Source organism: Rhinoderma darwinii, chromosome 2 (genome assembly GCF_050947455.1).
Source record: "Rhinoderma darwinii isolate aRhiDar2 chromosome 2, aRhiDar2.hap1, whole genome shotgun sequence".
In the NCBI taxonomy this organism is placed as follows: Eukaryota; Metazoa; Chordata; class Amphibia; order Anura; family Rhinodermatidae; genus Rhinoderma; species Rhinoderma darwinii.
This window is the reverse complement of record NC_134688.1, coordinates 208772458-208916636: the sequence shown is the minus strand read 5'-3', so window position 1 is coordinate 208916636 and position 144179 is coordinate 208772458. Positions and strand designations below refer to the sequence as shown.

General features: G+C 43.6%; 2 protein-coding genes across 3 annotated transcripts; both read right to left on the bottom strand.

Moving 5' to 3' along the window:
• Positions 1–15934: 15934 nt before the first annotated feature.
• Positions 15935–22480, bottom strand: NFKBIZ (NFKB inhibitor zeta). Its single transcript, XM_075852803.1, has 12 exons — positions 22212–22480; positions 20757–20884; positions 20486–20513; positions 20232–20329; positions 19468–20147; positions 19158–19263; positions 18625–18771; positions 18403–18466; positions 18143–18300; positions 17606–17716; positions 17118–17285; positions 15935–16661 (listed from the first exon to the last, which is right to left on the bottom strand). The coding sequence occupies exons 1-12, from the start codon at positions 22417–22419 to the stop codon at positions 16608–16610; spliced, it is 1950 nt and encodes a 649-aa protein (XP_075708918.1). The 5' UTR covers positions 22420–22480; the 3' UTR covers positions 15935–16607.
• A 67717-nt stretch (positions 22481–90197) lies between these two features.
• Positions 90198–133074, bottom strand: NXPE3 (neurexophilin and PC-esterase domain family member 3). 2 transcript variants are annotated; one of them, XM_075852801.1, is made up of 6 exons: positions 132723–133074; positions 107005–107205; positions 102132–102883; positions 101754–101827; positions 98472–98672; positions 90198–93484 (listed from the first exon to the last, which is right to left on the bottom strand). In XM_075852801.1, exons 2-6 carry the CDS (start codon positions 107095–107097, stop codon positions 92940–92942), a joined length of 1665 nt encoding a protein of 554 aa, XP_075708916.1. In that variant the 5' UTR covers positions 107098–107205; positions 132723–133074; the 3' UTR covers positions 90198–92939. The 2 variants fall into 2 exon arrangements, with proteins under 2 accessions (XP_075708916.1, XP_075708917.1); XM_075852802.1 differs by having other exon boundaries at positions 98631–98672.
• Between the last annotated feature and the right edge of the window lie 11105 nt (positions 133075–144179).

The window sequence follows — 144179 nt, the reverse complement described above, 5'->3', positions numbered from 1 at the left end:
AACCAATATATAGTCCCGTAAAGGGGACAAATTAATTTGTGCAAGCAATAAAACTGAAGACAGGATGGAAAGGAAGGAGGGGAAACAAACTAGATTAGGAGAGATAAAAAAGGGGGGGTTCCTCTTCCTAATTCCATACATAATGCACACATCCGCCTGTATATGCCCAGCCGAGTATTCCATGGTTCCCAGATTTTGTACAATTTATCTAAACTGTCTGAAAAGATACTAGTCAATTGATCATTAACCATGATCCATGAAAGTTTAGCTTTGTAAGATCTATAGGTGTTGATGACGTACACCAAGATCTAGCATTAGCAACCTTCGCAGCTAAAAATACATAGTTGGGTGTTTGCGAGAATGCTTAGGTAAATGTGGTAGTGGTCCATTTAATAAAGCATCAACTGGGTAGATAGAGAGTGAAACGTGAGCAAGGGAAGAGAATAAATTGTATACTTCCTTCCAAAATTGATGTACAATAGGGCATTCCGACTATATATACAACAGCTTACCTGCACTACCACATTGTCTAAGGCAACCAGAATCAGTGGTAGGGTACATCTCAGATAGTCTGGACGTAACCATATACCCTCTCATAAGCACCTTATATCCTGTTTCCACAAGAGATTTGATAATAGATAACTAGGATGTCAAAGATGCCATGTCCTGCCATTGTCGAAGATCCAATTCCCTGACAATCTTCGATTCCCATTTCATCATATAGGGTAATTTGCCTGAGGGAGAGACCAGTCCTGAATATAATGTAGAAATTCCTATAAGAATTTAAAAGCAATTTATAGACAACTCTCTGACATGCACCTGAAAGATGTTTGGAGAACGCTATACAACTGATAGGGACTATACCTATTTCACAGACCCATCATATCAAAGGTTGGACTAGCTTTTTGTTACATCGCAATACTTGCAGATGATTAAACGGTCCACTATAGGGAATATAGCGGTCTCTGATCACTCACCTGTTTGCATGGATCTTCCTATTCTAACTCTTCCTCAAAAAAACTTTTAATGAATTGACTTTGAAAGATGATAAAAATAAGAAGAGGATCTCGGAAAACTCTATTTAATTTTCATGAAAACACTCCACATAGTGCCTATCAACCAGTTATTTGGGAAGCTCATAAATCCGTGGTAAGGGAGTTCATTTCCTTTGGGTGTTTTATAAAGAAAATGAATAACTAAGAAATTGATGATACACTTGCTAGTATTATAGCTCTTGAAGGGAAACATAAATGATCTCTGGCTGAACTGACAATACAGATAGAGAAGCTGCAACATCTATTGAATGTGAAAGCAGTCCAAGCGTATTTCTAGAAGTATCTGCATGAAACACTAGAGACATGATTAAACTCATTTTCCAACATCCTTGCATTCATGGAATTAGTGTACGAGGGCATACACATTATACTGCTGCCTTTGCAGACCTTCTTGTTCTTACATCAAACCCAGATTAATCCTTTCTTGGTTCTTTCTTCTAAATTTTATTGTTTTCTAGTGATCACCTGCCCAGCCAGTATGGTATGTAAGGCTAAATCTTAAATCCCTTTAAATACATGGGCTTGCATATTTCAGTCTCTTCTAAATCTTGTGATTCTCTTATGAACCTCTACTAACACAGACAGATAACATTCTGACTAATTAGAAAATACCCTTTGTTTCTTGGGTAGGGAGAAGTAATCTTCTTAAGATGCTGATCATACCTAAGGTTACATACCTCTTAAGGCCATTTTACACCGGCCGATAAGCGGCCGGTGCAGCGAGCGCCGATCAACGAGACATCGTTGATCAGTGCTCGTTTGCTCCTGTCACACGGAGCTATGGATGGGGACGAGTGGTCGTTACTCCGATCACTCGTCCCCATACATTATTATCATGTCGGCAGCACGTCTCCCTGTTTACACAGATGAGATGTGCAGCCGACAGCGATAATATTTCACTTTATTAAAGCGATATGACCAGCAGATGATTGAGCGTTTGCTCGTTCATCTGCTGATCGTTCCCCTGTTCACACAGGGCAATTATCGGCAACAAGCATTCTATGAACGCTCGTCTGCCCGATTATCGTCCTGTGTAAAACCCCCTTTAAGGCCCTTTTACACTGGGCAATTAACGGGCTGACAAGCGTTCATAGAACGCTTGTTGACGATAATTGCCCTGTGTAAACAGGACAGTGATCAGAAGATGAACGAGCAAACGCTCAATCATCTGCTGATCGTATTGTTTTTAAAAAACTAAAGTATTATCATTGTCGGCAGAACATCTCCCTGTGTAAACAGGGAGGCGTTCTGCCGACATGATAATAATGTATGGGGATGAGCGATTGGAGTAACGAGTGCTCGTCCCCATACATAGAGCCTTGTGACAGGAGCAAACAAATGCCGATGTACGAGCTGTCTCGTTGATCGGCGCTCGTTGCATCAGCCAAAATGGGCTGGGCTGGTGTAATAGGGCCTTTACAAACCATGCTCATATATTTTCCACAGAACTTTTTCCATAGTCTTAGAAGAAAATGTTTGAATTACATTGGGAAAAACACAGGACATAGAATAGAGTACCCGACCCTTACTAGGCCCAAACATTTGGTAGGAATTGGTTTCATAAACGCAGCAGTTTATTATCAAGCCATACTACTAACTAGAATTATTGATTGGCACAAGAGTTCAACCCATAAACTTTCTATAGCTATTAAGGAATCTTTGTTTGGCTTCCCTTTAAAGCTCTATTTACACAGCCCCACGAGGGACGTGTAAACGAACACCGATCAGCCGAGAACAGCTCGTTGATCGGCGCTCATTTGCTCCTTTCACAAGAAGCTAGTATGGGAACGAGCGCTCGTTACTACGATCGCTCGTCCCCATACATTTCCATCATGTCGGCAGCACGTCTCCCTGTTTACACAGGAAGATGTACTGCCGACAACCATAATAGTTTCTGCATTTAAAACTATTCAATCAGCCGATGAATGAGCGTTACACATGGCAATTACCAGGAACAAGAGTTATATGAACGCTCGTTTGTCCGATAATTGGCCTGTCTAAAAGGGCCTTTACTGGGGCTCTGCTGCAACCAACACATAGTTACAGAGATAAGACTAGGAAAATGTAATTACTAAAGCACCCTTGTAAATCTAGCATAAATTGTCTACGACTTTCTCACTATGGCCTCTCCCTCACCTTTGACCAAATTTGAACGATTCATACACCTTCGGCAGGGCTTTCGCTACAGGCAGAGTTTAAGGGGTAGACCATGGGAGATAACTTAACAGATGGGGCATTCCCAACTTTGGAACAACTACGTTCCATATTCCTGCAAGCTCCCATAAACTTTTCGATTTACTCCCAGCTATAACATAACTTTAAACTATTGTTGAATCAGGGATCTTGCCTTAGATCCTTCATCCTAAAGAATTCCAGGCTTGAGGAAATATGCTTCTGGGAGTTGAGGAACCCCAAAAAATTTAAATGAATCATGAACCCCTGGATACTTTTTGTTCAGCATCTGGGATCTACATCTTTGTTAACCTGAGTTTCCAGATTATGACTATTATTTTTATATATATATATTGCGAATTTTGTCTGACTTCGCGCGGAGTTACATTATATCGTCCCTCTTTATTAATCTTGTTTAGATAGACATTTATGTTTTCTGATTAGTTCATTCTAGTATTGACTTGTTTTTTTTATACCTACTATCCATAGTATTTTCATAGTATGGATTACCTGTATTATCCGATTGGACCTCTGTATTGCCATTGTAAATGAGAGTGTCTGTATGTACAAAATGTTCATTATTGTTTCGCACTGATTGTACAATTTCATCCACTGATGTTACATGTATTGTTGTTAAAACTGCGTATGCGACTCTTTCAAAATTAATAAAATAGTTGAAAGAAAGAAAAACATGAAGCAAATAATAAATATAATCATAATACTAACTTTTTAACTGTAACAAGAGTTTTAATGTCCAAACTTGCATACGTGCAGATCATTGAGGGTGTGTCCAAAACAAATGAATCACTGAACACTTTGCTGTAACACCCTGGTAATTTACATTCTTTCTATTGGGTGTGGTAAAGCTTTCCATTAAACAGAATAGATTATCTATTAAAAGAAAACAGTATCAACACATGTTATAGGCATTTTGACATGGACAACATTAGACTCTTAAACATCCTAACAGCAGCACAATGGGATAATTTCGCCCCTTTGAACTAATGGTACAGATGGAATTTTATTTAATAATTCACTTAATTAGCCCAACAAGCCCCCCCCCCCCCCACATCCTGTAAAAGCTCACTAAGCCACGCCCCGTAATGTGTTTTATTATAAAGAAGTAAGAACCTAATTAAGGGAGGAAAGCTTATGCTGCTGTAAGGACTATGGGAAACAGGTTAAAGAGGCTCTGTCACCAGATTATAAGTGCCCTATCTCCTACATAATCTGATCGGCGTTGTAATGTAGGTGACAGCAGTGGTTTTTATTTTGAAAAATTATAATTTTTGAGCAAGTTATGAGCAATTTTAGATTTATGAATATTAGTTTATTGATGACCAACTGGGCGTGTTTTTACTTTTGACCAAGTGGGCGTTGTACAGAGAAGTGTATGACGCTGACCAATCAGTGACCAATCAGCGTAATACACTTCTCATTGTTCCAGCCCAGCTTCTTTCACTGCACAATCACGCTGTAACAATGGGCTGGAACAATAAGAAGTGTTTGACCGGATGCTGCAAAGGACATTTAAAAGACAAAAATTAAATTTAACCCCTTCCCGACATTTGTCGTATTGATACGTCATGGAAAGCTAGTGCTTCCCACATTCTGCCGTATCCATATGACAAATGGATGGCACCGGCTCAGAAGCTGAGTCGGTGCCATCATCGCTGAATGTCAGTGGTGTATTACAGCTGACATCTGGCTGTAATGGTGGGGACCGAAATTAGCTTAGATTCCCGCCTTTAACCCCTTAAATGCAGAGGTCAAAAGCGATCGCTGCATTTAAGGAGTTTGCAGCTCATTGGCACCCCAGCAATGAAATTGCCAGGGTTCTGATGGCTGCAATGGCAACTGGAGGCCTAATACTGGCTTCCCGGTCTGCCTAGCATGGAAGCTGTAACAGGCCCCGCCATGGTCAAAAGTGTCCAAAGCGGGAAGGGGTTAAATAGCACAAAAAAAAACAACTATTTATCCCCTAAACTACAGTAAAATCGTTGCCATATTTCTTTAAAATACTCCAAGATATGGGCTGGTGGGTCTATACAGAAAAAACAGTGAGCGAAGTGGAATGATGTCACTTCCACCCACACTCTGCAAAGGGGAAACTCACTGAGCACTATAGACCAGCCTGAGAAACCCGTCCACCAGTCACTCTTCCAAGCCACTGGCACGAGATAGAGGAGGACACAAAGAGCGGCGGCATTAAAGCGAGCAATAGAAAAAATAAGCACCAGCTCCCAGCAATACAAGGAAGGAACTTGATATAAGCGCCAATTATATCGGTATTGCAGAAGCAGGTACGCTCAGCAACCATACAAACCCTGGAAAACAAAACAAAAAAGGGGGATAGCAATTACACTACACCCCACTATCTGTCCAGGTCCAACAGGACAGAAAAAAAACACACTAGGAGAAGGGCCTTTATATAATAGGGGGGTAATTAAATTCATAATTTAATACAATTCCATCTGTCCCATTAGTTCACAGGGGCAGAATTACTCCAGTGTGTTGCTGATTAGGACCTAAGGGAACCTAGAATTTTGTGTGTTTGCCATTTGGTTACCAGTGTTTACCTCCTGACAATGTGGTTTTTAATGAGCCGATAGACGTATTAACCAAGCAAGTGAGTAACAGATGTAGAACTCAGCAAACAGTGAAACTTAATCAACTTTATCATGGATGGTTTCAATAAAATTGATAACGTCAGCACACAAGCACAGACAGATTTTCAGGTCTGTTGGACCATAACCACTTAGGGTATGTGCACACGTAGTGACCAAAAACGTCTGAAAATCCAGAGCTGTTTTCAAGGGAAAACAGACCGACGTTTTTTGACCAACTCGCATTTTTCGCTGCGTTTTTCACGTCCGTTTTTTTAGCTGTTTTCATTGGAGTCTATGAGAAAACAGCTCCAAAAACGTCCAAAGAAGTGTCCTGCACTTCTTTTGACGAGGCTGTATTTTTACGCGTCGTGTTTGACAGCTGTCAAACGACGACGCGTAAATAACAGGTCGTCTGCACAGTACGTCGGCAAACCCATTCAAATGAATAGGCAGATGTTTTACCGACGTATTGTAGCCCTATTTTCAGACGTAAAACGAGGCATAATACGCCTCGTTTACGTCTGAAAATAGGTCGTGTGAACCCAGCCTTAATTGGCGAAGGGTATATCCCTCTTTATTACCAAGCCCTTTTTTTTTCGTTTTTGCATCGCCACATTGAGAGACATACACTTTTTATTTGTCAATCGACGTAGCAGTATGAGGGGACCAATTTGGGGTAGACAAACGCTGGTCAGTCAATGCTGGCTTACAAATCAAAATGCTTCAGCAATGAAAAGGAAGGTTTTTATCACTAGCCTGAGCTCCTACCGTCGCCTTAGTTTCAGAAAGGCAGTTAGAGCAGGTGCTAGAGAGACTTCACATTCTGTGATCACCAGCGTAATTTTTAATACTCAAATTGTACTCTAGTTTATACATTTTTAGTATGCTAATTGTATACCATAAATTTTCCAGTCATCACCTCGCTGTGATCACTTCTGTAAACTTTTAGTACACTAATTGTACGCCACAAATTCTTCGGGTCATCACCTCGCTTTGATCACCTCTATCAATAACTGAGAGGATCACTTCTTCCTCCCTCTGCACATGCGCTGGTGTCACGCCCGGCAATAATCTAGAGAAGACCTATGACGTCAGCTGCACGTGTTTTTTCCCCGCCAGTTTAAAAGCGCTCTTCCCTGGTTGCAGTCTGGCTCTTGCTAGGCAGCAGAGGGTCCCGTGCAGTTAAAATATCTGGACGGTTACTGACTAAGGTTATTTATTGTGCTCGGTAAAAACGTTGATTTTATTTCGGATGTCCAGCCTCTGGTCTTTCTGAAAAGAGAAAACAAAAGTCTAAACACAGACTCTGCATCTCATGTAGCCAGTCACTCTCTAAGAATGCTTCCGATCAAATATGTGAGAACAGTATCACAATACAGGAAGATTTTTTACAAAGGCCTCATCTAGAATATGCAGTTCAGTTCTGGGCTCCAGTTCATAGAAAGGATGCCCTGGAGTTGGAAAAAATACAAAGAAGAGCAACGAAGCTAATAAGGGGCATGGAGAATCGAAGTTATGAGAAAAGAGTAAAAGAATTAAACCTATTTAGCCTTGAAAAGAGACGACTAAGGGGGGACATGATTAACTTATATAAATATATTAATGGCACATACAAAAAATATGGAGAAATCCTGTTCCATGTAAAACCCCCTCAAAAAACAAGGGGGCACTCCCTCCGTCTGGAGAAAGAAACTTTCAATCTGCAGAGGAGACAAGCCTTCTTTACTGTGAGAACTGTGAATCTATGGAATAGTCTACCGCAGGAGCTGGTCACAGCAGGGACAGTAGATGGCTTTAAAAAAGGCTTAGATAATTTCCTAGAACAAAAAAATATAAGCTCCTATGTGTAGAAATGTTCCCCTTCCCTTTCCCATTCCTTGGTTGAACTTGATAGACATGTGTCCTCAGTGGCGGATTAAGTAGACCATAGGCCCTGGGCTGTTACCCATAGTTGGGCCCCCCTTCTCCACCGCCGCCCTGTAACTATTGTTAACACTTCCTTTTTGTCCAGACATTAACAAATGGGTGTTACTACTCCCCTTGTCAAAAGGCTGTGTCCCCACATACTGACAGTCTCCAACCATCGCTGACAGTATCGCACCGTGTAGGGACACATTCTCCTGACAAGGGGAATAGTAACACTTATTTGTCTATCAGTCCTGGACTGCACAAAGACTTTGTGAAATACAAGGATTTCCTATAATAAACATGTCAGTAGAGATGACAGATTGTCTATAAATCTAGTGACTCACAGGTGACGACGTAGTTTTTTTCCTCTTCTCCATCCAGTCCAGACTTCATGACGACTTTTCCCGGCCATGACCCATTTCTGCAGAATTTGCCACTCAGATGTCTTTGGCTCCTCACTTTTCTAACATTTCCACACCTATAAACAAAGATAATATTATCATGGTGCCACACACTGTGCCCCTAAATATAATAGCACCAAACACTGCGCCCCTGAATAAAATAGTACAAACACTGTGCCCCTAAATATTATAGCACCATAGACTGCGCCCCTGAATATAATTGTGTCAAACACTGTAGATAGCACCACACAAAGCCCCCTGTAAATAGCGCTACACAGTCCTCCCCCTCTGTAAATAGTATCACATAGCCCTCCCCCTCTTGTATATAGTGCTACACAGCAATCCCCCTTAGATATAGTGATACACAGCGCTCCCTTCTATATAGTGCTATACAACAATCCCCCCTTGTATATTGTGCTACACAGCGTCTCCCCCCTTGGACCTGCAGCTCTTGTAATTGCTCAGTATAATGTCCCCCGTAGCTGCCCCCACAGTATAATGCCCTTCATAGCTGCGACACAGTATAATGCCCCCATAGCTGCGACACAGTATAATATCCCCATAGCTGCTACATGGTATATTGCCTCCATAGCTGCGACACAGTATAATATCCCCATAGCTGCGACACAGTATAATGCCTCCATAGATGCGACACAGTATAATGCCTCCATAGCTGTGACACAGTATAATGCCCCCATAGCTATGACACAGTATAATGCCCCCATAGCTATGACACAGTATAATGCCTCCATAGCTGCGACACAGTATAATGCCTCCATAGCTGCGACACAGTATAATATCCCCATAGCTGCGACACAGTATAATGCCTCCATAGCTGCGACACAGTATAATATCCCCATAGCTGCTACACAATATAATGCCTCCATAGCTGTGACACAGTATAATGCCTCCATAGCTGCGACACAGTATAATGCCCCATAGCTGACACAGTATAATGCCCCCATAGCTGCGACACAGTATAATGCCCCATAGCTGACACAGTATAATGCCCCATAGATGTGACACAGTAAAATGCCCCATAGAGGTGACACAGTATAATGCCCCCATAGTTGCGACACAGTATAATACCCCCATAGCTGTGACACAGTATAATGCCTCCATTGCTGTGACACAGTATAATGCCCCCATAGATGTGACACAGTATAATGCCCCATAGCTGTGACACAGTATAATGCCTCCATAGCTGCGACACAGTATAATGCCCCATAGCTGACACAGTATAATGCCCCATAGATGTGACACAGTAAAATGCCCCATAGAGGTGACACAGTATAATGCCCCCATAGCCGACACAGTATAATGCCCCATAGCTGACACAGTATAATGCCCCATAGCTGACACAGTATAATGCCCCATAGCTGACACAGTATAATGCCCCATAGCTGACACAGTATAATGCCCCATAGCTGACACAGTATAATGCCCCATAGCTGACACAGTATAAGGGTATGTTCACACGGCCTATTTACGGACGTAATTCGGGCGTTTTTGCCCCGAATTACGTATGAAAATAGCGCCTCAATAGCGCTGACAAACATCTGCCCATTGAAAGCAATGGGCAGACGTTTGTCTGTTCACACGAGGCGTAAATTTACGCGCCGCTGTCAAATGACGGCGCGTAAATAGACGCCCGCGTCAAAGAAGTGACCTGTCACTTCTTTGGCCGTAATTGGAGCCGTTATTCATTGACTCCAATGAATAGCAGCGCTAATTACGGCCGTAATTGACGCGGCGTTCAAGCGCCTGCACATGCCGGTACGGCTGAAATTACGGGGATGTTTTCAGGCTGAAACATCCCCGTAATTTCAGCCGTAACGGACGCCCTCGTGTGAACATACCCTAAGGCTGGGTTCACACGACCTATTTTCAGGCGTAAACGAGGCGTATTATGCCTCGTTTTACGCCTGAAAATAGGGCTACAATACGTCGGCAAACATCTGCCCATTCATTTGAATGGGTTTGCCGATGTATTGTGCAGACGACCTGTAATTTACGCATCGTCGTTTGACAGCTGTCAAACGACGACGCGTAAATTGTCTGCCTCGGCAAAGAAGTGCAGGGCACTTCTTTGCAACGTAATTTGAGCTGTTCTTCATTGAACTCAATGAAGAGCAGCTCAAGATATACGAGCGTCACAGACGCCTCGTATATTACAAGGAGGAGCATTTACGGCTGAAACGACGCAGCTGTTTTCTTCTGAAAACAGTCTGTCATTTCAGCCGTAAATGACAGCTAGCGTGTGAACATAACCTAAGGGTATGTGAACACGATAGCAGGCATTTACGTGTGAAAAGACAGACTGTTTTCAAGAGAAAACAGCTGCCTCGTTTCACACGTAAATGCTCCTCCTCGTAATATACGTGGCGTCTGAGACGCTCGTAAATCTTGAGCTGCTCTTCATTGAGTTCAATGAAGAACGGCTCAAATTACGTTGCAAAGAAGTGCCCTGCACTTCTTTGCCGAGGCAGTCAATCAGCGCGTCGTCCTTTGACAGCTGTCAAACGACGACGCGTAAATTACAGGTCGTCTGCACAATACGTCGGCAAACCCATTCTAATGAATGGGCAAATGTTTGCCGACGTATTGCAGCCCTATTATCAGACGTAAAACGAGGCATAATACGCCTCGTTTACGCCTGAAAATAGGTCGTGTGAACCCAGCCTAATGCCCCATAGCTGACACAGTATAATGCCCCATAGCTGACACAGTATAATGCCCCATAGCTGACACAGTATAATGCCTCCATATGTACGTACCTAATAAAAAAGAAAACATAATTACTTACCTATCCCGGTTCCCACGACGGTGGGGGATGCTTCTCCTCCTCTGCACTGTGCTGTGAGTGACTCCGTGCAGACAGGCGCGATGACGTCACTACATCGCGTCTGCCTGCACCGAGCCGCTCACGGCAGAGTGAATGCTGGGGCGAGGCTCCAGCATTCAACCCAACTGAATCTGCGTCCTGCGGACGCAGATTCAGTTGCAAGCTGGCAGCGCTGCATAGTTTTTGAAGTTTGTGTGCGGTTCGGGCCGCGATGGGTCCCCTGGCAGCCTCGGGCCCCGGGCGACCGCCCGAACCGCCCATATTATAATCCGCCATTGTGTGTCCTTTTTCAACCGTACTATGTAACTATGTAAGGTTACTTTTTTTTTTAGCTGGTTCAAATTCCAGCTTATAAACCTGAAAAGCCAACTGACAAAAACGTTAAGGCTGATGCCTTATCTCGTTCTTTTGACTCCGAAGCTCAAGTTCCAGAACCACAATATATACTTGATCACAGTTGCATTATGAGTAAAGCACCTGCAGAAATTCTTTGTACTCCTACTGTAAAGAATTTTGTACCTTCAAATCTTTGTGATTCATCCTAGAGTACGAAAAACATTAGATCTTGTAGCTCATCACAATTGGTGACATTCCATGTCCTGAGACATCAAAAAAATGTTGCCGCCTGTTCCACCTGTGCACAAAACAAACGTTCTCACCAAAGACCGGCAGGCCAGCTTCTTCCTCTGCCTAATACGGATTCTCCTTGGACTCACATCTCCATGGTTTATTTTACAGATTTGACCACTTCTTCAGGCTGCACCGTAATTTGGGTAATTGTGGAACGCTTCTTGAAGATGGCACATTTCATTTCTCTTCCTGGTCTTCCTATTGCTATTCATTTTGATATTCTGTTCCTCAAACATATTACATTGCCTTCGGCATATTGTGTCTGACAGAAGAGTTAAATTTCTCTGTATGTTTTCTAGATCACTCTGTAAGTACAGTAACTTAACGTAAAACTGGATTTATCCTCTGCTTATCGCACTCAGTCCAATGGACAAGTAGAATGCATGAGCCAAATTTTGGAAAGTTCTCGTAGAAATTTTGTATCTCCTCTTCAGGATGATTGGACTAATCTTCTTCCTTAGACAGTTTGCCTATTATAGCAATTCTAGCGAATCCACTCAGTCTTCTCTATTCTTTTTGGGTTATGCCTGTAATTCCTCTTCTGGGATCCACTTTCACTGGCGTTTACGCCCCGAAAACCAGCTGAAAATACAGAATGTGAACATAGCCTAAGAGATATGCTGATAAGAACAGCAGAATTCCTCCTCGGTTTCGTCCTGGAAACAAAGCGTGGCACTTATCGAAGCATATTTGTTTGAAGACTCCTTGTTTCGGATAGCACCGCAATTCTTGGTTCCATGTGTCATCCTAAAACAAATCAACCCAGTGCCCTACAGACTTAGTCTTCCCCATCCATTTTGATCCCTAATTTTTTTCATGTCTCTTCTCAAGCCCCTGGTTCTAGACTGGTTTACCAAGAAGACTTCTCATCCACCTTCCTTCTTCTCTGGTCCTGAAGCAGAATTTGTAGTCAACAAATTCTTGGATGTCAAGAGGACAAGAGGCAAGCTCTTCCTCCTTGGGGACTATAAGAGTCACATTCCTGAATATAAATCTTGGGAACCTGTGGAGAACATTTAAGACCGCGGTCTTCTTAAAAAATTTTGTCAGCAGTTCTCTTACAAACGTAAGAAGGGGGTATTGTAACGGCTTCTCCCCGCCACCAGATAGCCGCCTTATTCCAGTGTCTTTATTTATCTGGGCGATGCCATGCAATGCTACTGCCCGTCCTCCGGCTGTTGGCTTCCGTCGCTATCCTCCAGCTTCTGTTCACGGTCGTAATGTGCAAGTGCACTGACTTCTTTCCTTTTAAAGGGCCAGCACACGCCACCGAGCTTTCCCACTTTATTTAAACCCCTCCTTCCCACTACTCTTTGCCTGATCTTAGTTTCCCTTGCTAGTCAGTCTGTTGTCCCTGCTGATATACTGCTATTTGAATTACGAGTTGTCAACCTTTGCTTGAACTTGATTTTGCCCAGACCGCCCCCTGCCCTGACCTCCTTTTTTCTGGTTGTTGACCCTGCACCTAGTGGTTTTTATACCTTTTCTGTGCACGTCAGCCGTTGCCAACGGAGACTACTCTTGGAGTAGCGACCTGGGGACATCAGTAGCCAAGTCCACATCTCCAAATGGAGGTTAAAGGGTGAAGACCTGGTATCCCTTAGACTCCACTCCCCTGCTTAGCTCCACGTCAAATCCGTTGGCAGCCCAGGGGTTTCACACCAAACTCTGGAGCCCCAGTGGCAGACGCTCATCTATATGGGCCCCGTGACAGTATAACATTAAAAAAAAGTCAAATATTTTGCTAAACAAAATGGTTGGTGAAGCCAGAGAAACACCTGTGCAACTGGGCAGGAACCTGGTTTAAAGGACAAGCTGTTGAAGGGGTCAAGTATGCAAGCACATATGGATTCTTTGTGGATAATTGAGGAAAGACGACGAGTCTTCTTGGAACTATGAATTAGTTAGTCGAGAATATGGTCATTAGGAAGCAGAATAGACAAGGAATTGTTTGAAACCGCTTTAGCACTTTAGGGATAGATAAATCTTTAGAATATTAATACTGCCAAGACAGCATATGGGCAGCTTGGACCATTTGTAAAAATCTTACGTTTCTGAAGTCAAGAAGTGGGAAATCTGGGGTTTCTGTCCCTAAATATTTGCGAGCTGGGTTACCATTTAAATTAACAGCAGAGTTTGAATTCTGGGAGAGTTCCAATAGCACCTAAACTTCCAGGGATGATCCTACTTTCCTATGGATCACGTCCAGGATGAACAGTCAAACTCAAAGGGCTATGTTATGACAATGCCGATCAGTAATTTGGGAGGAACATTCCCACAATGAGAGTTATACTTGCCTGGTTTGGATAAAACTATATAAGAAAAGAAAAAATAAATAAAAATTAGCTCCACTAGACCGTACATTAAATGTCTTTAGGAGCAAAAGAGTTATGGTCTACCAGAATTCTAAAGGAATCTGGGAAATTAACACATTGGGTCCTGAGCTCTTGCCCAATTTCAGTTCACCTATGTCATGTGTAGGGAACATTGGCAAGGCAGAGATCTACGGTCATAATACAAAAGGTTCTTAAGATCTCGTGTGATGTTTTTTTTCACGCAGAAAAGCAGCGACCCGGTTAGGCCATACACTGTATTTATACAAGATGCTATTTTTACATGATTTTTCATGAACATATAAGTTTTAATGACATTGTAAGTCAGCAAATCTTTTCTAAAAAAATAAATGGGGCAGAAACACCATATTTTTCCTGAATAAGTTACGGTATTTTTCAGACTATAAGATGTACTTTTTGTCCTAGAAATGGTGCTGTAGGCATCCTGAAGTTATGCAGCTGCAAGTGTAAAAAGCAGGAGATTAAGCTCCTGCTTCAAAGGTCCTTGCAGTGCTTTGTAATGGAGTAATGGCTCTTGGGAGCTAGAAACGCGTCAGAGGGGACGGACGCTTTATGTAATCGGTCCACTTTATGTTGCTCAGTTTTTCCGCTGGCTATTCAAAATAAAGGAGATTTATTTTTACATTCCACAAGGAGTGATGATCTTTTCCTCCTGAATATTGCTCCTGTGGCGTGGAGATCGCGGCCTACTTCGTGCACCTGGGAGGGTGAGCTGACATTCCTACTTTTATTTACTGCTGTGTAATGGAAGCATTATGTCCTGTGCTGTGTGTAAAGAATCCCTGGGTAATCTGCTCACTGAACAGTCACATTTTACACACAGAAGTCTGTCAAATCTGACTGATCACTGAGCAAATAACCCAGACACCGTAAATCTGTGCAGGTACTGATTTGCAAGGACCTTCTAGCCACGCTCCCTCCTATGAACCCTCCTATGAACGAAGCAGCAGAGAGAGCAGATTCATCCCTATTAACTCCTGCCTCTCCACACCTCTTTCTGGTGAGTTCAGGGAAGGTGAGGGAACTATAGCTGCCAATATCTTGTATTTCTGTGGGTGACGTATTGGGGCACTGTGGCTGGCATTGTATTGGGGGCACTGTGGTACTGTATCTATAACTTATTGTCTGAATATAACCCAGGAAATGTACAGTTAAAGACAAAACCCATTTTCTCCTCTTTTATGCTATAAATTATGGGTGCATTTTATGGTCCAGTGCGTGCTATAGTCTGAAAAATACGCTATTTGTTTGAGTAAAGCAGGGAAAAATGTGTCAGTCAGAATGGTAAACAAAAACAGGTTTCTTGTGAACTATGGTGAGAACTGCTACTTTAGTGAAGAACTGAAGTACCCTCATTGTTAAACTAAAGCATCAGTGATCTACTCAGGACCAGTCAAAGATCTACTAGTAGATCTTGATCAACTGGTTGCCTACCTAGGACCTAAGTAGTAAAATATATTATCCTCTTAGCAGCCATTTAGTACACTAGCTGTGATGTGACTAAGAATATAAAGACTTGGAGAAGTAGGTTTGGATTTTTTTAAATTTAATTTTTAATATGGAATCTCACTGTGCTAAAGCCAATTCTGAATGAAGCTCTCAGATTTGTTAATAAGTGAAAAAGTTATCACTGAAGTTAACCCCTTCCAAACATACTAGAGAAACAAATAAAATAATTTCAAATGTAAAATTTATTACCTTTCTCTTTTTATACATTTAGAAATAAAAATATTACAATTTTTGTCTACAAGACATACTATAAATTTAAACATTTCATCTATAAATTTATAAGAAATACACTTAACAGCTGCCTAGTAATGCATATTAAGATAAAACAAAGGCAGAAAAAAACATTGGATAAGTCACACACTTCATCAAAAGTTTACATTTAGAGATAAAATTTCTTTAAAACACTTAAAAAAAAATTATATTTATATAATGTATATATATATATATATATATATTACATGCTTGATTAATCATAACAATGTATACAAACATACAAAATCGGTTTAAATATATTCAACTAAATATACTAATCATTATAAAAGTTCTTCATATTGCTTTTATAATTATTTATTTTAAAGTGCCATAATAACAGGGCACTGTATATATGAAAAGGGTTTAAGTACACACAATTGCTATATACTGTAGAACTATAGTCCTTCATTGTAGGTACATCCATCTAGAGATATATCCAATAAATTCTGAAGACTCTAATCAATTTGCACACGAAGAAGTAATTGAAGTCTTACTACATTTATCTATGTTCAAAAATTTAAGTAAAAAAAATTAATGTAAAAAAGAAACAAAAACAGAATGAACAGAAGGACCAAAGTTAACTTGGGGGTTGGAATGGTTTGCAGCCCCCAATTCCAGTTATATTTGTTAGTGGTTGTTTAAAGAATAAGATGAAGAAATATTGCTCTCCATTCACTACAGGAACAAGAGAAAAGAATTTGGAAGAACCAGAACTTTATTGGCGAGATGTAGTAGGGTCACTATATAATAGTGAACAATAACATATAGTTTCATAGAAACAAACTTGAATTTGCCCCTTACGTTGGACAAACCTATTTACATAATAAAGACAGCCTAACTGGCGTGAGTCTGAAAGTAGATTCCAAGGGAGCCTAATAAGATGGTAAACGTTGCTGCATTGCTTTTCCTTTGAGAACCCGTCTAATCTGAAAAATAGAAAAATTTGTAGTCTAAGAAAAAGCAAAAATGCAATGATTTACATTAATAAACCTGTCCAAAAAGCTTCTATGTACACAAAGTTTAATGCAGACCATTATTCTCAGCATAGTAGTCTATATTACAAGCACTTAAATATAAACATCATAATTATTATTTTTTGTTTTAAAGCATATATATATATATATATATATATATATATATATATATAAACATAGGGTTGCACTAATAGGAAAGTGGCAAAAAAATATATAACTTGGTGTTCCTAAATGTAATTTTTTTAGTGCATAACTATATTGAATTACAAATTGCTCACTGCCATTAAGTTACCAAATTAAATTATAAAACATATACAGGCAACAGATACTGTTCGGTAACAAGCAGAGGCATAGCCAAACAGAGTTTAGTCAGAATTTTGCATTTAATCATATTACCAAAAATATTACCTCTTCTCCTACAGCTCCATCAGAAACAAGGTGCACAGGTTGCTCATTCTCTAGGTTCCTAGCACTAGGGTCAGCGCCCTTCCTCATCAGTAGTCGCACAGCCCCTACATGGGCTCTTCTACTCTGTAAGCTTGCTGCAACATGTAATGCCGTGTTTCCATTGTAGGCCTGAAAGAAGAAAGAAAATATATAGCAAAAAAATGGCAGCACTCCAGCAGGTTCAGTGAAAGAGGTGGACTTAATTCACCTTGAAACATTTCAGCTCACTCAATAGAGCCTTTCGCAAGAGATAGATATATATATATATATATATATATATATATATATATAGATCTATCTTAAGAGCGGTTGACAGTTTAGAAACAATTCCCTTTACAAAAAAGGATATTAAAGTTAAATTTCAAAATGAAAACTGAACGCACACTTGATATAATGTTTACTCAAAGCGAAGAGTAATCAGAACCAAATAAAATACAGCTTACAATTACCTTGGAATTGATAAAATGCAGGCTGTTTGGCAACTCCAAGAAAATACTCATCAGTTCGAGGTTTGCTTCTTCACATACTAAATGTAGAGCAGTTCTTCCACTTTTGCGATCCTATAAACAATAAATGTAAGTGAGGCTTTACAACAATTCTTATTTCAGGATTAATGCTTACTGCCTTCAAGCTTTCTAATGAATCTCTTTCTCAGCACTGTCTGCCAAGCAGCTGCATGAATGTTTCAGCCATTGCCGTTGTGTGGCTTGCCAGATCTTCACACTGCTGTGAAAGCTTGGCAATGCCGATTATCAATATGTGCCACAGAGTTCTTCTTTAGTATGCCGAGTTGGTAAGATGGCCACTTGTACATTATAATAACGCTTAGGTAAATATATATTTTTAATGAAAGGATTCAGGAGAGGGCTTTGTAATTGGGGGCATGGAACTTAGTTACACCTTCCTATAGGAACTTATCTATTTATTTATTTTTTTACAATAAAGCCACTACGCGGTGCAGAAAAAGTGAGACATTAAAATCTTACTCTGGATTCTACTGAAGCTCCGATGTGAAGAAGTGTTTTAATGGTGTCAACCATAGCCTTATTCTTCATCACCAGGTCATCTGTTGCAGGTGTACAAGACTGCAGTTTCTGAACGACAGCATTGTGAGCAATTACAGCACAGTGCAATGGAGTCAGACCTATGTAGAACAAACATGTAACTGTTAGAAGACAAGCAAAATCAAACTGAATCAAAACAAAGTGTGTTATTTAAGTGACTTGACATAACATCATTAACGTACCATCATAATTAGTTGCATCCACATCGATGCACTGATTACCAGCGGCTACGCTTTTTTGTATTGCCTAAAAGTACATAAATGACAAGGTTAAAACTACAATAATATCTGAAATTGACTAAACATTGTACATTTGATAAAGGGGTTTTACAAATATTTTAATATTCTTCTAACATAGATATAAGGTATGTGATAGATTGTTTAGATCCAACAACGTTTACCCACCTGTAGCACTTGTAGGTATCCTTTTTCAGCACATACATGAAGTGGTGTACGTCCCCAGTGATCTGTAGTGTTGACTTGTGCTCCAAAACTAACCAAGTCTTGAACTATCAAATGTTGGTCCGCAGCTACAGCTACTTGCAAGGCACTCTAAAGTGTTTGAAAGGGAAAGTGTTAAACAAGGGAATAAGGAAACAAGACTATAATAAAAAAACAATGTCAAACTTGACAAGAAAGAACAAATTGATAAGAGCAAGTAGAGGTGGCAGGGTACACGAATACCACGCCACTGACAATGGACTTTGATTTCTATTATCTGAATGATAAGGAAAGCTGTAATGCCAGTGTCTACGTGATTATGGTTGCTGATTAACTTTGTAGACTTAATACTGCATTAGAAAGAGGAACTGCAGGCTGCGTGATACAACCTCCTACGTAAATGACCAAAAATGACAACCAGCAAAAAAAATAAAAAATATATATGTCAAGGAAATGTAAGAGTGACTTGCTACAACAATATCAAAAGGTTATTTCACCTGGTTGTTATGTTCTTTTATATCCAGCATATGGAGAGCAGCCATCTTCTGTGCAATTACATATGACAGAGCACGTCTTCCTTGCGCAACTGCAATGTGGAGGCATCTGCAAAAAATCCAGTGGAAGAGGAGTTAAAACACAACTATTTCACTAAACCTACTGCAATCCTATCAAGAAATACTATTACATGAAACCCAATTAAAACTAGTCTGCAGAAAAACCTATTCTATAATATTTTTTTTTTACATATACATTCATTCATAGCGTGAATCAGCTTTTATATGAAAACAAAATGCCAATTTTACTTACGTATCACCATCTGCATCTTTAGAGAGAAGTTGCTCATGGGTCACATTGGCCATTTTCTTTTCTTCTTGCTCTATCTGCCAATGAAAGAATGTTCTTCCAATTTGGAATGGGCTTGTCCGATTGACCTCTGTTTGGCACAATGGTGGGGAAACATTTGGGGAACACTGGACCGCATTAGGATTTAAAAACGAATTGCAAGGAGGATTTACAGGCAAGCCGAAAGCTGGAATGACTGACTCGGTAGGCATGTTTTCAGCTGTAATTTCAGTGGTGGATTCAATAAGAGACAGGTAGCTTTCTATGGCGCAATTCTCAAGGACATCACTAGTACAAAGGGCTTCTTGATAATTTTCGGTCTCAGCGTAACTGTTATAGTCCCCAGGATACTGTGGAGAAACATTCTGAACTTGAGGGACTCCAATTTGGTACTGATCATTTTTATGTGTCGGAGAACAACCATTGTATGCCTGAACGGCTTCAGCAGGTGGGAAGCTCTGAGCTGCATGTTGATAAAACTGTGTATGCATATTCCAGTCTACTCGCACAGTGTTCAAGGACACTGGCTGGGATTCATGTTTTATGTTTATTAAACTCAGCAGATCTGAATTTGAATCCCCACTCATCTCACTTTTTGTGGTATCATCCATGATGTCACCAGGGTTTGGGGTACTTGGTGGGGTCTAGGCAGAAAAGATACAAATTATATAACCACGTCCTAATAAAAATATTTATGTGTTACTATATTATGAAGAAAATTAATTTACCAAGAAAGAACTGGACTGATAGGGACAAGCTTTCTTTGCAGCTGGTGCATCCAGTATAAAATCATTGGTCCGTTTCTGGCTTAATATGTTCTTTAATTCTGAGAAGAAAATATATATTAATTAGACCTCCACTTGATTTGCGTATTAATAATTCTACTAATCTTATACGTGTCAATTAAACTAGCACCTGTTCTTATTCTTCAAATACAACAATTATAGAGAAAAAAAACATTAAGTATTGAGCATATACATACCAGTGTATGGTTCTTGTATTTTGAATGTCTAGCGAGAGAAAGAAAAACATGTAATCAGTATCTGGAACATATCTAAATGTTAATATCCAATCTCTAGGATAAATATCATTGCCTTCTCTTAAACACAACTAGCATTTACCTGGCTGGCAATGCTATACAGGTGAAATAACTTGAACTAAATTGACAAATGACTGCATCCTCTAAGTCACGTAGTGTAACCTGAACAGAAGAGGAAACCTCGAAGAAGCTAGACCAGATAAGGCAAATATACCTGGAAATCGTCTATTCCATGGCCCGGATTATTTCTCAACCGGGTAAGAAGTTCCCGCACAGAATTCTTCACTCGAACTCCCTGAAAGTTTCCCTTTGGTTGACGTCCTGCCCCACTGGCTTCTTCAGCTAGAAGTATAAAAACATAAGTTTTAAAAAAGGAAAACAAAAAAAAAAATTGCATGTACATTCAGAAATGCTATTAGCCTGAACAAACAGTAATTTTAAAAGTAACTACACGTAATCTATGTATAATGTGCGGAGAGAAAGCTGCCTTATTAATCTTTATAAAGTACAGTCTGAGGTTTAAAATTTTCATAAAAATGTTGTTTACCACAAATTCCATATTTATAAACTCGCTTATCACTTTAGAGTTGGTGAATATCGGGCATGATACCCCTACACATCGCTCTCCTGTACACACACACATATATATATATATATATATATATATATATATATATAAAATTATATTTACATGTTAAGATAAAGCCCAAAATCATAACCATCAGCTTGGATGCCAATGGCTCATCTGTAAATAAATAAAGTTTCAAAACTAGTGCCATACTTATAACCAAATAAGTCAGAAAGGCAACATTTAAGATGGAACAAAGAGAGACTGTTCTGAAGCAGAATGTCAATTTTTAAAAAGTTACAAAAATGGTTGTTACATACATTAAGAGTTGCGACTGTTTTAGTGAAAACATAATATATGATGTGGCAGGAAACTAGGTTCTATACTGACAGAGGAAACGCATACAGGGAATAACGACAAAAGCAAACCGGTTTATCGACATAGCTTGGGCACACCTTGACTACTCTCTGACGTCAATTGAACTGAATCCTAGCAACGAAAGTTTTATCAACTTTAACTGTAGAAGTGCCATCTGTTTTCAACAACCAGAACTTACTAAAAAATAGCCAAGAGTAGAGGAACTGCATTAAAACTGAACATAAACATGATTATGGTTATTATGACCCTGTTCACACGGTGGAATCTTTGCAGCGGAACCCGCCGCAGATTCCACCTCCCATTTATTTCCATGAGAGTTGGACACTGAAAAAAATCAGCTAGCGGGAAAAGAGAAGCACCCTGCCCGATCTTTCGTCAGAATCCGCCCGAACCTCCCATTGAAGTCAATGGCAGGAATAATTACGCACCGGATTTTGGGTGGGACACACCAAACAAAATCCGCCGTTTGAACTGACCCCAATGCTGCAAATAATAATGTACTAGTAAATACAAATAAACAAGCATGTCACATAACTATACTGCAGAAGAACAGAAATCACCAAAAGGGACTAGATAAGGCACCTGCACCCTACAGGCAACTTAAATGACCAATTTCTGAAAGTACCTGTACTACCACAGTAATATATATATATATACACACACACACACACATAATTCTATTTAGTGTAGACAATTAATGATCGGCTCCTATCTTTGCCTTACCCTTCTTGGTGCGGGGCCAGGAGGCGCTCAGGCTGCCTTCGCAGTCAGATGAGGGGGAGCAGGGGCCGGAGGAGATGGAGTGTGATGGAGAAGATGCGGTATCAGAACTGGGGGAGCCTCCATAGAAGTAGCCGAAGTTCATGGGGCTATTGATCCATTCTTGATCTAGAAACTCAGTGGAGTCCTCAATCACCCGTTCCATGATCATGACCGCCGTGTACAGAGGCTCTACTGTGCGATGCTATGACTACTACAGAAGCGCACTACACTTCTTGTTCTCATCTGTAGGTGGGAAATTCCGCGTCCGTTATGTATGACAGCTGTCAGCGCCTCACCCACGCTTTCCGGGTGATGACCAATAAGACGGCGGCGCCCTCGGCGCTTATTGGCTGTTGCTCAGGACTGTGTCGGGGGAGGGAGTATAAGGGCAGGATTTACGGGAATCAGAGAAGAGAAATTGCGCAATGTCACCCCGTTCTCACCACGGTGATAATCACGGGGGAGGGAGGCAGGCACGTAGCAGGAGCTGCTCATACGCCACAACTCGTCCAGCAGGAAGTTGTCTGCACTTTACAATACAGCAAACGCTAATAAAACTAGATTATAGAATAATAATGAGTTGCCACCTGTCAACTGAGCTTCTGGGCGTAAGATCCAAGACTATGTCATTACGTACCTGTTCATTTACATTTATCATATTTCTATAGAGGGAAATAAGCAAAATGCTTACAACTACAGACATCAGATTCTGCAGAGTTGTCTAATGTCTATGGCCACCATTAGTACAGGGCACAGAATGTGTCCTAGCATGGGCTATGTTATTTCTAAGGCAATGACAAAGTATTGCAGCAACATGGCGAGAAAACCGCTCTGTGACTATCGTATGAATCCTAGCACTGCCAGATGAGCACATAAGGACACAACCTTCTGTATCAGCGTTCTAGGATTGTAATGAAATCAACCTGCATGTGATCTTACTATCTTTTATTCAACGCTGCAGCCGTAAAATATTGGGGGAGCAGAGTAGTTGCCAATAGTAACCCACTAGATTTCAGCTCTCATTTCTCTGGGGCCCTTTGGACTGGTTGCTATGGGCAATGACTCCACCATTTCTCTTGCACTCGTTTTTATAAATTGCCTCCACTATGTTTGACTTTTGGGAGTATTTGGAGGGCACAATGCTCTAGGATTAGGGATGTTTTTATACACCCCCTTCATGATGTAATAAAGGGCATGCAACATTTGTTGTGTGTATTATATTATAAAACTACATCTATTACTAGTGACTGGTTAAAAAGAAGGATTGTAAAACACCTACCAGCACCAAAAACATACAAGCAGTGGGAGACAACAAAGGCTAAAACTGGGGAAATACACTGCGAGTCTCCTACAGTAACCACCACTTCAATGATGGGGTTTTTCTTTGCCTGAAGTGCTACTAGCTACAACATTTCAGCAAAACAAACATTTTAAAAAATTTATTTTCCTTTAAATCCTAACAAATTTCATGTGACCTTTTTATTTATAAATACAAACCATTCTGACGGAAAGCGCGGACGGAACGTCAGAATGGGACCCCAACGCAGATGTTAACAGAGCCTAACATTACAGATGGTAACATTATGTGTATATCAGTGTAAGACTATCAAATAGTGCCTGCTTGTGGCTAACTGTGGTACTGCACTCATGTTCTGTGCACTTATGCAAAAGATTAAGATCCATTCAATATAAAAGGTCAACATTGCAAGGAAATTATACACCTCTAAAGGCCCTTTTACAACGGCCAATAAGCCGACGGTGCAGCGAGCGCCGATCAACGAGACATCTTGATCGGCGCTCGTTTGCTCCTGTCACAAGGAGCTATGGATGGGGACGAGCGGTCGTTACTCCGATCGCTCGTCCCCATTCATTATCATGTTGGCAGCACGTCTCCCTGTTTACACAGGGAGATGTGCTGCCGACAACGATAAACTTTTACTTTTTTAAAAAGATACGTCCAGCAGATGATCGAGCATTTGCTCGGTCATCTGCTGATCGTTCCCGTTTACACAGGCAATTATCGGCAACGAGCGTTATATTAATACTCGTCTGCCTGATAATCGTACTATGTAACCCCCTTTACTTCTCTTTGTTATGTACACGAGTGCCCCTCACAATCCGTGTATCTGTTTATTACAAAAGCTCCCGTGGCTCCCTCTAACAACTACAGGTCCTTCTCAATTAATTAGAATATCATCAAGTTAATTTATTTCACTAATTTAATTAAAAAAGTGAAACTCATACATTATATAGATTCATTAGACACAGAGTGATCTATTTCCAGCATTCTTTTCTTTTAATGTTGATGATTATGGCTAACAGTTAATGAGAACCCAAAATTTAGTTACTCAAAAAATTTGAATATTGGTGAAAAGTTGAAGATTGTAGACTCATGGCGTCACACTCTAATCATCTAGTCAGCACAAACACTTGCAAAGGTTTCCTAAGCCTTTAAATGGTCCAACAGTCTGGTTCAGTAGGCTACACAATCATGTGGAAGAATGCTGACTTGACAGTTGTCCAGAAGACAGTCATTGACAACCTCCACAAGGAGGGTAAACCACAAAAGGGCATTGCTAAATAAGCTGACTGTTCACAGGGTGCTGTATTCAAGCATTAATGGATAATGAGAGGAAGTACAAAGTGTGGTAGAAAAAGGTGCACAAGCAACAGGGATAACCACACACTTGAAAGGATTGTCAAGAAAAGGCCATTCAAGAATCTGGGGGTGATTCACAAGGAGTGGACTGCGGCTGGAGTCAGTGCTTCAACAGCCACCACACACAGACGCATCCAGGGCATGGGCTACAACTGTCGCATTCCTTGTGTCAAGCTACTCATGACCCAGGGACAACATCAGAGGCGTCTTACCTGGGCTAAGGAGAAAAAGGACTGGTCTGTTGCTCAAAGGTCCAAAGTCTTGTTTTCAGATGAAAGTAAATTTTGTATTTCATTTGGAAATCAAGGTCCCAGAGTCTGAAGGAAGAGTGGAGAGGCATCAATCCAAGTTGCTTGCGGTCCAGTGTGAAGTTTCCACAGTCTATGATGGGTTGGGGAGCTATGTCATCTGCTGGTGTTGGTCCACTGTGTTATATCAAGTCCAGAGTCAACGCAGCCGTCTACCAGGAAATTTTAGAGCACTTCATGCTTCCCTCTGCTGACAAGCTTTATGGAGATGCGGATTTCATTTTCCAGCAGGACATGGCACCTGCCCACACTGCCAAAAGTACCAATACCTGGTTTAATAACCACAGTATCACTGTGCTTGATTGGCCAGCAAACTCGCCCGACCTAAACACCATAGAGAATCTACTGTACAGTATGGGGTATTGTCAAGAGGAAGATGAGGGACACCAAACCCAACAATGCAGACGAGCTGAAGGTCGCTATCAAAGCAACCTGGACTTCCATAACACCTCAGCAGTGCCACAAGTGGATCGACTCCATGCCACGCCGCATTGATGCAGTAATTCATGCAAAAGTAGCCCCGACCAAGTATTGAGAGCATATACTGGACATGCTTTTCAGTAGGCTAAAATTTCGGTATTAAAAAAATCATTCTTGAAATTGGGCTTATATAATATTCTAATTTTCTGAGACTAAATTTGGGGTTTTCATGAACTGTTATCCATAAACATCAACATTAAAAGAAAAACATGCGGGAAATAGATCACTCTGTGTGTAATGAATCTATATAATATATGAGTTTTACTTTTTGAATTGAATTACTGAAATAAATTAACTTTTTGATGATATTCTAATTCATTGAGAAGGACCTGTATATTTGTCATCCATGCTAAATCAGTATATTTCTTACCAAATATTAGAGCAGGTCCCAGCTCTGTGAGATCTCCAGGGATCCACACAAAGAACTCTCCACCCACACGGCGGCCCCATGGTAATTTTGAAACAGCCTGAGTCTTCGTCCGCTTTTAAAGCAGCCAGAGTCTCTCCTGGGCCTGCTCAGGGTCTATGGCCACTTTCATTCTATAATACACGGGGTGATGTTGGCCATTAACAGATGGTGACTCAAGGGACAGCTTCCATACACACATATCCAGTGAAGATGCTAGTGAACTACATAATGCCCCACACATCGTCAGCCAGGTGTCCTCTACCATGTCGGCCTGGGGGATGCTACGTCACTGGAGCTTCCCTGGGGTAGCCCCAGTGACGTAACTGTCCACATGTGGACACAGGGTCGGACTGGCCAGGGGGTCCTCTGGTAGGCCCAGATTTTGACACAATAATGGGCCCAAAAGGTCTAGCAGAAGACCCCATTTTGTGGTGACTTTGGAGCGAACAACTTGCCACTAAGTTCCATTTCTTATGGGTTGATTCACAAATAACCTATTCGATCTTATTGATAATATGTCCTGTGTGTGCAATGATAACAACAAAGATTATGATACAATTAAAGTGGACATGCTCATACTCTATATAGATGGAGGGTGGGCCATCAGGATCATTTCCTCTGGTGGGCCCAAGATGCCACAGTCCGACGATGTATGGACAGTTACATCAGAGGGGCTACCCCGGGGAAGTTCCCGTAAGGTATCTTCCCAGCCTGACATAGCGTAGAGTTCCAGCAGGAGTCCTCAGCAGAAGTTTCACAGCAAATACAGCCCATATTCCACAGGAAATTCCTTCCGAAAGGTTTCATCGAATTGTGTTTAGTTTGGTGAAGATTTTTGGCCGGATTTACCGCTGGACCAGCCGGGGACCAGATGGGAAAAAAAGACCGTGCTCGCCTCCCCTGGCGCTCCCATAGCTGCGCTTCCCTGCTCTCCGGCTGGTCCATGTCATGTGACTACTGAAGCTTGTGATTGGCCATGTTTTGTTTTTGGGTTTTTTGTGGAAATAGGGTTTTTATTTATTTTCTACTTGCGATTCTTGCTGCGAATACGCTGCTATTCCACAGCACAAAAAGGGACATTTGGCATTTGTTGCAGATTTTCACTTCCCTATTGAACTCAATAGGGAAAATCTGCAACAAATATGCAACTATTCTGAAGCATAAATTGACATGCTGTGGATTCCAAATGCTGCCCCGCAGGTCAATTTCAGGGCATGTGACCCAACACGTCCATCAGCAGCCTCCATTGATCAATACTGCACATTGCACATGCGCTAGTTTCCCATGCACACTGTTTTTCAATTTAGTACCAGAGCACCTTGAAGTTTGTGGAGAGGACTGTACTAAATAAGGGGGATTGCTTCACAAATAAAGACATCAGCGCTGATCTGCTAACAACAGTGCTTTTAACCCTTTAAAGAGGACCTGTCACCAGTTCAGTAAAGCCCAATTTCCTACCTCATGACATAGGCGCTGTCACGCTGATGATGTCAGTGTAGATTGTATCTTAATCCGTTTTTTACTTTCCAAGTTATGAGCTATTTTCTTACTATGCTACTTAGGCTATACCAGCATGGCCATCAGGGCAGTACTGGCAGTACTGCCGTCAGGGGCCCAGCCATAAATTTGAAAAAAGGGAGGGCCCACTCTCCACTGCTGGAATTAATTTGCTCACAGCAGTGGGGCCCTTATGATTTCACTTTGTTGAAAGGAACTGGTCCCATCACGGAGCCGGGGCACGTTCTTTACACCAAAGCAAAACCATAAGGTCCCGCTGTTCACATAGTGCACACCCCTACTCCACAGCGGCGTAACAGGGTGTGTGGAGGAGACAAGGAGGGGAGACGTCATGAAGACAGCGGGAGGTTTGAGTCCAGTGGAGGAGTCACACAGCAGCAGACTTCTGACACCGTGAGTACAGTATGTGATGTCTGTCAGGCTGCTGCTGCCCGGAGCCTCCTCACATGATATCCCCCCAATAAACAGCAATGTCTTACCCATGTCTGTACTATACCCTCTGAGCTCTGCTTCATAGTCTTGTATCACTAGTAGCAGTTCTTACCTCTTATCTCCTGTGCTGTGTAAGCGGAGGAAGAAGATAGGTTTATTGTCCCGTTACACAGCACAGGAGATAAGAGCCTCGCTAGTGATACAATGCGGTGCTTCAGTGTCCAGAGGATATAATACAGACCTGGGTAAGACACTTGCTTTCTATGTGGTGGGGGGGGGGGGTTTAGATGACAATGGGGGCAGGGAGTGGTTATTGGGTGGGGAGGGAAAAGATGGTATAGTGGGAAGGAGGGATAATACTAGGGGGTGAATACTGGGGGAAAAGAGGGGATATCTGAAGGGAGGGGAGAAATTATACATGGGGAGGGGTATAGGAAAGAGAGAGGATACCTGGGGGAGGGGGGAGAGATCTTAAAGGAATAGTGTCGAAAAAAAATAATTTTTTATATCAGTTTGATGTTAGTGTTTTATAAAAAAACTTTTGTACTTATTTGTGTGTTTGTGTGTTACTTTTTTTTATTTTTTCACTTTTTCTTCCCTATGGGGGCCGCCATTTCTTACTCCATTTCTGTATGTGTCGATTAACGACACATACAGACATGGATTACCGCAGCCCCAGTCCCATAGTGAATGCAAACGGGCCCGTTCCATCCACTATGGTGTACGCCGTCTGTGTGGGAACGGCGCATGCGCCGCTCCCACGCAGTCCAAGTTGAACTGAGCGCCGTCCGGCGCCATTTTCCTGTAGACTGGAAGTCGCGGCCGGACAGTAAGATTACTACTTCCGGTCGCGGCTTCCGGACTTGTGCACTTGGAGCAGCGGGAGCGGACGGGCCGGAGGGAGCGGCGGCGACAGGAGCAGGTAAGTGATTTCTATGTATGTTCGTGTTTCAGTGTGTTTACTACTGTATGTTAACCTTCTACACTGTGTGTTAGCTCAAAAAATGGCGACACACAGTGTAGGAGGTTAGACCGTTCAATCCCCTCGTTTCTCCCGGCACTAGCCAGGATAAAGGAGGGGGGGATTCTGAGAGCTCACTAGAGCGAGGGATTTTTTCCCAATTTTGCAGCATAAAGCAATGTGGTTGCTTTACCACATGCAATGCTGCAATTTTGGGAATTGCTCCATCTAGTGACCAGTGCTGGGAAATATTATAAATTAGAATCTAATTTATAATATTTCCTGACTCGTGAAAAAAATGAAAAAAAATTAGAACAATGTTTAATCACCTACACACTAATTGTTTAACTAAAAAAAAAAAATCATTTTTTGCTAACAACACATTCCCTTTAAAGGGGTTGTCCACTTTCTGAAAACCGATGACCTATCCACCGGATAGGTCATCAGTATATGATCGGTGCGTGTCCAACATCCGGACCCTGCATTGATCTGCAACTCCGGCTGCCTCCGTGCACCAGATGTTTGGAACGGGATGCAGTATTTGGAGCCGGCAGCAGATGGCTCCGACCACTGCATAGAAGCCATTCGGCGGAACTGCAGCTCTGCTCCCATTCCCTTGAATGGAGCCATCTGCATCCAGCAACATCATCCGTCTGGCGCCCGGAGGCAGCCGGAATGCCAGATCGGTGCGGAGCCCGGGTGTCGGACATTTACCGATCATATACTGATGACCTAACCGGTGGATAGGTCATCAGTTTTCAGAAAGTGGAAAACCCCTTTAAAGGCTATATACACCTCTGAAAAGGTTTTTTCTTTTTTTTGAATAAAATTTTTTTAGTGTGTGTTATTCAACTTTGTAAATACTTTTTATTCTAAATTATTTTTACTTTTTGAGATACAGCTGCTTTGTGTCCTGTAGACAGAACAGCTGTATCTTTTGCTAAGACCTGAATCCATCAGTCCAGCGGACCTGACAGGTTCAGTGTCAGCGGGTCCTGCGTGTCTCTGACATCCACCTGTTATTGATCATATCTAAGTTATGAACAGAGACACACAAGACCCGCTGACACTGAACCTGTCAGGTCCGGGGGATTGATGGATTCAGGTCTTAGCAAAAGATACAGCTGTTCTGTCTACAGGATGCAAAGCAGCTGTATCTCAAAAAGTAAAAATAATTTTTAATAAAAAGTATTTAAAAGTAGCACCAAACAGACTGGTAAACTTTATTAAAAAAAAACAACAAAAATCACATTCAAAGGTTTACATAGCCTTTAAACCTGAGGTGGGTAGTGAGATAATACCTAAGGGGGTGAAGAAGATATGATTCATAGCATTTTTGTACTGTAAACTTATTTTTTATGACCCGGCCTCCCTCCCCACACAGCCCAGGCGAGTATTTTTACCTTAACAAAGTCCCTGTCACCTACTGTGTGCCACCTGCCCCCCCCACAAGTCCCCTGCCAAGGTGTCTACTCAATGCCCTCTTACATACAGAGCCCCTTAATCTGTCTGCCCCCTGCTCATGCCATGTAGGGTCTACTCGCTGCCACTTGGCATCTCTCCCTTGTACAGCCTTACAGATGCCATGTTAACACACACCTCCCTGCCTCCACCACATAGCCACCTACTGTCACTCCTCGCTTACCATAGAGACGTTATCCCATGTAATTATAAAGAGGCACCCATAGAAAATTGGACATCTCCCCCACAGAGCCTCAGCAGATAATCCCCACCAACAAATGTTTTGTTATCCAATCCCATATCCACTAGATAGACCATAAAAGCCTGAATGCTAAACTGTGGCGGCAGGTAGGGGTCTGGTGGAAAGGTGTCTGAATTACTTAATTTTTTTTATGGTTTGAGGTCTGAAATTATTTAGAGGTCTGGTGTCTGAAGTGATTTTGCCGTGTGGTGTCTACACAGATGACGTGTGTGCTGCGTGAAAAGAGAAGGCGAAAAAAATCATCAAGCCGTGCCGCGGCAGTGAGGGTTCTTAGGGACTGCAGCAGCCAGAACTAAATTCTGGAGAGTGACTCTGCTGAGTACAGGCAGCAGCTTCAGTGCAATAATTTTTGTTTATGTTGCCCCCCCCCCCGCAACCAGATTCTCTGCACACACACACTGTTTCCATTTTTGCCCCCACAGAGTCTTTGTCTCTTCCCTGTCGCTCCACAGAGTCCCTGTCAGTTTGAGTCTCCGCCCTGGCCACTTTCCCAGTCATGCCACTTTCTGTTCACCCAGAAATCCCCTCCTCCTTCCCCCACAGAGCCCTGGCACATAGTCTCCCCCTGTTACTCACCAGCTGTCTCTGTCCTGCCCCTCCAAAGAGACCCTACTAGTTTCACCACTGCCCTCCCACCTCTTTACTTTACGCCCGCCCCAATAGTGAGGGGGGGGCCCAGACTCCTTGGCTTTATTGGGCCCAGAAATTTCTGAAGGCAGCCCTGTATACCAGCCAAAGGGACAGTAATGCTGAGGTTTCACTGGGGGTGGTTTTATGTGTTGGCTGTATGACACTGTCCTATCAGCAACAGAAAAAGCATGGTTGCACAGCAGCACACGTCTTCCACATTTCAATCAATAGATTATTTTATTAGTCAAACATCCAGTAAAAAATTGCACCGTTTCGACCCGTGACAAGTGGAGGTTCTTTCTCAAGCCTAACAATGTGTCTAAGGGTACGTTCACACGGCTTATTTTCGGGCGTTTCTCGTGCTGTAAACGGCCGAAAAATGGTCGAAAAATCGGAAGCAGCACGCCTCCAAACCTCTGCCCATTGATTTCAATGTAAAAAACGGCATTCTGTTCAGACGGGCCGTTTTTTTTGGTTTTTTTTTAAAACGCCAACGAAAAATAAGTGCATGTCACTTCTTGAGCCGTTTTTGGAACCGTTTTTCATTGACTCTATAGAAAAACAGCTCCAAAAACGGGCGTTAAAAACGCGAGTTGTTAAAAAATTCTGCTGAAAATCAGGAGCTGTTTTCCCTTGAAAACATCTCCGTATTTTCAGAAGTTTTTTTAGTAAGCGTGTGAACATACCCTAAGGCTATGTTCACACGGAGTATTTTGGGGGAGGAATATCTGCCTCAAAATTCCCTTTGGAACTTTGAGGCAGATATTCCTCTCCCTGCACGCCGATTTTCGCGGCAATTATCGCACCGTTTTTCGCCCGCGGCCATTGAGCGCCGTGGGCATAACAGCGAGATATACGCTTTCTCCTGCCTCCCATTGAAGTCAATGGGAGGTCAGAGGCGGAAGCGCCCGAAGATAGGGCATGTCGCTTCTTTTTCCCGCGAGGCAGTTTTACTGCTCGCGGGAAAAAGACGCCGACGCCTCCCATTGAAATCAATGGGAGGCGTTCTCGGGCCGTTTCTGCCGAGTTTTGCGACGCGGTTTCCGCGTCAAAAAACTCGGCAAAATAACCCGTGTGAACATAGCCTAAGAGTGCAAGTTTAAATAGGTAACTATACAGCATCACATGGTGCAGTTAATAAATCAAATAGAGACATCAGTACATCATAGGGAAACTCACAGGTGTACAATTACATGTATAGCATTGTTCTCATATAAAAGTATTTATAGTGCATCATATTAAACATTTCACTAAATGACAATCAGTTATACATATCACTGGAGAAAAAAAGCACAAAGCAAAACACAAAGAGTGGATCAGATCACCACACTGTAGCAGTTCTCAGCATTCAGCTAGTGTTACCTGTGGCGTGTTTACTTCTGGATTAGTCAAATCCTATAGGGAAGGAGTTGACAGACAGAGATGATCACTCCATATCATGTAAGTCTCCTACTGTCCTATCAGCATCTTACAGCTTCTCCCCTTCCCTGCACAGAGTGATCACAGCGTGCGTTGTATGTCGCTAATAGGACAGCATCATACAGCCAACACAGACACTGCCCCAGTGAAACCCCAGCGATACCGCCCCTTTGGCTAGTATAGCCTAAGTAGCACAATAAGAAAATGGCTCTTAACTTGGAAAATAAAAAACGGATTATTGGACTTTACTGAACTTGTGACAGGTCCCCTTTGATGACACAGCCAATTTTGGCCTTGAGGACAGAACAATTTTATTTATTTTTTTCCTCCTTGCACGTTTGACATAGCTGTATGAGACCTTCTTTTTGCGGGACAAGTTGTACTTTATGTAAGTGCCATTTTGGTACATTTACATTATCGTTTAATTTCTATGAATTTTTATTTTGGCAAAAATGCTGAAAAAAAAATCAGTTACGCTGCATTTATAATTTTTATGTCCTTACAGCATACATCGATCATCATAAATTATGCTATCAATTTGTTGTGCATGTTGTTACAGTCATGAGGATACCAATAAGTCTTTATTGTTTTTAGGCCTCATTCACACGGCAGGGTTTCCCGGCCGGGTGCCGGCCGTTCATAAATCGGCCGGCACCCGGCTGCATTAGGAATAATAGACCCCTAATGGGGCTATTCACACGACCGATTTTTTGACGGCCGGAAAAACCGGCCGTCAAAAAATAGGACATGCTCTATCTTCGCCCGGGTACCCGGCCGCCCGGCTCCCATAGAAGTCTATGGGGCCGGGTAATACACGGCCATCACCGGGATGTGTCCCGAGTGATGGCCGGGTTTTCCGGAGCCTGCGCTCTATCTCCTCCTCCTCACAGCGCAGAGTGCATGTGAGGAGGAGGAGGAGTTGATGCCATTCTGACGAATGGCATCGCTGTACACGGTGTGGCAGGGCCGGGGTGTACAGCAGGTGGAAGGGAGCGCTGCGCTGGCTCCCTTCCCCTGCTTGAAAAGCACCCTGGCCCGGCGACACCTTCGATGGCGCCGCTAGCAGCTGCAGCTGCTGCGGCTGCTACTACTGCAGCGACGCCACTATAGCAGAGCAGGGAGGTATCTCCCCGCTCTGCTATGTGCTAGTCGCACTTTAGCTCCTTGAAGGAGCGGAATCCCCGTGTTTTCGGGGATTCCGCTCCTGGACAGAGCGCTTGATGTCTCTGTCCATATCTGGGCAGTGACATCAGGGGAAACTCCTGAAGCGGAATCCCCGAACACATGGGGATTCCCCTTCAGGAGTTGCCGCTGATGTCACTGTCCGGATCTGCCCGGCCCGGCACGGATGCAAAACTTAATGCAAACCGGCCGGGCAAAATGGCCGATTTTACCGGCCGACACTCGGGCTCGGGCACGACCCGGTCGTGTGAATCCCGCCTTAGACATATATTTAATAAAGTTTGTAAATTGTAAAAAATTTGCATTTGTGTGAATTTTTTTGTACCGATGTTTTTTTAAATTTAACATTACTTTTATTTATTTATAATCTTACCTTTTTTTAATCCCATAGGGGGATTTTAAATTATTTTTAACTTTAAAGTACTGGCATATATCTATATGCCAGTAATTAGCCTGTGTACTGTGTACAGGAAGTTGTTAAAGGCATATCAAAGTATGCCCTGACAACAGGAAATATGGTCAGACAGCCCTGGGGTCATTCAATGGGCTCTGGGCTGTCTTCCCATAGAAGGTACCGTATGTTCCTCGATCGTATCACAGGAATTTCCCTTCTCATTTTCCCTTTGAATGCCGCAATCAGCTTTGTTTGCAAAACTCAAATGGTTATTGGCGGAGATCAGAGGTTTCTCTGATTTCCGCCGTTAGAGCGGGATTGTGTCTATGTATTACAGCCGTTGCCCCACTTTTAATCGCACCTGCACATCTGCTATGCCCATGTGATGAGCTTGATGTCTATGTTCATCCTGATGCGGCATCATCCAGCCACTCATGACGGGCATTGACATCAAGAGTCAGCAACCAGTTAATCATGTTTCCTGAACATTTGAAAAAATAACAAAGTGGCCAAACCCTTTAGGGCAGGATCACACACAGTTTTGATGAAATTTTGGTGCAGTTTTTTTAGTCAAAGCTAAAAGTGAATCCAAAAGGAAGAAAAGGTATAAAGAAAAGACTGATGCATCTCCTTTCTTTTGTGTCCACGAAGAGCCAAAACCTGAACTATAATCTGCATTGAAACTGTGCGCGTGTGATCCTGGTCTTAGGCTGGGTTCCCACGTGGCGTAAACGCTGCGGAATTTCGGCACTAAACGATGCGGCACTATCTCGGAGTTGCCGACGCTCTGGCCGGGGATTCCGCTCCAGGATAAGCCCCTGACGTCACTGTCCATAGATAGCACCCCGCCATAGATGGCACCCCCGTAGATGACACCCCCAGTAGATAGCTTCACTGTAGCTCCCTATAGAGATCCCGCTCTTAGATGGAGACCCTGATGCCTCTGTCCATATATGTCAGGGGCAAATCATGAAGTGGAATCCCCGGCTAGAGCGTTGCCGATGCTTTGGCTGAGGATTCCGCTCCAGGAAAAGCCCCTGACGTCACTACCCCTATATGGACAGAGGCATCGGGGGCTCCATCTAGGAGTAGAATCCGTACAGGGAGCTACAGTGGAGCTATCTACAGGGGGTTTCATCTACAGGGGTGCCATCTATGGCGGGGTGCTATCTACAAGGGGGCTGTGGCACTACCTACAGGGGGTTGTGTGCCACTACCTACAAGGGGGCTGTGTGGCACTACCAACAAGGGGGCTGTGTGGCACTACCTACTAAAAGGGCCGTGTGGCACTACATACAAGGGGGCCGTGTGGCACTACTTACAAGGGCACCGTGTGGCACTACCTACAAGGGGGCCGTGTGGAACTACCTACAAGGGGGCTGTGTGGTACTACCTACATGGGGGCTGTGTGGCACTACCTACGTGGGGGCTGTGTGGCACTACCTACAAGGGGCTGTGTGGCACTATCTACAGAGAGCAGCAACATATGTGATTGCTGTCCGAATTGCCGAGAAATCTGCCAAAAAGACAGAAAAGAAGAAGCTGAGGGATCAGACAAAGCTCTCCATACTCTGAAAGCAAGAGAAAATGGTGACTGGGAGATCATGTGACCTTCCTCTGGGTGTTTTTAGTGGGTTGGGACCAAAAAAATTGACAAATGAAATTCATCCGTTTCTAAAAACGGACAGTGAAAAACTGATGCAAAACGGGTCACAATCGGCCGTTATAAACGGAAACATGGCCCGGAATGGAAATGGATGCAAAATGGATGCAGAACGGCTGAGAAAAACGTACCAATACACTCGACTGCGTTATTGATTTCATAAAAAAAACGGAAACCTTACGGAACGGAGACAAACAGAAACCATTAGGCTTTATTCACATGACCGGTTGTCAAATCGACCGTGCAAAACGGATGTTTTTCACGGTCGATTTGCACCTGTGCAGGACCCGTTTTCACTGATCCCTTTATAGACTTCAGTCTATTGAGGGATCCGGGAAAATGGGGAAAACTAGGATATGTCCTATTTTTTCCCTGGCTGTTCACACAGTCCATTAAAAAAAAAAAACGGCCCCGTGAATTGCCACATAAACATGCATTGATTTTAATGCAGCCGTGTGATAGCCATTAAAAAACGGCCGATTATCCCTGTCATCTGAATAGGGCCTTACGAACGGAAGCATTACCATTGAAATCAATGGTAATGCAAACAGAATCTATGGTTTCCGTTTGCCTTTCCGTTGATGGGTTCCTCCGACTGAAAGGTCTGACGGAACCCATCAACGGAAACCGAACGCTGATGTGAACAGGCCCTTATCCTGACGGATTGCACTGTGTGCCTGCAAAATGTATAAATAAATTTTCTGGTAGCTTTACTTGTTTCTTTTCTGGCTACCGTATGACACTATTTATCTGTTTGCTCTATGACACTATTTATTTGGTTGCTGTACACACTTTGCAAGTGGTATTAGAGTCTAATGATAATTATTTTTAGCATGATGGACAGCATCATACAGACACATAGAAAGTATTTGAAGACCGCTTCCACTTGGCCCACACCTCTAGGCAGGGGAAAGATGTAAAAAAGAACCTGGGCATGTTAAGCCAGATATAAGATACTGAGCCACCGGCTGTGAAGTGGGTTTGGGTACAATATGTGTCTGATCCTGATGAAGGGGATTCAGACTTGTTCTCTATACCAGACCTCAATAAATACACTACAGCGGTTGATTAGGCGCCTTAGAGTGTTTTAAGATCCAATGCCTTTTCAGTACGGTGCAAGTAGAACGAGTGCAAAGAAAAAGTTGAGTTGTTGCCCATAGTCACCAATAAGGCCTTGTTTAGACTACCGTACTTTACGTCCATGTTCTGTCCGTTGAAATAACGGACAGCACACTGACCCATGAAAATCAATGGGGCCATTCACACATACGTGTTTTTTCACGCAGCGTGTGTCCGTCGCGTGAAACTCACTGTATATCCTATTTTGGCCAGTTTTTGTGCAGATACATAGAAATGAATAACTGATGCCACACGGAACTGAAATGAATGAAATATGCTCTGTTTTTTTGCGGACGCAAAATGGACACGCTTGTCTGAATAGGACCGAAGATTGGTTTTTCATTTTCAAAAGGGCGTGTGACAGATTAGAGCTTAAATCGGATTAGTTACTATGGGCAACTACTCCACTTTTCCTTTGCACCAGTTTTAATAAATCTTCCCATTATCTTCATGAAGATAGAGAAGCAATTGGGCATAGGAAAGTGGACTTTTTTACTTCAGAAACCTCAGGCTAATTAAGTTCAAGCGTTTGTAGCCCAAACATCTTCATTCCTCAAATGACTGTGAATCCCCTTTATCTGAGGCTTCTATGAAGAGTCATAGCATCTAGGCCTATCTTGCCTAAATATTCTGCGACTTTGGACGTAGCTGCCTGATTCCTATTCACAAAGAATGGATTAAAATTGGCATGCTTCATCTCACTAGCAATAGCAGCAAGGATGATGGAGTTAACCCTTCTGTACATAAACAAACCCTGGCTTTTGGTCACTTTGGGGTGTTTCAACTAATCCTTAACCCCTTCCCCCTGCTTGCATTCTGGGCCCTAATGACCAAGCCATTTTTTAAGTTTTTCTATCGTCACATTCGAAGAGCTATAACTATTTTATTGTTCCGCGGATGCAGTTGTATGAGGGCTTGTTTTTTGCGGGACGACTTGTAGTTTTTATTGGTACCATTTGAGAGTAGATGCGACTTTTTGATCACTTTTTATCACATTTTTTTTAAAGTCAGGATTAACAGAAAACAGCAATTTTTCCATTGTTTTTTATTTTATTTTTTACAGAGTTCACCGTGCGGGTTAAATAATGTAACAGCTTTATAGTCGAGGTCGTTACGGACGCGGCGATACCAAATACGCCTAACCTTTTTGCTTTATTGTGTTTTTTTAATAATAAAGCAGTTTGTAAGGGGAAAAAGTGGGGTTTTAATTTTTTTTTTTCACATTCTTTTTTATTAACTTTATTCAACTTTTTTTTTTTACTTGTCCTACTAGGGGACTTTCATATGCGATCATCCGATCGCATTTATAATACACTGCAATACTTTTGTATTGCAGTGTATTACTGCCTGTCCGTTTAAAACGGACAGGCATCTGCTAGGTCATGCCTCCGGCATGACCTAGCAGGCATTCATTACAGGCAGACCTGGGGGCCTTTATTAGGCCCCCGGCTGCCATCGCAGACACAGACACTCGGCGATCGTATCGCCGGGTGTCGGTGGGATGAGAGGGAGCTCCCTCCCTCGCTCCAAAACCACTCAGATGCGGTGCACGCTATTGTGCACCGCATCTGAGGGGTTAAACGGGTGAGATCGATACGAATATCGATCTCACTCGGCAGAGCAGGGAGCCACCCAGCTCTCAGCTGCCTCTGGCAGCTGAGAGCAGGGAGATTCCACGGCTCCCTGCTCTGTTTACTTTATTCTAATGCAGCGCCGTGGAATAGCGGTGCTGTAGAATAAAGCCCATTAATAACCGCCGTGAAAAGGCTAATCGGCGGTCATTAAGGGGTTAAGAGAAAAACTCAGATGTCTCATCTAGACGCCTCTCCAGTTGAATTTGACTTTGCAGGGGGCCAAAAATTACTATTCTTTGTGTATTGTCCGCATGTTACAGCAAAACCATGACTTAACTAAACCGCACAGGGGCGCAATAATAAAAGTGTTTATAACGTCCAGACCTTCATTGCCAGAGAAAATACGATTAGAGGTTGGCTTTTAGGTTCGCTATGAGAGACGCAGGTATAGGTGTGATCATTTTCAAGCCTCATCCTCTAATGTGAGCTGCCCCTACTAGAGCAGATGCTAAGGCTATTCTACTAATGTCATTCTCAAAGCAGTTAGATGGATTGCACATAGAACCATTGTTAATTCTGTCGTTCCTCCAAATTGGAGTGTTCAATTCTTAAGAGATACCACCAGGTGTGTGCTATTCTACCCACTAGCTGTTGCTAGGTGGATGCCTACTGCCGAACAAAGCACAGTTTGGAGGAATAATGACTGCCAACTGCATTTGTTCAGTGGATTAAGTCAGCTACCTAGAAACAACACCCTCCATTCCCACCCATAATAATACACAGTAGGGATGCACGGTGCATCGAAACTTCGATACTGTTTCGATACTCTGCATCCCTAAACGGTTCGATACCGTTATTTCCTGTATTTCGATACTGAGCTGCGCAGCCGCACAGCTCAGTATAGTAATACATGAATGTATGGGAGCGCGGCTGCGGCTGTGTAATACAGTCATTGCCCCGCTCCTGAGTCCTGATAACAAGTGCGCGGGGTCAGGATGATGTGATTCGGCCGGCGCTGCACTAATGAGCGGCGGCACTGAAGACAGAACATGGCGGGCGCACTACAAAACACTCCCATGTTCTGTCTCCAGTGCCTGAACTGCCGCTCATTAGTGCAGCGCCGGCCGCATCACATCATGCTGACCGCGCGCGCACTTCCTGTCAGGAGCGGGGCAATGACTGTATTACACAGCCGCAGCCCCAATCTATAACGGCGGAGATCAGAGAAACCTCTCATCTCCGCCGTTATTCCCCTGAATGCTGCGATCACAGCGGACTGCAGCATTCATGAGAAAATGAGAAGGGGGGATGCCCCTGGAACGCGTCACAGGGAATTCATGTGACGCGATTGAAGGCCATACCATATATGGGCAGACAGCCCAGGGTCTATTGACGGACCCCAGGGCTGTCTTACTATATTTCATGTTGTTAGGACATACCCAAGTATGTCCTAACAACTGCCTGTGTATTATCCGTCCACAGGCTAATGTACTGGCACATATCTGATATATGTCAGTATATTAAAGTTTAAAAATAAAGTAAAAACAAAGTATTGTTAAATGTAAAAAAAAATACACATTCACCTTTTTTACAATAAACATTAAAATAAGTCTCAATACATAAAATATACACATTCAGTAATGGCGCGCACAACAATTTTTTTGCATCATTTATGATGAGTATACTGTAAAAAAATGAAATAAACACTGCTTTCCTTCACTTATTAATGTGAGGCGCGAGGTGCGATGAATTTAACCTCCATGTTCCTCACATTAATAGTAATTAACCCCATCATGTACCTCGCACATTAACCCAATATGACTGAGAAACATGATGGGATTAATTACTATTAATGTGAGGCGCATTCAAAATTCATCACACGTCGCGCCTCACATCAGAAAACGGAAGAATTATTTTTTTTTTATTACTGTTGGCAAAGTATCGAAATTGGTATCGAAATCGCAATACTAAACGAAGTATCTGTATCGAAGTCCAAATTCTGGTATCGTGACATCCCTAATACAGTGTTCCAAATTATTATGCACATTGGATTTAAAGAGGCTCTGTCACCAGATTTTGCAGCCCCTATCTGCTATTGCAGCAGATCGGCGCTGCAATGTAGATTACAGTAACGTTTTTATTTTTAAAAAACGAGCATTTTTGGCCAAGTTATGACCATTTTCGTATTTATGCAAATGAGGCTTGCAAAAGTACAACTGGGCGTGTTGAAAAGTAAAAGTACAACTGGGCGTGTATTATGTGCGTACATCGGGGCGTGTTTACTACTTTTACTAGCTGGGCGTTGTGTATAGAAGTATCATCCACTTCTCTTCACAACGCCCAGCTTCTGGCAGTGCAGACACAGCCGTGTTCTCCAGAGATCACGCTGTGACGTCACTCACAGGTCCTGCGTCGTGTCGGCACCAGAGGCTACAGATGATTCTGCAGCAGCATCGGCGTTTGCAGGTAAGTCGATGTAGCTACTTACCTGCAAATGCTGATGCTGCTGCAGAATCATCTGTAGCCTCTGGTGCCGATGTGGCCGTCACGATGCAGGACCTGTGAGTGACGTCACAGATCTGCACTGCCAGAAGCTGGGCGTTCTGAAGAGAAGTGGATGATACTTCTCATCAGAAAGCCCAGCTAGTAAAAGTATTAAACACGCCCCGATGTACACACATAATACACGCCCAGTTGTACTTTTACTTTTCAACACGCCCAGTTGTACTTTTACTTTTCAACACGCCCAGTTGTACTTTTGCAAGCCTCATTTGCATAAATACGAAAATGGTCATAACTTGGCCAAAAATGCTCGTTTTTTAAAAATAAAAATGTTACTGTAATCTACATTGCAGCGCCGATCTGCTGCGATAGCAGATAGGGGCTGCAAAATCTGGTGACAGAGCCTCTTTAAGTGTCATAAACATGTAATTATTAGTTTTTCAATTAAACTCATGGATGGTATTGTGTCTTAGGGTATGTGCACACGGTAGCAGGCTTTTACGTCTGAAATGACAGACTGTTTTCAGGAGAAAACAGCTGCCTCGTTTCAGAAGTAAAAGCAGCTCCTCGCATTTTGCGAGGCTTCTCTGACAGCCGTAAATTTTGAGCTGTGCTTCATTGAGTTCAATGAAGAACGGCTCAAATTACGTCTGAAAGAAGTGTCCTGCACTTCTTTTGACGAGGCTGTATTTTTACGCGTCGTCGTTTGACAGCTGTCAAACGACGACGCGTAAATGACAGGTTGTCTGCACAGTACGTCGGCAAACCCATTCAAATGCCTCGTTTACATCTGAAAATAGGTCGTGTGAACCAAGCCTTAGGGCTCTTTGGATCATTGTAATCAATCTCTGACACCTGTGATAATTAGTTTGCCAGGTGTGCCCAATCAAAGGAAAACTACTTAAGAAGGAAGTTCCACATTATTAAGCAGGCCACAGGTTTCAAGCAATATGGGAAAGAAAAAGGATCTCTCTGCTGCCGAAAAGCGTGAAATAGTGCAATACCTTGGACAAGGTATGAAAACATTGGATATTTCAAGAAAACGTAAGCGTGATCATCGTTGTAAAGGATCTGCCAGACACAGCTTCTGTGTCGACGCCCGTGGTTAATCAGTCTGCACCTGCTCCTAAGTCTGATAGAGTGACTCGATCATCTACCACTCGGGCTGGGAGGCTGAGAAGTGGGAGAGCCTATCACAGCCTGGCCAGACGGAGCTAGCTTCCGCCCTCGGTCTATTTATACCTTCATTTCCTGCTCCTCCTTGCCTGTGATTCTGCCTGTTTCCTGGTTCTGCTGCTGCTTGTACTATTGACCTCTGCTTCATATTGACCCTGGCTTTACTGACTACTCTCCTGCTCTGCGTTTGGTACCTCGTACACTCCTGGTTTGACTCGGCTTGTTCACTTCTCTTGTTGCTCACGGTGTTGCGGTGGGCAACTGCCCCATTTCCCTTAGCTTCTGTGTACCCTTGTCTGTTTGTCTGTCGTGCACATATTGAGCGTAGGGACCGTCGCCCAGTTGTACGCCGTCGCCTAGGACGGGCCGTGCAAGTAGGCAGGTACTGAGTGGCGGGTAGATAAGGGCTCACCTGTCTGTCTCCTTACCCCGTCATTACAATCGTACTGTGAAAAGATTTGTGGCTGTTCAGATAAAACCGTGTTGTTTACTGATGAGTGCCGTGCAACCCTGGATGGTCCAGATGGATGGAGTAGTGGATGGTTGGTGAATGGCCACCATGTCCCAACAAGGCTGCGACGTCAGCAAGGAGGTGGCGGAGTCATGTTTTGGCCTGGAATCATGGGGAGAGAGCTGGTAGGCCTCTTTAGGGTCCCTGACGGTGTAAAAATGACCTCTGCAAAGTACGTAGAGTTTATGACTGACCACTTTCTTCCGTGGTACAAAAAGAAGAACCGTGCCTTCGTGGCAAAATTATCTTCATGCATGACAATGCACCATCTCATGCTGCAAAGATTACCTCTGTGTCATTGGCTGCTATGGGCATAAAAGGAGAGAAACTCATGGTGTGGCCCCCATGTTCCCCTGACCTCAACCCTATTGAGAACCTTTGGAGCATCCTCAAGCAAAATATCTATGAGGGTGGGAGGCAGTTCACATCAAAACAGAAGCTCTGGGAGGCTATTCTGACATCCTGCAAAGATATTCAAGCAGAACTGTCCAAATACTCACAAATTCAATAGAATTGTGAAGGTGATATCAAAGAAGGGGTCCTATGTTAACATGTAACTTGGCCTGTTAAGTTTTTTTTTATTGAAAGAGCTTTTGATTTCTGTAAATATGACCTCCTGATGCTGCAAATTCAACAAATTACAATTTTTGTTCTCTACAACCTTTAAAATGTTTTGATCTCTGTTGTGCATAATAATTTGAGTTTTTTACTTCTAAAAAAAATCTGTTATCATTAGTAGTTTTGTTCAATAAAATTTGCATTATACTCCAACGGTTGATGGCTTGAAGATTATACTGAATGTCATTTGCATCAACTATTTAGGAAAATCAGCGAAAAATAACATTTGCATAATAATTTGGAACGCGGTGTAGTTGTCCTGGTGGTACTGAGGCATTTCGAGTAATATATGTCTCCTGTATCTCAAATTTCCCACCAAAAAAACAAAAGCAGCCTTCTGAGCAGGCAAACATGGAGTCTAAGAAATATCTCAGGTCCTTGTAACTACCATACTGGGAGTTGAGCCCTTTATCACGTATCAGCGTCCGTTTTTCAAAAGGAACATGACTACAGGAGACAGATTTTTTTTTTGTCTAAATAAGTGCTTTTTGACTTCAGCACTTTTTTGTTGTTGAGACTTTACATAGGCCTCAGATGTTATTTATATATTTACTTAAAAAAAGAGCTTATTCCAGTCTATGTGTTAGTTTTTCCTTTTTCTGTCATTAAAGGGATTTCCTGAGATGATCACAAATCTCACCAAGTGGGGGTAAATGCCTTAAAATAATAAAAGAGTCATTACTCACCTGACAAAGTCCCTGGCATTCCGCTCTGGTACTCCCCGCTGCTGCAGCGTTGATGTGTCTGTAGATCAATGTGATTGCTGCGGCCGGTAATTGGCTGCAGCGATCACGTGGGAATATAAGCATGTTGTCGCTGCAGCCATGTCAACAAAGAGTGGCGGCAGGATCGGAGCGGCTGAGCTGGAACACCGGGGACTTTATCAGATCAGCAATAACTCTTTTATTGTTTTATGGCATATTCCCCCCTGGCCATAGATATTTTCAGCAAATATTGAGTGTGTGGTGTACATAAAACGATTATTTATATGCTTGTGATTGGGTATATCATTGCTAAATTCTGGAGTGGTAAAGTTTAGGTCAGCCATCAGGCCTGCGGAAAAAAATCCGGAGGGAAGTCTCGCCCTATTGCGAGACTTCCATCACGTGATACCTGTCAGCGGCCGAAATCTTTCCGGCAGCCGACAAATGCAGTTTGCAGCCATATATTCCTCCAAACTGTGCTTAATTACACAAATGGATTATTGTTATGTTCAGTCAAATTTGGGCCTTAAATGGGCTGTCCCCTTTGAACGACTTTTAGTTTGCAGCTACTTGAACCCACTGCGTTTCCTACCAGAAGTTTAAAAGTGACTGCAGGAGAAACAACCAAGAGAGTTGGTGGTCAGATGTCTTGGCCACTTTATGACACTGGAAGCCTCTCCTGCTTTTTTCTTCTGTAAAATTGTAATGACAGGATAGAAATTCCAATTATATGTCTAGCCTTAACAACCCCATATGTCAGATTAGGATATGTGGCTAGCATAAAGGTGAGGTCTGCTTAGGTGTTAAGTGGAGAGCAGCTGCAAAACCCGAAAACAAGCACCATTATCTGTATTTTATCCGGTCAATGCCTGCACATCATTCCTGGATTCATAGATAACATATATAGAGTTGGCCTTCCTTCCTGATGTGATCGGTTCAACTCCGACCCTCCCGTTTCCAAGTATTAAAAGTGGCACTTCATGCTGAGATCCTATCGTATCGCCCCACATAATATTGTTGACAGGGTCATGACCAGGAGAAGATCTAAGATGGCTAATACAGGTCCCACTACACTTCGGAATAGTCTACCTGAACTGTTTGCCTCTCAGCTACCGGTGTGGTTACAGCACTCCGTAACAATCTTCCTTGTCAAGTTGAATCGGTAGACACAGATTCGGATGGGAGATTTGTGACAGTGGTTGGCAGTTTATATGGCCAACATATAGTCCTGGTTAATTCCTATGCCCCAGTGGAGAATCCGACCCAGCTTTTGTTGTCTCTTACTAGGAAGTTGCCATGGCTACTGCCTGCTAAGATCTTATGGATAGGAGACTAACTTTGCTCCATCCTCCTCTATTGACCGGTCATCATTGGAGACTGTTAGGATTTAATCTGTTATCCAGACTAAAGTTCTGGAGACCTTTTGTCTCTTAGGGGTGGCGGATGCTTGGAGAGATCTATATTGGCATAATAGGGGCTACACGTATTATTCCCCATCACATCGCTTGTATTCCCGAATAGACCTTCATATGGTCTCTGCCTCTTTACTTCCCAATCTCCCCTATATCCTTCAAGTCCCTTCTTCATGGACCGACCATGACATAGTTCTGGGTTCCCTCTTTTTTTCCCCCTGTCTTGAACTCCCCACCACCTTCGAGATTGAACAAATCTTTATTAAAAGATTAAGCTATTTTGGTCGAATTTCAGAGAAGCTGAAGAGCTATTTTGCTACTAATCGGCCCCTGAGCCCCCCCTGAATGCATCTGGTCGGCCCATAAGACTTTTTTTCTTGGAACCCTAATTAGCCTAACTTTCAGCAAGAAGGCCAAAACGGCTACTCAACTAGCCCTAGAACGCAGACTTTTATTGTTGGAAATTACTAATCAACGTAATCCTTCCATAAAAGCACTGACGTGAACCCAGTGTGCCAACGAACCCGATAACTTGCTGGCAGCTGGACTGTGAGCTAGAAGCTCTATTATTAATGTCTATAAAATTTGTTTTCCCTCAGGGAATATTTAGACTAACCCGGATAAAACGTATTCAACATTCTATGACTATTACTGAAGACTGTATACCTCCACTTTCTAAATGCTGCGGGTTTACCTAAATTGTCTCCCGACCAATAAGAGGATTTGAATCGTCCTACGGTAGCGGAAGAGATAGAGTTGGCAGTTAAATCATTTAAATATGTTAAGGCCCCATGGCGACTTTACAGCCATTTATTATAATTTTTTTGGTGGATATTTTGTCTAACCCTCTAGCGGCCATTTGTTATTCTATTCTTCAGGGTTCCCCGATTCTGCAGGAATTTCTGGCGGCACAAATTACGGTCATCCCTACGGCCCAAAAGGATCATCTGCTGCCTTTTAACTATAGACCTATATTTCAATTAAATTTGGATTATAAATGACTCACTTCCATCCTTGCCTTGCATCTCCAAAAAATTGCTCCCCTCTCTGATTCATAAAGATCAGGTGGGATTCAATCCTTCCCGCCAAGCCCCTAAGAATATCAGAAAAGTCTTGAATATCATTCCAGCTTCTAATCAGAAGAAAACTCCACTGGCAGTTCTGGCCTTAGATATTGAGAAGCGCTTTTGCGCTACTTTGTTGCATACTTCAACCAGGTGCGTAGCTAAAGGCTCATGGGCCCGGGTGCAAGAATTCAGCTTGGGCCCCCCTATCCCTCCCCAACACCACCATCATCAGACCCCTGCGCGCAACTATGCCCAGACGCTTGCCCAACAGCCCCCATAGTATAATGCCCACACACAGTATAATGCTCCCATAGCTGCCCCCACACAGTATAATGCCCCATACAGTATAATGCCCCACATAACAGCCCCATACCGTATAATGCTCCCCATATCAGCCCCCACAGTATAATGCCCCACATAGCTTCCCCCATACAGTATAATGCCCCCCATACCGTATAATGCCCCCCATATGAGCTTCCCATACAATATAATGCCCCCATATGAGCTCCCCATACAGTATAATGCCCCTCATATGAGCTCCCCATACAGTATAATGCCCCTCCATATCAGCTCCCCATACAGTATAATGCCCCCCATATCAGCCTCCGCATAAAGTATAATGCCCCCTATATCAGCTCCCCATACAGTATAGTGCCGCCCATATCAGCCCCCATACAGTATATTGCCCCCCATATCAGCTCCCCATACAGTATAGTGCCCCCCATATCAGCCCCCATACAGTATAATGCCCCCCATATCAGCTCCCCATACAGTATAATGCCCCTCCATATCAGCCCCCCCATACAGTATAATGCCCTCCATATCAGCTCCCATACAGTATAATGCATCACCGCGGTCCCGCCCGGTCTTCAAAATGTCCCGCTGGGCGCTGCTTCAAAACAGCTGATCGCTGCTGACTGCAGCAGCGATCAGAAGAAGGCAGGAGTCTTGCGGCGGTGTTCTCACTGGGATCGATGCCGGCCCGGGAGTGGACCAGTCCAGTCACCTGACCTGTCATCTGACCTCTCCGGTCAGGTGACTGGACTGGTCCACTCCCGGGCTGACATCGACACCAGTGAGAACGCCGCTGCAAGACTCCTGCCTTCTTCTGACGGTGAGTGAAAGCAGAGTGCATGTGAGGAGGAGGATCTTTTTTTGCTCCCTGTAGGAGTCGGAATCCCCAATCCCCGGCCGGGGATTCGGGATTCCGCTACAGGAGAAGTGAGTGACTACAGTGACCTCACTCACTTCTGAAGCGGAATCCCCGACCCTGTCGCCGGGGATTCCGCTACAGAAGAAGTGAGTGACCAAACTGTCCATATATGGACACAGTGAAGTCACTGACTTCTGAAGCGAAATCCCCGACCCTGTGGCCGGGAATTCCTCTCCAGGAGAAGTCAGTGACTACACTGTCCATATATGGACATTGAAGTCAGTGACTTCTCCTGGAAGGGGGGAGGGTGGGTGCAACCTACAGGGGGCTGTGTGGCATTACCTACAGGGGACTTGGTGGCATTACATACAGGGAGCTGGGTGGCATTACCTACAGGGGGCTGGGTGGCATTACCTGCAGGGGGCTGGGTGGCATTACATGCAGGGGGCTGGGTAGCATTACCTACAGGGGTCTGGGTGGCATTACCTGCAGGGGGCTGGGTGGCATTATATACAGGGGGCTGGATGGCATTACCTGCCGAAGGCTGGGTGGCATTACCTGCAGAAGGCTGGGTGGCATTACATACAGGGGGCTGGGTGGCATTACCTGCCGAGGGCTGGGTGGCATTACCTGTCAGGGGCTGGGTGGCATTACATACAGGGGGCTGGGTGGCATTACCTGCCGGGGGCTGGGTGGCATTACCTGCCGGGGGCTGGGTGGCATTACCTGCAGAGGGCTGGGTGGCATTACCTGCAGAGGGCTGGGTGGCATTACCTTCAGGGGGCTGGGTGGCATTACATACAGGGGGCTGGGTGGCATTACATACAGGGGGCTGGGTGGCATTACATACAGGGGGCTGGGTGGCATTACATACAGGGGGCTGGGTGGCATTACCTGCAGGGGGCTGGGTGGCATTATCTACCAGGGGGGCTGTGGCATTATCTACAGAGGGAAGTGTGTGGCAACAAATTTAAATGAAATTCCTCCGATTTTAAAACGGACAGGAAAAAAACGGATGCAAAACGGGTCAAAATAGGCCGTTAAAAAGGCAACACGGCCAGGAACAGAATCGGAACGGATGCAAAACGGCCGGGAAAAATGGCCAAAAACGGCCGTTTTTATCAGCCGACACCCGGACCCTGTCGTGTGAATAAGGCCTAAGGGGCTGTGCGTTGCGCTACCTACAGAGGGGCTGTGTGTTGAGCTATCTACAGGGGGGCTGTATCTGGCGCTACGTACAGGTGGCTGTGTGTGGCGCTATCTACAGGGGGGCTGTATCTGGTGCTATGTACAGGGGGGCTGTATCTGGCGCTATTTACAGGGGGCCTGTATCTGGCGCTATGTACAGGGGGCCTGTATCTGGAGCTATCTACAGTGGGGGCTGTATCTGGAGCTATCTACAGGGGGGGCTGTATCTGGAGCTATCTACAGGGGGGCTGTATCTGGAGCTATCTACAGGGGGGGTGTGGAGCTATCTACAGGGGGGCTGTGTCTGGCGCTATGTACAGGGGGGCTGAATCTGGAGCTATCTACAGGGGGGCTGTATCTGAAGGTATCTACAGGGGGGCTGTATCTGGAACCATGTACAGGGGGCTGTATCTGGAACTATCTACAGGGGGCTGTATCTGGAACTATGTACAGGGGGGCTGTGTGTGGAGCAATCTACAGGGGGGCTGTGTGTGGAGCTATCTACAGGGGGGCTGTATCTGGCGCTATGTACAGGGGGGCTGTATCTGGAGCTATCTACAGGGGGCTGTATCTGGAGCTATCTACAGGGGGGCTGTGTGTGGAGCAATCTACAGGGGGGCTGTGGGTGGAGCTATCTACAGGGGGGCTGTATCTGGCGCTATGTACAAGGGGGCTGTATCTGGAGCTATCTGCAGGGGGGCTGTATCTGAAGCTATCTACAGGGGGCAGTGTGTGGCGCTAGCTACAGGGGGGCTGTGTGTGGCACTATCTCCAGGGGGGCTGTGTGTGGCACTATCTACAGGGGGGCTGTATCTGGAACTATCTACAGGGGCGCTGCGTGTGGAGCTATCTACAGGGGGGCTGTGTGTGGCACTATGTACAGGGGGGCTGTATCTGGAGCTATCTACAGGGGGCTGTGTGTGGAGCTATCTACAGGGGGCTGTGTCTGGCGCTATCTACAGGGGGGCTATGTGTGGAGCTATCTACAGGGGGCTGTATCTGACGATATGTACAGGGGGGCTGTATCTGGAGCTATCTACAGGGGGGCTGTATCTGAAGGTATCTACAGGGGGGCTGTATCTGGAACTATGTACAGGGGGCTGTATCTGGAACTATCTACAGGGGGCTGTATCTGGAACTATGTACAGGGGGGCTGTGTGTGGAGCAATCTACAGGGGGGCTGTGTGTGGAGCTATCTACAGGGGAGCTGTATCTGGCGCTATGTACAGGGGGGCTGTATCTGGAGCTATCTACAGGGGGCTGTATCTGGAGCTATCTACAGGGGGGCTGTGTGTGGAGCAATCTACAGGGGGGCTGTGGGTGGAGCTATCTACAGGGGGGCTGTATCTGGCGCTATGTACAAGGGGGCTGTATCTGGAGCTATCTACAGGGGGGCTGTATCTGAAGCTATCTACAGGGGGCAGTGTGTGGCACTATCTCCAGGGGGGCTGTGTGTGGCACTATCTACAGGGGGGCTGTGTGTGGCACTATCTACAGGGGGGCTGTATCTGGAACTATCTACAGGGGCGCTGTGTGTGGAGCTATCTACAGGGGGGCTGTGTGTGGCACTATGTACAGGGGGGCTGTATCTGGAGCTATCTACAGGGGGCTGTGTGTGGAGCTATCTACAGGGGGCTGTGTCTGGCGCTATCTACAGGGGGGCTATGTGTGGAGCTATCTACAGGGGGCTGTATCTGACGATATGTACAGGGGGGCTGTATCTGGAGCTATCTACAGGGGGCTGTATCTGGAACTATCTACAGGGGGGCTGTGTGTGGAGCAATCGACAGGGGGGCTGTGTGTGCCGCTATGTACAGAGGGGCTGTATCTGGCGCTATGTACAGGGGGGCTGTATCTGGAGCTATCTACACGGGAGCTGTGTGTGGCACTATCTACAGGGGGCTGTGTGTGCGACTATCTACAGGGGGCTGTGTGTGCCACTATCTACAGGGGGCTGTGTGTGCCACTATCTACAGGGGGCTGTGGGTGCCACTATCTACAAGGGGCTGTATCTGACACTATGTACAGGGGGGATGTATCTGGAGCTATGTACAGGGGGCCTGTGTCTGGCGCTATATACAGGGGGACTGTGTGTGGAGCGATCTACTGGGGGGGGTCTGGTGGATGATTTTTCCATTGACCGTTAGCAGAGTTACACAACTGGAAAAAAAAAATCCCATCATGTAACTCTGCTACCTGTCAATTGAAAAGTCATCAACCACAGGGTATCCCTCTTGACTTTCATTGTTCTCAGCCTTTTGGTGTGTCCTGCAGCTGCTGCCGTGATGAGCAAATGTTATACCCAAGATGACATAACCTGATCCATAATATCTGTGATATCCGGACAGTCCCGAGATCCGCAGTGAGAATGTGCGCTTGTTATTTTCAGAAGGATCTGGCCGTAATTTGATGTGTTTATGCCGGATATTGGGCGAAGTTAGGGGCGTGGCTTAAAATGTCCCTCTTTTCCGAATTCAAAAGTTGGGAGGTATGCAGTATAATGCCCCCCATATCAGCTCCCCGTACAGTATAATGCCCCCCATATGAGCTCCCCATACAGTATAATGCCCCCCATATCAGCACTGAATGGAATCGGGACCTTGGTGAGTGACTCGCGACCCCCCGGAGGTCTTCACATGACCCCCCAGGGAAACGCGACCCACAGTTTGTAATGTATTGTGTTGTATTGTGCAGTTTGCGGTATAGAAAGGAGGGGGGACTGTAATTTAACGAGCCCCCCCTCTCCACCGCAAACAGCACAATACAACATATTAGAAGACAACACAACACAATACATTACAAGGCAACACAACACATTACAATACATTACATTACAAGACAACACAACACAATACATTACAATACAGACTCTGCAGCTCACCTGGAGTCCTCCGCACCGACTCTTCCACTGCACTGGCTGGAAGACGTGTCACGTGACAACACGGTAACATGGTACACTATGTGTACCATGTGACCGTAACCAGGAAGTGCCGGCTTCACGGCACACAAAATGTATTTAACAAGCATGCTGTATGGCAACGGGGGCCTGTGGGCCCCCCAGGCTTAGGGGCACGGTCGCAACTGCGACCCCTATAGCTACGCAACTGACTTCAACCACTATTGGGACTGATGCAAGCGATAGAGTGCAATATTCTATACTACAAATATATTTGCGTAATTGCTGCTTTTGTGCTGCGGGTTTTCCCCATTGAATTCAATGGGTGGAAAACCCGCAAAAAATAGCAGATGTTGCGTTTTGCAGCTGAAAAGCAGTAATTCTGCTGCAAAAAAACAACTCAGAGAAAAAAAAAATCTTATACTTACCCAGAATTCTGTGTTTCTTCGTCCAGGCCGGCCTTCTGGGGTGACTTTTCATCCCATGTAACCGCAGCAGCGAATCACAGGCTGCAGCGGTCACATGGGATGAAACGTCATCCCAGGAGGCTGGCCTGCAGTATGGCAGAGGGACGCGTCGTCATGGCTACGTAAGTATCAAACTTTTTCTTTTCTATGTGCAGTTTTCTGCAGCGGACATTCCAGCCGAGAAAGTGCACCATAATATGGTGCGGTTTTTCGCATGTTATTCCCTGCGGCGCCCAGGGCGGATACGCTGTGAGCTTTTACGCAGCGTATCCGCCCTGTGTGAACATACCCTTAGTGTGGTGATAAAGGTGGTTATTACTCCTCTCAAACCCATTCATTTGTGCTCATAATTAGTCTGTATCGCAAGGGTCCTGCGTCAAACATACATAGCGCATTTCATCTATTTTGCACCACAAGTGTGGAATTATAAAGCTAAACAATTCAAGTAAGGAGCTCTATTGCAATTAGGATCATACACCTATGTCACAAACCATTGCGATCCAACATTTTCTATTTCTATTGTGATATACAGTATGTCTGTAATACATGTTTGATATATTGTTTTTATTGATAAATATTGTGGTATATATTTGATACAGTATATTTTGTCTGTTTTATCTACATTCTTATATAAATCTATTTTCAAATGCCATTTTTGTATGGTGCTTGAGGGCTGGTAATTGGTTGTTTTCAAAACGTAACTGTCCTTGGTAAGGCTAAGTTCACACTACCGTTGTCGGTACCGTTTAGGTCTCTTCCGTCAGAGGAAGAGATGACCAAAAATAAAAATGGAAAGAATCGCTTCTGTTTGATTTATTGTTTCAGTTGGATTCCATTCGCCTCCGTTTGCTAGGTTTCCGTATTTTTCACGGAAGCAAAAGTGCAGTCTGCCGAGCTTTTGCTTCCGTGAAAAAAAAAAAAACGGAAACCTGCTGCGGAAAGTGGACTGAATTGAATTTTTCAGTCGAGATATCACCATCTCCTAGCATTGAAAAAAACGCCGCAAATTCCGCACCATTTTCTGCAGTAAACAAAACGCAGAAAATGGTGTGGTTTTTCCACAGCGGAATTACTGCTATCTTCTGTGAAAGTGCTGCATACATTTTCTGCAGCAATTCTGATACGTGTGAACAAGCCCTAAAGGAATTGCTGCATATTTTCCGTCAAGAATTGCAAACGGAAAATACGCAGCGGAATACAATAGCAGCTTAATGGGTGAGAATTAACAAAATTCATTCACACGCTGTGTAAAATTTCCGGCCCGAAATTCACCTGCGGTACGTTTTTTACGTTTCGCTGCATGTCAATTCCTGTTGCAGAAAGCGGACTGAATTGCTGCTTTTGTCAGAGGAGATATAACCATCTTACAGTTTGGGAAAAAACGCAGCAAAATCTGCACCATTTTCTGCAGTAAAAAAATGCAGGAAATTGTGTGGTTTTTCCGCAGCGGAATGTCGGATAGTTTTAGCAGAAATGGTGCAGAAATTTTCTGCAGCAATTCCGTTACGTGTGGACATGCTCTTACATAGCAGTTCTCACTGCTTTATCAGGCAGGGCTGAGAATACCAGATTAGGGGTTACCCTGTCCCTTCCTCGGTGGCACCACTGTTGTAGTCATCAAGTTAGCTTAGTTGAAACTACTTTAAAAGTTCTTCACCATACATATTTAATTCCTTCCCGTATTCATCAGATATATCCTTCTTCTTCACCGCTCTGTTTACGGGGTTGCCAAAAGATGGGCTCACACCTGCATGTTTGGTGGTCGTGCCAGATTGTTTCTACTTTCTGTTCAAAAGTTTGTGACCTTATTAGCACTGTAAGGGTATGTTCACACGGCAGCGTCCGTAACGGCTGAAATTACGGGGCTGTTTCCAGGAGAAAACAGCCCCGTCATTTCAGCCGTAATGGCATGTGAAGGCGCTTGAACGCCGCGTCCCTTACGGACGTAACTGGAGCTGGTTTTCCATGGAGTCCATGGAAAACGGCTCCATTTACGTCTGAAGAAGTGACATGACACTTCTTTGGCGCGGGCGTCTATTTACGCGCCGTCTTTTGACAGCGACGCGTAAATATACACCTCGTGTGAACAGACAAACGTCAGCCCATTGCTTTCAATGGGCAGATGTTTGTCAACGCTTTCAAGCCGTCATTTCGGATGTAATTCGGGGGTTAAAACGCCCGAATTACGTCCGTAAATAGGCCGTGTGAACATACCCTAATTGGGAAACTTTTCCCTAAATTCCCAGCTGAATTTCTCCTGGGGACAGACCATATGGTTTGAATAGGCAGCAACACAAGCTTTCCAAGTTTATATGAATGGCAGCTAGGATACAAATAACGGCAAGATGGAAATGCCAGCATTTATCTTTTCATTTAGTTAAGGAAAAAAATTAATAAAATTAAGATCTCCGAACTGACAATATGGAACAATTCCTGATCACTTGGCAACCCTGGAAAGATCAGAGCAACTCGCCAGGCTTACAGTATCTGGCTCGCTCATGAGAGGCCTCTCATGTTTATAGATCTTGTTACTCTTTGCTTTTCAGATATTCTAAAGTGTGGTTGTTACTGTTTGCTCACCCATTATTCTGTTTGTTTTATTTCCTGTACTGGTTCTTTTTTTTTTTTTCGGATGTTTTATTTGATTATTGCATTCCCCCTCTGCGAGGCGTTTCTTTGTAGCGCATTGTGCTACTCCTTTTATGAAAAAAATTCAATAAAAAGTTCTTTTGAAACGAAATCTCTTTCTACAAGGACGCCATGTAACGCATCACCTTTCTTGCAGCCTCTCCCAGCAAAGCTACTTACTATAGGGAGTCTAGTTAGTTGCTGGGTGACCTGCTCAACGAAAAGGCATCAACAAAAATTGGCCAGCCCTATAAAAGAAAACAGCTTTTTCATAAAGACATGGATGTAAAGGGTTGACCACGCTGTGCAATGGAAGAGATGTTTGTCCATAGAGATGTAACATCCTCTGGTAGCCATTGGATGACATGGTGACGGGATGTCATGTCCCTGTGGACACAATATCACTGCGGCTTAGTCAACGAGATCTGACGCTAAGTGTGTTGGAAAGTTTATTATTTACCAGCCATCCCTGCTCTCGGAATAGGTGTGGGACTCAACAGTCAGACCCCCATTAATCCGATTTTTATGGCATATTTACTGAATACGCCATAAAAAGTCCATAGTCAGAAAGCCCTTTGAAGGATAAGTGGCACTAAGACATACCGCTTGGACACATAACTTGCAATGTTTTGCAATGCGATCTCATGCAAGATTACAGCGCAAACCGTATGTCCACCGCGATTGTAGGTGCTATGGGAGGGAAAGCAATTGTCATTTATAATAATCATGATTTGCAAAGTCGCCGACACATGACATGAAATGCATACATGCCATGTTATTACACACAAAATGCTGGACATTAACCCCTTAAAGGGGTTTTCCCATATTGAGATTTTTCTGGCATATACACAGGATGTGCCATAAATGTCCGATACATTAGGATCCTATCTCTGGGACCCGAATCTATCTCTAGAAGGTGGCCCCCATATTCCTGCCTTGTCTGGTTACCGCTGCCGCCCGCCACTGTATGACGAGGTGGTCGGGAGTACGGGAACACACTGAGCTACACTGTTTCTCTAACTCCCAAAAAAGTGAATGGGAGTTACGGAAACAGCGTAACTCGCCATGCTTTTCTGTTTCTGGAACTCCAACTCACTTCTATGGAAACTCACTTTTAGGGTATGATCACATGACAAACAAAAGTCGGCTGAAAATACGGAGCTGTATTCAAGAGAAAACAGCCCCTGATTTTCAGAAGTTTTTTTAAGCAACTAGCGTTTTTTGCGGCCTTTTTTACGTCTGAAGAAGTGACATCCACGTCTTTTTACGAGGAGTTTTTTTTACACAGCCATATTTAAAAACGGTCGCGTAAAAAACGCCCAATGGGAATGGAACGGCAAGCTCGGCTGTTTCAGTACTCCTGACCACCTGGTCAGAGAGTGGCTGGGGAGCAGCGGGACAATGGGTCAGGGGCCACGTTCTAGAAATAGGTGCGGGTCTGAGATATAGGCCCCTCGTCTATCAGACATTTATGGCATATCCTGTTCATATGTCATAAATGTCTAAAATGGGTAAACCCCTTTAAGGTCATTTGCCCCACAGACTTTCAATAGGTGTAAAATCGTAAGGAAAGCGCTTGTGGCGTTATCACAACAAATTTATTGCTGTGGAGTCTGGGCATTAGGGTTGGCGCAAAACTACACAGTGGCCCGGGCACCAAGCCGCTGGACAAGTGCCAAAGTGCTGGCACTGTGACACTGGCTTATAGCAGCCATTACCTTAGTCACCACACTATTAGACCAACCTCCATTATTATTGGCACTAATTATCCAGCAGGTTATTACACATATTATACATCATCGTTATATAAACACTGACAGAAAGTGACGAGTAGCCCTACAGATTATAGTCAGAAAGCAGGCACGAAAACTATTCTCATCATCATCCTAAACAGCCGGTCATTCCAGCTGCTAGTCACATCGGCTACTCTATATCACGAGATGTGACCGATATATCAGAATGGAGGTCTTCCATGCCCGGAGCGGAAGGTCACGTACCTGACGATGGGTGCAGGGATCCCTGTGGCAGCTCGGTCCCCCGGCTCACGTGCTACGGCGGGTTATGTAAAGCCGGCTCACCGTGCAGTGACTGGTGACCGTGTGATGATTGGTGAGAACACTCTGTGGAAATTCGCACTGGCGAGTAACAGACTGTGGCGGGGCTGGAATTTCCGCGGTACAACACGTGCAGCGAGGGACATTCCCGGCTAGTGATGTGCCCTATATTACTATTACTGCTGCTCGGGAGCGCGGTGCTGGGAATGCTGGTTGTTCTCACAGAGAACCACAGCCTTCAGTCCTTCGTTCCGTCACTTTCATTTTCGCCATTATTTCATCGCGTGTGTGTGTGACATTGCGGTTTTATCCCCTAGGGATGTGCCGGCTGATAGCTGAAATATAAGCCACACACTTGACACCTCACATAACAGAGTGATGCAGGGAATTAGCCCCCAAGAAAGAAAAAAAAAAAATCCTCTCACATTTTGAGTACAGTCATAATGGCTCAGTAGATCTGGTTTTGGCCTAAAGAACCAAGGACATTTTTTGCCTCCTCACATTAATCGTAACTGTTTTATTTTACAGCTACTTGAGGCGTTCTTTTTTTGCGGGATCTATCACACATTTTATATTTAAATGGCGGAATGCATAAAAAAACCAGATTCCGATAATACATCGCATAACATTATCGTATGGTTCAAGATGAGTGCGACAATACCAAATATGTGTTTACTTTTGTGGTGAGTTTTGTGTGATTTCGTTGTGGAAAATTCGCAGCATAATACAGTAGCAGCAAAGTGGATGAGATTTGAAGAAACCTCATCCCCACGCTGCGTAAATGCTGAGCGGGAAAAAACGCCCAGAAATAGACCTGCGGTGCATTTTTAATCCGCAGCATGTCCATTGTGTATGCGTAATCGCTGCTTTTTTGTTGTGGGTTTTCCCCATAGAATTCAATTGGGAGGTAATACCTGCAACAAATAGCAGGTGTTGCGATTTTTGTGCTCGGAAAAGATGCGATTCTGCTGCAAAAAACACAACTCAGGAAAAAAAAATCTTATACTTACCGAGCATTCTGTGTATCTTCGTCCAGGCCAGCTTCCTGGCATAACGTTTCATTCCATGTGACCACTGCAGCCAATCACAGGCTGCAGTGGTTGCATGGGATGAAACATCATCCAAGGGCTGCAGGACGTCAGAGGGATGCGTCGCCATGGTAAGTATATCCATTTTGAATATTTTTTTCATTGAAGGGTTTCCGCAGCGGACATTCCGGCCGAAAAACTGCACCACAATTTGTTGCATTTTTTATGGCCGGAATTCCCTGCAGCCACCAGGGCAGATACGCTGTGTACCTTTACGCAGTGTATCTGACCTGTGTGAACGTAGCCTTAAAGAGACTCTGTCACCACATTATAAGTGCCCTATCTCCTACATAAGGAGATGGGCGCTGTAATGTATGTGACAGTAATGCTTTTTATTTAAAAAAACGATCTATTTTCACAACGTTAGGAGTGATTTTAGTTTATGCTAATGAGCTTTCTTATTGCCCAAGTGGGCGTACTTTTACTTTCGACCAAGTGGGCGTTGTACAGAGGAGTGCATGACGCTGACCAATCGGCATCATGCACTCCTCTCCATTCATTTACACTGTACTAGCGATATAGATATATCGCTATGTGCAGCCTCATACACAAGCCCTAACATTACTACAGTGTCCTGATAATGAATACACATGAAATCCAGCCTGGACGTCATGTGTACTCAGAATCCTGACACTTCTGAATCTTTTCTGTGAGATTCCAGCAAGCCACGCGTAATCTCACGAGATTACGAGCTAAACGAGATTTGGTTTCACTTGCCGGAATCTCACAAAAAAAGAGTCAGAAGTGTCAGGATTCTGAGTACACATGACGTCCAGGCTGGATGGTCATGTGTATTCATTATCAGGACACTAGTAATGTTAGGGCTTGTGTATGTAGCTGCACATAGCGATATATCTATATAGCTAGTGCAGTGTAAATGAATGGAGAGGAGTGCATGATGCCGATTGGTCAGCGTCATGCACTCCTCTGTACAACGCCCACTTGGTCGAAAGTAAAAATACGCCCACTTGGGCATTAAGCAACTCATTAGCATAAACCAAAATCGCTCCTAACGTTGTGAAAATAGATCGTTTTTTTTAATAAAAAGCATTACTGTCACCTACATTACAGCACCCATCTCCTTATGTAGGAGACAGGGCACTTATAATGTGGTGACAGAGTCTCTTTAATGTTTGATTGACTTATTTATTGAAAATAATTTTTATTAAAAAAATAATTTATTGTATTAGGTCTTTATTTCATTTTTAAGATTTTTCTTTAGTCCGATAAGGGGACTTTTAAAAAAAAATTTTTTTAAACCAGTTGTGCAGATTGGGGGCCGTTTTTTATACTGATGACCTATCCACAGGATAGGTGATCAGTGGGGATCTGACACTCGGAAGCAGAAGGCTCTGTCCACTGTATGGCGGCCGTGCTGCAGAGCTGCAACGGGTGGGATCGGAGCTATTTCATGGCTTGTCCATTTATTAGGGCTTAACATTTTAGGGCTTGTCCACACATAACGGAATTGCTGCAGAAAATTTCTGCAGCAATTCCGCAGAAACTAGCAGAAATTCCGCTGCAGAAAAACGGCACCATTTCCTGCGGTTTTTACTGCAGAAAGTGGTGCGGATATTGCTGTGTTTTTCACAATGCTGGGAGATGGTGATATCTCCTGAAAAACGCAGCAATTCAGTCCACTTTCCGCAGCAGTATTTGACATGCTGCAGTACGAAAAATACGCACCGCAGGTGAATTTCTGTTCGGAAATTTACTGCAGCGTGTGGATGGGATTTGTTAAATCTCACCCACTTTGCTGCTACTCTATTCCACTGTGTATTTTCCATCCGCAATTCCGGATGGAAAATAAGCAGCAATTCCGTTATGTGTGGACAAGCCCTTAGATGCCACAGCCAATAGCATTTAAGCCGTTACAAAAAAGGGAAGCAGCCACCTCCGACAGTCCACCCCTCTTCCCCCTCGCATACGCGATCGCGGGATGCCGATGGCAGCCTGGGGGCCATCTTTTTGCTCCTTTTATGCACGAGCTGGTAAAGAACACAGTATGATGCAATACATAATTATTGCTATGTATTATGCTATAGAAACATGAAACATAATTGGTATTGCCGTATCCGTAATGCTCTGAACTATTTAAATCTAACATTATTTATCCCACACGTTGAATACAGTAAAAAATGGCAGAAGTTTTTTTGGTCATGTCGCCTCCCAAAAAAATCTAATAAAAAGTAATCAAAAAGTTATATGTATTGCAAAATGGGAAAAACTCCACCATCGTGCGCACCTATAATGAAGTTCCTCTTGAGCCCCTCCTGGGGATGTAGCATAACATACTGAAACCAATGACAGCTATGGACAGTGTTAGGCTGGGTTCACACGACCATGTTACGTCCGTAATGGACGGAACGTATTTCGGCCGCAAGTCCCGGACCGAACACAGTGCAGGGAGCCGGGCTCCTAGCATCATACTTATGTACGACGCTAGGAGTCCCTGCCTCTCCGTGGAACTACTGTCCCGTACCGAAAACATGATTACAGTACAGGACAGTTGTCCTGCAGCGAGGCAGGGACTCCTAGCATCGTACATAACTATGATGCTAGGAGCCCGGCTCCCTGCACTGTGTTCGATCCCGGACTTGCGGCCGAAATACATTCCGTCCATTACGGACGTAATGTGCTCGTGTGAAGCCAGCCTCAGAGTATGTTCACACGAACTGTTTTCAGACGTAATTCGGGCATTTTACGCCTCGAATTACGCCTGAAAAAAACGGCACCATTACGCCTACAAACATCTGCCCATTGCTTTCAATGGGTTTTATGCTTCTAAAATGCTATACTGGGTATGAATGGGACCACTATTTCAGATATTAAAGCTGAAAGACAATAAAGTTGGCCATACATTAGTAGTGATTTCTGACGGCTGTTTTCTGAATGACTTGTCAATGGTTGGTCTGTGAAGGTTGTCATTTTGGATGACAACGCTATAGGTTAAAATGACAAATCGCTTATTGATATCTGCCTTGATCTGTGGCCTGGTCTGGGCTTGTATTCATGGAAAGCAGATCTGTTATTTCGCATGAGTGACTTTCCATGACTGCACCCGACAACAACTCTAAAAATCGAACACAGCAGATTACGTTTTCCTCAGATATTTGCCTCTCGTTTGTGTCACATAAAGTCAGCGACAGAAAATAATTGTGCTTTTTGGACATCCAAAATCTCTATCATATGGTTATTTTTAGTCAATAATTCCTTACTCTCCTTTCCTCATGTAATAGGGTGGCAGTTTCCTTTTAGGCTATGTTCACACGGGGTCTTTTGCCGAGTTTTTTGACGCGGAAACCGCGTCGCAAAACTCGGCAGAAACGGCCCGAGAACGCCTCCCATTGATTTCAATGGGAGGCGTCGGCGTCTTTTTCCCGCGAGCAGTAAAACTGCCTCGCGGGAAAAAGAAGCGACATGCCCTATCTTCGGGCGCTTCCGCGTCCGACCTCCCATTGACTTCAATGGGAGGCAGGAGAAAGCGTGTTTTATGCCCGCGGCGCTCAATGGCCGCGGGCGAAAAACGGCGCGATAATTGCTATTCACACGGAGTATTTTGGGGGAGGAATATCTGCCTCAAAATTCCGTTTGGAGCTTTGAGGCAGATATTCCTCCCCCTAAATACTCCGTGTGAACTTAGCCTTAGTGTTATGCAAACAGAAACCACTCACATGGATCACATGCCTTGCAATGCGCTGATTAATATAGGCACATCTTAGAATTTTTTTTGTAAATGGTGAAATATAATGACTTAATGACAAGGTCAGTGGATTGGATTAGGACAGTGCAATTTGTAACATTTTGTAATGCAAATAAACTCATATCAGCCAAACAAGCAACTTTTCTAAAAGGAAAATAAACCTTTCAGCAATGTTTCAGGGTTCTTGCCCTTCATCAGTAAAGAGCAGGATACTTGGCTGAATGAAATGCCCAAGATGCATATCAGGGGGTGGAGGTATAGTGGCTGGATCCAGCAGATGTATAGAGATTTATTTAAAGGTAATGATTTATAGGAAAAAAGTTATGCAAATAAAACTCATATCCGTCAAACCAAAGACTCCTCCAAAAGGAAGAGAGATCCATCTATGCACAGAGCTGTTTTCCCGTTCTTGCCCCCTCATCAAAACAGAGCAGCATACCGGTTGATTGAATGAGATGCCTAAGGCCTAATTCACACAAACGTGTTATACGTCCGTGTAACAGCTGTTAAAACAATGGCCATCACACGGCCTATGTATTTGTTTCAACGGACAGTGTGAAGGGTCCATGGGAAAATAGGACATGTCCTATTTTTTCACGCATCCTTCCATAGACTCTAGTCTATGTGGGATGTGTGATGGCGCATCCCGCAGAGCACGGATGCACCTCGGACGTTTTTCACTTGGTGTGTGATCATAGCTTGAGATGCAGCTCAGGTGGGGGTGATGTCTACAAATGGGTCATGATAAAAACTATAAAAATAACGCTGAGGGTATGTTCACACAGCCTATTTTCAGCCGTTTTTTGGGCCGTAAACGCTCGAAAAACGGCTGAAAATACGGAGGCTGAATGCCTCCAAATATCTGCCCATTAATTTTAATGGGAAAAACGGCATTCCGTTCCCACGGGGCGTTTTTTTACGCGGCCGTTTTTAAAAACGGCCCCGTAAAAAAAGCACCCCGTAAAAAGAAGTGCATGTCACTTCTTGAGCCGTTTTTGGGGACGTTTTTCATTGACTCAATAGAAAAACAGCTCCAAAAACGGTTGTAATAAACGCAGCAAAAAACGCAAGTTGCTTAAAAAACGGCTGAAAATCTGTCTTTTTCCCTTTAGGGTAAGGGGTACTTGGGACTTATTGATTAACTTTTATTATGCCTTTTTTGGGGGGCAATGGAAAAAAAACTATCAATTTCGCCATTGTTTTTTGCGTCTTTTTTACGATGTTCACCTTGCAGTTTAAATTCCATATTAACTTTATTGTTTGAGTCATTACGGTCGCGGCGATACCATATATGTGTACTTTTATTTATTTTTTACACTTTTACTAAATAAAACCACTTTTTATGGGAAAAAAAAATTTATTTATTTTTTTACTGTAATTTTTATTTATTTCACATTACTTACTTATTTTTTTAGTCCCACTAGGGGACTTCACTGTGCGATCTTTAGATCGCTGCCATAATGCTTTGGTATACTTCGTATACCAAAGCATTATTGCCTGTCAGCGTAAACCAGAGGCATGTCCTAATAGGCATATGACCAGGGCAAACCTGAGGGCTTTTATCAGGCCCCCGGCTGCCATGGCACCCCATAGGAGGCCCGCGATTGCATTTGCGGGCCGCTGATGGGTGAGAGAGGGAGCTCCCTCCCTCAGTATACAAGTTAAATGTCGCATTCGCTATTGACCGCGTCATTTAACGGGTTAAACGTCCGCGATCGAAGTAGACTTCGATCGCGCCCGTTGGAGCAGGAGCTCGGCTGTCATTAGACAGCCGAGCCCCAGCCTGCACAGGACACCCGTGCAGGGCTTAGACTGGGCCGCCGTGAAAAGGCAACGGCCTAGCCTAAGGCCCCTTAGTGACCGCCGTGAAAAGGGGTATTGGTGATCACTAAGGGGTTAATAGTGTTGTGAAGTTAAACAGTATGAAAGTAGAGTAGGCAGGTGGAAACCACGCCAAATTTATCAGAATGATGCATATACAGTAATGATACATTTGATGTAACTCACTAGACATGTTCGACATTTTTCGTCTCCTTACGCCACCTCATGGCTGGCATACATTGCACCAACATTTTGTGGCAAAAAATGGCACAATCCGTTTGCCGCAAATTAATTTGCTGCATTTTGTGACTTCTATTAGGCCCATCCATTTTTCTAGACACTTTGTTTTTAATACTGTTGAGAAAGAGGACATAATAAATTTGGCCCATGCATTGTGCTTCACTTTTGGTGTAATTTATACCAGAATTCTGGCATATTTTTCTTATTAAACTTCTCAGGTCCAGGCTTTTAAACCTTCAGGAACAGACACCTTTTAGACATTTTTAGCACGCGCTAGTTAAATGGCTGTAACTTTTTTTTTTTGTTGGTCTAACGACCTGATTTTTGCTGCATTTCTTCCGTGAACGATGCAGGTCTCTTTCATTATCATTTTTAAACACATAATTTTTGCTTTTTTTAGACTTGGTTTGAAAAAAATATGTATTTTTTTTACATTAAAAGGCTCTGAATGGCATTTTAAAAAAAAATAAAAAGGTCAGTCGGTGTGATTGGTGCAACTTTATAAATAGTTTCTATTAAAAAATATTTATATTTTTTGAGATTTAGCTGCTCTGTATTATCTGTTTATAACTTAGATGTGATAGATTACAGCTGGATCCTGCGTGTCAGAGACACGCAGGACCCGCTGACACTGAACCCGTCAGCTCCACGGGACTGACGAATTCAGGTCATAGCGAAAGGTACAGCCTCTCTGTATAGACATCTATAAAGACATCCGTACTTGAAAACAACATGTATCTCTATAGGTAGAGCTAGAAGCTACGCGTTTCGACCTCATCAGTCTTATAAGCCTGATGAAGACCTACGTATGAGGTCGAAATGCATAGCTTCTAGATCTACCTATAGAGATACATGCTGTTTTCAAGTACACATGCCTTTTTAAGCAATAAAGTCACTTATAACTTCATCTATCGAGAGGCCTTTCCGTTATTGGGAACGCAGCCGACTATCCACGTCCGTGCAGGAGCGCCTTCAGTAAGGTGTGAATCCTTTTTATCCTTTTTATCTTTGGAACTGTGTCTAGTTAGACCTTACAGCAGTTTCCTACTACCAGCATTCCGGCAATCATCTGATCAGTCACTTGACCGTTGGTTCCAATAAAGGCAGCGGCAATAGAGCACTATGTCCGTGGGTACAGAGAAGACAAGCGGTGAAAACCACTTCTGCCTTCTCCCCAGGGTCCCTGGCAGTCACTGACTGCTGGGCACAAAATATTCAGCTGCCTGATCGCTCGGGCAGCCTGCTTAAGCCCGGACTGTGTGTTAATCCAGCATGAAATGTTTTGTTTTTTTTCTACTGTGGTTTTCTTAGACCAATACATTGCTTGGGTCATGTGTGAACCTATATTCATATATGGTTTTGAATGAAGTTAAAAACACTTGGTTTTTGGGGGGGAATGTTGTATTTTTTACCCTTTATTGGCATTTTGAGGCTGTTTATGCAGCTTGTTTACCCTACCTGACACAAATTGGGAAAAACTCAGCATCATAAGGGTACCTACACCTAGTAGATTTGTTGCTGTTTCGTCCGGATTTGCAGGCACAAAATCTGAAGTGGATGAGATTTAACTAACCTTATTCACATGCTCTTGAACGTTTTCCACATGAAATTCAGAGCATTTTGCAGAGTGAATTTCGTGGTGAATCCACAGCAAAATCTGCACGCAACACATGCAGATTTCGCTGTAGAAAGTCCATTACGTGTGTGGGTACCCGAAATTGTATGGAAACTCCAGACAGTGAACCACGATGTGGCACTCCAATTGCGGTTTCTCATAGAATCATTTCTTGGATGATTTCCTAGAGCTGCTGATCTTGACAAATCTGCAATGAGAAGGGGGGAAAAAACATCAGTGTCCAGCTGCATTAATTTCAACTCATACCATATAGTGTTATTTACATTATTCTATAGTATTTGAATCCTTCATAAAGAAAGTTGTATAAATTTCCTTTTTAGGTTCTGTATCGCAAAATGTGCACATTTATGTTTCCCACTTCCTGATTAAAAACATGGTAATATATGAGGTTACATATTTCCCATTTATAGTCTCATTTGGCCACAATTCAAGGCACATTTCTCAATCTTTTAAATCTCAAGTTTCACTTGAATGATGAAACATGAGCATTACGCCTAATAACCTCACTGATCTTTTGGTTAAATTATACTTCTTATACATTTTTTTATCAGCAAAACGGGGCGATGGACTGCTGTTAGGCTGGGTTCACACGACCTATTTTCAGGCGTAAACGAGGCGTATTATGCTTCGATTTACGCCTGAAAATACGGCTCCAATACGTCGGCAAACATCTGCCCATTCATTTGAATGGGTTTGCCGACTACTGTGCCGACGACCTGTTATTTACGCGTAGTCGTTTGACAGCTGTCAAACGACGACGCGTAAAATGACTGCCTCGTCAAAGAAGTGCAGGACACTTCTTTGGACGTAATTTGAGCCGTTCTTCATTGAATTCAATGAAGAACAGCTCTAAATTACGTCCGTCAATGACGCCTCGCAAAATGCGAGGACGAGCAATTACGTCTGAAATTACGGAGCTGTTTTCTCCTGAAAACAGCTCCGTAATTTCAGCCGTATCGGACGCTGCCGTGTGCACATACCCTTATGGTACTTACACTCTTGTTTATGTGTTGAGAATATTAGAGTTATATGTTGGGAATATTGGAGTATATAATAATAGTAAATATTTATTGGGGAGTGCTTCAAAATCCCTTATAAATAAACTCTACAAGCGGTGGTAAAAAGACTGTTAGTAGAAGTCAGAGGTGATCATGCATTTGCAGATTCAACACGATCATCTACTGCAGAAGTGCTGCTCTATGGCCCACATTTATCAATGTATTTGCAACATTTTTTGTCACATTTTACTTCAAAATAGTATCTAATCTGCCATGTGACATATTTATTAACCATTTGCGCCAGAATTTAGATACCTTTGTGCCATGAACCTCCATTTATATAATGTGGAGTGGAAAGTGGGTGTGGCTTACTGCTTGGCCAGGATTTAGACACATTCATGAAAAGAACCTGGTGTTTAAAAAGTTGATTAAGGTTAGCTAGTGTAAGAGTTAATAGCAGTGATTGACAGATTTATCAAATGGGGCAGATGCAGTCTAGTAGGGTAGATGCAGAACTAGTGGCATTTGTCAATAAAACAGTCCAGCTTTAACTTAGACATTGGCTAAAATGAATCCACTTTTGATAAATGTGGGTTGTTGTGTATAAATAGGTGACTTTTGGCTGGATGATCTTTTACAGATTATTACATACCTCCCAACCATCCCAGAAGGCCTGCGCCATTTCCTGGTTTCAATTGTATCTGCGTCCTCAGGACGCAGATACAGTTGAATACAATGGTGGAGCACGGAGCTGTCAGCTCCCTGCTCCCCAATCACCCTGTGAAGCCTGCCAATACCGGATTGGCGCAGATGTAGGGGCACATCTTTGCTGAGCCACACACAGCACAGTCGGGAGGAGACATGCATACGTCATGGGAAAAGGGCTCGCTGAGTATTTATTTTATTATTTTTAGGAGGCATTGTATTGTGTGTTTGAGCAATATGGGGGAATTATACGGTGTATGGACAGTATACTGTTGTGGCACTATGGGGTGGCATTATACTGTGTGGCGGCACTATGGGGCATGATACTGCTTGGGGGCATGATACCATGTGTAAGCAGTATGAGTGCATGATAACGTGTGGGGACACTATGAGGGCCTCATACTGTGTTAAGGCACTATGGGGGCTTCATACTGTGCCCTGGAGGAAATATAGGAGCATGATACTATATGGGGAGGCACTATGGGCACATTATATTGTGTTAGGGCACTATAGGAGCATGATATTGTGTGGGGGTACTATGGGGCATCATACTGTGGGGGCACAATGGGCGCTTAATGCTTTTTGCAAGCACTATGGGGCAGGATATTGTGTAGGGGCACTATGAAGGCATGATACTGTGTGGGGGAATGATACTGTGAGGAGAATTATACTGTGAGGGTGCACTAAGGAGGTATGATCACTGTGCGGGGACACTATTACTGTGTGCCATACAAATAGGGCATTAAGAAAAAAAGGAGGCTGGCAAATCTGGACGGGTCACAGGCACAGACAACAGGGAATACAAGGTAAGATTTTCTCAAACAAAAGATATGTTTTGGCTAGAGATTAGGTCTCCCATCCTCTTCCTAGTAATCTCCTGAAGAGGTCTTGTTCATATAGATCAGCATTTCCAAAACTGTGGGTCGTGACATCCTGGGGGTTCGCGAGCCACTCATCAATGTCCCAGTTCCAAATCTATCTGCGTCCCCAGGATGCAGATACAGTTGAATCCAATGCTGGAGCAGGGAGTTGACGACTCCTTTCTACAGTATTCACTATGCCGTGAGCGGCTCGGAGCAGACAAGTTCGATCTAGTGACGTCATCACGCCTGTCTGTGCCGAGCCACACACTGCACGGACCAGAGGAGGAAAAGGATCTACTCCACTCGTCGTGGGAACGGGGACAGGTAAGTTTTTTGTTTTTTTTTAAGTCTCTATGTGGCATTATACTGGTATGGGGGGACCGCTATGGGGACAGCTATGGGGGCCTTATACTGTGTGAGGGCATCTATGGGGCAATATACTATATGGGGACAGCTATAGGAGCATTATACAATGTGGTGGCAGCTATGGGGCACTATTCTGCGGAGGCAGCTATGGGGTCATTACTCTGTGTCAGGGGTTAGGTTAAGGTCATTATACTGTGTTGGAAGGCACTATAGGGGCATTATCCTGTGTGGGGCATCTATGGGGGCATTATCCTATGTGGGGGCATCTATAGACGAATTATCCCATGTGGGGGCAACTATAGGAGCATTAACCTGTGTGGAGGCAGCTATAGGGGTATTATCCTGTGTGGGGGCAGCTATGGGGTCATTATACTGTGTGGGGAGCAGCTTTAGGTGCATTATACTGTGTAGGGAGGCACTATAGGTGAATTATACTATGTGGTGGCAGCTGTAGGGGCATTATTTTGTGTCTCGGCATCTATAGGTGCATTATCCAGTGTGGGGACAGCTATAGGTGCATTATCCTGTGTGGGGGCAGCTATAGGTGCATTATCCTGTGTGGGTGCAGCTATAGGTGCATTATCCTGTGTGGGGCAGCTATAGGAGCATTAATCTGTGTGGGCAGCTATAGGGGAATTATCTTGTGTGAGGGCAGCTATAGGGGTATTATCCTGTGTAGGTGCCACTGTGGGGTCATTATACTGTGTAGGGCACTATAGGGGAATTATACTGTGTGGGGCCAGTGTAGGGGCATTATCTTGTGTGGGAGCATCTAAGGGCATTATTCTGTGTGGGGGCTGCTATAGAGGCATTATCCTGTGTGGGGGCAGCTATAGGGGCATTATACCATGTGGGGCAGCTTTAGTGGCATTATACAGTGTAGGGAAGCACTATAGGGGCATTATACTGTGTTGGGGCAGTTATAAGGCCATTATACTGTGTAGGGAGGCACTATGCGGGCATTATCTTGTGTGGGGGCAGCTATAAAGGCATTATCCTGTGTGGGGGCAGCTAAGGGGTCATTGTACTGTGTTGGGCCGCTATAGGGGCATTATACCGTGTGGGGCATCTTTAGGGGCATTATACTGTGTAAGGAGGCACTATAGGGGCATTAAACTATGTGTGGGGGCAGCTATAAGGGCATTATCCGGTGTGGGGGCAACTATATGGCATTATACTGTGTGGGGGTCAATAAGGGGCCATTATTATTAGAGACCGGTTTTGTCTAAAAGTGGTGAACTTTTTTAAAGAGCAGTTTCACCCAAAAAGGATAGATCCCCTCAATCCCCTAAAGCATGGATTAGCCAGATTCTGCCATTTCTATGCAGTCAGATTATTTTGGGGAAAAACACTTAGGGTATAAAAGAGAACCAACAGGAGAATACATACAGACAAACATATGCTAGTACAACCCTTGTCATGTATATAAATGGTAGCATTATGTCTTGACATGTCATTATTTTTATTGCTTTTTTAATGCAATGTCTATATATATATTTTTTTTTTTAAACAGGAAACAATTTATAATCACTTCTGGTAAGACAGGAAATTTCTATGAGAGCATACTACACGTGGTTTACTCTTGGTTAATTTATACACAGCGAAAGTGAAAGATCTAGAGGAGAGAAAAATCTGAAAAAGTTTAGCACTATTTACATTCTCATATGAACAGTTTTGCTTTGTTTCTTTCTCCTTCGGGTATTGCAGACATAGAAAGCTAAGATGCGCTCGCATAACAGCGATCTGAAAGCGGTCTTATGGTGAATAGTTGTATCAAAGATTTAAAAAGCAACACATTTTAGAACATTTCAGCAAAACTGCACTGGACAAACAAACTAAAAATAAACTTTTAGGTATGTTTTTCCTTGATACTCATCCTGTTCTTACCACTAATCAACTCTTCAACATTGAAATTGCAACATCAAGAAGGAAAAATTTTGGAATTGTGGAAATCACAGGATCGATAGACATATAAATGATAAAAAGATGGAAACAAAATATTCCAAAAGTCTTGATTTATTCAGTATCAAGTATGAGCCCCACGCATAGAAATACACGCACTTACACGCCTTAGCGTGCTATAAATCAGGTTATTAATGATTGTCTGAGAAATGTTATGCCACGTTGAATGTACTTGGGCACACAAGTCATCAAGATTGGCTGCTGGCAGCACCTTTTGCAATTACCCACCAATGACGTCCCAGATGTGCCCGATGGAAGTCAAGTCCAGAGATGCTGCAGGCCACAGTAGCACGTTTAGGCCACGCAGGATGCTCACATTAGCACGAGCAACATGCAGCCTGGCGTCCTGTTAAAAAACGTCTTCTCGGACACTTCGAAGAAATGGCCGTACCACTGGTTCTACGACCAAATCAATGTAACGCCGAACTGTTAGTGTACCTGAAATGAAGACTACAGGGGTCCAGCTACCATACATTATGCCACCCCACACCGTAAGACCGGTGTGACGTTCCCTTGCAAAGGCCTCTTCATGGTGTTGCCCACATGGTGACCAGACCAATCTCCGGCTATCATTGCGTCCGAGACAAAAGCGGGACCCATCGCTGAAGAGGATAGACCTCCATTCCAGCCTCCATTGCCATCTTACTGTGCACCATGATAGCCTTTGAGAACAGAGGCGTGTGGTCAATGAACACCTGTAGCTGGTCGTCTGGTTTGTAGCCCAATATCATGCAAACGCCTTCTGATGGTTTGTTGCCACCCTAGGCTTGGGATGTGACATCCAATTTCACCTGCAGTACAGAATGGATCACTATGCGCCATTCTTCAGACGATCTGTCCATGCTGAGTTTCTCCTCCGCGCACCTCTTACTGTCATTCCAGTTCGTTGTTGATCTCCCAACCTCCAGGACATGCACCGTTGAACAGTGCACATCTCCGGAGTGATAAACCAAGGTCCCTCAGTTCAATGATTCAGTCCCTCAGTTCAATGATTCTGTCCCTCTCAGTTTTTGACAAGTGGCGATAACTGGCACGTCGACGAACAGGAGGTATTGCACAATCATCCCACATCACTTAAAGAGACTCTGTCACCACATTATAAGTGGTCTATCTTCTACATGATGTGATCGGCGCTCTAATGTAGATTATAGCAGTGTTTTTTATTTAGAAAAACGATAATTTTTGACGGAGTTATGACCTATTTTAGCTTTATGCTAATGAGTTTCTCAATGGACAACTGGGCATATTTTACTTTTTGACCAAGTGGGCGTTGTGGAGAGAAGTGTATGACGCTGACCAATCAGTGTCATACACTTCTTCCCATTCATTTACACAGCACATAGCGATGTAGCTATATCGCTATGTGCAACCACATACACAAAAACAATATAACGTTACTGCAGTGTCCTGACAATGAATATACATTACCAACCAGCCAGGAAGGGATGTGTATTCAGAATCCTGACCACTTCTCTGCACTTCTCTGTGATTTACAGCATAGCAGGCGTAATCTCGCGAGATTACGCTGTAAACTGTCATTTAAAGCGAGATTGTGCTGTGCTGTAAATTACAGAGAAGTGCAGAGAAGTGGTCAGGATTCTGAATACACATCACGTCCTGGCTGGACGTAATGTATATTCATTGTCAAGACACTGCAGTAATGTTATAGTGTGTTTATGTGGCTGCACATAGCGATATAGATATATCTCTATGTGCAGTGGAAATGAATGGAGAGAAGTGTATGACGCTGATTGGTCAGCGTCATACACTTCTCTGTACAACGCCCACTTGGCCAAAAAGTAAAACAAGCCCAGTTGTGGATTGAGAAACTCATTAGCATAAAGCTAAAATAGGTCATAACTCCGTCAAAAATTATCGTTTTTCTAAATAAAAACCACTGCTGTAATCTACATTACAGCTCCGATAACATCATGTACAATATAGGCCACTTATAATGTGGTGACAGAGCCTCTTTAAACTAATTTTGAGGTTTCATGTGGCCAAAAAACGTTGTTTTCAATCTGGCTTTTATGTCCCTGGCACATGCCACAGATTGGAGCTAGGTGCTTGGAAATTTGATCATTTGCAGATCTTAGTGACATCTGCAACTTCCACAATTTGCATAACCTCACGGCTTGTCCTTCTTGGTGTTGCAATTTCAATGTTGAGGAGTGTGTATATGTATATATATATATATATGTGTGTATATATATATATATATATATATATATATATACATACTCACACATATTCACATACATAATACGTGTGTGTGTGTGTATATATATATATATATACACACAGTACTTTTCAAAAGTTTTAGGCAGTTGTGGAAAACTGCTGCAAAGTAAGAATGCTTTCAAAAATATAAGTGCTAATAGTTTTTTTTATCAATTAACAAAATACAAAGCCAATGAACAGAAGAGAAACCTAAATATAATCAATATTTGGTGTGACCACCCTTTTCCTTCAAAACCGCATCAATTCTTCTAGGTACACTTGCACGCAGTTTTTGAAGGAACTCGGCAGGGAGGTTGTTACAAACATTTTGGAGAACTTACCACAGATTTTCTGTGGATGTAGATTTCCTCAAATCCTTCTGTCTTTTCATGTAATCCCAGCCAGACACCATGATGTTGATATCAGGGCTCTGTTGGGGACATATCATCACTTCCAGGGCTCCTTGTTCTTCTTTACGCTGAAGATAGTTCTTAATGACATTGGCTGTATGATTGGGTTCATTGTCCTGCTGCAGAATTTGGAGCCAATCAGATGCCTCCCTGATAGTATTGCATGATGCCTGTATTTTTCAGCATTGGGGACAAAATTAATTCTGATCAAATCCCCAACTCCCCTTGCTGAAATGCAGCCCAAACTTGCAAAGAAGATCCACCACGTTTTACGGTTGCCTGCAGACACTCTTATATGATAGCGCTCTTCAGCCCTTCGGCAAACAAACTGCCTTCTATTACAGCCAAATATTTCACATTTTGACTAATCAGTCCAAAGCACCTGCTGCCATTTTTCTCCACCACAGTTCCTATTGTAGCATCCATGGCCGCAGCCCGTCGGGTTTACTCACCCCACGGCGGCCGCGGCCATGGATCTGTGAGCGCTGGCTTGCATCTCCTTCCCAGGTCCGGTCCGCTGAGTGATGGTGCCGGGTCTTAAAGGGCCAGCGCGTGCAAAGGAGGAAATTATCATCAACTGCCCATGATTTCCTGGACTATAAGAAGGGTCCTGCCCCTTTACTCATTGCCTGAGCGTTGTTAGTGTATCCCATGTCAGTCTTGCAAATGATATCTTAGTGTTATCCAGTTCCTGTTGTTACCCGTGCCCTGCTACCTGTATCCCTTGCTGTGTTCTTGTTCCTGAGCTTATTAGTGTTGGAGTCGTGTCCTACTGCTTCTGCCACGTCCAGTGTCGTCTGCCACATCCAGTGTCTTTTGCCATGTCCAGTTTCATCTGCGACGTCCAGTGTCATCTACCACTTCGAGTGTTATCCAGTATAATCTGCTGTACCCACCTCCATCCGTTCTGAAGCCTTGGCCACTGTCTGGACTATTTACTGTGATCGTGACACCTATGTTTTCATGCCTAGCTGAGTCACTTGGCCTTGTTTCCACGTATAAGTTATGGCTTTCTGGCCACATCTCATCTATGAAGACCTTTTCTGGCCAGACTTCTATGAATAGTAGATGGGTGTAGCTTGGTCCCACTGGTTTCTGCCAGTTTTGAGCTGATGGCACTGCTGGACATCTTTCAATGTCGAAGGGAAGTAAGCATAATGTGTCTGTGATCTACTGCACTAAGTTTCCTTGGCCGATCACTGTGTCTATGGCCCTCAACATTGCCCATTTCTTTGTGGTTCTTCAAAAGAGCTTGAACAGCACATCTTGAAACCCCAGTTTTCTTTGAAATTTTTGCCTGGGAGAGACCTTGCTGATGTAGTATAACTACCATGTGTCTTGTTGCTGTGCTCAGTCTTGCCATGGGGGACATGTGATATGAGACTATTGTATGTTACACACACACACACACACACACACATATATATATATATATATATATATATATATACACACACACACACACACGCACAAAATCATCACATTTTTGGAAATGAACAATAGAAGCTAGTTAGTGATGATTATGGATTTACTGTATTTAGGCAAATACACATGTTTGGTACTAATGAACGATGTTAACAATAAATTAAGCCTTGATTTTGTTACATTTTTGTCTCGTCAAAGTATCCACCCTTAGCAGGACTCACAGCAGTGCAAATGCAGGACATTCTGTGTGTAAACTTGTCCAAAGTTTTAACTCCGATTATAGTCCACTTCTCTAATAGCAACTCCCAAATGTGATTTTTGCTCGTAACTTGCACATCTCGAACACACCTGTCCAGATGATCCCAAAGGAGTTAAAATGGATTGTGATCAGGACTCTGAAGTGGCCAAACCATGTTCTTCAGCATCTCTTGTTTTTTTGGCCGAAATATACTTTTTGCAAAGACAGGAGATGTCGGTCGTCATCTTGCTGTAGTAGAAGCCACAACCAATAAGATAAGTGCCAAAAGGGATGGCACACACCAGGAAGTTATGGTAGCACTTGGAGTCCATGATTCCTACGATCTTTAGTAAGTCACCAACCCCACCACCTCCAAAATATTCCCAGACCATAATAAAACCTCTTCCATGTATGACTGTGGTCTGAATACAAACAGGAAGCATGCGCTCAACAGTCACACGAAGAATCAACTTTCACCTCTTGGACTCAAACACCTCAACTTTGTTTCGTCTGTGAAAATAACCGTATTCCACTGACTAGTGGTCCAGCTCCTGTGCTTTTTAGCCTACAATAGCTTGGTATTTTTATTAATGAGCCCAAGCAACTGTTTTCAAGCTGCAACACATCCCTTTAAGCCATTGGCTACAAGGCGGCGAGTGACAGTGACGATTGACATGCTTTTCTTCCTAGTTTCTATCAGAGCAGCACAGATCTGACAAGCTGTTATAAATCTGCCCCATTTGGAACACGTTCTGACAAATTGTCCTCCTGCTTTGTGGTCCCTCGAGGTTGTCCAGGTCGATCACGTACACTCTTGTTTTCAGCATATTTCTTGAGGGTACACTGCACGCCACCAAGGAAACCTCCAGGTGAGTAATATCCTGCAGACTATGCCTTGTATTTCTCAAAGCGACTATGGTTATCGCTTTTCAATTGACAACTCCTTTCTAAAACAGTAGATAGACCCATTTCTGTGCAAAACACACGTATCATGTCCATCCATTACAGAATAATCAACGAATATGGGGGTGTATTGAAATGAATGAGCAGCAGTAGGCAGTAGTATGTGTATATAAATATGTGTAAATATATATATATATATATATATATATATATCACACACACTTTCTGTGTAAGCAGCCGTCTAAATGTGGTCTTAAAAGTTAATATCCTCTTTTATTTTAATTGTATAAAATTTAATATTGCATCGTTTACTATTGTAAAGTTTAAAGTTTCAGTTTTCCATTTATATAGAAAAATAGCTCTCCTCCAGAAAGAAGACAACCATCTTTCGGCTGGATTCACACGAGCACATTACGTCCGTAATGGACGGAACGTATTTCGGCCGCAAGTCCCGGACCGAACACAGTGCAGGGAGCCGGGCTCCTAGCATCATAGTTATGTGCGACGCTAGGAGTCCCTTGCCTCTCCATGGAACTACTGTCCCGTACTGAAAACATGATTACAGTACAGGACAGTTGTCCTGCTAGCGTCGTACATAACTATGATGCTAGGAGCCCGGCTCTCTGCACTGTGTTCGGTCCGGAACTTCCGGCCGAAATACGTTCCGTCCATTACGGACGTAACATGGTCGTGTGAACCCAGCCTTACAGTGCCACATCTTTACCTTCATGGCTATATAAAATTATACACTGAAACCCACATACATTACTTTACTTAGGGACTTTCAAAATGAATATTTGTAAAGGTATGAATAGTTATCCCAGGCTGTATGCGGCCAAAACTGAATTATATAATCTGAATACACATAACTTCCTTAATTCCCAGCATCTCTTAGTTTATTATAAAATCCCCGATAAAATGTATTGGTTTTATTGTAACCTTGTCCACCAAGCACACGTTCATATGTTTCATTTAACTTGAATGTATGTGTCAACTGTGGAGAGCATTTTAAAGCTATTGCTACAAAAGTATGAAAAGCACTTATTTTATAGATAAAATTAATATGCCACCACTTTTTTTTTTTCCTATTAATTAAACATAGTGAATTATAGTGGTTGGCTCTGTTTGCAGCACAGCGTTCAGTAGATATGTTAGAAAAATCTCCCAACCTATTTGCCAAACTTATGGCTCTAAACTATTTTTTGGTAAAGTAAGTGGTTTGTGCGGTATGCCTTTGTATTGAAAAGCGTAGACGCCTAAGCTTTTTAATACAGTTAAAAAAAGTTACGCCAACGCATACTGCCAAAATATATGCCAAGAGTACACAGGGCCAGATGTGCTGCTGTAACAGGCGTTTCATTCGCTTTTCTTAGTCATAAGTCGGTAGGAGTGAGATGCAAGTAAGAGGTGCACAAATCTTGTGCTGTACGTGTGCCCGAAATAAAATCCACTCTAAGCTGCCGTGGATTTATGCCAGTTTCTCGCATAAATTCTTGTAAATATGTTGGGCCACAGGAAAATAAGTTGTGAGGGACCTCATAACCATGGCCAAAAAAATCCTACAATGGCAAATTTTCTGCAATTTTTTAGGGCCGCATGCAGCTTTCGATCCCATAGGGAAACATTAAAGTTGCGATAATGTCATGATTTTTACATGAATTTCAGGTGTAGAGTCCTAGCCCAAATCTTATGCTGTCAGGATTCCCAGAAAGCAATAAGTCTTACTCCACTTAGTCATATGCCGCTTTATAGCCAATCACAAGACAAGAATGCAGTCCCACTTGTCATATAATTGTTTTAAAACTAACCAGAAGAGTGGGACTCCTTTTTGTCAACATCATAATCACCTGTACACAGTAAACATTAGCATTTTTTAGAGGACATCTCTATGTTTATTTCATAGTGAGTTACCTCGAAGTACTCCGATTTCCTCCCACGCTCCAAAAACAGAGTAAGGCCTCATGCACCCGGCCGTGCCCGTTATTACGGCACGCGATTGCGAGCACGGACGGGCGCGGGCTGCATTTTTGGGCCGTGCTCCCATACAGAGTACGGGAGCACGGCCCGTAAAAATCAAAAAGTTGGACATGCTCCATAATTCCCGGCATGGTTCTACGGCATGGACACCTATCTGTAGCGGATAAGGTGTCTGTGGCCAATAGACGGGCAGGTCGGTAATCACGGACCATATTGCGGTCCGCAGTTACAGAGTTTTTTTATGGTCGTGTGCATGGGGCCTAAGGGAATTGACAAATTTTGTACAGCAATGCGGGATATATTGGCGCTATCAAAGCAAAAGAGATAAATAGAATAAAAAATAGACATGTCTGTGGGCCCATTTACACGGGCCAATAAATCAGGCAAACGGCCGTTCATATGAACGCTAGTTCCCGATTATTGCCCTGTGTAAATAGGGCATGGATCAGCCAATAAACGAGCAAACGATGTCGGCAGCACATATTACTGTGTTAACAGGGAGATGTGCTGCCAACATGATAGAAATGTATGGAGACGAGCGATCGTTGCATTACTGATCATTGCTGATAGTTTGGCGTTAGTTTTCTCGGCCCATATAGGGCCGTGTAAGGAGGACCTTTATTTAACATCTGTATCAGTAAAAGACAGTGACGTGCATGCAAATAGATTATAGTTTGTTCCAGAAACAGCCACGTCCCCATCCACGAGGCCAAGCAGGGTAATGCGGCTCAGCCCTATTCACTTGAATTGATCTATAGACCATCAATGTTCATTCCTGGAAAACCCCCTTTTATGGTATGTTCACACAACGTCATTTCCGGAAGCTGGACACAGGAGCATAGAGATCTGGGTAAGTGTACGCAGCCTTTCCGCCACAAAAATCGCAACATCTTGTTGTTGCGGGTTTTACTCCCCATTGAATTCAATGGGGAAAACATGCAACAGAAAACCAATGATTCCACAGCATAAATTGCTGGATTAAAAAAACGCACCGCAAGTCAATTTATGAAGTGTTTTTCGACAAGTTTTTTTTATGCAGAATGTGGACGCTGCTGCTGTAATACTCTGTAGATTTTCTGCAATGAAATCCGTTGCATAAAATCTGCATTATTTGTGCTAAGTGTGAACCCAACCTTAGGCTCTATTCACACAACAGGGTCTGGGTGTCGGCCGATAAAAACAGCCGTTTTGCATCCGTTCTGTTTGCTTTCTGGGCCATGTTTCCGGTTTTAACGGTCGATCGTGACCCGTTTTGCAGACGTTTTTCACGGTCCGTTTTAAAAACGGATGAATTTTGGCAATTTTTTTGGTCCTAACCCACCAAAAACACTCACAGGAAGGACATATTATCGCCCAGTCACCATTTCCTCTTGATTTCATAGTATAGAGCTTTGTCTGATCCCTCAGCTTCTTTGCATTGGTTTCTGGCTTTTTCTCTGCTATTTTTTTGTGTGTTTTTTTACAGGTTGGGTTGTTGGACTACTTCGGATTAGAGTACTACTTCGAAGACTGCATTTTTTTATTCTCAATAAAATGGTTTATGAGGGTTGTGTGGGTATTTTTTATTTAAATAAAATATTTTTTTTAATGTCTTTTTTTTTTTTAAACTATACTAGTACTGCCTTAGTAATGGCCGCTGTCCATTACTAAGGAGGTGCTTAGTGTTAGCTGGTGAAAAAGCGAACACTAACCCTCCCCATTATTACCCCGTTACCCACCGCCATCAGGGGTATCAGGAAATGCTGGGTACAATGCAGTACCCGACCATCCGCATGGACAGTGACATCAGTAGTTCCACAGCGACGGCGATGCTCTACTCTGGGACTCCAACAATAGAAAACTCCTGGGTAGAGCGCTAGCTGATGCTCTGCTCTGGGGCTCCAGGGCAGGAACCCATGTGGGTTCCAAGTGGTGGCCGTCTTCTACACGGCCCCATTTAATTGTATGGGACCCGTGTGGCCGTGAGAACGGCGTGAAATAGGGCATGTTCTATTTTTTGATAGCCCGGTAAAACGTGCCGTCCAAAAAAATCGTCTGTGTGAACAGCCCCTTAGGCTGGATTCCCACCCACAGCATTAAGCTGCATTTTATGAGGTGTTCTTGTTTGCATTTTTCACAGTTTTTTTTTTTTTTACATCGTTCAAAAACACTGCGGCCCTAGATTACTTTAAAGTTTGTAGCTAATTATTGAAAAGGCTTTATACAAAGCTTTTAGGTTTTTCAAAACAGCAGCATGATTTTGGTATGGCTTTTTCCTATTTTTTCTCGAAAGCTTCTCTATAGGACGTGAAAAAACGCCAGAAAAAAAAACAAACCACCTATTTAAAATAAAAACGGCAGGGAAAAAAACAAAAAAGAACCACTGCCGTATTTTTCATGCAGTTTAAGAAAATGGCAGAAAAAAAAAAAAAAGTGGGAAGGACCATACAGTTTTGAAAAACGTCCGCATAAAAGAACAGCCGCGAAAAAGAAGTGCATGTCACTTCTTCAGCCGTTTTTGGAGCAGTTTTTCATAGACTTTATAGAAAAACAGCTGCAAAAACAGCCGTAAAATTGCGAGTGGCTTAAAAAACGTCTGAAAATCAGGAGCTGTTTTCCCTTCAAAACAGCTCCGTATTTTGAGACGTTTTTTGTTAAGCATGTCAACATACCCTCAGTGTATTGTCCATTACGACAATGGACAGCCCACTGACCCATACAAGTAATGTTTAGTTTTCTGACCTGATGGCCTGTCATGATTATTACAGGCCCTTTATAGATGAGTTGTCACCATATTTGTTTCGTCTATATGTTTCTTGGCAAACTTCTAGCTCTATCCCTGTACTGAGCTCTGAAGCTATTATCTCGGCTTTGCCTAAACCAGGGAAGTCTCCAACTAAACCAGAAAATTTTACCTATAGCATTGTTGAACTGTAAAAATGTATGCCAAGTTGCTAGCTTTACATCTACAAGATGTAGTTCCTACTTTGATTTCTCCGGATCAAGTGGGATTTGTAGCGGGCAGGCAGACCTGACTATGCCCCTGATGTACTCTGCCCGGCTTACATGTACCCCCACATCATAAACGGAAATACCAGCAAAATTCAAGCAAATCTACTACCAAGCAAAATCCACTCTTCAAAAGCCAAATGGCGCTCCTTCCCTTCTGAACCCTACAGCATGCCCAAACAGCAGTTTCCTTCCACATATATGACATCGCCATACCCAGGAGAACCCTTTTAACAATTTCTGGGATGTGTGCCTCCAGTGGCATAAGCTGGGCACGATATATTTGTCACTGAAATGGCATATCTAGGGAAAAATATAAATTTTTAATTTGCACCATCCGTAGCGCATTCATTTATGGAAAAGACCTGTGGGGTGAAAATGCTCACTACACCCTTTAACCAGTTCAGGACCGGGCTATTTTGCGCCTTCAGGACCAGACACCGTTTAGCCATTTTTAGAAAGTGTTCGTTAAATGGCTATAATTTTTTTATTTGTTGGGCTAACGACGTGATTTTTGTGACGTTTTTTCCGTAGACAATGCAGGTTTCTTTTTTTTATACACACCTTTTTTGCTATTTTAGAATTTTTATTCGTAAAGATAAATAAGCTTTTTTACGTTTCAGCTATTTTTTTTTGGTAATAACGTAGTTTTACCCTAAAATAGACCTTTTTTTTGTAATTGTCATTGTTTACCGTAAATTTTATTATATTACATGCCTATATTAGGGTAATTTGGTCAGCGATAGCGTTACAACAATGATTGGCGGGGGGGGAACGTTTTTTTTTTGAGGTGGGTATTTTATGTGTATTTATTATTTAATTTTTTTTTGCACTTGACTTTACTATTTTTTTTATTACTATGGTCTGTCCCTCAAAGGTCAAAAAAGACCTTTGGGGAACTTTATATGTTTTTCCAATGTAACCGGAGCTGCACAGCAGCCCCAGTTACAGGGGAAATCAGCCCTCTCATAGTGACGATTGTCACTAATAGGGCTGTGCTGGGTCTAGTAAGAGCCAGCAGCAGTCTGCCAGTAACGACACCCGGCGATCATGTGACCAGTCACATGATCACCGGGAGGAATAGAGACAGCACCGCTGCTGTCTCTATTCCTATACACAGCGTTCATTGAGCGCTGTGTAAAAAGACATCGGAGAAGACAGAAGCAGCAAAAGCTGCTTCTATCCTCTCCTCAGGGTCCCCGGCAGTCACTGACAGCCGGAGACCCGACATTCAGCTTCCCGATCGCGCGGGCAGCAAGTTAAAACCCGAGCCGTAAAAAGTCTATGGCTCGGGTTTTAAGGACCCTGATCGCTGGCCGTAAAAATACAGCCAGCGGTCGGGAACCAGTTAATAAATGCCTTGAGGGGTGTAGTTTCCAAAATGGGGTCACTTTCTTTTTATTATTTCACATCTGAGCCTCTGCAATTGTGAACCAATACTTTGTAAATCGCCAAATTAGGCCTAAATTTTACATGGTACTCTTTCACTCCTGAGCCTGGTCAAATGTCCAGGCAAAAGATTAGGGTCACATGTAGGGTGTTTCTAAAACCGGGAAACACCGCATAATCATTAGAGAGCTGTCTTGTTATGGTGGCACAAGCTGGGCACCACATATTGGCATATCTATGGAAAAAATCCAATTTTCACTCTGCAACATCGAGTGCACACTAATTTCTACAAAACACCTGCAGTGTTAATATGCCCACTACACCCCTCCATGAATACCTTGAGGGGTGTAGTTTCCAAAATGTGGTCACTTCTGGGGGATTTCCACTGTTTTGGTCCCGCAGACGCCAAGAAACCAATCCAGCAAAATCTGCACTCCAAATGGCGCTCCTTCCCTTCTGAGCCCTGCCGTATGCTCAAACAGCAGTTTATAACAACATATGGGGTATTGCCGTACTCGGGAGAAATTGCTTTACAAATTTATTTGTTGAGAAAATGAAAAAGTTTGAGCTAAAGCTATGTCTTATTGAAGAAAAAGGATTGTTTTTATTTTCACTGCCCAATTCTAATAAATTCTATGAAACACCTGTGGGGTCAAAATGCTCACTACACCCCTAGGTGAATTCCTCAAGGGGTGTAGTTTCCTAAATCGAGTCACTTTTTGGGCGTTTTCATTGTTTTGTCCCCTCGGGGGCTTTGCAAATGCGACATGGCATCCGCAAACCATTCCTGCTAAATGTGATCTCCAAAAGCCAAATAGCGCTCTTTCCCTTCTAAGCCCTGCCGTGTGTCCAAACAGCAATTTATTACCACATGGGGGGTATTGTTTTACTCAGGAGAAATTGCTTTACAAATTTTGCGGTGCTTTTTCTCCTTCAGTCCTTATGGAAATGAGAAAAAATTAGCTAAACCTACATTTTCTTTGAAAAAATATAGATTTTTATTGTCAGGGCCTACCTCCAATAATTTCTGCAAAAAACCTTTGTGGTCAAAACGCTCACTATACCCCTAGATCGTTTCCTTGAGGGGTGTAGTTTCACAAATGGGGTCACTTTTGGGGGATTTCCACTGTTTTGGCACTGCAAGAGCCCTTCAAACCTGACATGGTGCCTAAAATATATTCTAATAAAAATAAGGCCCCAAAATCCACTAGGTGCTCCTTTGCTTCTGAGGCCTGTGTTTCAGTCCATTACCACACTAGGGCTACATGTGGGATATTTCTAAAAACTGCAGAATCTGGGCAATTAATATTGAGTTGCATTTTTGTGGTAAAACTTTCTTTGTTACAAAAAAGGATTAAATATGAATTTCTGCTTTAATTCCTGTGAAATGTCTAAAGGGTTAAGAAACTTTCTAAATGCTGTTTTGAATACTTTGAGGGGTGCAATTTTTAAAATGGGGTGACTTTTTGGGGGTTTCTAATATATAAGCCCTCAAAGCTACTTCACAACTGAACTGGCCCCTGCAAAAATAGCCTTTTGAAATTTTCTTGAAAATGTGAGAAATTGCTGCTAAAGTTCTAAGCCTTGTAACGTCCTAGAAAAATAAAAGGATGTTTAAAAAACTATGCCAAACTAAAGTAGACCTATGGGGGATGTTAATTAGCAACAATTTTAAATTGAGAAAAATAAAAAAAAAAATGAAATTTTTCGCTAAAATTTGTTGTTTTTCACAATTAAATTCTTTTTGATCAAACTGTATGAGCCCACTTGCCACTTCACGGCGACCTCTTTAAAGTGGGTCCCTACTCTATCAGCTGCAGCACCGGATTTTGCTGCACTGATTGAACTACATCTTTGATTCCTTGGACTACTGCGTAGACCTACGTTTTCTCAAAAATTTTAATAAAAAATGGTTAACGAGGGTTTTGTGGGGGATTTCTTATTTCAATAACAAAAAAACTGTATTTGTGTTTTTTTTAAAACTTTATTAGTGCCTAGATCATGTGTCTCAAGCACGCGGACTGCATGCAGCCCCTGGGGCTGTCATCTGCAGCCCGCGGGACACAGAGCCGCTAGTATCGGCTCTGCTCCGAGACTCTGGAATTCCCTGACATCGCTGTCCACATATGAACAGCGATTTCTGGGGCTTCCCCATAGCCGGAGTCCCGGGCAGAACGCTAGTACAGGCTCTGCTCCGGGACTCTGTGGAATTCCCTGACATCGCTGCCCATATATGGGCAGCGTGTCAGGGTCTTCCCCAGAGCGGAGTCCCGGGCAGAGCGCTAGTACAGGCTCTGCTCCGGGACTCTGTGGAATTCCCTGACATCGCTGCCCATATATGGACAGTGTGTCAGGGTCTCCCCAGAGCGGAGTCCCGAGCAGAGCGCTACTATCGGCTCTGCTCCGGGACTCTGTGGACTTCCCTGACATCGCTGTCCATATATGGACAGTGTGTCAGGGTCTTCCCCAGAGCGGAGTCCCGGGCAGAGCGCTATTATCGGCTCTTCTCCGGGACTCTGGGGAAGCCTCTGACATCGCTGTCCATACATCGACAATGATGTCAGGTGCTTCCCCAGAGCAGGAGTCCCAGTGATGTCAGGAGCACAGCTGGAGTCCCAGGAAGAGCCTACTAGCGCTCTGCCTGGGACGACATCTCTGTCCATATATGGACAGTGATCTCAGGAGCAGAGCTGGAATCCCAGGCAGAGTGGCAGAATCTACAGGGGGCACTGCTGTGGCAGCATCTACAGGGGGCACTGCTGTGGCAGCATCTACAGAGGGCACTGCTGTGGCAGCATCTACACAGGGCTCTGCGGCAGCATCCACCGAGGGCACTATCTAAAAAGGGGCTGCCCAATCTTGACATGTGTGCTAACTGAGCCGCCAGACTGCATTTAGCGACACAAACTGGAAAGCTGGATTGTTGAAATAAGCACGTGGAGAAATCTCTCAAATTTAAACCTATCGGTATTATTATAGTAATATAGTGTTATAGTTGTTCAAATAACTAATTGATTAACAATAATTTTGTATTGTATCAAATTTGAAAGTAATGTGGCCCAACCACTTCACATTTTTTATATTTTCGCCCACTTACCTGGCCGAGTTTGAGACCCCTGGCCTAGATAATGGCAGTTGGCTGATTGACAGCATCTATTATTAAGGCGGGGCTTAGTGTTAGCCGGTGCAGAGGCTAACACTAACCACCCATTATTACCCCGGTACCCACCACCACCAACAGAGGTGCCGGGAAGAGCCAGGTACGATCCAGTACCCGACAATCTGCTGTGATGGTCGGGCACTGGGGCGGCCGCAAGCTGGTATTATGAGGCTGGGAAGGGCCAAAAACAGTGGACTATTCCCACCCTTGTAATGCTAGGCTGCTGCTGCTGTGTTGTATCTGGCTGGTTGCGAAAATGGGAGGGGCCCCTACATTTTTAATAACCAGCCAGATACAACACAGCAGCAGCCTGGCATTACACAGGTGGGAAGGGCTACTGGTTTTGTCCATTCCCAGGCTAATAACACCAGCCTGCGGCCGCCCAAGTTATCCACCATCTCTGGATCGTACCAGGCTCTTCCAGATAACCGTAGTGGAGGTTGATACCGGGGTAGTGGCTGTTTACTGCTAGCCTAATGGACGTCGTCAAAATGACAACGGTCATTATTTATGCGCTAATAAAGTATAAAAAAACATAGATATTCCCCCAAAAAAATATTTAAATAAATAATCCACCACAGAATCCTCGCTAACCATTTTATTTAAACAAAAATCGTAGATCATCGCAGTAGTCCACTGAATATCCTACGTAGTACAATAGGTCCAGTGTAACCGGATTAAAATATATAAATTAGGCCTGAAGCATTCTTTTGTGAAATGATTCCTTGTGCTGTCCTTTCTAAAGTTTTTTTCAGAATACAGTAAAACTTTTTTTTTAAATAATTATTTGTTCACTACACCTTCCCTTTAGAAAAAAAAATTGCGTTACTAAAGTAGTCTTCGAACCCAACTTAGTCAAGCAACCAAAACGTTCTAAAAACACAAGCACATACAAAACTTATAACACATGGGGTAGGCTTACATACAGGGTACATGAGTGAAACTGTCTGTTATATCAAGTATCTAAGCCAACAAAAAGTTAGGCTAAGGCCTTATTTACACGAATGAGTGCTTCTGTGTGCTGCGCATGATTTTCACGGCCCCTTTGACTTCAATGGGTGCGACATGTCGTGAGTTTTACGCAGCGGACACATGCTGCGTGAAAATCACGGAATTTCTGAATGGCCCCATTGACTAACATAGGTCCGTGCGACGCGCATGATTTTCACGTGCGTATCACGGACGTTAAATACGTTCGTGTGAATAAGGCCTTAGATACAGGTGCACAGCAGACACAAATCTTATACTATATAAGATTACTATCTGCTGTGCCCCATTAAATAAGGCTAATATGGGGTATGTATACCCCCCCATACAATATAATGCCCAACATAGCTGCCCCATTTTTTTTACAGGTTCGGTTGTTGGACTACGTTGGATTCAAGGACTACTTAGATGACGGCTCTTTCTTGTGTTGGGGGTACTTTATTTCAATAAAATTTTGTATCTATATCTAGATGTACGTATTACCCCGGTACCCACCGCCAACAGTGTTGTTGGGAAGAGAGGAGTACGATCCAGTACCCAACCATCTGTAGCGATGGTCAGGAACTGGGGCGGCAGCAGGCTGGTATCCTTAGACTGGGAAAAGAAAAAAACAGTGGCACTTCCCACCCTTGTAATGCTAGGTTGCTGCTGCTGTGTTGTATGTGGCTGGTTATGATAAATTGGGTGGAACCCCACGTCTTTTTTTAAAAAGTATTTCCCAACAATTTAATAAATAATTTAAAAAAAATTACGTGGGGTCCCCCCCATTTTTCATAACCAGCCAGATACAACACAGCAGCAGCCTAGCATTACAAGGGTGAGAAGGGCCACTGTTTTTGGCCCTTTCCAGCCTCATAATACAAGCCTGCGGCCGCCCCAGTGCACGACCATCACAACAGATGGTCGGGTACTGGATAGTACTTGACTCTTCCCAGCACCCCTGTTGGTGGTGGGTACCGGAGTAATAATGGGGGTTAGTGTTAGCCTCTGCACTAACACTAAGCCCCGCCTTAGTAATGGACGTTGTCAATCAGACAGCGGCCATTACTAAAGTGGTAGTAATAAAAGTTTAAAAGAAAAGACAAAGATATAGATAAAATATTTTATTGAAATAAAGCACCCCCAACACAACCCTCATTAACTATTTTATTGTAAAAAAAAAAACCTGTCATGAAAGTAGTCCTCGAAACCGATGTAGTCCAACGACCAAACCTGTAAAAAAAAAACACAAACAAAAAAAAAAGTGAATAAAACATGTCGTAGGCTTAGATTCAGGCCCATGTGTGATACTGACTGTTAGACCATGTATAGAAGCCTACCATAAAGTTGGCTTAGATACAGGGCCCCAGCAGACAGTATCATACATGGCCATACATATATACAAAACATATACATACATGACCCCATATAGTAGTTATTCCGTTGTCCATGCTCCCAGCTTTGGTGACTTTGCTCCAATGAAAAGAAGAAAAAAACAACTCACATAAGACGTTCCCACGAAGATCTGAACGGTCCTGTCACTTTTCTTCTTACTGCTCCCATTCACAATAACAAAGCGGTGGGCGCAGATGACGTAATCACATGTGTGTGATATGATTACGTGATCTGCGCCACAACGCATGGTTACTGTGAATGCTAGCGGCGTCAAGTAGCAATAAGAAGAAAAGTGACGGGACCATTCAGATCTCCGTAGGAACGTTTTAGGTGAGTTTTTTTTTTTTTTCTGTTGTTCGCCGGGTGCTGATGCAGGACCGGTGCGGCGACTAAAAATATTACATGGGGGGGGCGGGGGTGCAGCTTAGCTAGAGGGGGAGAAGTGGCTTGCCGAAACGGGGTGAATAGAGTGTTGCATAGAAGGGTTGCGTGTTGTTGACATTCACAGTGTGTTCGTCTCAACCAGGCTTACCATGCCTGGTTGAGACGAACATTCTCCCGATGCTGCTAGAACTACAGTATCTAGCAATATCGGGAGCAGGCACACTGCATAGCGGCTTGATTGACATCGAACTGCTCTCGCCCCTTTTTAGAAAAGATAACCAGCATTAGCGGAGTTATCAAGTTTAAAAAAAAAGGTAGTTAGGGAATGTATTTTTTTAATTTTTTCACAGCAAATGTTTTATTATTTAATTCCAGCTTAGAATGTCTAAAAAAAAGAATTTGACTAAACTTGGGAATAACCCTTTAATGCAGGGGACTCAAGCACGCGGCTCCTGGGGCTGTCATCTGCGGCCCGCGGGACACAGAGCCGCTAGCATCGGCTCTGCTCCGAGACTCTGGAATTCCCTGACATCGCTGTCCACATATGAACAGCGATGTCTGGGGCTTCCCCAGAGCCGGAGTCCCGAGCAGAGCGCTGGTGTCGGCTCTGCTCCGGGACTCTGTGGAATTCCCTGACATCGCTGTCCACATATGAACAGCGATGTCTGGGGCTTCCCCAGAGCCGGAGTCCCGAGCAGAGCGCTGGTGTCGGCTCTGCTCCGGGACTCTGTGGAATTCCCTGACATCGCTGTCCACATATGAACAGCGATGTCTGGGGCTTCCCCAGAGCCGGAGTCCCGAGCAGAGCGCTGGTGTCGGCTCTGCTCCGGGACTCTGTGGAATTCCCTGACATCGCTGTCCACATATGAACAGCGATGTCTGGGGCTTCCCCAGAGCCGGAGTCCCGAGCAGAGCGCTGGTGTCGGCTCTGCTCCGGGACTCTGTGGAATTCCCTGACATCGCTGTCCACATATGAACAGCGATGTCTGGGGCTTCCCCAGAGCCGGAGTCCCGAGCAGAGCGCTGGTGTCGGCTCTGCTCCGGGACTCTGTGGAACTCCCTGACATCGCTGCCATATATGGACAGTGTGTCAGGGTCTTGAGCAGAGCGCTGGTGTCGGCTCTGCTCCGGGACTCTGTGGAATTCCCTGACATCGCTGCCCATATATGGACAGTGTGTCAGGGTCTTCCCCAGAGCGGAGTCCCGGGCAGAGCGCTATTATCGGCTCTGCACCGGGACTCTGGGGAAGCCTCTGACATCGCTGTCCATACATCGACAATGATGTCAGGGGCTTCCCCAGAGCAGGAGTCCCAGTGATGTCAGGAGCACAGCTGGAGTCCCAGGAAGAGCCTACTAGCGCTCTGCCTGGGACTCCAGCTCTGGGCAAGCCCCTGACATCACTGGGGCAGCCTCTACAGAGGGCACTGGGGCAGCCTCTACAGAAGGCACTTTGGCAGCCTCTACAGAGGACACTTTGGCAGCCTCTACAGAGGGCACTGTGGCAGCCTCTACAGAGGGCACTGTGGCAGCCTCTACAAGTGGGTGTGTGACAGTATCTGAAGAGGACACTGGCATTATCTAGGGGTGTGTTGCATTATCTACAGAGGGCACTGTGGCCTTATCTACAGAGGGCACTGTGGCCTTATCTACAGAGGGCACTGTGGCCTTATCTACAGAGGGCACTGTGGCCTTATCTACAGAGGGCACTGTGGCCTTATCTAGGGGTGTGTTGCATTATCCACAGAGGGCACTGCGGCAGCATCCACAGAGGGCACTGCGGCAGCATCCACAGAGGGCACTGCGGCAGCATCCACAGAGGGCACTGCGGCAGCATCCACAGAGGGCACTGCGGCACTATCTAAAAAGGGGCTGCCCAATCTTGACATGTGTGCTAACTGAGCCGCCGGACTGCATTTAGCAAAACTTAAACTGGAAAGCTGGATTGTTGAAATAAGCACGTGGAGAAATATCTCAAATTTTAAACCTAGCGCTATTATTATAGTAATGTAGTATTATTATTCTAGTAATATAGTGTTATAGTTGTTCAAATAACGAATTGATTAACAATAATTTTGTATTGTATCAAATTTGAAAGTAATGCGGCCCGTCAACTTCCCATTTTTTCTATATGCGGCCCACTTACCCGGCCGAGTTTGAGACCCCTGCTTTAATGACTCTATAAAATAACTAATAATAGTAATAATAATAATAAAAAAGACAAAAAAAACAAAAACAGAAAAATACAAAAACACTTTATTGACTTTTATCCCTTGAGACAGATCTAAAAACTTACACTGAAAATGTTGCACAAAACGGGTTGATAAATAAATGTAGAAAAGAAAAATCATCCACCATCATGGAAAATATATTTCAAATTTTTTTGAATGACTTGTTCAATAATACAATATTTTCTTTTAATGAAGCTTGGTGCATACAAAAAGATTGTTCTAACCCAATAACACGACATAACAATTTCTTACTTGTTATACACAATGTCCCATATTCCCCATTCTTAATGTCATTTTTCTCTAAAAGACGTATGAAAAAAAAAAATCACATGAGTGGTGCATGGGGGGGGGGGGCACATGTATTTGAAGTACAATATATTGGCGTACACCTGCCAAAAATTACTAGTCGGTGGGACATAGAACTTTTCAATTAAGGGCAGCAGTAAAGTGCAAAATGAAAATAAATGCTCCAGGAAATCTGGCAGGTATGTGTGAACATTTACTTCACATGTGAACCTTTAAAAGCAACTTTCTACAATGTACACTACTTCTATCATTAGCTGGCCAACAGAATTTTTTTTGCGTGCCCTTTAGGCATGAGACACACGTCTGTGCCATTTTTAGCTATGCCCACTAACACAAAACTATTGGCCAAGTATAAAACAGGGAAACAATTATTTCTATGTGATCGATACAAATGACACATATATATGCTCCCTTTTTCTGTGCCATTTCTTCTCAAAAATAAAATAATTTTTTAAATAAAACTAATCCCCATAGGCCCCATGCACACGAAAGTGCTTTTGCGGCCGCCATTCCCCCGAAAATCCTCGGGAGAATTGCGGCCCCATCCATTCCTATGGGGCCATGTACACGACCGTAATTTTCACGGTCCGTGCATGGCCCGGGAGCCCGGACCACAGAAAGAACGGGCATGTCTTATTACGGCTGTGTTCTGCGGTCCAGGCTCATTGAAAATAATGGCCGCGGCCATGTGCATGGCCTGCGATTTGCGGGCGGCTCGCAGCTGACAGTCCGCTGCTGGCCGACCCGAAAATCACGGCGGTGCACATGGCTACGGTCGTGTGTGAGGCCTAAATATTACATTGAAACACATAAAATACTAAGGAATTCACATATATTCTGTTCAATAAATATGAAGTTTAACAATACTATTAACAAATTTATTCATGCGTTTTCTAACACCTGATCCAATCTACTTTGGAAGTATGCAACTCTTAGGGCTTATTCAGACGAACGGGATATACGTCCGTGCGAAAAGCGTGATTCGCGCAACAGCTGTCAAAAGGATGACTGAAAATAGAAAAGCACCACGTGCTTTTCTGTTTACAAGCATCCAAATGGAGTGTCATAATGATGGCGGCTGCGCAAAAAGCACGCAGTCGCGCATCATATGCTGCTGCCACATGGAGCTGTTAAGTGCCTTTTGCGCAGGCAAAACGCCGCATTTCTTGCGTGCGCAAAAGGCACACGCTCGTGTGAATCCAGCCTTAGGGTATGTTCACATACAACAGGTTTGTCGCAGAAATCTCTTCAACTGAAAATCCATTTCATATACTCTAAATGTAGAAAATACAGCAAACGCACAGCAAGCCCTCACTTAAAGGGGTTGTCTCAGAACGACAACCCATTCATATGCCCTATTATGACATATGGACATTATAGAGGAAGACGTCTCCCGCTCTGGTGCAGTTGGCACAAATGCATTACATGGATTGCAGGGGAAATGTATGCCTAGACGCGGCTTCCCCCAGCAATAACAGCTAATCGTGTGGGGGGGGGGGGGCAGTAAGAGAAGCCGGCTTCATTTTATAAAGAGGTTGCCCTCGTGAGACAATCATTTTAATATCCTACTTTCCTTTGATCCGGTGATGGCACATATTCCAATAAACACTGTAAGAAATTAGTAAAGAATGTTTCCATATGTGCCCCATTCCCCATTCTTTTCACAAACCTGCCACTGGCTGTAAAGCAACTCCCAGTAGCAGGAGCCCTACCCCAATCGGTCAGCAATAAGAGACCAGGCACGCAAAGAACCTCCCTCTTAGCTAAACCTCACCTCATCAACCATCTGCCAGTAGGAAATGGAAGGTATAAGGAGGAAAACAAGATATCTAAGGAGTTTCAGAAGCATACAGAAACTCCTGCAGTCTACTACTTGCAAACATACTTTTATCATTAATATCTATGTTTGGGCACATTTTCAAACATGTTTTAAAGAACAATTCTACCATTAGTGCAACTAGGCCAAACGAAAGGTAAAAAATTCAAAATGCTTTGAAAAAAATGAGTCAACAACAGGACTTTAGAGACAGTATTCTTGTGTCAGGATATCACTTCTCGCCCCATCTGTACAAGTTAGGGCACTCTCAAAAACGTTAAAGCACAAGATTATACATTATTACGGATTCTAGAGAGAAGTCAAAAGCTAAAAAACAGCAAACAGACTAGAAGAGTGTTCTATATCAGAGGTCTGCACCCTTCTTTATATGCATAAAATCCATTTATCTTTTATAATGATAAACAAGCTAGGTCTTTTTTTATTTTATTTTTTATTAATTATAGGAGCCACAAAGAGAGACTGCTCCAAGAAACAAACCAGTGCAAATGAGTAGATAGCAGTCAGAACTACATAACAACGTAGCTATATAAAAATGCTTGAAAATAAACAAATTAATCAGATTATTCTGAGGGTTTCCCATTCCTAGGTGCAAGATAACTTATTTCCAGAAACAAAACCTAAAAGAACCTGATACTCAATTGGGACAAATAAATGACAAAAACTCATCTATCTGATTCTTTATAATAATACGGTTTGGGTGTAACGCATGTGGCAGATAGTGTGCAAGTGACATCTCCCAAGCATCCACAATTTTAATATGAAGTCCAGAAAACATAGACCTCATTACAGTGTCTAGCTGCAGAGAATACCAGTCACTGTTGAAGAGGCTCACTTCAGGTCCAAGCTCTTGGACATTGGCAGAGCGAATGATAACAGCCGTGGTTGGACTGCGCTCCAGTAATCGAAGAAGAGCCGCTCGTATGTTCCGAAGGCGTCTTATGTACACCTCCACTGGAAAGGTGCTAAAGTGAGACCAGATGGTTATGGCTACAACAGTGTTCTTTCCTCCCACTATACCATCCAATTCATTGGCAATATAACGCAGTTCATTGCTTGACACGGTTGAGAAGCGAATAGGTGGCCCATGACAGCGGAATTTCAGCATTATATTATGGTCGACATCAACAGACAAGAATGGACCAACATTCTTAGGGCTTCCCAGGTCAAATGGCTTTAGCTCTAAAATAGAAGAATAAATGAATCATTTAAATCCCAATTATTTATAAAACTATGGAATTAAATCATCAACACCTAAATAACACAGCTATAAAGTAAGTTGCTAAAATATATATTATTTTTAACAAGTGACTTCCAACACAGGATACCATCGTCTCAAGTTAGCGCATCACATTTTTGCCCTATTGGGATAGATTCACACACAGCGGATTTTGTTGCAGAAATTTCTGAAAATTAGTTCCATTCAACTAAATTTTAGGTCGTAAGGATATGTTTTATAAAAAAAAAAAAATACAAACACTTGCAAGTGTATTCGTATTGTTGTTTATGTGTGCTCAATTTTGTCTTGCAAATTGTGCGATTGTTAACCAATCGTTAAGTTTGCTGCCGCATTGCACTTTAAGGCCCTGTTCACGATGAGTCTTTTGCCATGGAAACCGGGGCAAAAACTGGCCAAAATTGCCTCCTGTTGATTTCAATAGGAGGTGGAGGCGTTTTTTGAGACGCCCTATCTTGAGACGTTTTCCGCCTCAAAAGTCCCATTGAAAACTCAATGGGAGACAGCAAAAACCGCTCGCGGTGATTCCCTTTGTCGGTTGAGGAAATAGGTAAAAAAAAGCCTCAAAAAACCGCGCCCAAAAATGTGTGTGGTGCAAAACCACTTAAAAAAATTCAGAGCTGATTTTTCCAGGCAACATTTTCTGCCTGCAAAAAACTCCATGTGACCATACCCTAAGGGTACGAACACACACAGCGTAAACACTGCAGATTTTCCGTAATGGATTAATTGCGGAAAATCTGCAGCATTTTACAGTAGCAGCAGTGTGGGTGAGATTTCAACAAATCTCGTCCCCACACTGCGCAAAAAACGCAGCCGAAAAAAACGCACATAAATTGATCTGCGAAGCGGATTCTTCAAGCGCAGCATGTCAATTAATGCTGCGGAATCTAAGCTCTTCTGTTGTGGGTTTTCAAATTGAATTCAATGGGGTGCTTAAACCCGCAAAAAAGTGGTGTGTGCGGCGATATTTGCGGCGGAATCACAGCGATTCTGCCTCAAAAAAGGGAAGGGAAAAAAATATATAAAGTTATACTTAACCTAGAGTTCCCTGCTTCTCCAGTTCGGCCTCCCTGGATGACGTAGCAGGGCACGTGACCGCTGCAGCTAATCACAGGCTGCAGCGGTCACCTGGCCTGCAACATCATCCAGGGAGGTCGGAGCAGACATCAAAGGAGGGAGGGGGTAAGTATGTGCGATAATTTACGCAGTGGAATTTACGCCAGGAAAAAACGCACCACAGTGTGGTGCGGGATTTCGGACGGCATTCCCTGCAGTGTTCAGGGCGGAATACGCTCCGCAGCTTGACGCAGTGTATCCGCCCTCAATACTATGTGTGTGTTCGTACCCTAACTTTGGTCAGAACTGAGTTTTCTGGTCTGTTCTTGACATTGTCCGCATACGTTAAAAAATTAAAAAAAAAAAAAAAACACTTTACATGGCCGACATACAGTCACATGAAAAAGTAAGGACACCTTATGTCGAATATTTGCAATTTATAAATGGGAAATCTAGAGGAAAGTTGTATATCTTTTCATTAACCCCATCGCGCCACAACCTTTTTTGTTTATTTCCTTTTAGTTTTTTCTTACTCGCCATAACAAGTTTTTTATTTTTCCGTCGACATAGCCATATGAGGACTTTTTTTTTGTGGGATGAGTTGTAGTTTTTAATGAAACCATTGTAATGTACCATATAAAGTACTAATAAACATTAAAAAAAAAATAAAAAAATTGTGGAATGGAAAAAAAAACCAGCAATTCATACATTGTTTTTTGGGTTTCACTTTTACAGTGACCCCGTGTGGTAAAAATGACATGTTGACTTAATTCTGCAGGACAATACTTTACTAATTTTACAAAATAAAAAAATATTGTTTTGTATCTCCATTTTCCGAGACCAATAACTTTTTTTTTTCTGCCAATGGAGCTGTGTGAGGGCTTGATTTTTTTGTCGGGGAAAGCTGCAGTTATTAGTAATTAGTAATGTGGTACACAAGACTTTTTGATTACTTTTTATTTAATTTCTTTTGGGATGCAAGGTGACCAAAAAAACCCCAGTAGTTCTGGCAGTATTATAGGAAAAAAGGCAGTTGGTTTTTGTTTGTTTTTTAACTTAGAACTTATTTTTATACTTTTCTACAACATTTTTGTTGATTTTTTTGTAACTTTTTTTTTTTTTGTTCCACTAGGGGACTTGAAGACCTGCAACACCGATATCTATAACTAATACATTACAATACGTAGTGTAGTGTATTGGAGCTTTCAGTGTGACACTGACAGCAAGCCCATCAGGACCTGGTAGAGGCGGGTCCTCATAGGCTTCTGTACTTGGCAGAACCGGGGACCATTGTCAGGCCAACCATTGGCAACCCCAGCGATCGCGTTGTGGTGTTTGCCGATCTGATACAAGCCCCCCTAAATGCGACGATCGCTATTGACCGCTACATTTAAGGGGTTAATTGCAGAGATCACCATCGTTAGCTGGCGACAATTGATCTCCCGGTTCACGGTAGCTATCTGGTTAGTTCAGTAACTCGTGCAGTAGGGGTTAATTTTTTTTTTCTGTATTCATACAAACTTTATTAAAGTACTTTTTCCTTTTTTTTGTCTCACTAGGGAACTCGAACATGCAATCGCTAAATCACTTGCACGGTACACTGCAATACCTATGTATTGCAGTATATTTTGCATTTTGCAGGCTTATTAGAAGGAGGGCTCAGTGGAAGGACCAACCTGGCAGACCTGGGGGCCTTCATTAGGCCTCTGACTGCCATGACAATCCATCTGCACCATGCAATCGAGTGGCTCTGATGGGGTGACAAAGGGTTTAGATGGCGCGGTTGCTATTGCCATTCAAGCGAGAGGTCAGCTGCAATATACAGTTCACACCTGCTCTGTATGGAGCCGGCTCAGCTTGTAAGCCCGCTTCATACTCTATTCCCCCGACCAATGACGTACATGTACTGTACGTCAAATGTCGGGAAGGGGTTAAAAAAGTTGTCTCACAACGACAACCCCTGTTCATATGCCCGAATAGGGCAAATGGATGTCGTATGTGCCAGAATGGAGAGCCGTTACGTGAATGGTCGCCATGTAATGCTACATTTGTGTGGCTGGCCATGGGTACCCCTGCCAGGGAGCAGAGAAGCCAGACGTGGCAATCAGCTGATTGCTAGGACGACTTTTTATTATTTTATTTTTAAGAAAACACTAATGTATCTTTTTTCTTTAGTGTCCACTTCTTGGTCTGGCTCAAAAAATTAGCCAAAAACAGCATAAAAAAATGCATGCGTGACACTGCCATTATTATGCGTTTTTCATAGTGTCTATAGTCGCGTTTTTGTGGTGCGTTTCCAGGTGTTACATTAAGTCTATAGTAAAATATCAAAACCTCAACTTAAAAGTAGGAAGACCTTTTCTTTTTAGTACATTTAAAAAACATCTTCCAACACCTAAACAGAGTCAATAAAAGGTATGTAAGGAAGATTAACCTGTTAGTGACGACCAATACGCCTTTTCACGGCGGCCACTAACAGGCTTTATTCTGATGCATACTCCTTTTCACTGCGCTGCATCAGAATAAATCTGCGGCGCCGGGAGCAGTTAAAACTCCGTTCTCAGCGACCAGAGCTAGCTGAGAACTTGGGGTATCACTGCTCGAATGGGCGTATCGAAATCCGCTCGTTTAACACCTTAGATGCGGCGCTCTATAGCGTGTACCGCATCTAAGTGGTTTTGGAGAGGGAGGGAGCTCCCTCACTCACTCCACCGGCACCCTGCTATGAAATCGCAGGCTGCCAGTGTCTTCTAAAGGTCTGCCTGTAGTGGATGCCTGCTGGTAACTCTCCGTTGTAAACGGACAGGCAGTAATACACTGTGATACAGAAGTATTGCTGTGTATTATAAAAGTGGGACTAGTAAAATAAATGTAAAAAAAGTGTAATAAAGAAGTGAAAAACACAAGAAAAAAAACAAACACCTTTTCCCCTTACAAAATGCTTTATTATGATACATATTTGGTATCGCCGTATCCTTAACGACCCCAACTATAAAGTTATTATGTTATTTAACCCGCTCGGCGAACGCTGTAAAAAAATTAAATGACATTTTTTGTTCACCCTGCCTTTAAAAAAAGTGATGAAATAGTCACATGTACTCCAAAATGGTACCAATAGAAACTACAAGTCGTGCCGCAAAAAAAAAAAGCCCTCATACAGCTGCATCGGTGGCAAAATAAAAAGTTATGGCTCTTCAAATATGGAGACAATTTTGAAAAAAAAAGCGTTTTTACTGCGTAAAAGTAGTAAAACATAAGAAAACTATATAAATTTGGTATTGTCGCAATCGTAACAACCCGCTGAATACAGTTCTTATGTTATTTATACCAAACGGTAAACGGTGTAAATTAAAGACGCAAAAAAAAAAAAAAAAAAGAGTGGCAACGTTTTTTTCCCCATTATGCGGCAAAAAAAAATGGTGCATTAAAAATACAACTTGTCTCGCAAAAAACAAGCTCTTGGAATGCGACATTGGAAAAACGTAAAAAATAGCTTGGTCATCAAGGTTTAAAATAGGCTGGTCACTAAGGGGTTAACTAAATCTGAAAGCCTAAGAACTATACAGGATAGACATACATAGATGTATCAGATGTGCATCTAATAGCTCTGGCACACGACCGAGATCGGACCGTGAAAAACGGACGGATTTCCCGGCACGACCACGCTACAGATGACCGTAACTGCTGGCATCATATACATTTATGATTCTAGGGGTCTCTGCCTCCCCACGGAACTGCTGTTCCATACTGTATCATTTTGTTCAGTACGAAACAGCAGTTCTTTAAATGGTTATGTCTTATAAAGAAGGGATATATGAAGAACAAACGGCTCTAATAATAAAATAGTAAGAAATGCTGATACAATGCGTTCACCTGGCACAACATCTGTGAGATATTCAAACCACTGCCTTATTGTAGAGTCTCCAAACAAATGAACCACCTTCCCTTGTAAACAATCAGTGATGTCAGAAGGCATGTCGAACTGCCATAGTATGGATCTCCCTGACATCCATTGATCTCTATAATAATAACCTGATGAGAGCAACTTAGAGCTGTGAAGAAGATGATATTTATCTAAAAAATAAAAAGAATAAAAATGAATAAAACAATTAATATCATAAATTTGATATATGATCAGTGACATACATACTTCATCTGCAATTTGACACTAAAATGACTTTCATTGCTGGGAAATATCAATATTATAATTTATGGGTTATTCCCATCCAAAAAGGTCATGGCATATGGCTAGAGTAATCTTGCAAATGAAGGGGCTTGCAGGGCTGTTTTAACGCTGCAGCCCCCCTTCACTCTTTTTCCTGCATAGTGGCGGTCCAGGCTGTACCACACCTTAAAGGCTATGTACACCTTTGAATACATGCTTTTGTGTTGTTTTTTTTTAAAATCAAAATGTGTATCAATGTGTTTGGTGCAACTTTCGAATTACCTTTTATTAAAAAATATTTTTACTTTTTGAGATACAGCTGCGCTGAAACCTGTATTCTTCAGGTCCGCGGGACTGACGGGCTCAGTGTCAGCCAGTAGGTTAAGGATCACATCTAAGTTCATAACATAGATGTGATCGATAACAGGTGGATACTGCGTGGCAGAGACACGCAGGACCCACTGAACCCATCAGTCCCGCTGACCTGACGGATTCAGGTCTCAGCGCTAGATACAGCTGCTCGGTATACAGGATACAAAGCAGCTGTATCTCAAAAAGTAAAAGTAATTTTCAATAAAAAGTAATTAGAAAGTTGCACCAAACACACTAATACACATTTTTATCAAAAGAACAGAAAACAAAAACACGTTGTACATAGCCTTTAAGGTGTGGTACATTGTACCAGCTGCTGTAGAACCTTTATGAGAAGAAAATTGGTACGTTTCCTGCAGCAGCCTTGAGTTGACCTCTTGTCAGGTTTATAAACATGTTACTCATTACTTGTGATGTCCTTGGTTACCGGACAACCAATAATAACTGGTATTTCTTATCCCACGCGGTTTGTCAACTTGATTTTGCAGACTTTTGAATGGCAAGTCTAGCTAGTCTTGAAGCAATACTTCACCCATCCCCATACCTCTACATAGCTAAACAAGTGTGCGGTTTAAAACTCCAGGACAGCTGGATGACAAGACCTACATACATTTTCAAAGGTGCACAAAGCACCCACCCCATCTGATGTATGACATTGTTAGAAAAGAACGAGGAAAACATTAGCTGAGAGGTTCCAAAGCTTTGAGATGTGTATTATAAGTTATGGTACACTACCCGGCTACTGCTATTATCTAGCTAGAATATGGAAACCAAAAGCTACAATCATTAGGACGAGCAGAGGCGCAGCTAGGTTCTCCAGCACCCGGGGCAAAGATTCAGATTGGCGTCCCCCCACCCCAACTTCTTTCCCAACATCTCCTTCACCCTTGCCATGTTTGTGGTGTCTTTTTTTTTTTTTCAAAATTGTTTTAATGTAACTCGAGCATAAAACCATTTCTACATTTTACAAGCAATATAGTTATATAAGGGAGTTACCATAACAATAAGTTAATAAATTAAAGACGCCACACACAGCCCCCTTGTAGATAGCGCCCCACCCCCTTGTAGATAGCGCCACATACAGCCCCCTTGTAGACAGCGCCACACACAGCCCCTTTGTAGATAGCGCCACACACAGCCCCCTTGTAGATAGCGCCACACAGTCTCCTTGTAGATAGCGCCACACACAGCCCCCTGTAGATGGCGCCACACACAGCCCCCTGTAGATAGCGCCACACACAGCCCCCTGTAGATAGTGCCCCTCACTTGTAGTTAACACCACACAACCCCCAAGTTGTAGATAGGGCCACACACAGCCCCCCTTGTAGATAGGGCCACACACAGCCCCCCTTGTAGATAGCTCCACACACAGCCCCCCTTGTAGATAGCACCACACACAGCCCCCTTGTAGACATTGCACACAGCGCTCCCTTGTACATAGTGCCATACTGCCCCCCCTTCTACTTTGTGCCACACAACCCCCCCCCCTGTACATAGTGCCACACAACCCCCTCCCCCCTTGTACTTTGTGCCACATACACACCCCCCATTGTAATTAGTGCCACACTGCCGCCAGAGCGGAGAACGGTAGCGGTAGCCTTCTGACTGGGGCCGGTGCCAGCCTGGGAGTGGACCTGTCCAGTCACCTGACCTGAGTCACCTGACCTCATGTCACTGACGTGCTGCGGTCAGATGACAGGTCAGGTGACTAGACTGTTCCACTACCGGGCCGGCACCGACCCCAGTCAGAACGCCGCCGCAAGAACTCCTCCTAAGGGTATGTTCACATGGCAGCCTCCGTTACGGCTGAAATTATGGAGCTGTTTTCAGGAGAAAACAGGTCCGGAATTTCAGACGTAATGGCATGTGCTGGCGGTTTTTTGCAGCGTCCATTACGGACGTAATCAGAGCTGTTTTTCCATGGAATGATAGGCACTTCTTTGACGCGGACGTCTTTTTTACGTAAAAAAAATGACCGTCGGCACAGAACATCGTAAAGCCCATTCAAATGAATGGGCAGATGTTTGCCGACGCTTTGGTGCCGTATTTTTGGACGTAATTCGAAGTTAAAACGCCTGAATTACGTCTGTAAATAGGGTGTGTGAACCCAGCCTAACGCTGATCGCTGCTGCAGCCGTCCAGCATACAGGGTGCCTGTCGGCAGCGATCAGCTGTTTTGATACGGCTGCTCTGCAGTGCCCCCCCTTCCCTACCTCCGAATTGTACCCAGGGGCACATGCCCCGCCTGCCCCCCTAGCTACGCCCCTGAGGGCGAGGACCCTGGACCTTCAACATAGAATGAATGATGCTCCAGATAACTGCATTGAACCATTTGCCTGCAATAGTTTTAAAGACAGATTAAGATTGTAATTGTTTTAACCCAGGAAAATATTCTTTCGATTTTATGCCCAATGGGGAGATGTATATAATTCTAGTGCGGAGGAAAAAGAACCAGTTATCCATAGCAACCAACCAAATTGCTTTTTTCATTTTCTAATCTACCTTAGAAAAATGAAAACTGCAATCTGATTGAATGTTGTGGATGAGGCCCATTATTTGTTGTTGAATACAGATAAAATTAGAAATTGGTGAGGTAAATACGTTCTGGAAAGAATTACCTTTCACTTTCCAAGGATGCACGGTCACGGTGTCAGGGCCACTTGCCAGGATGGGTACTTTTATGTTCACACCACTTCAAAAAAACACAAACAAACAAAAAACGAGAACACAAAATTAAGGTTTTTGTAGCCAAGAGAATTAGCACGGCTTCATTTTTCAGCATCTGCAGGTAGAAAGAAATAATGGAATGGAATAGTTTGGTTGGTTCATTCATTGGCTAGATTTGAAGAACTTTACAATACGTCACTTCAGCATCAGGACTTATCAACCCACACAAACATTTGTCTAGATATTTTTGGGTTGCAATTGGTGCCATTTTTAGCAGAACTGTCGGACTTTTACAGTAAAAACAGTAATTCACCCCGAATACAGAATACCTTTGAAAGAACATGTTATCATGGAAAGTCAAAAGATTTTTCATGTAGCCTCCTTTAGCATGATTTACTCGACTTGAGCAAGATAACTTGTCTGGCTTGTAGCAGAACCACGGTTCTCCAGTCTGAAGGTCGGTGTAATTGCATATTGGTTGCTTCTTAGGCAGACAAACATTGCACATTGTGGTTTCAGAAAAGTCACCTGAACGGAACAGACTTTTGAAGTAAACTCGGTCTGGTCTGTCTTCACGTAATCGGTGAAGGATTCGAATCCCTTCACTTGGGTGAACCAGAATCACCGAAACAGTCACCCTACCAGGCCAAAGTAATGAAAAGTACACACTATAAAATCCATTCTGATGGTCCAAGACCTTTCCCACCGCACCAGCTTTTAATAACGGAGAATGGATTTTTGCTTGCAAATAGTCTCCTCCATAGTGCTTTGGATTCCCTTCAAAGTCATGCATTCTTACTAGCACTTCTAATACGTCCCCCACCTTAAATGACGACTGAGACTGTAAAATGACAAAATGACTATGAGCCGCATCTGTACTTTTCATAAACTCAATCTTGTCAAGTGGTGGGCCAGGCCATTCCAGAATATTCAGTAAAGATTTCTGTTCTTCATACTCGGATTTGGACAGAATTTGATACCGATAATCACAATGTTTCCTGTTCACTGGTGATAGAGAATGAGCTGGATCACTGTGTACTTCTGTCCATTCTGGCTCCAGGCCCATCCTATGATTTAAATGCTGCCGAGGAAAATATGTAAAAATATATAAAATTAATAAAAGCAAATCAATAATATTTTCTCTGTGTTTACTGCAGATTTCAAGTAAAGAAAAATAAGTCTGACACATGATTTACTTTATCAATTCAACTAGATGTGAGCATTTTTCGCCCAATGACGACAACTGTAGTGAAGTTCTGCCTAGCTTTATGTGGAGATTATGGAGATGGCTGTACTTGTTGTCACTGCTTCTACAACTGTCAAATTTAAAATTAATCTCTGCCAAGTGATCTCTATTTACTACAATCAGTAAACACAAATAATTGAAGACTATTCAAGTCCTTTGCAAAATCATGGCAAAAAACATAATTTGGCTGTATTGTTTGAATAGACCCAATAAGTCAGCATATAGTAGAGATACATTTGGCAGCAATTACAGTCAGTATGCAAAGGTCTCCATTAGCTTTGACATGTGAACACTGCAGTTAACAAAGCGGACAGGTTGCATAGGGAGCAGACCAGAAATGAATTGCAATTTTCATGTACCGCCACAAAGTCCAGGTTTGATTGAAGTTTGCCCTTTCTAGCCATTCCTATTTAGTTTTGACTTTATATTGGAGTCCACTATCTGGCTGGAAAATAAATGGAGTTGAGTTCTATTGCAGCAGGTTGTCCACTAATCGTTCCATGTATTTTTATGCATTCATTTAACTTAAAATTTCCTAAAGCTCCCCCAAAGCATAATTCTGCATCCCCCACGCTTCACTTGTTTTGGAGCGTATGGTGTCTATATTATGTCACACGGAGGTTTTATGGCCATAAAGCTTGATTTTTGATCATTCCAGTGGACAAGGAGAGGAAAACTCTCTGGCTTCTGAACCTTCATAGAAACTGGCAGCGCACATCAGACTAGATTTTATTGTTCTTATCAGCAGTTGGTCCTCCCTAATATAGGACAATCAGGGCTCATTCACACGTGGCAGATTTTCTGCTGAAATTTCTGCAACTGAAAATCAGTTCTATGCACCTGAATGTGGAGGTTTCACAAAAATGTCTGCAACAAATCTGCTGAGGGTGAAATTAACCTTGCAGCCCTAAATTCTACAAACTACTGACTGTTTTACTGATGATTTAAGAGTGTTATAGCAATAAAAGTATTATTTCCTGTTATTTCATTTTTCATAACTTTAATTATAGGGGTTGTATGAGATAAGAAAAAGGGCTCTGCCCTTTTACTTGAAAGAAGAGAGTGCTGCATTTTGTGGGGGGAAAACAAAGCAGCGCTTTTTTGTAATCTCATACAATCCCAATAATGTAGATCACTTCATAGAGACTTGATGTTACTTTGACATTAAAGGGGTATTCTAGTCCTAAGAAATTGATGCCCTATCCTCAGGATAGGCCATCAATACCTAATCCATGGGGGTCCGACTCCCGGCACCCCCGCTAGTCAGCGGTTTTGAAGGGGCTGGAGCACTTGTATAATATTATACAATAGTATAATATTGCTTTTAGTATGTCATTAAAATAAATTGTATTTATTTGTGTTTTTGTGTTGTACTTTTTATTTTTTTCTTTCTTTTACTTCTCTATGGGGCTGCTATTTTTTTTTTCATCTCTGTATGTGTCGATTAACGACACATACAGAGATGGAATACGGCAGCTACAGTGCATAGGAGTCAATGAACGGGAGCCGTTCCATTGATTCTGCTCTCTGGCTCTGTACTGCGCAGACGCAGGTCAGAGTCACACAGCAGAGCAGCTGTTTGCAGGGAGATAGCAGGCGCCATACTGAAGACCAGCTGCACTGCAGATAAGGTGTGTGTCGCTGTCTGTCCCACTCTGACAGTCCACCGCTCTCGTGACCCCCGACGGCCCCCCTTGTATGAAGGACACATGATGCAACTGTACTGGGAAAGCCCCGAACGATAAATCTCTCTAGTTGTGCTGAGACTGTTTGGGGATGTGACTAATGAACCTCTCAGTCTCAGCACAACTGGAGAGATTTACCGTTCAGGGGTCTGGGAAAGCTGGGTGACCACCATTATCCCTCCTGCTGGAGTGTGAGAGGTTCATTAGTCACATCACCATTACCCCCTCCTACTGGAGTGTGTTTGGTGGTCACCCAGCTTTCCCAGATCCCTGAACGGTAAATCTCTCTAGTTGTGCTGAGACTGAGAGGTTCATTAGTCACATCCCCAAACACACTCCAGTAGGAGGGGGTAATGGTGGTCACCCAGCTTTCCCAGAAGCAGATATAACCAGGAAAGGGATGCATGGACGGGCTGAGGGTGCACAGGGTTTTTGGTGATCCCCCTCTGTCATGTGATCGGACCTAGGTTACCGGTTCTGATGCAGACGGGGTTCATGTGACTATAAATCTGTCCATATCAAGAGACACTGCACTCAGGGCAAGCCCTGCCCTCATGCCGTAGTTGTGTGGTTCTGTCTGCAGTGATGGCGCTGGGTGGCTCTGACACCCGCCTCCCCCGTTGGGTCATCTCAGGACAGGAGGGGGTGTCTGGATTGGAGACACAGCGCCGCACCTGTCCTCAGGTTGTGTCTGGGATTGCAGTTCACCTCCATTGAAGTGAATAGGACAGAGCTGTAAATACCACACACGACCTGAGGACAGGTGCGGCGCCATGTTTTCCTGGACGACCCCTGTAAGACTTTTCGTGTGTGTGTGTGTGTGTGTCATAGCGGAGTGTGCACGGGCGCCGCTGATACTTCATAGCCGCTTATCAGTGCCCCCCCCCCCCACACACACCCAAATCCCCCAAACACGCAAAATCAAGTGTAATCAAACATTTTTTTTTAATGTGCTTTTTGCCACGTAAAATGTGCAAAAAAAAAAAACGTGTCAAATACACGGCGTGTGAACCAGTCAACTGAAAAGTCATTCACTTCACTTTCATCATTCTAAGGGTATGTTCACACGCAGTGTTTTCAGCTGAAAAATCGGAAGCAGAATGCCTACAAGCATCTGCCCATTGGTTTCAATGGGAAATACGGCGTTCTGTTCAGACAGGGCGTTTTTTACGTGGTCGTTTTCCAAAACCGGCACGTAAAAAGACGCCCACCAAAATGAAGTGCACATCACTTCTTGGGACGTTTTTGGAGCCGTTTTTAATTGACTTTATAGAAAAACAGCTCCAAAAACGGCCGTAAAAAACGTGAGTTTGATTAAAAAATGGCTGAAAATCAGGAGCTGTTTTCCCTTTGTTTAGTGAGCGTGTGAACATACCCTTAGCCTTTTGGTGTGTCCTATAACTTCTGCCAGATGCAGAATCACACCCAAAATGGCTGCCGTACACTGCTTAGCAATTTGAAGACACCTTTTCCTGGCTTGTGGGAGGGGGGGGGTGAGATTCCCTCCCACATTTACGGCAGCTGTGAGTCAGGTTGCTTTGCCTTATTCACCTTGCTGTAATTCTGGGAAGTTCTCCCCCTGGTGGCCAACATAGGAAAACATGTCAAATTATTATTTAATTTTTAATACTTTCCACCATATGGAAGAAAAAAAAAAATACAGCAAAAAACTTAAAAAATATACTAGCAATAAGTAACGACACTTATAAAAAAAAAAAGGTTTAATTCACGACACATTCCCTTTAAAGAGTCTTCTTATATTGATCAGTGTGAGAAAACCCTCATTAATTTCACAGCGTTTAAATGTTGTTACACAAAAAATAAATAAAAGTCCTGGGGATGGGGTGCGAGGACTTTTTATATACACCGTATGTAAGTACACCAAATGTCAAGAAATATAAAGCCCATGTTTCAGGTATAAATTTTAAAGGTGTTGTATGCTTTTTTGGGTTTTAAACTGATCCCAGTGTGTCCCACTGATGGTTCCCCCAGCGATCCTCTTTAATCTGTGGGATATCTGGCAGCATGTTCAGATCCCCTGCAATGCCATTACAAGGGAAATTAAACATTACACAGTTCCCACTGAAATCATGGGCTGTCCATATAATTCAAGGACGTGCTGAGTCCTCCAGAGCAAGGAGGGCCATGAATGGGGGACCCAACATTATTAAGTTAGAATTTCCAAATAAAGAATTTAAATATGGGTTTTCTAGACTAGACAACCCCTTTAATTCTCAAACCAAAAGCACAAAGACAAACTTTCCATCTTACCTCTACCAGATTGATGTTACTAACCAACACCAGCACCACCAACAGGAAGATGAGAACAAAGCATATCTGGAACCTGTAGAAGGTGCACCACATTTTTTTGTAGATACTCCAACATCCATATTATATTCCTGGGTGAGTATGGCCTGGCTCAATTGTGATAGTTTAGCTCTTCTGGACATGTTCTTCTAATGCCATTTTTCTCTAAAAAATAAAATAGGTATAAATATTACTTTATGGTAAATTCTAAAACATTCAGCTTAGGACTAGGCGATTAATCAAATTAATTAGATTAATTCCTCCTATCAACGCGCCGCGATTTTGACTCTTTCAAACTAGTAAAGTCGAATTCAGCCCTGTACCCCTCATGATGGCCTTAGGATAGGTCATCAATATCAGATCGTGGGGGGGGGTGGGGGTCGAACTCCTGGCACCCCCAGATCAGCTGATTGATGGGGATAGGGCGTTTGTCACCGCCATCTTTTCTTAGTTTACAGGCACAGTGCGGTACATATCTGGCTAGCATTGCACTTCCAGTCCCAATGGGACTGAGCAGCAATTCCAGGCACAGCTGCTACAGAAGTGTATGGTGCTGTGCCTGATAAAAACTGAAGAGGCGGTGGCGAAAATGCCTTGGCCCCTTTAGTCAGCAGATCAGTGAGGGTGCTGGGAGTCGGACCCCCATTGATACATGGATGGTCTATTCTAATGGATAGGCCATCGATAAGAAAATGCCCAGACAACCCCTTTAATCCCAGTACACATTCCCTCTCTATGGTCAGTTTGGATCACTACTATATTTTAAGAATGTGAAAATGTCAGAATAATACTAGAGGCAATGATTTTAGCATTTTTTTCATTCATCACATTCCCAGTGGCTGAGAAGTTTACATACACCAAGTTGACTGTGCCCTTAACCCCTTAATACTGAAGGTATTTTAAACCTTAATGACCGAGCAATTTTTTAAATTTTCCATCGTCGCATTCAAAGATCTATAACTTTTTTATTTTTGCGTTGACATAGCTGTATAAGGGCTTTTTTTTTTGCGAGACAAGTTGTATTTTATAAATCACACCATTTTGGGGTACATAGAATTTATTGATTAACTTTTTAATAACTTTTTTAGTTGGGTACTGGGAAAAAAACTGAAAATTCGCCCTTTTTTTTGCATCTTAATTTTACACCGTTTACTGTGTGGTATAAATAAAATAATAATTTTATTCAGCGGGTCGTTACGATTGTGGCGTAGGGGACTAGGGGACCCTAGGGGACTAGGGGACTTAACTGTGCAAACTTTTGATCGCTATTATAATACACTGCAATACTTCTGTATTGCAGTGTATTATTGCCGGTCAGTGTAAGACTGACAGGCACCTGTTAGGTCATGCCTCTGGCATGGCCTAACAGGCAATTACTAAAGGCAGACCTGGGGGCCTTTGTTAGGCCCCCAGGTTGCCACAGAACCCATCAGCACCCCGCGATGAATGCCGGGATGCCAGTGGGATAAGAGAGGGAGACCCCTCCCTCTAAAATCACTCAGATGCGGCGCTCGCTCTTGAGCGCCGCATCTGAGGGGTTAAATATGATCGGAGACCACTGCTAGTGGTCTCCAATCGTTGCCCTGAAGCCCGAGGCTGTTACTAACAGCCCGGGCTTTAGCAGCACCCCGCACAATGCGGGGAAAGTTCTTCTGAAGAATGTCGATGTGAAGGGCCAGAGGGGAACTTTCCTGGAATTTCAAGAGGTGGTTATCAAGAACCTAATCTTTAGGGACCAAGAAGAGGGAGCACCCAGTACTTCTGGAAGAGAGGCCACACGCATCTTACCAGGGCAACACTTTCAAGAAGTTCCCCAAACTGGCAAGAAGGGAAAAAGTCAAAAGAGGTGCAAAGTCTGCTATAAGAGGGGGATAAGGAAGAACACAATATGTCAATTTGACACGTGTCCCGAAAAACCAGGGCTCTGTATGAAAGAATGTTTTAAAATGTATCATACATCCGTTGATTTTTAATCTACCCCAGTTTTACTTACCCTGATGCACTCCGCACAGCTTATCCCACTCATCTTTCCCTTCTGAGCCCTGCCGTGTGCCCAGGCAGCTGTTATCAGCCACATGTAGGATATTGCCATACCCGGGATAACCTACATTATAGTTTATGGGGTGTATGTCTCCTGTGGCACACGCTGGGCACAATATATCTGACACTGAATTGGCATATATGTATAGAAAATTGCAAATCTCACTCTGCACCATCTGATTCACATTATCTTTTACACAATACATGTGGGGTCAAAATGCTCACTACACCTCTAGATGAATGCCTTAAGGGGTGTAGTTTTGAAAATGGGGTCACTTCTCTGGGTTTTCAACTGTGCTGGTACCTCAGGGGCTTCTGCCAAATGGTGATCCTTTCCTTCTGAGCCCTCCCATGGGCCCAAACGGCCGTTTATCACAACAAATGGGGTATTGCCGCACTCAGGACTAATTGGGCAACAAAATGGGGTATTTTATTCCTTGTGAAAAATAGAAATGTTGAGCCAAAACGACATCTTATTTGAAAAAAAATTAATTTTTTTTAAATTCACAGCCCAATTCAAATAAATTCTGTGAAAAAACTGTGGGGTCTAAATGAATTCCTTGAGATGTCTAGTTTCCAAAATAGGGTCACTTTTGGTGGGTTTCCATTGCTTTGATACCTCTGGGGCTCTGCAAATGCGACATAGCACCCGAAAACCAATCCAGCAAAATCTGGACTCCAACAAACACATAGCGCTCCTTCCCATCTGGGCCCTCCCATGGGCCCAAACGGCAGTTTATCACCATAAATGGGGTATTACCGCACTCAGGATAAATTGGGCAACAAAATGGTTTTTTTTATCCCTTCTGAAAAGAAGACATTTTGAGGCAAAACGACATCTTATTGGAAAAAGTAATTTTTTTAAAAATAAACAGCCCAACTCAAATACGTGCTGTGAAAAAAATTGTGGAGTCAAAATGGTAACAACAACCATAAATGAATTCCTTGAGGGGTGTAGTTTCAAAAATGGGGTCACTTTTGGGGGATTCCTACTGTTTTGGCACCTCAACATCTCTTCAAACCTGGCATGCTGTCTAAAATATATTCTAATAAAAAAGAGGCTCCAAAATGCACTAGGTCCTTCTTTGCTTCTGGGGCTTGTGTTTTAGTCCACGAGCACAATAGAGCCACATGTGGGACATTCCTAAAAGCTGCAGAATCTGGACAATACATATTTAGTAGTGTTTTTCTAGTAAAACCTTCTGTGTTACAGTAAAAAATGGAATAAAATTCAGCAAGAAAAAGGAAATTTGCAAATTTCACCTCCATTTTGCTTTAATTCCTGTGAAATGCTTAAAGGGTTAAAAAAAACAACTTTCTAAATGCTGTTTTGAATACTCTGAGGGGTCTAGTTTTTAAAATGGGGGGGTTTATGGGGGTTTCTAATACTTAGGCCCCTCAAAGCCACTTCAGAACTGAACAGGTACCTTAAAAAAAAAGCTTTTGAAATTTTAATAAAAATATGAGAAATTGCTGTTTTATGTTAACCCCTTCAGGACTGAGCCTGTTTTGGCCTTCAGGACGAAGCCGATTTTTCAAATCTGACATGTGTCACTTTATGTGGTAATAACTCCGGAATGCTTTTACCTATCCAAGCGATTCTGAGATTGTTTTCTCGTGACATATTGTACTTTATGTTAGTGAAAAAATTTGGTTGATAAATTCAATATTTATTTGTAAAAAACACCAAGATTTGGAGAAAATTTGCAAAAATTAGCATTTTTCTCAATTTAAATGTATCTGCTTGTGAAACAGATAGTAATACCACACAAAATAGTCACTAGTTAACATCACCCATATGTCTACTTTATGTTTGCATCGTTTTTTGAACATTGTTTTATTTTTCTAGGACGTTACAAGACTTAGAACTTTAGCAGCGATTTCTCATATTTTCAAGAAAATTTCAAAAGGTGATTTTTACAAGGACCAGTTCAGTTCTGAAGTGGCTTTGAAGACCTTATATATTAGAAAGTCCCCATAAATCACCCCATTTTGAAAACTGGACCCCTCAAAGTATTCAAAACAGCATTCAGAAAGTGTATTAACCCTTTAGGCGTTTCACAGGAATTAAAGCAAAGTAGAGGTGAAAGTTACAAATTTCATTTTTTTTTTACAAAATTCATTTGTAATAATTTTTTTTCTATACCACAGGAGGTTTTACCCGAGAAATTTAACTTATTTTTTATTGCCCAGATTCTGCAGTTTTTAGAAATACCCCACATGTGGCCCTAGTGCGGTCATGGACTGAAACACCGGCCTCAGAAGCAAAGGAGCACCTAGTGGATTTTGGGGCCTCCTTTTTTTTAGCATATATTTTAGGTACCATGTCAGGTTTGAAGAGGTCTTGTGGGGCCAAAACAATAAAGACCCCCAAAAGTGACCTCATTTTGGAAACTACACCCCTCAGGGAATTTATCTAGGGGTATAATTAGCATTTTGAACCCACAGTTTTTTTTGCTAAATTTATTTGAATTAGTTTGTGAAGGTGAAAATCTACTTTTTTTCTGAAAAAACGTAGAAATTTGTAATTTTTTCAAGGAATAAAAGAGAAAAAACACCCCAACATATGTAAAGCAATTTCTCCTGATTATAGCAATACCCCATATGTGGTAATAAACTGCTGTTTGGACCCACAGCAGGACTCAGAAGGGAAGGAGCACCATTTGGATTTTGAAATTCTGATTTTGCTGGTATAGTTTTCAGTGCCATGTCGCGTTTGAATTGCACTGGAGGGAACAAAATAGTGGAATCCCCCGGAAAGTGACCCCATTTTGGAAACTACACTCATCAAGGAATTTTTCTAGGGGTAAAGTTAGCATTTTGACCACACGGTTGTTTTGCTGAATTCATTGGAATTATTCTGTAAAGGTAAAAATCGACTTTTTTTCTGAAAAAAGGTAGCCATTTTTAATTTTTACAAGGAATAAAGGCGAAAAAGCACCCAAACATTTCTAAAACCACTTCTCCCGATTACGTAAATACGCCATATGTGGTAATAAAGTGCTGTTTGGACCCACAGCGGGGCTTAGAAGGCAAGGAGCGCTATTTGGCTTTGGGAGCTCAAATTTAGCTGAAATGGTTTTTGGGTGCCATGTCGCATTTGCAAAGCCCCTGAGAGGCCAAAACAGTGGAAACCCACCAAAAGTGGAAATTACAACACTTAAAGAATCTATCTAGGGGTATAGTGGGCATTTAGACCCCACAAGTCTTTTGCAGGATTTATTAGAATTGGGCCATGAAAATGAATATCAACATTTCTTCCACTAAAATGTTGCATTTTTTTCAATTTCACAAAGGATAAAGGGGGTAAAAGCTGCCCAACATTTGTAAAGCAATTTCTCCCGAGTACGGCAATACCCCACGTGTGGTCATAAATAGTTTTTCATTAGAAAGTAATTAACCCTTTCTGGACTGATCCATTTTTTTCTTTTCATTTTTAGTTTTTTCCTCCCCGCGTTCGAAGAGCCACAACTTTTTTATTTTTCAGTCAATAGAGCGGTAAGAGGGCTTATTTATTGAGGGACGAGCGGTCGTTTTTATTGGTACCATTTTTTGGTACATACAACTGTTTGAGCACTTTTTATTACATTTTTAGCTAGAGCGAAGGTGACCAAAAAAACAGCGATTTTGCCGTTTTAAATTCTTTATTTTTCACGTGAGACGCTCCATACATCACCCCCCACACTAAGACATGCTATGTTGTGGTGCGCGAAGGGGTTAATGCGCAGCGCATGGTGCGGAGTGAAAATTACAATTTTCCACTCATATGCCACTTTAGTGCACTATATGTTATGCCCAGTTTGTGCCACTGAAGACAAATACCTCATAAAATATTAACCGGGTTCTCCCGGGTATGGCGATGCCATATCTGTGGACGTAAACTGGTGTTTGGGCACGCTGCAGGGCTCAGAAGGGAGGGAGCGTCATTTGGCTTTTGGGGCGCAGATGTAGCTTGGTAGTTGTTCTGTTTGGGGTTTTACTGGTGTTTCAGTTTGTAATGTGGGGGCATATGTAATCTGTGCGGGGTACATCAGGGTACATGTTATCTGTGCGGGGTACATCAGGGTACATGTTATCTGTGCGGAGTACATCAGGGTACATGTTATCTGTGCGGGGTACATCAGGGTATAATAAGAGGGTATAATAATGCAGTAAATAAATAATAATCCGCAGATATGTGACCGGTGTCGCACTGGTAAATGGCGCCCAATCTTATCTGCTTTTGGAACACTCCGCACATTTTGCATCGCCATATTCTGAGAGCCAGAACGGTTTTATTTTTTCTCCACCGGAGCTGTGTGAGGGTTTATTCTTTGCGGGACAATCTGTAGTTTTCATTGGTACCATTTTGGGGTACCAGAAATTTTTTTGATCACGTTTTATTCCATTTTTTGGCAAGCAAGGTGACCAAAAACCATCAATTCTGACAATGTTTTTTATTCGTTTTTTTATGGCCTTCACCCTGGGCTATAAATGACCATTATACTTTATTCTGCGGGTCGATACGATTACAGCGATACCAGATGTATATAATTTTGTTATGTTTTGCAGCGTTTGTGCAATAAAATCACTTATTTATAAAATAAATACATTTTTGTGTCACCCTATTCTGAGAGCCATAACGTTTTTATTTTTCAGTCAAAAAAGCGATGTAAGGGCTTGTTTTTTGCGGGACGGGATGTAGTTTGTATTGGTACCATTTTGGCGTACGTGCGACTTTTTGATCACTTTTTATTGTATATTTTGGGAGGGTTGGTAACCAAAAAATTGTGATTCGGGCACTGTTTTTTGTTTATTTTTTTTGCGGTGTTCACCGTGCTGGAAAAATAATATTACAGTTTTATAGTTGGGGTCGTTACGAACGCGGCGATACCAAATATGTGTACTTTTTTTAACGTGTTAATTTTTTTCCTATAATAAAAGACTTATTATAGGAAAAAAAGCATTCTTTGTTTATGTCACTTCTAACTTTTATTTTTACACTTTTTAAAAACATTTTTATTATCTTTTTTTTACTTTTTTTACTTGTCCCACTAGGGGACACTTAGACTGGCAGCTCTGATCGCTGCTGGAACACATTACACTACACACGTAGTGTAATGTGTTCTAACTGTCATTGTGACGTGACAGTCACACTGACAGGAAGCATCGGAGGACGGCCGGGGGCTGATCCTCCGAGGCTTCCGTACATGGCAACCCGGAGGTCATTGTCTGGCCTCTGGTTGCCATGATAAGGATCGCCAGCCCCCGCAAATACATGTGGGGGGCTGCCGATCCGCTGTAAACCTCTTCGATGTGGTGATCGCAATCGACCACCGCATCGAAGGGGTTAATTGCCGATTTCAGCGGCGACAGGCCGCTGATCGGCAACGGGGAGAGCAGGGCTGACACCCTGCACAGTTAACCGCCGCTGCGGTGTAGCGCCGCGCGGCGGTTAACTGTTAAAGCGCGGACGTAACTGTACGCCAAGGTGCGCAAAGTTACTGCTCACCTGGACGTACAGTTACGTCCAGGTGCGGGAAGGGGTTAAGCCTTGTAATGTCCAAGAAAAATAAAAGAATGTTCAAAAAATGATGCAAATCTAAAGTACACATATGGGAAATGTTAATTAGTAACTGTTTTGTGTGGTATAACCATCTGCCTTACAAGCAGATGCATTTAAATTCAGAAAAATGAAATTTTTTCAACATTTTCTTAAAATTGTGCAATTTTTCACAAATAAACCCTGAATATATCGACCAAATTTTACCACTAAGATAAAGCCCAATGTGTCACGAGAAAACAATCTCAGAATCGCTTGGATAGGTTTAAGTATTCCGAAGTTCTTACCACATAAAGTGAAATATGTCCGATTTCAAAAATGGGCTCTGAGCCTTAGGGTGGATTCACACGAACGTGATTTTCGTCCGTGCAGCCCGCGTGGTTTTCACACGGGTCGCACGGACCAATACAAGTCTATGGGGCAGTGCAGACAGTCCGTGAGTTTTGCGCAGAGTGAGTCCGCTGCGTAAAACTCACGACATGTTCTATACTTAGGCGTTTTTCGTGCATCACGCACCCATTGAAGTCAATAGGTGCGTGAAAATCACGCATGCCCCACGGAAGCACTTCTGTGGTACAAGCGTTAATCACGCAACAGCATAAAAGAATGAATGTAAACAGAAAAGCACCACGTGCTTTTCTGTATCCAAACGGAGTGTCATAATGATGGCGGCTGCGCGAAAAGCACGCAACCGCGCATCCGTATGAACAGGACACACTGAGCTGTCACGCGCGCAAAACGCAGCGTTTTTGTGCGCGCGCAAAACGCTCACGTTCATCTGAATCCGCCCTTAAGGCCAAAACAAGGCTGCATCCTTAACCCCTTCAGGACCCAGCCTGTTTTGGCCTTCAGGACACAGACGATTTATTCAAATCTGACATGTATTACTTTATGTGGTAATAACGTTGGAATGCTTTTACCTATCCAAGCAATTCCGAGATTGTTTTCTCGTGACATGTTGTACTTTATGTTAGGGGAAAAATTTGGTCGATAATTTCAGCTTATAAAACAGATAGTAATACCATACAAAATAGTTACTAGTTAACATTTCCCATATGTCTACTTTATGTTTGCATCGTTTTTTGAACGTCCTTTTATTTTTCTAGGACGTTAAAAAGGCTTAGAACTTTAGCAGCAATTTCTCATATTTTAAAGGAAAATTTCCAAAGGCCATTTTTTCAGGGACCAGTTCAGTTCTGAAGTGGCTTTGAGGGCCTTATATATTAGAAAATCCGCCAAAATTCATCCCATTTTGAAAACTGCACCCCTCAAGGTATTCGAATCAGCATTCACAAAGTCTTTTAACCCTTTAGGCGTTTCACAGGAATTAAAAGCAAAGTAGAGGCGAAATTTACAAAGTTTATTTTTTTTGCCGAAATTCATTTCTAATAAAACTTGTAACACAGAAGGTTTTGCCAGAGAAATGCAACTCAATATTTATTGCCCATATTCTGCAGTTCTTAGAAATATGTGGCCCTAGTGTGGTAATAGACTGAAACACAGGCCTCAGAAGCAAAGGAGAACCCAGTGTATTTTGGGCCTCCTTTTTTTTAGAATATATTTTAGGCAACTTGTCAGGTTTGAAGAGGTCTTGTGGTGCCAAAACAGTGGTAACACCCCAAAAGTTACCCCATATTGGAAACTAAACCCCTGAAGGAATTTATCTAGGGGTATAGTTAGCATTTTGACCACACAGGTTTTTCGCTAAATTTATTAGAATTTATTAGAATTAGTCTGTAAAAATGAAAATCTACTTTTTTTCTGAAAAAACAGACATTTTTAATATTTACAAGGAATAATAAAGAAAATGCACCCCAACATTTGTAAAGCAATGTTTCCCGATTACAGCGATATCCCATATGTGGTAATAAACTGCTGATTGGACCCACAGCAGGGCTCAGAATGGAAGGAGCGTAATTTGGATTTTGGAGCACAGATTTTGCTGGATTGGTTTTCGGTGCCATGTCGCGTTTGCAACGCCCTGGAGGGACCAAAACAGGGAAAACCCCCCAAAAGCAACCCCATTTTGGAAACTACACCTCTCAATGAATTTAACTAGGGGTATAGTTAGCATTTTGACCTCACAGGTTTTTTGCAGAATTTAGTGGAATTAGGCAGTGAAAATGAAAATCTACTTTTTTTCTGAAAAAGCATAGAAATGTTATATTTTTACAAGGAATAAAGGAAAAAAAGAACCCCAACATTTGTAAAGCATTTTCTCCTGATTACGGCAATACCCCATATGTGGTAATAAACGGCAGATTGGACCCATGGCAGCGCTCAGAAGGAAAGGAGCGCCATTTGGATTTTGGAGCATGGATTTTGCTGGATTGTTTTTCGGTGCCATGCCACGTTTGCAATGCCCTGGGGAGGGACCAAAACAGTGGAAACCCCCCAAGTAACCCCATTTTGGAAACATTCCTCAAGGAATTTTTCAGGGGTATAGTGAGCATTTAGACCCCATGGGTCTCTTGCAGAATTTATTCGAATTAGGCCGTGAAAATAAATATCACAATTTTTTTCCACTAAAATGTTGAATTTTCTCATTTTCACAAGGGATAAAGGAAAAAAAAAAAAAAAAATTTTTGTAAAGCAATTTCTCCCGAGTACGGAAATACCCCACATGTGGTCTAAAGTTTTTTTTCATTAGAAATGAATTAACCCTTTCAGGACTGATCAATTTTTTGCTTTCTTATTTTCGTTTTTCACCTTCCAAGAGCCATAACATTTTTCTTTTTCCATCAGTGATGTGAGGGCTTATTTCTTGCGGGAGGAATTGTAGTTTCTATTGACACCATTTAAAGTACCATAAAATGTACTGGGAAACTGAAAAAAATAGGAACATATAGGAAAAAAATCTGATTCCATTTTTTGGGGTTTTCGTTTTTACAGCTTTCGCCATGCGGTAAAAACGAAAACTACAGTGATTTTGGCGGTTTAAATTATTTACGTTTTTTTACGGTGCGAGTTAAATAATGGTATATTGTAATAGTTTGTCCTTTTGCGGACGTAGCGATACCAATTTTGTTTATTTTTTTACATTACTTTAGAAGAAAAATGGGAAAAGGTTTTTGTTTTTTTAACTTTAAACTTTTTTCTTTCTCACTACTAATAACTTGAATTCTTCTACACATTTTATTAGTCCCCTTAGGGGACTTGATCCAGCGATCATTGGATCGCTGGTACAATATACTGCAATACTAATGTATTGCAGTATATTGTTATTTTTACAGGGTTCTGTAACCACACGATCGCTGTTCCGGTCCGTTAGTCCTGGGTGTCAGCTGTAATACATAGCTGACACCCGCAGCGTATGGAGCGGGCTCAGCATGTGAGCCCGCTCCATACATCAACCCCCGCACCATGACGTGCTATTAAGTCATAGTGCGCAAAGGGGTTAATACACCATGGATGGTGTGAATATTGCAATTTTCCACTGATATGCCATTTTAGTGCAAAATATGTTGTGCCCAGTTTGTGCCACTGAAGACAAATATTTCATAAAACGTTAAGCGGGCTCTCCCGGGTATGTCGATGCCATATATGTGGGCGCAAACTGCTGTTTGGGCACGCTGCAGGGCTCAGAAGGGAGGGACACTATTTTGCTTTTGGAGCGCAGATTTTGTTTGGTAGTTTTTCTGTTTTGGGTTTTGCTGGTATTTCAGTTTATAATGTGGGGGTATATGTAATCTGTGCGGAGAACATCAGGGCATAATAAGAGGGTATAATAATGTGGTAAATAAATAATAATTCATAGATATGTGGCCGGTGTCGCACTGATAATTGGCGCCCGATCTTATCCGCTTTTGGAAAACTCTGCATATTTTGCGTCGCCATATTCTGAGAGCCAGAACTTCTTTATTTTTTCACCACCGGAGCTGCGTGAGGGCATATTTGTTGCGGGACAATCTGTACTTTTCATTGGTACCATTTTGGGGTGCATGCGATTTTTTTTATCACTTTTTATTACATTTTTTTTCAAGCCGGGTGACCATAAACAAGCAATTCTGACAATGTTTTTTAGTTAATTTTTTTGCGGCGTTCACCGTGCACTATAAATGACGATTTTACTTTATTCTGCGGGTCGATACGATTACGGCGATACCATATGTATATAGGTTTTTTTATGTTTTGCAGTGTTTGCGCAATAAAATCACTTTTTTATAAAATAATTTAATTTCTGTGTCACCATATTCTGAGAGCCATAACTTTTTTATTTTTCAGTCAAAAAAGCTGTGTAAGGGCTTGTGTTTTGCGGGACTGGTTGTAGTTTTTATCGGTACTATTTTCGGGTGCATGCGACTTTTGATCACTTTTTATTCTCTATTTTGGGAGGGGTGGTGACCAAAAAGAAATTGCGATTCTGGAGTAGTTTCTTAATGATTTTTTTTGGGGTGTTCATCGTGTGGGAAAAATAACATTACAGTTTTATAGTTGGGGTCATTACGAACGCGGTGATACCAGATATGTGTACTTTTTTTAACGTGTTCATTTTTTTCCTATAATGAAAGTCTTATTATTGGAAAAAAAGCAGTTTATTTATATAACATAACTTATTTTTACACTATTTTTAAAACATTTGTATTACTTTTTTCACTTGTCCCACTTGGGGACATTTAGACTTGAAGCTTTGATCGCTGCTAGAGTACATTACACTACCTGTGTAGTGTAATGTATTCGGTCTTTGTGACGTGACAGTCACACTGACAGGAAGCCTCGGAGTACGAGGCTTCCGTACATGGCAACCCGGAGGTCTTTGTCTGGCCTCCGATTGCCATGTCAAGCATCGGCAGCCCCCACAATCACTTTGTGGGGGCTGCCGACGTGCTTCAAACCCCTTAAATGTGGCAAACGCAATCTGTCGCCGCATTTATGGGGTTAATTGCCGAAATCAGCGGCGACGGTCCGCTGACCGGCAAGACTGGAGTGTCAGCTGTCGGGGACAGCTGACCTCCCGGTTCCCAGACACTGTCCGTTAAGACAGTGTGCGCCGGGAACTACTCCGCAACTGTACGTCCTGATGCGGGAAGCAAGCCCTCTGCAGGACGTACAGTTGCGGCGCAGAGGTTAAGGGGTTAAAAATGAGGCTCTGTCATTATGTCCAAAAGTGGCTGTGGCGGGAAGGGGTTAAGAAGAACAAAGTGAAGGTAATGAAATGGCCATCACAAAGCACTGACCTCTTTAGTATCAAAAGTGTATGGGCAGAACTGAAAAAGTGTATGCAAGCAAGGAGGCCTACAAACCTGGCCAAAATTCAAGCAACTTGTTGTGAAAAGCTTGAGGACGGAAACCCAAAACGTGTGACCCAAGTTACACAATGTAAAGGCAATGCTGTCAAATACGAACCACTTCTGAGCCACTGGGTATGCGATGTAAGAAATAAAAGCTGAAATAAACCATTGGCTCTAGTATTATGCTGACATTTCACATTCACATTCTTGATATATAGTAGTGATCCTAACTAACCTAAGGCCTCATGCACACTTCCATCACCGTTTTTCACGGATCCGTGTGTCCGTGATTGGAACAGTGTGCTTCCCATGTGTACACTTCCGTGTTTCAGTTTCCAGAGGTACTCACTGTCCAGGGTGCTGAAAGAGTTACTGCCGATCAGTGCAGCCCTTTAACTCTTCAGGACCCTGGACAGAGACTACCGCTGGACAGTGAGTACCATGTGCGGCGCTCACAATATAGATTAATGGTTCATTAAAAAAAAACCTGCAACAAAAAAAAGTTACTACTTACCCAGAACTCCCTGCTTGCCTGCTTCTTCCTCAAGTCCGGCCTCCTGAGATGATGCCGCGTTATCCAGGGAGGTCGGACTGGATGTCAGAAGAGGGATGCGTCACCAAGACAACGGCCAGGGTATGTATGAACTTATTTTTCTTAGTATCGCTGCGTTCCAGCACTGATCAGCAGCCTCTTCTCTCTATCAGTGCTGACAGAGAGAAGGGGCTTCCGATTAGTGCAGTATCTGTCTGTATGTGTACCTCTGCCCGTTGAGAAACCGGTTATTCCTATTTTTCACTCTTTGCCTAAAATCCATAAGGATCGCTTCCCGCCCCCTATGAGACCAGAGTGGCAGGTATTGGTTCCTTGAATGAGAAACATAGCGAGTGGGTAGATACATTACTGCAACCTTTGGTTACATGTTGCTATGGGTTTCTCCAGGATACAAAACATGTGCTATCGTCTGTAGAAAGTATCAAATGGCAGGATAATTTTGTATGGATAACTTGTGACATTGAAGCATTGTATACATGTATCCCTCATCAATTGGCTTTAAAGGCAGTTCTATACCATTTAGATAGATATTCCAAATACTCTCTAGATCTCAAAAATTTTATTATTATGGCAATAAAGCATCTTCTCTCCACTATTTCATATTTCATGGTTGCTATTATATTAAAAAAAGAGGCTCAGCTATGGGAGCTAAATTTTTCCCTTCGCTTGCCAATTTATATGTAGCATGGTGGGAGGAGTGCTTTCTATTCACTGAAAGCAATCCTTTTGCTTCTGATCTGGTCTGGTATGGTCGTTACATTGATGACATGATCATTATCTGGTCCTCAGATGTGGCCACCATACCAGACTTCATCAACTACATAAATAATAATCCATTTGGTTTGACATGCACCTATGCTTATGATTGTCAAAAAATTACGTTCCTGGATCTCACTCTAAGTGGTATTTCCAGCCTAGAGACTGTTCAGACTGGCACCTATCGCAAGCCTACTGCTGGTAATGCAATTTTGCATGGCAAGTCCTGCCACCCGGAGCACACCATCAAGGGTGTTCCGGTTGGAGAAATTTTACGAGCTAAAAGAAACCGCTCGTCTGAACAGGTGTATAAGGAAGAAACAAATAAAATTTGTAATCGTTTAAAAAAAAAAAAAAAAAAAAAAAAAAAAATCGAGGTTATCCTCAATGGACTCTGGATAGGGCTATTAATTTGGGTGAGGACAGAAAACGTTGTGATTTACTACAAAGAAAGCATACACATAAAAAGAACAAAAAGTCATCTCTTGCGTTTGTTACATCGTACAGTAAAGAATATAATACGATACGATCTATAGTGTCCAAATATTTACGAGTCCTCTTTCAAGGTGAGGGCTTACGCCAGATATTAGAGCCAGGTTGTAAATTTTCCTCTCGGAGAGCACCTACTTTGGGTTCTATGCTTTCACCTAGTTTAACGCAATTTTCATCCAAACAGAATTCGTGGCTGTCGTCAGAGGGTTTTTATCCTTGTGGAGCAAATATATGTATGTGTTGCAATTATGCACACCAAACTAAAGAAGTTACCTCAGCCATTGATGGATCTATACATAAAATTAAACAATTCATCAATTGCAACACACGGCATGTAGTTTACCAAATAAATTGTACTCTTTGTAATTTATCTAATGTTGGGTGCGTCGCTCCCTTAAGGTTAGAATTAGAGAACATCTCAATGGAGCTACTAATCCTGGAGTTAGAAATCCTTCCAATGCATCCAAACATTTTAGTCGTATGCACCAAGGCGATACCAGTAGTTTTGAGTTTTCAGGAATTGAAAGAGTTAATAGACCAGTGCGAGGTGGTGATCATAGGAGAGCACTTTTAAATCGTGAGGGTTACTGGATTCTCATGTTGAACACTATAGTCCCCAATGGTTTAAATGTGAGAAATGATCTTATTCTGAACTACTAATATTTTATAATGCACATTTTGTATTTTTGTGTTTGGCTTGAGATTTTATAGTTGCATTTTATACAATTTTGTATGTTTCATATGTCATCCACTTCTGTGATAATTGCATACACCTGATCAAAGTGGGTGTTTTTTGTCTTGGCTGCTATTTTAGCCAGACATTCTCATTCCTTCCCCTATCTATGAGTAATGGCTGATGAGAGCTAGAAACGAGTCAGAGGGAAGGTATATTTTATGTTTCTTGTCCAGTGTTTGCTGTTCAGTCTTCCGCTGGCTATCTATTTTAACCAATAAAGAAGATTTTTTCATGTTCCACAAGGAGTGCTGAGCCTTTTCCTTCTGGATTGTTGTATGTGTACCTCTGCCCGCCGCCCGGCCGTTGCTAATCAATGGCTCCGTCACACACGGAAAAATAAAAAAAAAATCGAGGTTATCCTCAATGGACTCTGGATAGGGCTATTAATTTGGGTGAGGACAGAAAACGTTGTGATTTACTACAAAGAAAGCATACACATAAAAATAACAAAAAGTCATCTCTTGCGTTTGTTACATCGTACAGTAAAGAATATCATACGATACGATCTATAGTGTCCAAATATTTACCAGTCCTCTTTCAAGGTGAGGGCTTATGCCAGATATTAGAGCCAGGTTGTAAATTTTCCTCTCGGAGAGCACCTACTTTGGGTTCTATGCTTTCACCTAGTTTAACGCAATTTTCATCCAAACAGAATTCGTGGCTGTCGTCAAAGGGTTTTTATCCTTGTGGAGCAAATCTATGCATGTGTTGCTATTATGCACACCAAACTAAAGAAGTTATTTCAGCCATTGATGGATCTATACATAAAATTAAACAATTCATCAATTGCAACACACGGCATGTAGTTTACCAAATAAATTGTACTCTTTGTAATTTATCTAATGTTGGGTGCGTCGCTCCCTTAAGGTTAGAATTAGAGAACATCTCAATGGAGCTACTAATCCTGGAGTTAGAAATCCTTCCAATGCATCCAAACATTTTAGTCTTATGCACCAAGGCGATTTGAGTTTTCAGGAATTGAAAGAGATAATAGACCAGTGCGAGGTGGTGATGATAGGAGAGCACTTTTAAATCGTTGACATTACTGGATTCTCATGTTGAACACTATAGTCCCCAATGGTTTAAATGTGAGAAATGATCTTATTCTGAACTACTAACATTTTATAACGCACATTTTGTATTTTTGTGTTTGGCTTGAGATTTTATAGTTGCATTTTATACAATTTTGTATGTTTCATATGTCATCCACTTCTGTGATAATTGCATACACCTGATCAAAGTGGGTGTTTTTTGTCTTGGCTGCTATTTTAGCCAGACATTCTCATTCCTTCCCCTATCTATGAGTAATGGCTGATGAGAGCTAGAAACGAGTCAGAGGGAAGGTATATTTTATGTTTCTTGTCCAGTGTTTGCTGTTCAGTCTTCCGCTGGCTATCTATTTTAACCAATAAAGAAGATTTTTTCATGTTCCACAAGGAGTGCTGAGCCTTTTCCTTCTGGATTGTTGTAGGTGTACCTCTGCCCGCCGCCCGGCCGTTGCTAATCAATGGCTCCGTCACACACGGACGGCACACGGATGCCTTCCGTGTGCCTTCAGTTTTTTTGACGGCCCCATTGACTTGCATGGGCCTCACGGTCATGGAATCTCTGACCAAAGTAGGACATGCTCTACTTTTGTCGGAACGGAGCAACGGGACCGTCAAAAACACTGAGGTGTGCATGGCCCCATTGAAATGAATGGTTCAGGGTGCTAGCCGTCTGAAAAACGGCTAGCACCCTGAAGAAAAAGACTCAAGTGGGCATGAAGCCTAATAGAGGAAATGTGTACTACGATCATATGTCAGGAATTGTGAAAAACTGAGTTTTAATGACTGTGGACCGTTAAGGTGTATGTAAACAAAGTGGCTTTGAGAGGCCCATACAATACAAACCCCCATAAATCACACCATTTTAAAAATTGCACCCCTCAAAGTATTCAAAACAGTATTTAGAAAGTTTCTTAACCCCTTAGGCGTTTCAAGAGAAATAACGCAAAATAGAGGTAAAATGTACAAAATTTCTTTATTTTTGCAGAAATTTTTAATTCATGGTTTTCTGTAACACAGAAGGTTTTACCAGAGAAACACAACTCAATATTTATTGCCCAGATTCTACAGTTTCTAGAAATATCCCACATATGGACCTAGTGTGCTAATGGACCAAAGCACAGGCCTCCCAAGCAAAAAAAAAAAAGCACCTAGATGATTTTGGGGCCTTCTTTTTATTAGATTATATTTTAGGCACTATGTCAGGTTTGAAGAGGTCTTGTGATGCCAAAACAAAGGAAACACCCCAAAAAAGACCCCATTTTGGAAACTACACCCCACAAGCAGGGGCGTAGCTAAAGGCTCATGGGCCCCGATGCAAAGGTTCTTCTTGGGCCGATGGCCCGCAGCTTTCAGCTGCATCGCTGGGTCTCCTAAGTGACCCAACGATGCAGCACTAGCAGCCAGGGGCATCACAAAGGTCTTAAAACATCAGGGAAAAAAGGCCCAATACATATAACCCCCCAAAAAAATGTGTGTGCGTGTATGTATGTATGTATGTATATATATGTGTATGTAGGAGACAGCATATCTATAGCACTACAACCCTATAGCTATGGATAGGATTAAATATAGTGGCTCAGCGTACAGCATCACACATGATAGGCTTAGATATAGGGCCCAGCTCGCTGACATTGCAGCTCCAGCACTGGACCCAGGAAAGGTAAGTATACAAATTGTTTTGCTTTTTTTGTGTGTTACTAATTCTTTTTGTGCGTTTGTGTTTTTTTACGTGTTCGGTTGTTGGACTACTGCGATAACAGCATTTTTTTCATTCTCAATAAAATGGTTAATGAGGATTGTGTGTGGGATTTTTATTTCAATTAAATATTTTTTCTATGTCTTTGTATTTTTTTTTAACTTTACTACTACTGCGTTAGTAATAGCTGCTGGCTGATTGACAACATCCATTACTAAGGCGGGGCTTAAAGTTACACATGAAGAGGCTAACACAAACCCCCATTATTACCCCGGTACCCACCGCCACCAGGGGTATCGAGAAGAGCCGTGTACAATCCAGTACCCGACCATCTGTAGTGATGGAGGGATATTGGCGCGGCCGCAGGCTGGTATAGCCCAAACACAGTGGCCTTTACCACCCTGGTAATGCTGGGTTGATACTGCTGTGTTGTATCTGACTGGTTATAAAAATGGGGGAACCCCACACCGTTCTTTCCAATTATTATTTATTTTTTTTTAGCCCCCCCTATTTTTCATAACAAGCCAGATACAACACAGCAGCAACAGGCTAGCATTACCAGGGTGGGAAGGGCCACTGTTTTTGGCCTTTCCCAGCCTAATAAAGCCCCAGTGGACAACCATCGCTACAGATGGTCGGTACTGGTTCCTACCCGACTATCACTGCAGATGGACGGGTACTGGATCGTACTAGGCTCTTCCCGGCAGCCCTGGTGGCGGTGGGTACCAGGGTAATAATGGGGGTTAGTGCTAGGCTTTTCACCATCTAACACTAAGCCCCGCCTTAGTAATGGACGCTGTCAATCAGTCAGCGGCCTTAACTAATGCGGTAGCGATAAAGTAAAAAAAAATTACAAAGACATAGAAAAAATAGGTTTATTGAAATAAAAAAAACTCACACACAACCCTCGTTAACCATTTTATTTATAATTTAAAAAAATAAAGCCATAATAAAAGTAGTCCTCGAGTCCGACATAGTCCAATGACTGAATCTGTAAAAAAAACACAAACACAAAAAAAAAAATACATTAGTAAGAGCCTGTTCACATCACCGCTGCCCTTCCGTTGAGGGCTTCTGTCAGAGGTTTCCATCAGGTAACCCCTCAACAGAAAGGGCCTGTTCACATCAGCGTTGCCCTTCCGTTGAGGGGTTCCGCTGGAGGTTTCCATCAGTCGACTGTGCTATTGATTCCGTCAAAACAACGGAGCCCTGTTACAATTGTAACCAACAGAAACCATTAACAACGTTTCCATCACCATTGATATCAATGGTGAGGGAAACGGAAGCTAAGGTCTCCGTTTGCCTTTCCGTTGAAGGGTTAACATGACAGAAACCTCCAACGGAACCCCTCAACGGAAGGGTAACGCTGATGTAAACCGGGCCTTAGATACAGGGCCCATGTGAATGTGTGATACTGTTTGTTGGACCCTGTATTTAAGCCTAAGGCCCCATGCACACAACCGTGTTCGGTCCGTGATATACAGTCCGCATGTCGGCCACATGTCCCGGACCGAACACAGTGCAGGGCTCCTAACATCATGCTTCTCTATGACGCTAGGTGAAAATCATGAAAACATGATTACAGTGCGGGACAGTAGTTCCGTGGATAGGCAGTGACACCTAGCGTCATAGGTAAGTATGATGCTAGGGACCCGGCTCACTGCACTGTGCTCGGTCCAGGACATGCGGCCGACATGCGGACCGTATATCACGGACCGAACACGGTCAGGTGCATGGGGTCTAAGGTAGGCTTAGATACAGGGTGCAGCAAACCATAATCTTATACAGTATAAGATTACTGTCTGCTGGAGCCCTGTATCTAAGCCTAACACATAGTAGGCTTAAAAGGGGTTGTCCAGTCCCTAAACATTGATGGCCTATCCTCAGGATAGGCCATCAATAGCTGATGGGTCAGAGTCCAACTCCCAGGACCCCCGCCAATCAACTGTTTTGAAGGGGGTGCAGCGCTCGTACGAGCGCTGCTTCCCCTTCATTTCCTTTATTTGCTCACAATGTGAATCGTTGACACGTCCGTGTCGGCGATTCACAGTATGAGAAAGTGACCGGAATGAAGGGGAAGTAGCGCTCGTATAAGAGCTGCACCCCCTTCAAAACAGCTGATTGGCGGGGGGTCCCGGGAGTCAGACCCCGACCCATCAGCTTCAGCAGACAGTAATATTAATCTTACCCTACTCTTTGGCCGCAGCGGAGGTCCTCACTCCATCCAGGGCCAGGATGTTGTGCGCAGTGCATAGCGTCGTGACGTCATGCGCCGCACACATCGCTGTGATGTCAGGACCTCAGCTGTGCTCCAGAAAGCGGGGGGGGGGGGGGGAAGTACTGTCAGTTACTATAGTAACAGGGGCCAGTGTAGTTTATTACATAGGCCCCAGCCACTATAGTAACTTTTCATTGACTAGGTGCGGGGGGGCCTTGGCCCCCCTGGCTTCGGGGCCCGGTCGCAATTGCGACCCCTATAGTTTCGCCTTGGCCCACAAGGAATTCATCTAGGGGTGTAGTGAGCATTTTGACCCCACAGGTATTTCATAGATTTTATTAGAATTTGGACTCGAAAATGTAAAAAAAAAAATTCAATAAGGTATCGTTTTGGCGAAAAAAAAAACAAAAAACAATTTTCACAAGGAATAAAGAAGAAGAAGTCCCCAACATTTGTAAAGCAACTTCTCCAGAGTATGTAAATACCCCATATGTTTTCATATACTGCTGTTTGGGCACATTGCAGGGCTTAGAAGGGAAGGCGTGCGATTTGGCTTTTGGAGAGCAAATTTTGCTGGATTGGTTTCTCGGCACTATGTCGCATTTGCAAAGCCTCTGAGGGACCAGTACAGTGGAAACTCCAAAACCTGACTCCATTTAGGAAACTACACCCTTTGAGGAAATCATCTAGGGGTGTAGTAAGCATTTTGACTTCACAGGAGTTTCATAGATCTTATTAGAATTAGGCAGTGAAAATAAAAATAATTTTTTTTTCCAATAAGACGTAGCTTCAGCTAAAAAAAATTTCATTTTCTCATGAAATAAAAGGAGAAAAAGCACCGCAACATTTGTAAAGCAATTTCTCCCGAGTACGGCAATACCACATATGTGGTCATAAACTGCTGTTTGGGCACACGGTAAGGGCTTATTCAGACGAACGTACAATACATCCGTGCTATGCGCATGATTTTCACGCGCGTCGCACGGACCTATGTTAATGAATGGGGCCGTTTAGACGGTCAGTGAATTTCACGCAGTGTATGTCCGCTGCGCGAAATGCACGACATGTCCTATATTTGGCCATGCTTCGCGCAGCACGCACCCATTGAAGTCAATGGGTGCGTGCAAATCGCGCTCGGCACACGAAAGCACTTCCAGGTGCTGCGCGTGATTCGCGCAACAGTAGTAAAATGAATGAAAACAGAAAAGCACCACGTGCAGAGTGTCATAATGATGGCGGCTGTGTGAAAATCACGCAGCCACGCATCATATGCTGATGACGCACGGACCTTTTGCGCGCGCAAAACGCCACGTTTTTTGTGCGTGCAAAACGCACACGCTCGTGTGAATCCGGCCTAAGGATCAGAAGGGAAGGAGTGCCGTTTGCCTTTTGGAATGCAGATTTTACTGGATTGGTTTCTGGGCGCTATGTCGCATTTGCAAAGCACCTGTGGGACCAAAACAGTGGGGAACCCCCCAGAAGTGACCCCATTTTGGAAGCTACACCCCTCAAGGTATTCATCTAGGCGTGTAGTGAGCATCTTAACCTCGCAGGTCTTTTGCAGAAATTAGTGTGCACTCGATGTTGCATAGTGAAAATGGGAATTTTTCCATAGATATGCCAATATGTGGTGCCCAGCTTGTGCCACCATGAAAAGACAGCTCTCTAATTATTATGCTGTGTTTCCCAGTTTTAGGCCTGATTTACACGAGCATGTGCGTTTTGCGCACGCAAAAAAACGCAGCGTTTTGCGTGCGCAAAAGGCACTTGACAGCTCCGTGTGTCATCAGTGTATGATGCGCGGCTGCGTGATTTTCGCGCAGCCGCCATCATAGAGATGAGGCTAGTCGACGTCAGTCACTGTCCAGGGTGCTGAAAGAGTTAACTGATCGGCAGTAACTCTTTCAGCACCCTCGACAGTGAATTCCGATCACCATATCGAGTAACCTGTTAAAAAAAAAAAAAGAGGTTCGTACTTACCGAGAACTTCCCGGCCGTTGCCTTGGTGACGCGTCCTTGTTGACGCGTTCTTGGTGACGCGCCTCTCTTGACATCTGGCCCCACCTCCCTGGATGACACGGCAGTCCATGTGACCGCTGCAGTCTGTGCTTGGCTTGTGATTGGCTGCAGCTGTCACTTGGACTGAATTGTCATCCCGGGAGGTCAGACTGGAGGAAGAAGCCGGGAGTTATCGGTAAGTCAGAACTTTTTTTTTTTTTTTTACACGTTCACGTATATTGGGATCGGAAGTCACTGTCCAAGGTGCTGAACCAGTTTAACTCTTTCAGCACCCTGGACAGTGACTGTCTCCTGCCGGGTTCGGTCAAAACGAGTTCGGCCGAACCCGGTGAAGTTCGGTTCGCTCATCTCTAAGACACTCCGTTCGGATGTTTGTAAACAGAAAAGCACGTGGTGCTTTTCTGTTTACATTCAGTTTGACAGACAGCTCTTGCGCGAATCACGCAGTTCGCACGGAAGTGCTTCCGTGCGACCTTCGTGGTTTTCACGCACCCATTGACTTCAATGGGTGCGTGATGCGCGAAAAACGCACGATTATAGAACATGTCAATTCACGCATTGTCTGCACTGCCCCATAGAGTAATATAGGTGCGTACGACACGCGTGAAAATCATGCGTGTCGCACGCGCGTATATATTACGCTCGTGTAAATGAGGCCTTAGAAACACCCTACATGTGGCCCTAATCTTTTGCCTGGAAGATCGACAGGGCTCAGGAGTGAAAGAGTACCATGTGAAATTGAGCTCTAATTTGGCGACTTACAAAGTATTGGTTCACAATTGCAGAGCTCTGATGTGAAATAATAAAAGAAACCCTGAGAAGTGACCCCATTTTGGAGACTACACAACTTAAGGCATTTACTAAGGGGTGTAGTGAGCATTTTCGCCCCACAGGTCTTTTCCATAAATGAATGCGCTGCGGATGGTGCAAAGTAAAAATTGACATATTTCCCTAGATATGCCATTTCAGTGGCAAATATGTCGTGCCCAGCTTGTGCCACCGGAGACACAAACCACAAAAATTGTTAAAAGGGTTCTCCCTGGTTTGGTGATGCCATATATGTGGAAGTAACTGTTTGGGCACCCTGTAGGGCTCAGTAGGGAGGGAGCGCCATTTGGATTTTGAAGCATCGATTTTGCTTGGTAGTAGTTTTGTTTGATGTTTTTCTGGTATTTTCAGTTTGTAGTGTGGGGGTACATGTAAGCTGGGCAGAGTATATCAGGGGCATAGTTAGGTGGTATAATAATGGTGTCAAATAATCCATAGATATTTGTTACACTGTGCTCAATCCTTTCTGCATAGGCCGGTGTCGCACTGATAAATGTCCTTTCTTATCCCCCTTTTGGTCGACACTCGGCACCTTTGCAGTTTAGGTAATTTTGCTGGGAAAGTGTTGTCCTGGTATAATACGGCCACCCTCGCTTCCAGCGGATATGTTTGGGCCCTACCCTTCCTGGTTGCCTAATTTTAGGGCCTTGATAAATCGCCTCTTGAAACAGAAGAAATGTTCCCCTCGGGGCTGCACAACTGCATATTTCTCTTTCCTGACTTATTGGAGCCATTTTGGGTTACATGTGAATTTTTGAGCACTTTTTTTGGAAGGCAAGATGTCCAAAAAGACAGCAATTCTGACATTGTTTTTTTTATACCGCGTTCACCACGCGTTATAAATTACATGTTAACTTTATTCTGCGGGTCAGTACGATTCCAGCGATACCTAATTTATAGAACTTTTTTGTTTTACAACTTTTTGCACAATAAAATTACTTTTGTTAAAAGAATGTATTTTTTCTGCCGCCATGTTGTAAGGCCTCATGCACACGACCGTATTTTTGTCCACCCGTAAATACTGGCGTAAATATGGGTCCTTGGTCGCACGTATTCGAACCGTATTGCACCAGTATTTACGGACCCGTGCCCGTAAATACGGGTCCGGTGTCACCCGTATTTACGGGCACGTTTTTGGCTGCAAAATTACACTGCAGTAATCGGCAGCTCTTCTCTCTAGGAGTGCAGGATAGAGAGAAGGGGCAGCCCTTTCCGTAATAAAAGTAAAAGAAATTCATACTTACCAGGCCGTTGTCTTGGTGACGCGTCTCTCTCTTGACATCCAGTCCGACCTCCCTGGATGACGCGGCAGTGCATGAGACCGCTGCAGCCTGTGATTGGCCTGTGATTGGCTGCAGCGGTCACATGGGCTGAAACGTCATCCCGGGCGGCAGGAATGGAGCAAGAAGCAGGAAGTTCTGGGTAAGTATGAACGTCTTTTTTTTTTTACAGCTTTATCTATATTGTGATCGGTAGTCACTGTCCAGGGTGCTGAAACAGTTACTGCCGATCGTTTAACACTTTCAGCACGATGGACAGTGACTATTTACTGACGTCGCCTAGCAACCCTCCCGTAATTACGGGTGCACACACGTAGTCACCCGTAATTACGGGAGCCCCATAGACTTCTGGGATGACTTTTTATTCCATGTCCCAATCACAGGCTGCAGCGGCAACATGGGATGAAATGTCATCCTGGGAGGCTGGCACAGGGACACGCCGCCATGGCTTAAGTTTTAAACTTTTTTTTTCCTACGTGCAGTTTTCTGCAACAGACAATCCTGGCCGAAAAATTGCACGACAAATTGCCTCCGTTTTTCGGCCGGAATACCCTGCGGCGTCTAGGGCGGATACGCGGTGTGCTTTTACGCAGCATATCCGCCCTGTGTGAACATAGCCTAGGGCATCATGCACACAGCCGGAAGGGTTTTTACTGTCTGCAAACACGGATCTGCAAATACGTAGCCTTCCGAAATTGCGGAAGTGTCCATAGACTTCTATGGGCGAGTCCGTGCCGCAATTGCAGACAGGAATAGGACATGTTCTATAATTTGCAGATGATTTCTATGGCACGAACACACATCCGCAAATATACAGAAAGGTGTCCGTGGTCTATAAAAATTAATTGGCCTGCAATTTCATCCGTAATTTTAAACAAAATGCATTGAAAAATGCTTGAAATTCATTGTTTTTTTACAAGCAAAAAAGGGTGTGAAGCAGACCTTGTGAAAAAGTTTTCCACCACTATTGTGAACATGTCAGATACAAACACAGTGTACTGCGAAGGACGATGACGACTCAATACAAATAATACTTGGCACGGTTTGGTAATACCTACTGGAGGATATAGCATTTGCTACTCGTTATATAAGGGTGAGTGGCAGACTGGCAAATATGCTAGTCGTAGTAATTCTGCCCAGTACTGTAGTACCAGTAGCTAAACACCAAGCATTGGCGGCGCATTATCTGCTGCACATACAGTTGCTGTACGGCTACCTGATACAATACAAATCTCTGCTCACCTGTACAGCCGGGAGGTACCATGGCAGGTGCCTCTTCCCAATGTGAACTCCCTTCTGCTAGCACTCGGTGCTCCCGGGCTGCAGCACCGCTCATGTAGGAATCCGCCACCTAAACCAAGCAAATAGTCACAAATACAGCGATTTCTCCGTGCACTGTCGGTATACAATGGCTGAAGTGTAATGAGGCCTAGTACATAGCGGGTGAAGTAGGCTCCTCCTCTCTGCTGTGTGAGGCGGGGGAGCTGTGTAGGAGGTAGCCGGGGCCGGTCCAGCTTCAATAGTCGGGTGGTGAGGGAAAGACATATTACAACGAGGTAGGCGCCCTCCAAAGCACGGGAGTGCCCAGCCTGGTTCATCGTGGGCACAGGGACTAATGACTGCAAAGGTTTAGGCCGTTCATTGTATATTGTGGATGCAGATATGTTTGGCCAGAAACGTGATTACTCTGCCTGCTCAAAGTTGTGGTACCCATGAAGGCTAGTGTCAGCCTGGCACTGAGGCATGTTTTTCTGCTGGTTTCAGCTAGCTATTTGCCTTGAAAAGTTTTAATGTGGTTTTAGTATAAAACATGTAGGAGATAAAAAAAAACGCATCCTGGCACAGTTTTTAGCCTATATGCCAACTAAGCCTAGGGCTGGGTTTTCACAGGGTGCATCGCAAATCTGTGACAATCCACAGTATAAGGTACGTGGTTTCTAAAATGCATTTTCCACAGCAAATAAGCACATAAAAACTGCTGCAACAAAAGCATAGAAAAAAACCCTGCAATAATACCAAGTTCACGCGTTGCGGTCAATGTGATGTTTTTGCCATGGTTTGCAGCAGGGGCGTAACTAGGAAAGACTGGGCCCCATAGCAAACTTTTGACTGGGCCCCCCCTCCCCTGGGTGTCACACAACCCCCCCCCCCCTTGTAGATAGTGCCTTTTTTACAGCCCCCCCCCCCTGTAGATAACGCCATACAGCCCCCTCTGTAGATATCTACAAAGGGGGCTGTATGGCGCTATCTACAGGGGGACTGTATGGCGTTATCTACAGGGGGACTGTATGGCGTTATCTACAGGGGGGCTGTATGGCGTTATCTACAGGGGGGCTGTATGGCGCTATCTACAGGGGGGCTGTATGGCGCTATCTACAGGGGGGCTGTATGGCGCTATCTACAGGGGGGCTGTATGGCGCTATCTACAGGGGACTGTATGGCGCTTTCTACAGGGGGGCTGTATGGCGCTTTCTACAGGGGGGCTGTATGGCGCTATCTACAGGGGGGCTGTATGGCGCTATCTACAGGGGGGCTGTATGGCGCTATCTACAGGGGGGCTGTATGGCGCTATCTACAGGGGGGCTGTATGGCGCTATCTACAGGGGGGCTGTATGGCGCTATCTACAGGGGGGCTGTATGGCGTTATCTACAGAGAGGGCTGTATGGCGTTATCTACAGAGGGGGCTGTATGGCGTTATCTACAGAGGGGGCTGTATGGCGTTATCTACAGGGGGACTGTATGGCGTTATCTACAGGGGGACTGTATGGCGTTATCTACAGGGGGGCTGTATGGCGCTATCTACAGGGGGCTGTATGGCGCTATCTACAGGGGGCTGTATGGCGCTTTCTACAGGGGACTGTATGGCGCTTTCTACAGGGGGGCTGTATGGCGTTATCTACAGAGGGGGCTGTATGGCGTTATCTACAGAGGGGGCTGTATGGCGTTATCTACAGAGGGGGCTGTATGGCGTTATCTACAGGGGGACTGTATGGCGTTATCTACAGGGGGACTGTATGGCGCTATCTACAGGGGGGCTGTATGGCGCTATCTACAGGGGGGCTGTATGGCGCTATCTACAGGGGGGCTGTATGGCGCTATCTACAGGGGACTGTATGGCGCTTTCTACAGGGGGGCTGTATGGCGCTATCTACAGGGGGGCTGTGTTGCGCTATCTACAGGGGGGCTGTATGGCGCTATCTATAGGGGGGCTGTATGGCGTTATCTACAGAGGGGGCTGTATGGCGTTATCTACAGAGGGGGCTGTATGGCGTTATCTACAGAGGGGGCTGTATGGCGTTATCTACAGAGGGGGCTGTATGGCGTTATCTACAGAGGGGGCTGTATGGCGTTATCTACAGAGGGGGCTGTATGGCGTTATCTACAGAGGGGGCTGTATGGCGTTATCTACAGGGGGACTGTATGGCGTTATCTACAGGGGGGGCTGTATGGCGTTATCTACAGAGGGGGCTGTATGGCGTTATCTACAGAGGGGGCTGTAAGGCGTTATCTACAGAGGGGGCTGTAGGGAACGCCGTACAGCACCCCCCTATAGGGAACGCCGTACAGCACCCCCCTGTAGGGAACGCCGTACAGCACCCCCCTGTAGGGAACGCCGTACAGCACCCCACTGTAGGGAACGCCATACAGCCCCAACCCCCCAAAAAAATGCGACCTACAGTGTGAAAAGACATGTATCCCCTATCCACAGGATAGGGGATACATGTGTGATCGCTGGCAGCGATAGGGAGAACGGGGGACCGAAAGTCCCCCCAAGTTCTCCATGACTAACCTCTGACTTTCCGGTGTCTGCGCAGCTCAATAAAAATGAAAGGAGCGCTGGTCACAAGCACGACCGGCGCTCCATTCATTTCTACGGAGCTGCCGACACAGACCCCGGAAGTCCGAGGTTTGTGATGGAGAACTTCAGGGGACTTTCAGTCCCTCGTTCTCCCTATCAATGCCAGCGATCACACATGTATCCCCTGTCCTGTGGATATCCTGTGGAGAGGGAATACATGTCTTTTGTTTAATGGCAGAGCGGGGAGATACCGCCCTGCTCTGCCGTAGTGTTAAGAGGTGTCGCGCTGTAGCAGCCATAGCGGCTGCTAGCGGAGCCTCTGGCCATGGTGGGGGCCCGTGCCGGCGGGCGACACGGGCCCCCTCATGCCGCGGGCCCCGTAGCAGCTGCTACTGCTGCTACGGCGGTAGTTACGCCACTGGTTTGCAGCAAAGTGGCACAGTTTTCCTGCGGTCGCCTCAAAAAAACAAAAAAAAAGCATTTTCAATACAACGTGGAAATCCAGCCATTAACCACTGGCAGGTGAAGTGAATAACAATGATTATCTTATTACAATGCTAGCTGTCAAGGGGTGAGATATATTAGGCAGCAAGTGAACAGACAGATCTTGAAGATGAAAACAGGAAAAATGGGCAAGTGTAAGCCCTTATGCACACGACAGGGTTCCCCGGCCGTGTGACTGCCGTTCAAAATACGGCCGTCACACGGCTGCAGTAGGAACAATAGACCCCTAATGGGGCTATTCACACGAGCGATTTTTTGACGGACATGCCCTATTTTCGGTCGTTCTCCCAACTCCCATAGAAGTCTATGGGGCCGGGTAATACACGGCCATCACTTGAATGTGCTCCAAGTGATGGCCGTGTCTTCCATCGCTCGCTCTCTCTCCTCCTCACAGTGCGAAGTGCATGTGAGGAGGAGGATATTTTTTTGCTCCCTGTAGGAGCGGAATCCCCAATCCCATTGGGGATTCCGCTCCAGCAGAAGTCCCTGACTTCACTGTGTCCATATATGGACACTGACGTCAGGAATTCTGAAGCGGAATCCCCGGCGATGTGGCTGGGGATTCCGGTCTAGGAGAAGTCCCTGCCATCACTGTCCATATATGGACACAGTGACGTCAGGGACTTCTGAAGCGGAATTCCCACCGCTCTGGCAGGGGATTCCGAACCAGGAGGAGTCCCTCACTTCACTGTCCATATATGGGGATGACTACCTACAGGGGGGATATGTGGCACTACCTACGAGGGGGTCTGTGTGGCACTACCTACGAGGGGGTCTGTGTGGCACTACCTACAAGGGGGTCTGTGTGGCATTACCTACAGGGGGGCTGTGTGACATTACCTACAGGGGGGGCTGTGTGGCATTGATTACAGGGGGGCTGTGTGGCACTACATACGAGGGGGTCTGTGTGGCATTACCTACAGGGGGGCTGTGTGGCATTACCTACAGGGGGGCTGTGTGGCACTACCTACGAGGGGGTCTGTGTGGCACTACCTACGAGGGGGTCTGTGTGGCACTACCTACGAGGGGGTCTGTGTGGCACTACCTACGAGGGGGTCTGTGTGGCACTACCTACAAGGGGGTCTGTGTGGCATTACCTACAAGGGGGGCTGTGTGGCATTACCTACAGGGGGCTGTGGCAGTATCTACAGAGGGAAGTGTGTGGCAAAAAATTTACAAATGAAATTCATCCGATTTTAAAACGGACAGGGAAAAAACCGGATGCAAAACTGGTGAAAATCGGCCGTTAAAAACAGCAACACGGAATCGGAACGGATGCAAAACGGCTGTTTTTATCAGCCAACACTCGGACCCTGTCATGTGAATAAGGCCTAAGCCCTTATTCACACGACAGGGTTTTCCGTCCGGGTGACGGCCATTCATAAATCGGCCGTCAACTGGCTGCATTAGGAACAATAGACCCCTAATGGGGCCATTCACACGACCGATTTTTTTGACGGCCCGGGAAGCCTGGCCGTCCAAAAATTGGACATGCCCTGTTTTCGGCCGTTTACCCGGCCGCCCGGCTCCCATAGAAGTCTATGGGGCCGGGTAATACACGGCCATCACCAGAATGTGTCCCGAGTGATGGCCATGTATTCCGTGCTCTCTCCTCCTCACAGTGCAGAGTGCATGTGAGGAGGAGGAGGGTCTTTTTTTGCTCCCTGTAGGAGTCTGAATCCCCAATCCCCGGCCGGGGATTGGGGATTCCGCTACAGGAGAAGTGCGTGACTACACTGTCCGTATATGGACACAGCGAAGTCACTCACTTCTGCAGCGGAATCCCCGACTCTATGGCCGGGGATTCCGCTACAGGAGAAGTGCGTGACTACACTGTCCATACATGGACACAGCGATGTCACTCACTTCTGCAGCAGAATCCCCGACGCTATGGCCGGGGATTCCGCTACAGGAGAAGTGCGTGACTACACTGTCCATATATGGACACAGCGATGTCACTCACTTCTGCAGCGGAATCCCCGACGCTATGGCCGGGGATTCCGCTACAGGAGAAGTGAGTGACTACACTGTCTATATATGGACACAGTGACGTCACTCACTTCTGAAGCGGAATTCCCGACCTGTGGCAGGGAATTCCTCTCCAGGAGAAGTCCGTGACTACACTGTCCATATATGGGCATTGAAGTCAGTGACTTCTGGAATGTGGGGGGGGGGGTGCAACCTACAGGAGGCTGTGTGGCATCACCTACAGGGGGCTGTGTGGCATCACCTACAGGGGGCTGTGTGGCATCACCTACAGGGGGCTGTGTGGCATCATCTACAGTGGACTTGGTGGCATCACCTACAGGGGACTTGGTGGCATCACCTACAGGGGGCTTGGTGGCATCACCTACAGGGGGCTGGGTGGCATTACCTACAGGGCGCAGGGTGGCATTACCTACAAGGGGCAGGGTGGCATTACCTACAAGGGGCAGGGTGGCATTACCAACACGGAGCTGGGGGGCATTACCTACAAGGGGCAGTGTGGCATTACCTACAAGGAGCAGGGTGGCATTACCAACCGGAAGCTGGGTGGCATTACCAACCGGGAGCTGGGTGGCATTACCTACAAGGGGCAGGGTGGCATTACCTACAAGGGGCAGGGTGGCATTACCTATAGGGGGCAGGGTGACATTACCTATAGGAGGCAGGGTGGCATTACCTGCAGGGGGCTGGGTGGCATTAAAGCAGGAGGCTGGGTGGCATTACCAACAGGGGGCTGTGTGGCATTATCTACAAAGGGCTGTGTGTGTCAACTAAGTTAAATGAAATTCATCCGATTTTAAAACGGACAGGGAAAAAAACGGATGCAAAACGTGTCAAAATCCACCGTTAAAAACGGCAACACTGAACGGATGCAAACCGGCCGGGAAAAACGGCCGATTTTATCGGGCGACACTCGGATCCGGTCGTGTGAATGAGGCGTAAGGGTATATTCACACGGCCTATTTTCGGCCGTTTTTCGAGCCAAAATCGTAAGCAGAACGCCTCCAAACATCCGCCCATTGATTTCAATTGGAAAAAACGGCTTTCTGTTCAGACGGGCCGTTTTTTTTACGCGGCTGTTTTGAAAAATGGCCACGTAAAAAAACGGCCGCGAAAAAGAAGTGCATGTCACTACTTCAGCCGTTTTTACAGCCGTTTTTTATTGACTCTATAGAAAAACAGCTCCAAAAACGGCCTTAAAAAACACGAGTTTGCTTTAACTGGTTCCCAACCGCTGGCTGTGTATTTTTACGGCCAGCGGTCAGGGCCCTTAAAACCCGCTCCCATAGACTTTTTACGGCTCGGGTTTGAACTTGCTGCCCGAGCGAACGGGCAGCTGAATGTCGGGTCTCTGGCTTTCGCTGCTTCTGTCTTCTCCGATCACTTGTACACAGCGCTCAATGAAGCGCTCAATGGCCGCGCCGCTGTCTCTATTCCTCCCGGTGTTCATGTGACTGGTAACATGATCGCCGGGTGCCGTTAGTGACAGACTGCTGCTGGGTCTTACTAGACCCAGCACAGCCCTATTAGTGACAATCGTCACTATGAGAGAGCTGATTACCCCTGTAACTGGGGCTGCTGTGCAGCTCCAGTTAGGCTGGGTTCACACGACCATATTACGTCCGTAATGGACGGAACGTATTTCGGCCGCTAATCCCGGACCGAACACAGTTACAGTTACACCATGCTTTTCCACTGTAAGGCCTCATTTACACGAACGTATTATACGCGCGTGCGACGCGCGTGCTTTGCACGCATGTCGCACGCACCTATATTAGTCAATGGGGCAGTTTAGACGATGCGTGAATTGCGCTCAGCGCGTGTGCGCAGAAAAAAACTCACGACATGTTCTATAATCGTGCGTTTTTCGCGCACTCACGCACCCATTGAAGTCAATGGGTGCGTGAAAACCACGCATGCCGCACGGAAGCACTTCCGTGCGAACTGCGTGATTCGCGCAAGAGCTGTCAAACTCCTGAATGTAAACAGAAAAGCACCACGTGCTTTTCTGTTTACAAACATCCAAACGGAGTGTCAAATTCGAGATGAGCGCACCGAACTTCACCGGGTTCGGCCAAACTCGTTTTGACCGAAACCGGTAAAAAATGTTCGGGTACGCGACGTCAGGAGACAGTCACTGTCCACGGTGCTGAAAGCGTTAAACTGGTTCAGCACCATGGACAGTGACTTCCGCTCCGAAAATCCATGAACCTGTAAAAAAAAAAAGACGTTCTGACTTACCGATAACTCCGGTCCGACCTCCCGGGATGACAGTTCAGTCAAAGTGACAGCTGCAGCCAATCACAGGCCAAGCACAGGCTGCAGCCAATCACAGGCTGCAGCGGTCTCATGGACTGCGGCGTCATCCTGGGAGGTGGGGCCGGATGACAAGAGAGGGACGCGTCACCAAGGCAACGGCCGGGAGCCCGGACTGGGGGAAGCAGGAAGTTCTTGGTAAGTATGAAAGTCTTTTTTTATTCACAGGTTGGTGTATATTGTGTTCGGCATTCACTGTCGAGGGTGCTGAAAGAGTTACTGCCGATCAGTTAGCTCTTTCAGCACCTTGGACAGTGACGGGCGTCGACTAGCCTCATCTCTATGATGGCGGCTGCGCGAAAATCACGCAGCCGCGCATCATACACGGATGACACACGGAGCTGCCAAGTGCCTTTTGCGCGCGCAAAACGCAGCGTTTTTTGCGCGCGCAAAACGCACACGCTCGTGTAAATGAGGCCTAAGGCTGGATTCACACGAGCACATTACGTCCGTAATGGACGGAACGTATTTCGGCCGCTAATCCCGGACCGAACACAGTGCAGGGAGCCGGGCTCCTAGTATCATAGTTATGTACGATGCTAGGAGTCCCTGCCTCTCCATGGAACTACTGTCCCGTACTGAAAACATGATTACAGTACGGGACAGTTGTCCGGCAGCGAGGCAGGGACTCCTAGCGTCGTACATAACTATGATGCTAGGAGCCCGGCTCCCTGCAGTGTGTTCGGTCCGGGATTAGCGGCCGAAATACGTTCCGTCCATTACGGACGTAATGTGCTCGTGTGAATCCAGCCTTACAGTGGAAAAGCATGGTGTAAAAGAAAGAAAAAAAATTATATATATATATATAAGTCCCCAAAGGTGTTTTCTGACCTTTGAGGGACAGACCATAGTAATAAAAAAATAAAAGTAAAGTGCAAAATTTTTTTTATAATAAATACACAAAATACCCACCCCAAAAAAAAACGTTCCCCCCGCCAATCATTGTTGTAACGCTAGCACTGACCCAATTACCCTAATATAGACATGCAATATATTAAAATTTATGGTAGACAATGACGATCACAAATAAAAGGTCTATTTTAGGGTAAAACTATGTTATTACCAAAAAAAATAGCTAAAAATTAAAAAAGCTTATTTTTTTAATATTATTTTAAAACTTTAAGAATAAAAATTCTAAAATAGCACAAAGGATGTGTATAAAAACGATAAAAAAAGAAACCTGCATTGTCTACGGAAAAAACATCGCAAAAATCACGTCGTTAACCCAACAAACAAAAAAGCTATAGTCGTTTAACTAACGCGTGCTAAAAGGGGTTAACGGTGTCTGGTCCTGAATGCTCAAAATAGCCCGGTCCTGAACTGGTTAAGGGTCAGTACACACTGATTTTTTTTTACACGTTTTTTGATGCGAAAATCGCACCAAAAAAACTGACGAAAATGCTTCCCATTGATTTCAATGGGAGGTGGAGGTGTTTTTTCCCGCGAGTGGAAAAAACGGCAAGTGGGAGAAAAGCGACATGCCCTATCTTCGGGTCCTTACATCTCTGACCTCCCATTGACATCATTGAGGCAGAGAACACGTTTTTTGCCCTCGGCGCTCAATGGCCGTGGGCGAAAAACGCCGTGAAAATTGGCGTGCAGAAAGAGCAAAATCTGCCTCAAAATTCCAAACGGAATATACCTTCCATATATACCTTCTTGAGTGCACCTGTGGACTACAGTACATAGGTAGGACCAAGTAAATGTTGAGGACCAGAATTAATAAACATAGGAGTAATACAATCAATCATTTTCTCAAACACAGTGTCTATAGACACTTACATCAACATCATGGGGGACGTTTTGAGGTAAAAATAACACCATTAGAACAAATCCCAATTGAGTCAAACAATAGGTTCTCTTCACTCAAGAATAGGGAATCCTTTTGGATATATAAATATAACAGCCTCTCCCCAGACGGATACCTATTGAATGTTATTGTAGTGGAACTACAGTGAAGGAAATAAGTATTTGATCCCTTGCTGATTTTGTAAGTTTGCCCACTGTCAAAGACATGGACAGTCTAGAATTTTTAGGCTAGGTTAATTTTACCAGTGAGAGATAGATTATATATAAAAAAAAAAAAGAAAATCACATTGTCAAAATTATATATATTTATTTGCATTGTGCACAGAGAAATAAGTATTTGATCCCTTTGGCAAACAAGAGTTAAAGAGGCTCTGTCACCAGATTTTGCAACCCCTATCTGCTATTGCAGCAGATAGGCGCTGCAATGTAGATTACAGTAACGTTTTTATTTTTAAAAAACGAGCATTTTTGGCCAAGTTATGACCATTTTCGTATTTATGCAAATGAGGCTTGCAAAAGTACAACTGGGCGTGTTGAAAAGTAAAAGTACAACTGGGCGTGTATTATGTGCGTACATCGGGGCGTGTTTACTACTTTTACTAGCTGGGCGTTCTGACGAGAAGTATCATCCACTTCTCTTCAGAACGCCCAGCTTCTGGCAGTGCAGATCTGTGACGTCACTCACAGGTCCTGCATCGTGTCGGCACCAGAGGCTACAGTTGATTCTGCAGCAGCATCAGCGTTTGCAGGTAAGTAGCTACATCGACTTACCTGCAAACGCCGATGCTGCTGCAGAATCATCTGTAGCCTCTGGTGCCGACACGATTGCAGGACCTGTGAGTGACGTCACAGATCTGTGAGTGACGTCACAGGCCGGTCCTCATAGGCCTCCTGTCAGTGTGACTCTCAGCGTCACACTGACAGTTTATAATACGTTACACTACCTAGGTGGTGTAATGTATTATAGCAGCGATCAGTGCTGCCAGTCTTCAAGTAATAAAAATGTTTTATAAAAGTGTAAAATATATAAGTCTTTTATTATAGGAAAAAAATGAAAATGTTAAAAAAAAGTACACACATTTGGTATCACCGCGTTCGTAACGACCCAAACTATAAAACTATAATATTATTTTTCCCGCACGGTGAACAGCGCAAACAAAATAATTAAAAAACAATGTCAGAATCACTATTTTTTGGTCATCAACCCTCCAAAAATATAGAATAAAAAGGTGATCAAAAAGTCGCATGTACCCTAAAATAGTACCAATAAAAACTACAACCCGTCCCGCAAAAAACAAGCCCTTACACAGCTTTTTTGACTGAAAAATAAAAAAGTTATGGCTCTCAGAATATGGTGACACAAAAAATAAATAATTTTATCGAAAAGTGATTTTATTGCGCAAATGCCACAAAACATAAAAAAACTATATACATCTGGGATCGCCGTAATCGTATCGACCAGCAGAATAAAGTAAAATGTCATTTATAGCGCACGGTGAAAAGTGTAAAAAAGACATTGTCAGAATTTGTATTTTTGTCACTTTGCTTGCCAAAAAAATCTAATAAAAGGTGATAAAAAAAAATCACATGTACCCTAAAATGGTACCAATGAAAACTACAGATTGTCCCGCAACAAATAAGTCCTCGCACGGCTCCGGTGGAGAAAAAATAAAAAAAGTTCTGGCTCTCAGAATATAGCGACAGAAATTATGTAGTGTCCAAAAGCTGATAAGATCGGGCGCCATTTATCAGTGCGACATTGGCCACATATCTGCGGATTATTATTTATTTACCAAATTATTATACCCTCTTATTATGTCCTGATGTACTCTGCCCAATTAACACATACCCCCACATCATAAACAAATACCAGCAAAACCTCAAACAGAACAGTTACCAAGCAAACGCTGCACTCCAAAAGCCAAATGGCTCTCCCTCCCTTCTGAGCCCCACAACGTGCCCAAACACCAGCTTACGTCCACATATATGATATTTTATATACGGGAGAACCCGCTGAACATTGTTTGAGGTATTTGTCTTCAGTGGCACAAACTGGGCACAACATATTTTGCGTTAGAATGGCATATCAGTGGAAAATTTTCACTTTGCACCATCCGCTGCGCATTAACGCCTTCGCGCACCACGACTTAATAGCATGTTGTGGTGCGAAGGGTTATATATGGAGTGGGCTCATGCGCTGCGCCCGCGCCATATTCTGCAGGTGTCCGCTGTATATTACAGCTGACACCCGGGACTAATGGACAGGAACAGCGATCGCGCTGTT

Coding starts and splice junctions, on each gene's coding strand:
- NFKBIZ (XM_075852803.1), bottom strand. CDS start 22,419: ATGATCATGGAACGGGTGATTGAGGACTCCACTGAGTTTCTAGATCAA. Junction 18,772..19,157: donor TAAAAGAACATAACAACCAG/GTGAAATAACCT, acceptor CAAACACTTTAG/AGTGCCTTGCAAGTAGCTGT. Junction 18,467..18,624: donor GATACCTACAAGTGCTACAG/GTGGGTAAACGT, acceptor ATGTACTTTTAG/GCAATACAAAAAAGCGTAGC.
- NXPE3 (XM_075852801.1), bottom strand. CDS start 107,097: ATGTGGTGCACCTTCTACAGGTTCCAGATATGCTTTGTTCTCATCTTC. Junction 101,828..102,131: donor GATAACATGTTCTTTCAAAG/GTATTCTGTATT, acceptor GTTTTTTTGAAG/TGGTGTGAACATAAAAGTAC. Junction 98,673..101,753: donor GCATCCTTGGAAAGTGAAAG/GTAATTCTTTCC, acceptor TTTATTTTTTAG/ATAAATATCATCTTCTTCAC.